General features: G+C 38.9%; 1 protein-coding gene across 2 annotated transcripts; it reads right to left on the reverse strand.

Annotated features, from left to right (window-relative positions):
- Nucleotides 1-58,214: 58,214 nt before the first annotated feature.
- On the reverse strand, nt 58,215-109,288 carry pcdh17 (protocadherin 17). 2 transcript variants are annotated; one of them, XM_029459789.1, is made up of 5 exons: nt 108,630-109,288; nt 105,079-107,880; nt 87,348-87,406; nt 86,704-86,873; nt 58,215-60,384 (listed from the first exon to the last, which is right to left on the reverse strand). In XM_029459789.1, the coding sequence occupies exons 2-5, from the start codon at nt 107,572-107,574 to the stop codon at nt 59,687-59,689; spliced, it is 3,423 nt and encodes a 1,140-aa protein (XP_029315649.1). In that variant the 5' UTR covers nt 107,575-107,880; nt 108,630-109,288; the 3' UTR covers nt 58,215-59,686. The 2 variants fall into 2 exon arrangements, with proteins under 2 accessions (XP_029315649.1, XP_029315640.1); XM_029459780.1 differs by having other exon boundaries at nt 86,704-86,876.
- Between the last annotated feature and the right edge of the window lie 34,891 nt (nt 109,289-144,179).

The raw sequence follows: 144,179 nt of genomic DNA on the forward strand, positions 1-144,179 counted from the left end.
AATGGGTTGAGGAGTGGGGGATGGGTCGGTGGGAGCAGATGAAAAAAAAAACACAAAACCCTACATCAAAGTCTTCTAGCAGAATAAATTGTGTGTCGCTTTTCATGCTCCTTTGGTGTTGTTAATGACCAGTGAGAAAGAAACGAGTTCCACAGACATATACTTGGTAACCTACATAATGCATTAGGACCCCACCACACTTCTGGGGTAACTGTAACTGTCCTTTGTCTTTCGCTGCTTAATGTGATTTCTAATAGTGGACTTCTTCGGATTTAAAAAAAGAAATTCACCTCTTTTATCTCATTTTAACAAAGAGACATTGGTTGTTCATGCAGCGGAAATTATGTATTCATAAGAGTGACCTAAAAAATAATCCATTTTTAAAATGAATGTGGAAATATAAAGAGGAATAAAACAAGAATAAAAAGGTAAATAACACATTTGGAAATATAAATATAAACAAATACAATAAGAAATACATGTGGAGATATAAAGACAAATAACAAAATATGATATATTATTTTTGCATCTGAATTACTAGAATTATTATTATGTTTTGTTATATAATGTCATTTATTTATTTGTATTCCTTTATTTTTCCCACTTGCTTTTACTTTATTCTATGGTTTTATTTTTTCTTGTACTGTTTTACTTATTTATCAATTTATTTATTCCTCTTTATATTTCCACATATATTCTTCTTCTACAGATGCATTCTTTGTTATTGCAGTCTTATGACTCCATATTAAAATATAGTATAGTTTTTCTCCTCAAGAATGTGTCTCAATGTGAACAATAGGATTAAAAACAAATAAAGGCTGTCAACACACATCATTTAAGTTGTGAAGAAACTTTTTAGAAAAGTTGGATTATGGAAAAGTAAAAAAAATCACAACAACACAACTTAAGAAATATGTATCTTTAATTTTGAGCCCAGCAACAGCAGCATACATTTGTTTCCCTCTGCAAATACCTCCCTCCAGAGATGCACTACCTGTCTGGCTCTCTCCAGCATTCTCCACTTGTCAGATGTTCCACCATGATACAGGAACTAATTGGGCATGAAGGTGACAAACCAAGAATCATCCTGTACAAGCCCTCTGCAACACACACCCGTCATAACGGAGCCAAACTCAAGAATATGGTAGGTTAAGTACCCAGGGCTGTGTGTATAAGAACTTGTCAAACTGCTAAAACCAATAAGCGATCATCAGAAACAAATGTGGATGTGTATACTTAAGCAATACAAAAATCTAATCCAGCATGGGAATGCCTGACCTCTCTCAATGCTATGTCCCAACACACTCGACTGACGTCTTCCTCCAATAGACCCTGAATAAATAACCTCTGTTTTGTCTCTCACGAACAGCTTAGTAACATAACATGCAGGAATATTCCAAACATCTTCCTAAAGCCTTATTTTGTAAGCAAAAGGTGTGAATGTTGCCTGCTGATTTATGTGTTCCAAACAAAACAATATTGCAACATCAAATATTCATAGTCATCTGTGATCAGCAATGCATACACCACCATTGATCCATATGGAAAATGCAGCTGCCAGTAACACAGAACAGATCCATCAGCAGCACCAGAAATAACAGTGCAGGATGTGGAGTGCAGGAGCAATTTGCAATCACATGGAGAAAATACATGAATTTCCTGGAGTGGAGTATGAAGGTGAAAGATGTTGCGCCTACGTGAAATTGGAAGCAGACACGACTCTTACATAAATATGATCCTTAGACAAGTGGCTTTCTCCATCTTGACAGCGTATTTTTTGGGCAGACAGATGAGTGATGTTTCAATGGGTGTGACAGGAAGAGAGTGGATGACATTTTTTCTCCACGCTATGAGGCCAAGAGAAGGCTTTTTGCAGAGGATTGAGATGGAGGGAGAGGATATGTTAAGTGATGGAGAGAGGTTTTCTGATTGAAAGAGATTTTTAGAGGCGAAAGTATTTTGGAAAGAGGTTGAGCAAAAATGGGAATAGGGCTACAGGTTGTCAGCAAACTAAAATAATCTTCAGTTCTCCACCATTTTCTGTTAGGTGTGTAAAGTATATACAGGACTTATTGGCATCCTCCATTAGCACATAACCAGCCATAACTAAATATAACCCTGCACTGCAAACATAGTTTCTGTTTTTTACATCATGTGTCAAGGTACACACTATAACATTTAGTGTTTTAAATCCAAACACTAGACATTGTATGGAACATTAATAGCCTTGAAAAAATGTGAATCAATCCGAATAGTTTGTCTCATCCTCAAACAACAAGCGATTTTGACAAATTGTTACCAGCACAACTCATACATAGTAAAGACAACAGCGCGTCTGCCAAAGTAAAGGACAGGAAACCGCTCAGAAAAAGTTTAATCAGAGTAATTAGACGAGCTTAAACTTCTCTGCTCGGAGGCATCATTTTAATGTTCTTATAGTGTTTGAAAAAAGGAGGGTTTCAGAGCTCAAGTGCAGAGCTGCAGAAAGCTGTGGCAGAGCTTTAAAGGTGAGCAGAAGGATTTTGAAGTCAATCCGGTGTTGCAGGCAGGTGAGCTGTGTAACAGTGAAAGTGGTCGCAGGTTCATCCTCAGCCATGTCAAATGAATAACTATGACAAATAACATGCTATGCTTATGCTACTCCACCTGCTAATACAGAGATTGGATATTTAAATGAACATTTAGTATTAGTATTTGACAAGTCCCCAAAATAAATGACACACTACATTATTTGTAATTCCCCTTTTATTTTGATTTGTGAATAATAACATTAGGCATAACTGCATACCATTTATGTGTGCAAGTTTGGCTAACTGGTTTGGCTTACTGGGACATCTAAATGGAATGGAGCTATTGTTAAGGTAAATGGCACCACCTGTGCTTTTCCTGCAATGACATGTCCATATGTCTGCTGTGAAAAAGGCCTGTTGGCAGGATGACAACAGTTGTCACGGCCTTCCATAATTGTTTTTAATCTGATACCATTATGGTTAAGGTTTGGTTTGGGTTAAAGTAAATACTTGGTTTAGGGAAGAATCCCGAATTGTGTTGATTCGACATTAAATCAGCTTTGTTGTAGATTTGTATTGCATTAGTCTGGTCTAGAGCACAGTATCACAAAGCTCGCTATACATTTTTTATCATTATTTGTATAGCCTATATATAGTGTGCTTGATTATGTATTATATTAATATATATCGGAAAGGAGGTATGATCCTGTACGCTCTGCAGCGATACTGTGGCTCACTGTTGAAAGGGGTAAAATTAACTCACTGGCAGATAATTGCTATAAATACTTAATGCTCTTCTTCTACACATCCACTTATTACCTGAGGATATGTTTAATAACACCATTTTAGGAGAAGTCAAAGACATGCATGATGAATGGGTTAAATTTAACAGCTATATACAGGGGAAGGAAGTTCGAAAGGAAAAAACATCTTCATTAAAATTGAGTAAAGAGTACACGCAATGTACAACACGTGAGCTTTATTACACATAATGCAGTTTTTTTCCCCTCTTTATCACAGAACTTCTTGTTTCCAGTATGAATATTATTGTAATTCGTAGTTGACAGGCATTTTCCTGTGGCTTCACAGATTTTTAAGTAAATTGTAATCTTTAAAATAAATTAAGCTGTTATTGTAGGAGGAGGAAATCTAAACGGAATGTAATTTGCATGAAAAGGTTATATCTTGTTGATGTTACATCTAACCTAGTCATGTGGATTCAGAGGTTAACCCTGACAGAAAATATATATGCTTATATTCTCCGTTTAAACAAGACACAGATGAAATAGAAGTTGTGGTTGTCTGTGGATTCTATGATCTATTCATCTTCCACTCGCTCAAAGACTGCCGTCTGCCTTGACCTTACAGGGGTGTGGGGTGGTGCGGGGTTTGAGGGGAGGGGTTAACATTTAGTGTGCTTTAACTTGCTTCATGTAAAATTAATGTGAGATAGTCTTTTGCTTTAATAGACAATAGGCTATTGACGTTTATTTTTCATATTATCTTGATGTGATCTGGATGAGCAATGAGAGTAATTTCAATGCAGGATGGACCGAGCAATCATACATTTTAATAAACGATTCTGTCAAATGCATGGTTTGAGAAGAATGCCTTTGAATCTGTAGATATGCATCACAGGAAAATACGACCAAGCCAGCACCCTAACCCAGTGTTGCTGAAAGAGGAAAAATACCCTGTCAGTAATTTAGAAAGTGAACAGTTTGTTAGAATCCGAAAACGATGGCGGCAGAATAATTATTTTTGACAAGTCGATTGATAGAGTGTTGGGCTGTTTACAAATTGCAATAACAAAATCCTGTTTCTGTCAGCCACTTTTTGTGTATTACCATTTCCTTTTATATGAACAGGACATTTTTAACATAAGAATTGACATCTGAATTGATACAATTTGTCATTTACAATATATTTCATACTTCTTTATCAAATTTAGAGATCTGCACAAATGTCATTTTCATAAAAAAAGATGTCTTAAGTAGGAATGGTTGATGTTATGAATGTTACTGTCTTGGCTTTAAGTAAGACCAATGGACTGTGCTTTGGAACTACTGCACTGTTTTCACACACCAAACACAACAGCAACATGAGTGTACTCTCAACACAATATTTTTACAATTTCAGCACCTTACCAGGAAGCGTAGACTACTGCTTTTATTTGTGTTCCAACCAATCAAGTTGGCTCAAATTGCTAACCAGGTTTTTTACCCCAAAATGTTGCCAGAAGTTCCAATGATCGTTGAAAGTCTTTTCTGAAACTGTTGTGAACATGTGGAGCATCGGCACTACAGACGTTGTTTTTTAACCAAAATATAAAATATAAAGACACAACGCTCTAATAAATTAAAATAAGTCATAACAAGTCTGAGTTTAGGAATTGTGTTAATTGAAGGGATAGTGAAGATCATGTTTTGTGTCTTGGGGAGTTGGTGCTTCCTGTTTGTGTAAGTAAGTGTTAAGTAAGATTCAAGTCCCAGTCAGTCTCAGGTCACAGTGTTGAGCTTCCCACTCTTTGCTTATTGAGCTATGGTAAAGAGAAGCAGAGGAGCATATTAATATGTCTACTTTTCTTTTGCTTTTTTTTTTTCAATGTCTTCACTTTACAGTTTCAGTCAGCAAAATTGGCATTTCATTTTTTTTAATCTAAAATGTTTTATTATAATTTAATTACATTGTAACACGTACTATAGGCATCATCATTCAGAATGAGTAAAATAAGATTCCCCGGTAAAGGAAACTAAAATAAACATTTGAAGATGTCTAAATGCTGCTACAATGTTTCAGCAAAATAACATCAACACTGGATCACAAAGTGCTCCCATAATGAGGACCTGAGCGCCCCCAAAGGGACAATTAGGAGCAATGAGAGAGTTGTGCTGACATCGCTGATCTGTAGAATAATTAACACCTCTGCCCTTCGTGTTATCCCTGAGGAGAGACCTTCTGCACCACAGTGGTGTGTAAGGATGTTGAAACTTTTCCAACACTGCAATTAACACATGCACAGACGAAGGTTCAACAACAACCGACACACTAAAGTCAAGAAACTCAAGTCTTTTCAAGTCTAAATAACATGTAGAGTGACATGTTGAATATACATATGGACACATTCTGGAAAATTCCAGTAAAAACTTTAAGAGAGTTAGAGTGTTGTTTGCTGTGCTAGTTGATTTATTCATGTGTAACTCTTCTTGTCACATTGAGTGAATAGTGGGTTTAAAATGTGGTTTTATTTTAGCTGTTTATATTGAAAATAACAAGTACGTTTGCAATCAGTCCATCCGTTATGTTTTATAGATATTCTGTCCTGTCTAACGTCAAGCAGTGCTTTATTAATTAATCAGCAATTCACATATATTTGGTCAAAATTGGGTGTCTACTTTCTAATCAATAAATGCTTGAGAGGGGTCCAAGTTCAGACTCCATCTCTGTCTGGAGACTCTCCGCCTCCAGTCCAGCCAGTCAATGCAGACTCCATTCCCGAGGCACTGTTAGTCACCTCTAAGTATGACGTAGCATTCAATGACTAAGAAATGAAAATAGTTTGAAAACTATTAAATTAAACTTGACTGTATGAATACATAAAAGCCATTTGAACAAGATGTTGGATAATTGAAAGTCACAAACTTACGTGCTTAATTCATTCACCACACTCTGCAACCTGAACCGCTTAAAAATAAATGCATACTATATAGTAATTATATTTTGAATTAATTTACTTTTCTTTTTTAAAGGTAATTGCTACCTGTCACTGTTTATGTAGTTTTTGACAGCTATTGAAAGGTGCATGTGTGCAAAGCATGACTTACCCCTGGTGTAGTAAATGACTGTCGGAAATGTTCCTGCCATTTCAAAATCTGTCACAATGTTCAATATGACCATCATTTACATTTTTGTTGGACATTCGAAGGTTAAAACATATTTCTTTGCCGTTGGATAAAAGCAGGATGAATTTGAGAGCTTCAGAATAGAGGGAAATCTTCTCTTTGAGTAATAGTTAGTGTCAGCCACAAGAATAGACCAGAATAGTATGATAATATGTATAACAGAAAAGAACAGCCTCTGTTCCCCCAGGTACCCAATGACTCCTTGTCAATTTAGCAAATTATATTTCCATTATTTTCTTTTCATTCCACTTATTAGAATGGTTGGGAAATTAATGAGGGATATACCCGCAATACAAATTTGCCGTGAAGCACTGTTTTTTTTTCTGTGCTAATCACATTCCTCTTGAAGGATAGAGTGAGAAACAGAGGGGAATAGGAGAGAGAGATACACTGTTGGGAAGGCGTGTGCAAAGGGAAAAGTTGTGGGGTGAGTTAAGAGGACCCTTGGCAGCAGCTTTAAGAGTCATAGATAAAAGTGAGGAGGTAATGTGACTAGGCTGAGCAGGTGAGGAGCACTGAGATCAGCCTAGAGGAGAGATAATTACACAGAAGCACAGGGATTACCATGATTCTGGATGAAGTGGAAAAGGCATGCAAAGCATATTATTATGATGAGAGGAAGTAGAACTAGATCTGTATATAATGTATCCTCTGTGGCAGCATGAGAGGAGAGGATTGAGTAACTTATTTATCCCTGGAGGAGTTCAAGGTATTTAGGCCTAAATAACAAGACATCAAAGGGTGCCAGGAAGCCTACAGAAAGAGCACCAACCAAATGTCGTGATTGCCAAAAGATCGGTAAACAGATCTATTAAACAGTGAGATCACTCATTCTATATATTCTTTTTCTGTATTTTTTCCTTGATAAATATGTACAGTCACTATTGTTACTAGTCATTTCTGGGAGAGTTATGTTAACGGTTATGCCTTCTAATCACTTACGTTTAAACATGATGCTGAGCGATCAGAAATTCATACATAATGAAAAATACATACAGGAGATCATACGTAATATGTGTTAAAATATTAATGTGTGATTGAGCCCAGGATCCGAGCACATGTGGTTTCACACATTATGAGCAAAAAGCTGAGCAAGAAGCTACGGTGATATGATACGATGAAACAAGCTTTTGCTCGAAAGAAGTGAACAAGCTTTCACACTTGTATCACAATGTCGAGGTGTGGTCTTATTTACAGAATATGCCATTTTTATCGAGTTTCCTGACTCATACATTACAGTATTAGTGTCCCATTACACATTTCTGTCAGCTCTTCTTTTGCCATCATGTAATTATCCGTAGTAGTAGGAAAGTCCCTGGGTTAGGGTTAGGGTTAGGGTTAGATGTAACATAGACTTGTAGAACAGAGTATCATTTACCACATACCTACATTTGATAAGATACTCCTTTATTAGCCCCACAGAGAGGACATTTGCACTGTTAAAGTAGTAAAGGTGAAGCAAAAAAACCCCACATATAATAAATAGGTAAACAAATAAACAAATCAATAGTAAAAAAGCATAATAATAATCCAAAATAATTATATATAGATATATAAAATGTGGCGATGAGTTAGACCTAATTATGATAATTGATTACTTGATATGGTGTTACCTCTTGGGTCCTTAAACAAATAACTATCTTTTATCTCAATATTACGATACAAACAGTAATATCAGGGCTGCTTGACTTCACATTACAAAAAAAGGCTACGACCAAAAGTAAAGCATAGGAAATTACTGAGTATGAGCTGATTGAGTGGAATACCTGTATTGTATATATTCATTACAGATAGCTACCTAGCCTGAAGATGTACACATAGCAGAGGGCAGAGTTATAATAGAGGAGAGAAGCAATTTAAAACACCTATATATTTAGAGTTTAATACAAATGTGCTTTGTATAACTGAGAGGATCTTTACTGAATACCTCCTTTGGTAAAACAATTCACATGATTGCAATCTCAAACACGGTTGTCAAAACAGCTGGTATTAGAAGAGAACCATTTTTTCAATGTCCCCTAATTTTTCTGCTATCACCAGGTCACCATTTTATTTCAATAACACTTTGGTTAATGGCAATATATCTCAAAAACTGATGGCCACATTCCTGCGAAATGTGCTCTGGATAATCATGAATTCTAATGATTTTGGAGACTCTCTTCCTCTGGGCTTTGTCCGAGCCTAACCACCAGGCCATCATTTTTGTTTTCTTCACAAGAAAAAGCTAAACAGGTTTGAGTTGTTGTGCAGCAGATTGTGGATGAGTCATCGTTGAGGGCCTGTGGGCAGAGAGGACACCTCAGGGGTGTCAGGGTAGCAGGGTGGTGCTTTCAAGCCAAAGTTGATTAGACCCACTGTGAGGGCAATGTAGTCTTTACTAGGTGACTCACAAGTTCCCACAGTCGCAGCAACAAGGGCTGAGTCGATGGATGTTGAGAAGAGTAATTCTCCATTACCCATGTTACTCAACTGAATGTCAAATTGAGCAATAAAGCGGTGAAGGCCCAGCTTCAATATTTTAACACAGACAAAACATTAAAGACAAGGGCAAGGGTAAGCATTTAAGAGTAACAACGTTTCAAAGTCTCAATCTTGTCCCCTTGGCCTTACAGAGTTAAAGTGTTATGAAAAAAGATATCAATAGCGGCACTCATGAGACTGTAGACCACTTGCAGGTCCACAGCTCATGTGGAAAGTGAGTCAAGCAATTATTAATTCTCCCTCATCGAATCATATTAGGAGATCCTCAACTTCTACTCCTAATCCTCTGGGTGAGTCTGCGTCAATTCACATATTTGGTTGTTGAGTCCATTGCTTTGTTGTTGTTGTTTTTAGCTGGGAGGATGAGATTAAGATACAGATACAAATGCCAAAGTACACACTTATTATTTGTGCAACAAACCAGCCTTACTGACCTGACAATGTCCTTGCATAGGAACGACTTTCCCAACATTAGATAATTTGTCTTTCCCTAATAACAGGAGTTCAGTTTATGATCGACTCAGGCCCTTGTTAAAGTTCTCCTCTGCGCTGACAATAATCTTGGAGTGTCACCAATCAACAGGGTTTTCCTCATCACCAGTTTTATTTTTATAAGATCTATATTTCCTGTGCTGCCCAAACACTTTCTCTCTGTCATGTTCTCCCAGCATCACTCTGACCAATTCCTGCCAGCAGAAGTGTGGAGAGAGTGTTTTCACAGTTAGCACAGCAGATTTCATACACAGCGGTAGATCTGACATCAGTTGAATCTTTTCGTTGAACCAAAAGCTTTCCAAATATTGCGTTAGACTTCATCGCAGTGTTAATGTGACAGTGGCATTAGTATTTTCAGGTAATTACTTTTCTTCCAAGGTTGATTGTTGTTGTTGTTGTTGTTGTTTTTGACTCTCTCATGTAATCTGTGGTAATTCAAGTAAATAAACAAATTAGTTTGTACAAGTTGGGGGTTAAATAAAAGGAGTCAACACACACAAATACAAATACAAATACAATTGAAGCAAGTATATTAGACTTATATTAGATACTACAGTCAATAGTCCAGTGCACACAAACTTGTTAGAGCAGAGTTGCACACATGAAATAAGTGCCAATTCATAAGGCAGCTCTGTTTCACATGCCAGCCCTGTTGTTGTATCTAAGGAAATAACCCATCTCTAGAATTCTTGTTACAGCACTCACAGAGAGCCAGGTAAAATTAAAGCAGTAAAACATTACTCTTGAGCTTGCACAGTGGCATACTCACTGACAGTGGCTATCTGATTTAGAAAGATCATAAATGTGCAGATAGCATTGTTTTATTCATGATGCTGACAATGACAAATGTATAAACTGGTTTGATAAATACATTTAATACTGTGAGAGGTAATAAGATATATTGCAAATTAGTATTGGAAGTGTACACAGAAGAATGAGAGCATGAATGCATTGTGAAACACCCCCTAAGGAAAGGAGTACAGGTTATGCTTTAACAAAATCTCCATGACATCAATGTTTGTGAAAAATGTTGGATCCCTAAAAATGTCACCGAAGTCCTGAGAATTCCATCCAAAACAGGGATTGTGAGATGGATAAATATGCTTTCATTGTTCATCCTCAGTCTTGACAAGGCGAGCAAACTACCCTCCACTTGCTAAGGTCTTTGACAATAAAGACAGAAATTTGATATCTTAAGATAACATAAATGATATTACCCAGAAGCCATAACTGAGTCCTGTCAGAGAGGAGACGGAGTGAGTGATTGCCCCCAGTTATGCAAGAGCTGATCTATCCCATTAGGCTTTGGTGTAGGCGCAAGCCCAGAGCTTGTGCCGCTGAGGCTCACTAGCAGTTATTGCTTGACATGAAAATTCTTCTTCAAGCGTAAAGTGTCAGAAAGTAGGATTGATGCTTCTGCTCATTATTGCTTCTGCATTTTGGGATGAGAAAGGTAATATTAGCTTGGGAAAAAATATGAATCATAAAGCCATGTGATTGATATTTCTGGGGACATTGTGGCAGTTGAGACTTCAACTGATATAAATGAAAGGATACCAGAGTAAAGAAAATAAATAATCATTTGAAAGAGCAAAACATATCACACAACATAAAATGGCATCCATGTGGGTAACAACTTTTATTTTATTTCAGTAATCAGTGAGAGACACGACTATTTTAAAACAGCCTTCAGGCACACACTCACACACACACACACACACGCACGCACACACGCACACACACACGCACACACGCACGCACGCACACACACACACACACACCTAGTACATACATTATGGAACATATTGTAGTAATATAAACAACTGCTTGCTATTATGAGCCTTTAAGATTATTATGGCCAATATATCCATCCACTTGATGAGATCCACCCTCTGTGACTTCCAATCAGGCCATATTTCACAGGGTACAGTATCAGCACTACCTTAAAAGGGTTGTTTTTGTTGCACCGAACAATAGTATGTCTTAAAGAGAGGTTGAGAACAAGAATGGTCCCAGACAAGACCTTTGCAGGAAAAATACTTTATTTTCACAAACCAAAATAACAATAATTTTAGAAACTAGATTGACACTTGGAGAGCGCAAGACCACCGCCAAGGCCAATGGTTCATTCCCAGGCTCCTTGGATGGTCCCACTTCCTGAGTTGGGAGGTTGTTCTTCCGACTTTGATGAGTTCATGAGTATTAAATCGTAATGTGAAAACAACATGGACGCTACAGAGAAGATGTTTTATATTTTATTTCTCAGAGCGTTTAAGGAACATATTGATAGCTGTTTCTGAGTTGTTGCTCCGAATTCAGACAAACTAGGCCTACATTTTAGACTATTTATTGCAATATTCCCCACAAATCTACATTTAACAAAATCATGAACAAACTCTAGAGTGGGTACATAATACACAACACCTTTAGGCTTTCTTAAAGGGGAAGGCTGAACACTTGTTATAACAGTTGCCCCATTGCCGTTGGATTAAAATGACCTTTCACGGTAGATACAGTTATAAAATAACATACTACTATCACAGTTCACGTTAATTTTCTATGTTGGAAAATAATTGTTCTGATTATTCAGACACCACATGAATGCAGCACAAATGCCCTATCTCGCAATGTGAAACATAATTTGTGTAACTGCACTGTGATTCGGATCCGCTCCAAAATGTTATGGGCCATGATACATCCTTCCACCAAGTTTCATGAGAATCGGCAAGTAGCTTTAGCATAATCCCGGTGACAGACATTTGACAAATTGATCAACAGACAAGCAAACAAACAGAAAGACAAACCAAGCTGAAAACATAACCTCTTTGATGGAGGTAATAAAACACGTTGGTCGTGATTTACAGTAATCTTTAGGTTAAAACAGATTTATTGTTGATGTTTGACTTTCCACATTATATTATAAACACAATAGCTTAAAGTGCCTTTCATGGAGAATAAATCAAGGTCTATGCAATACTAAAAGTAATTAAAAAAATCCAACTTGTGTCATGAGTTCTCGATTGCTGCTGAGTTTTTCAAATATATATATATATTTTTGCCATTGTAGTTTATTGTAATAGGGTGACAGCAGACATCTACTGCAGACATCTTCAACCCTCGCTAAATCAGACTGAAACAATTTGAAAGATAGTATTTCCGGTAAGAGAATAAGTCTATGACCTTTAACGTAAATTAGCTCAGGCTAATGTCTGGGTGCTACCAGTCCGCCTACATTTTAGACCATTTATTATAATATTCCACACAAATCTATCCATAACAAAACAGACTCTAGCGTGAGTACAGAATATACAACAGATGTTGGCTTACTTAAAGGGGAAGGCTGAAGACTTTAACAGTACCGCCAATGCCCATGGATTAAAATGACCTTTCACAGTAGATACAGACATAAAATAACAACAGTAGAAGGCATATATACTACTATCACAGTTCCCTGTAATTGTTTGAGATGTAAGTGTGACAATAAGCCAGACCAGTACCCATGTAATTTGTTAAGATACATTTCCATGGTAACTTAGGTCAATCATAATTAAACTTCAGTCGCTTCACTGGTAACTCCAATTGGTGAAACAACATTTGCCTAATAGGGACACGGTAAAGGTGCAGTCTCAACTTTAAGATGGTTCCACATTGTCTGCTATGAGATGTCTGTTAAAATGCATTTGCAATACAAGATATATTAAAAATCCCCTCAAAGTTTAAAGATAAATAAGAAAAATAATTCCCCTACACAAAATCATTAATGTTTAATGTCACTTTCTCACTGTTAAAAACATCCTGATGCTATAAATATGCATATTTGTTACATTTCTATTAAAGTCTGTTGCAAGTTGCACACTGGACCACAATTGGCTTTCCAAGTGAAGTAACAATAAGTAAAACTCATTGATGTGTGGAGTGGACTTTAAAATGCATCTTATTGTACCCATATCAATAGAAAATAGGTTGTCCGTTAACACCCTGATTGTAAAAAATAAATAAAAAGATCCTAAAGTGGCAATGGGGCCCCCTATTGGTCAGATGACACTTCCGCTAACATTGTTCACCAAGCTTTCTTCATTTCAAATTAACTCTCAGTTTATAGTTATGTGAATACATTCTAGTGATTTTTTTAAACCATAACATCGTCAATGGTCTTGATATTGTTTCAGACACCGTTGGAGCCACATGCTGTCTACCAACCAAAGACAACAAAGACAGATGGGAGGTGGAAGGAAGCCCCAGGGGAAATGCCTTATGTCTCAGTTTCACTGTGACAATGGAGCACGTGTGCTTGGTATTGTCGCTATTGTTCACCAACACAGTGTGCATCAGCTGACCAGAAAACTACATCACATCCTGTCTCAGAGCTATTGATCTTGAGTTACAGGGCCTCACGGTATTTTAACGGATGAAGGGGTTTCCTTGGCAATCTTCTGCTGTGAGAGGGGCCTCAGTGACCCTGACGTCTGGCAGTTGCATCATTCAAACAGCAACACGAAAGTGATGCTTGTATTTCCACCAATCACATCATGAGAGTGCATGGTGTTTTACCAATCAAATATCCCAGTATCAATTCAAGTTTTCTTTATTTCTCTCCTGAAACATAATCCGTTTTAACACTAACTGTCTGGAAAATTGAGTCCGATTTTATAAAATGTAATTCCCTAACAAAGAGTAAAACTCAAAAGGCATTCAAAAGCCAAAGAACAGTTATGGAACATGGTTGTAAGTCATTATCCTTTCATGAATTGTTCCAGCTGTTTTTGTAGAAGTGTATCTGTTAATGTGTATATCTTAATTATTATCACTTTTTTGGGTCAAGAAACACATTGGCTAACACTAAACTGTTTAGATAAATGGCTTTACCTAGAAAAGGTTCAGAGTACCCTCTGACTTTTGCAGAGTTCAATACAGTATACATATGTGTGTGGGTTACATGTCTAAGTATTATATATTAAAAACATCCTTGTTCAGGAAAAAAGACTACACATGGAGCAAAAAAAGCAACTGCCTTTTTGCATTTCAAAATCAGTAAAATCTTTGTCATGAATACGTCGTCCCATCTATTTGTTTTGCTTGGTGATGGTTGCTTGGTGAGGCTGTTACATTTGAATTCCTCAGTTGAATGTATGGGCAGTTTCAATAGGCAGGCAGCTGCGTTAAATAGTAATAAAAGCAGCTTGGGTATTGAGGAAGCTGATAAAGGAAACGTCTCTGAATGGAAGGGGTTGGACCGCTGGACTGCTTTCTATTGTAGACCATCTGTAAGTGTGCCTCCTACAGACACACACACAACCTTTGGGCACGAGCCAGTGGGTGGTGTCAATAGACTTACTGGGGGAGGAGCAATTTCTACCGTTGAAAGTAATTATTTTCCTAAGGGTTGTTACATGGCCTTTGTAAAGAAGGGGGTTGGGAGGTCACTTAAGGAAATGGAATTTACTTCTGTTAGTGGAAGGGAAAGTTTTGTCGTTGGGAATTGACAGATGTGGATTTGCAACAAGAAAGTGAACAATGAAATGTGTGTATCACCTCTGCTATGTTAGAAACAAATCAACATGTTGTATTTATTATAAATAAAAAAATGTCAGCAGAAACATTAGTGAAATAAATGTACTTCTAAGCAGTTTAATCACAGGACAAACAAGCCACAAAGCTCTTTTGTTTATTGTTTTTCATTGCTTCATTTTTATATGTTGACCTAATGTGCGTATGTGTGCAAATAAATTCCTGGTATTGCAATAATTTATTTGCAGCCCTACAAATAAATACCTGCTTTTTAAACAACAGAACACTTTGTTTTCAAAATGTGTTTCTCTATATACTTAATATTCTTGATTAAAAATGCAACATTTAATTATTTATTAAGAGTTAAACGCTTCCTCAGGGTTGTGTGGATTGGGTTTGATCCAATTTGATTGACAGTCATCTGGCAAGACATGCAAAAGACCCACCAACTGCCATCAGATTTTAATTTAAAAAATGCTAAAGCCTGATTGGTGCTCAGATGTGACATCACCTTTTTCCAACTGAATGCCACCTACTTCAAACCAGTGAGAAGAGTCCTGACCAAAACACAGACACAGAAATAATATAAATATTTATTAAATTACCAAAACAATCACATGAGTAGTAAGAAGCAGATAATTAGGTTTTTGAAAGATATTTTATATTGTTTGTTCGTGAGTTTGAAGTTTGCAAAACAGCACCGTGAAATGTGCAGGTGCAGGTTTAGCAAATCTAAATGAAATGCGAACCCTTCACTGCTGGCCGTATAAATGGCCGTCATACCCACAGCAGGGTGACAAGGTTACAAGGCTCTGTCTGTGTTCACACTTACACAATTACACTCACACTGTGCGTTAGGCAAGGCCACAGCAACTGAGCCTGATTCACCTCACACAATACTACAAGCAGAGGAACAGCGAAGCCCTCATGTGTCTGTATGTTTTTTATTTTTGTTTAGCTAACCTTAGACTCAAAGAAGATAGAGGTGCTTTTAAGTGGTGTTTGAGCATTAACATGGGCCTACAAGTCCATCTGCCGTTATCCTGTTCCCACTTTATCCCATCAGGTGAGAGAGCATTACAAAGACGAGGTCCTCTCTGCACACTTCAAATAATGACTGTCTTTTGTGTTTTAAATGGACAATCCCTGCCAACACTGAGTTCCTGCTTCATCTACCACATCTTCATCTAAACTACATTTTGTCCAGAAAACACAGTGACGGAAGTGATACAAGAAATCATGTATTACCATGTTGGAGACAGGATCTTTTGGTAAAGCAACCCAAAGAACTGTACTTGTAGTCAAGCTTGTTGATGTTGTCGTTTGCAGAGCCGGATATACACTCAGGCAATCTAGGCACATGTCTAGGGCCTCCTTACCACTAAGGGGCTCATAAAGAGGGGTACAAAACATATACTGGCTACATAATGTTAAACACTATTCAATGTAGTCTGTATTAAAAATATTTATGGAATTAAAAAAATATCATACATTGGCTATATGAAGACATCAGATTAATTTATATGTAGACTATCGGTAGACGCTACAATCTACCGCTGTTCCCTAAACATCTCATATGCAGGCTACTGAAGATGGCTCTGCAATATAATCACTTTGGTTCACAGCTACAGTATTTTGTAAATCCACAGATACTTTCTGTGGGGAATATAATTTGGATTGGGATTGTTAGTCCGTACTTGTTGTCGTGACCTTCTTGTATGCATTTCATTTGTTCATTCTAAATTGACGGAATTAATTGTGCTTGCATTGATTTATAATGCAAAACATTTAGAGCATAGTAATATTTGGTTTTTTTTGTTACGTAAAAATTAATTAGCACCTGCTTTAAACAATCCAGCGCCGTAGCTCCCCTAATCGCAATTCTCTGGAGACGCCTCTGATAATCATGTGGCACTTCAAAGTCATCATGTTTGTTTACCAAATATCAAAATGTGCATCTAGTGTAATCTATCCATTTAATCCGGCTCTGGTTGTTGGCCCACATGTTCACAAAATAGCCTGTTTCCATATGTCTTTACTATTTATAACATGTTTCCTATAGTTGCAACAACAACTTTGGTACAGTAAAGTTCCTAATTTTACAGGTGACCCCTCCCCCAGGTTTACTCCTCAACCCTTGTGGTGTACTCTCATTTGGGGTGGCTCAGGAGGGAGAGCGGTCTTCCACTAACCAGAAGATTGGTGGAACAATCCCAGCTCCTGCAGTCTATATGTTGAAGTGTCCTTGGGCAAGATACTGAAGCCCAAACTGCTCCCGACTGTAGAGGAAGGGAAAATCAGAAGGAACCTAGTGAAAATGGATAATTAGTTAGCAAAAATCTGTTAATTTAAAGTTATGTTATTTAAAAGGAGAAAGTATATGGCTAAATGTTCCACTATACCAGTAGGAAGGACAAATATACCGACTGTATGAATTACATTGTGTGAAGGTGAAAGTAAAATCTCTTCACAAACATCAATAGTCATGAATAAGCTTTTCTTCTCTAGTTTGCAGTGTAGGTGCTGTTTGATACATAAGGCTATAAGTAATGTATATAATTTATTGTGATTCAGTCATTATTTCCTTTTCAGGGTTCTGTTCAGGGCTACAGGGGCTGCAGCATATTCCAGTACATGTTATATAAAAGGCTTGGAAGGACACCTGATTGCGCCTGAAGAAAATACATATTTCTTTATTTCTTTGAGTGTTGTTATAGTATTTTGCCACCCAAGAAAGATGGTTAGCAATCTGACCAACATAATTGAAGTGGTTCATTGAGTCAGCAGAGATGGACCTTTTTACAATGTTAACTCGTCATTATTATGGCAGACACCTTTTTTCTTTGTTGTAGTTAAAACACTGAAATACTGAATCCGCATAAAACAATATTTAAGGTTAAGTATCCTTTCTTAAAATAGTTGTCTCAATATCTTTTATTTTGACCACAATTATCTCTGACCTTAACTATAAATAAGGCCCATTTACCATTTCATCTGATACATTGAAGAATGTAATCCAGGTAACTGTTGGTGTCTTTCTTTGTAAAACGCTAATAGATTGATATAAACAATAAGTTGTATTTTGAAGAAGTTGTATGTTGCTATTTTCAGGATGGAATACACAGAGAAAGGATTAGAAAGAAAGGCCAGTCTTGGTTTAAGCAGCATCCAGGGAAGTCAATGTCCTGCTCTCAGTGATAAGAGATGATAACTCTGAATCACCAAGGAAAGAAAACTGCAGCTGCACTGCTCTCTGTACGCTCATATTGGGAAGCATGTTGCACTTCTGGCCACACCCCAATCAGCGATGTCAAAGCCATTAAAAGCTGATTAAAAACACCTGCATGCATAATCAATTATTGTGTTTGTACACTGGTGTACTGAGTGTGTTGCATCTGAGGCTATTTCACTACCTGTTATTATACCAATTGCTCTGCAAAATTCAGGTGGCCAAGTAAACAGCAGCAACCCAGTAGATTCCAATGCCATTAGCCACCCTGCTCAATGATCAGCTTCATTTGCTAAGAAAACAAACTGGGGCCAGATGGCGAGGCTGATGAGTGTTCATCGATCTGGGGTCCCTGCAGCATACTTTGCTTAATTTTGGAAATGGAGGTGAAGGGTGAGAAGGGAAACTCTGGGGCAGTTGTGGCTTCCCTCCTCTACGCAAAGCACAACACTCGAGTGTTAATGATATAAGAGCCTTCGAGCCGAGTTTGAAACATCCCCCCTATGTTCACTTCAAACTGTCCAGGTATCTTGGTAACTATCTCTGTGAAATAGAACTTTTAATCAATATATCATAGGAACGCATTAAGAATAGCCTTCAATTTAGTCCACTAAATATTACAAACGTGCAAATAATGATGTAATTGTCTCAAAGCCATATTTGATAGGGTTTGATAAGCTCTTTTTACTCAGGTAGAGCAGATTGATCCCTCATCTAATCTGATAGTGTTTTTTTCTCAAGTAACATTTAAGTTGAAGTTACCTCTGCCACTTTCATGTTTGCTAGAGCTCTGCATCATTTTAGAAAAAATAATATTTGTGCAACCCTTTACACGGTGTTAAAAGAAAATATTTAAACAAAATGCAAGCTTGATTTCAACAAAAAGTGTGCTATATTCTTTAGCAGTTATCTTGGCGCTGTAATACCACAGATTAGGTCTTAATATTTAAATTATCTTTTTCTTTCATGTTTCAATAGATACTGAAGATTTCGGAATTAAAAAGTGAGCAGCAATTTCATCTGGATTTGACCCAAGTGACCCTCCTACTCAGGATGAGATATTAGTCTAACATTCCTGTGAGAGAGAACAGGCAGCTTATTAAAAACAACCCTTCATTACCATAAGACATAGCAAAGCACTTGGCCTCCTAATCTTTGGGAAGCTCCAGATAAATATCTATCCATGACCCAAAAGTGGTTATGGACAGTGTAGCAGAATGCATCGTTCGCCTGAGAGGACAAACTGGTGGTTACTGTTGATTTTGAGCTTTTGTTGAGACCAAATATCTATAGTCTCTGTGAAATCATGTTTGTCATGCTATGATTTCCCTTTATTGGCAGGGACATGGTTGTTGAATATTGGTATTTGAGTTGAGCAGGCAAAACGGAGGAGGAAGATAGCAGACGGTGTTAGGATCAGGGTTGCACACATTTAGTTAAAGTTAACAAATAATGAGAACAGAAATGCATTGCCTATAGAAGGGAATATTAACCTCTTCAATGAGCTCAAATAAATCAAGAATCAGATTTTGATCTTGGACTCAGATGAGGATCAAATGACCCGAGGCACGGGAGAACCTGAATCCACACCAGGGTATGATAAAATGCAGGAAGGCAATGGGATGCTGAGTGAATACCAATTGTGGATACAATATGATGTTGAGTGCTGTCTGGAAAAGCTGGCATGCCTGACTTCAACCTCACCGGTAGCAAGAGACCATGAATCACATTGAGCTGATTAGGCAGCTGATTATGTTAGCAGCAAGAAAGAGACAAGCAGCACTGATAGCAATAGAGGAAGAGGCCCTGCCTTCCTAATGAACAATTGACTTATTTGCTGGACATGCAAGATAGAGCCATTATGCTGATATAAGATGCTTATTTTAATGGTTTGATTTAGGTGCCTGGGCTTATAGTTTGCGTTTGTTTTGACATAACAAGTCAAAATAGAATTACGAATCTCAATAAGGCACTTTTGTCCATGTAATTTGTTTAAAAAAAAAAGAATGGAATGCTTACACCGTACTCTTATGAGAGAGGTCACTGTTTAATATGTGCCTTGGCAATATACTGTAATTTATATAGCTATATTATATTAACTTAACCATAGTACGCTTCAAATCAAATAACATTCCTTATAAAGTTTTTTCGGAATTTGTTTTAACAAAAATGAACCACCCCTAAACATATTGTTCCTATTCATTTGTTATTTTACAATTATCTGTGGGTGCCAAATTTCCCTGAAGAAAATTAAGGATATATTCCAATGTACCCTATTCTATTTGAGTTATATTTACATATTGAGATCTGTTACACATAGGCTACTTCAACTGCTTCTAAATGATCTTCTTGATCACTAAACACAACCTCATCATCAGCTGCTTGAGGCTTATCTTCTTAAGGTATTATCATCCGTAACTTCCAATAGTACAGAACGTTCTGACCTGCATTGTAACTGACACAGCAATGATGCATCGCCATGTTACTGTGACAGCGAAGGTCTTCATATCTCTCTTTCACATAAATTGGGTGTCTAAATAGTTTTTGGAAGAGTATTTTTAGAAAACAAAACATTGAAAAAAACATTTTAACACTTGACAATCATAAAACACAAGTAGTTTGAGGAATACAAATTACTTGATGGCTTGACCTGAATAAATATATGGAATTAGGCGGGTTGTAATATAGGTCCGTGGTATCTCTTTTAAGCTAAAACGATCCACTAGACTGCTATGACCATTTCTGTTCTGCATCTTAGTGTGATGAACTTGATCTGCAGAGAAATATTGCGTTGCTTTGTGGATGAAAACATATTACAAGGCTAAAATAAATCATTATAATTTTTTGCAAACAGCATGTTTTGAATTGGTTTCATAAGCCTTTGTCGTAATGCAAAACTTAATAGGCACTTAAAAGTATGAAAGATTTATATTGAGTAAAAAAAAGAAAGGAAAATAAATATATATATATATCATCCGAGCAGTGTTGGCCTAGTGTCCTTTATATGATGGATTATATCATTTATATTAGCATAGCATATTATATTTGTGTTACTGTCGTCACTATTGCGAGTAGCAGACCTTCCCTTGAGGTGAAACCAAACTGTTCCTCCTGACAGATTTTTGCTACAGAGATTATTTTCAGGCAGCCTACCAGCTTTCATTATCTTCTCATCACTTGCATTACAGGCGGTAGATTAAGATAACTAGCAAATCTGTTAAATATATTTCTCATCATAAAATGCATACCCACCTGCAACAGCCCACCCATAAGTGAGTTTCTGAAAAAGAGAAATCATTATAATTGCTTGGTTCCCCATGTTACACAAGACTGAAAAGAGGTTATTTTGCCAAGTTTTGCTGAATGATCTGGAAATGTAGCATCATGATATTGTTTGCTGGTAATGCCTTTGAAAAAAAAGAGTGTTAAGAAGCAGAGGGAATAATGAGATCTCTGCTTTTCAAAATCTCAACATCAACCTGAATGTATTTGGATCATAATCAGAGTTCATGTAAAATAAGTTGCTCTGTCTGTACAGTAGTCCCAGCTTAATCAATTAGCATTAAAAAACAAATGGATATTCAGAACCCTCTGAGAAAACAGAGCTCCCATATATGGCCTTGTAATTGAAGGAAAGAAACACAATAACAATGGCTCCTATTTTCACTTTCTCATTTTCTTCTCTTCAGTCTCTTTTTCTCAGAGCACTGTATGTAAGTTGGCTTCCTGACTAGTTCTGAAGTGCTTTTAATCCATTTCTTTACGGTGTTCTGGTGTGGATTGCTGCTGAATCAGAGGTGGGCAATAGAAAGGCTGAGGCTTCAACAGAGAACACAGGGTTTTTCCTGTTCTTCCTTTCCCAGCATTAATGGCTGGAGCATTCCTATTACCTGCTCTGAGCCCTGAAGATGGGATTCCTGTGGTGCAGGCCGGGAGCTGCTCTGCTGCACTGCATTGTGATGAGTTCTCCACTGATGTTTTCCTGCTCTCGGTCCTCTCAACTCTGCCAGTTCTACTTTTCTCTCCTGCCTGTCTTCAACCATGGTGTAGTCCCTTTCTCCATATGCATAGTACTTTTGTGCTTTCTTTTTTTGTATCCTCTTGCTGAATTTGTGTGTACTTTTTCTGCATGTTTTCTTCTTGTGTGTGTTTTTACTATTCCTCTCAACAAAAAAACTGCTATTGTGGTCGAATAATATCAATGACTGCAGTCATAGCCTACTTTCAGGTGGGCTATGAATTAAGCTATCAGGTTTTTAAGCAGTCACCCTGTCAAAGTACACTACAGCAGTAATAGTTTCTTGTTTTTAAGTACACAGCTCTTACAACCAACCCAAGCTATTGCCACCTACAACAGCAACAATGTATCATCTAAGAAACAGAAGATAAAGTAAGATTGTTTCTTTTAAGAAAAGAGATATGTTATTATGATGTAAATCTGAACAATTATATGTATCAGACTTACAGTCATTATGAAGCTGAAAGCAGCATAACACAATGAATCCATACATTATATTCACCACATGTGCAATAGGTTTTACCTCCAGAGATAAGGACATAAATTGCAGGTTATTTTGTCCTGACTGTCAGTTTCTCTTCTCATTTTCAACTGCCCCTGTTTTCTCGTTCTACTAATGCTTCTCTTTGTTGTCACTCCACGTTCCGCTATCAGACACCTTCGTTTTCTCATTTGTTCCTACTCTCCTGGGAACCCTGTTTGTCTCCTTATTCCCTGTACATCCTCCTCTCCTATCCTCCATTCTTACTTTCTCTTCCTGGAGTCTCCTGTCACCTCCTGTGCTCCCAGCGGTACATCTTGGAACAAACAACCCAGAGACAGCATTCTAATATGGACAGAGTTAAAACTAATATAAACACTGAAGGATCTAGAATATTGCATTGACAATTAAACGCTTGAGTAGTATATACCAGGATGTGTCTCCAATAATTTTCTAATTAAAACCTGGAAGTGTCCAACTATACGCGTGTGTATTTTTAAACGGCACTGTAAATTTAAAATATGTGTTCCACATATGGACTTGATAAAGCAAAGATGAAGTCCATATTCCCCAAACAGCCCCTCAGATTCCCACAGGCTCCAACTCCTCCTACTTCCACTCTCATCCTCGGGGTAGTTATGACATGGCAGCATCTTTTGCTGTGGGGTTTGACAGGAACCGATATCTCCCCCCATCTGAGCCTGGATGAAGTCTGGGTCTCTCATCACCGAACTGGCTTCCTGACAGCTCATCCATTCAGCCTGGCCCCACCAGGCTTTGCCCCAGTGCTCGCTGCCTTAACTGGGCCTCCATAACAAACGTCTTTGTCGTGTTGACTGTGGAAAGCAAAAGAAAGCATGGAGCTGAAACTGGTCAGCCTGTTTGGTGGTCTGGCCTCGAGGGCTGTAAGGTGGATGAAATGAAAGGGGTGGAGGAAGAAGGGTTAGGGAGTGAGACAAGGAAAATGAAGTAAGGCAGAATGAAGAAAGATGTTACAGTCAATATGTAACCTAATACAGCAGTGGTGGGCAGAGCAGGCATTCCTCTGCTCAGTCCCTTGTGGTTGCACAGCGAGCCATTTTTCAAGTTAAAAGAAGGATTTGGGTTGGATGTGGAGGCCCATGACAGTCAATGTGGCATTTGCACAATGCTTTGGGAACCTGCTGAAAAAAAGAAGAGAAGGCATTCTGTAAAGCTACATTAAATTGTGTCATAAAACCATTTATAAATTGTATATAGTATACTGCTTATAAATGTAAAAAAGTAAGAAGAGAAAGACACAATGAGAAAAAAAAAAACATTCTTACGAGGAGTGAAAATGTTGGCTTTTTTTTCTCAGTTTGGTAGAAGACATTGAGAGAATACCAAACAACAATATAAACACACCTCCATTGAGAAGAATGTGTCCACAAGACATCGTTTTAATCACTTAGACCTAGATACTAAGGAGCTCAACCAAAATAGCTCAGTGTTCCGCCCCGCTTATTCCCTCACGTCTGAGTGGGTGCACCATTGCTGAATAACCTCCTCCACACTCTGATGGTGGCCAGCTTCTACTACAGATGGAGGGAAATTGGATGGATAGAAAAAGAAATAGAAATAGGACAAGCTAGGCCTGAAGCAAATAAAACAGAAGTGGGAATCAATTTGATCATCCAATTATCATTTGGACCTGACCCCTGTGCACTCAATATTACTAGTTTCAATAATAGATTTTAAAGTGCTTTCCTTACATTATAATTATAATTACTACATAGACACAGAGATGGCCATCTTATTAAATCACTATACATTAATTTGTGTTTAATATGTAGGTTGTACTATATTGAAATCACACATACATATACCCACATATTCATGTCAATTAACATTACATTAAGCCTAAGAAAATGTATAGTCTTACAGAATGGATTCTAAAATCCAAATAATAATATTCTTCAAAATAAAAAAGTAGACTCCACATGAAGCCCACCAGTGAATACGCATGATTAATCATATCATGCTGAGAAATTTTCAAGCTGTCATTTGCCAGGATACATCACAAGTATGAGAGCTGTTCCCACAATATTTTGTCTGAATGTGCAGATTATCTGGTGCTGACAGAGTTATACTGATAGGATCCTCATGCAGAAATCTGCATAACTTGTTTGCTATATTAACTACTACCTAACATCATGGAGCATCACCAGCTACATGTCTTAATTTTGACTTATTTTAATATCCCGATGCAAGAAGTACAGTTAGGGGAAATGTAGGGTAGCATTCATCACACTGTCAGGGGATCAAGAGAAGTGCTGGCACAGCAAAACAAGTCCTACGTAAATTAATTGTACAGATATAACTAATGCAGTGTGTGGCATTAGAGGGCATAATTTATGTTAAATTATATCACATTTTCAAGTTTATGACAAATCAGTGGCAATACACAGTATTTTTTATATATATATATATATATATATATATATATATATATATATATATATATACTGTACTGTATCGTCCTGTTATCTCTTAAAACTCAGATATTAGTGCAGCTATGCTGTTTGGCCTATTAACTCAAAACCTATTTAGTTAATCTTTCTTATTCTTTTTTAAGATTATCTTTTGGGCCACTGGTCAGATTTGAATCCTGTCGCTGTGGTAAGAACTCAGCCTCAATACCAGGTGAGCTACCTGGGAGCCCCGGCATTTATCATATTAATATACATTTTAATAATGTATTCAATATTCATATATGCACTTTAAACCATCAATATCAACATTAACAATAGGTTTGCCCTGTGCATATCTTTTGATTAAAATTCTGGTATGCAATATTGGCATTCTATAGCCTGCTGTTAGCTGTTGCTTCAGCGACCCTGGAATATCTCATTGATAATGATACAAAATTTGCGAAATAGTTTCTCACTGTGTGCTGCCTGCTTGTCAGTGGCTTGTTGCCAAATTATCAGTGCAGAGTTGTATGTTGGGGACATTGGATCCTGTAAGATTAGATTGATCCTCACAGTTTAGGTTCAGTTAAGATACTTTTAACAGTTTTAAGAATGTCATGGATACTTGATTTATTGGTGTGTGGACTGATTTATTATACTATCACATTTACAGATACATCATAGACTTTCCTCGTGATTCATTAATTATAAAAAAAAACCTCAAATCAATGATTTTGATTACTTAAGTGTGAGAGAAAACATATCAAATAATCCCCCTACTTGAAGTCATGGGACAGAAAAAAACATTGTCTGCTATATAATAGTATTTAATTTCCTTGTTGCACAATGTGCAGACACCAGACATGTTTATTGAATAGAAGGGGTCGCTGACCTTGAGCCCACATGAACTACTTATGAACCGTGTAGGCCTGTTTATGTGCCCTGTGTGTGCTTCCGTCACTCTCGGACACTCCAGTGGCAGCCAACAATGACCTTTGCCAGCATGTCACAGTACTGAGCTGTTGGAACAAATTATGCAAGGACTTGAACAAATATAAACACACACACAGGCTCCTTCTAAACTCCCTTTTTTTCCTTCTGTTGTGAAGCAGACATGATTCCAGTTCAAACCACTGAGAAAAATAGACTTTCAATGTTCAAATCTAAAATTGTCATACATAATTTAAATCATAACTTTGATTCAATAAATATGGGGGCACATTTTTGTGCATTGATTCCTAAAAGATGTAAGCCCTCTACCTTCAGACCTGCATGCAAAGCAAAGCATGTTTGCAGTGCTATCTCAGTTTGTGTCCTCATTACTCACCTTTTACTTGGCATGTATGACATGCAGTGCAATGTAACTATGTATGTTAGTGTAATAACGTGTTTTGACTGCATAGTTCGGCACAAACCCGACACAAACTCTTCTTTTGGTTTTCGATTAGCAAAAGTTGTGGATTCTTTTGGGACCATCTTGGTCGACGTTCCAAACTAACGGAGCCAAAATCAGAAGCTGGAGTTAAAACCATGTAGACCACTGATCGGTCCGACCAAATCATCAATTGTGCAACACAGGACATCCTGAACAAACTTTTTAATTAGCCAAGTAACCATAAACATCAACCGCAATTTTTGATTTACTCTACCCTGATGATTAGCCCACAAAACTACACCATACGTTACCCCATAAAATTGACGAAGTGCAGTCTGGTTGTGGTGGAAATGAGGCATAAGTCTACAGCTATGCTAAAGGCTCTGTTAGGCTGTACCTAAGCACAGCAGTGCTTTGAGCTACATGCAAACATCAGCATATTATGCTCACAATGACAATGTTAACTGATCTTTAGCATCTTAGTATGTTTAACATTGTTACCATCTTTGTTTAGTCTGTTAATGTGCTAACATTTGCTACAGTAAAACTACCGTACATAGGGTGAATGACAAATGCTTTGGGAAGGCTCCCTCAAAGTAAATGCAGCAGATGGAAGACATTCGGGTCAATAGTCCAGTTTCTTTCAAACTTAATTGAAAGTTAACGTTTTTCAGCCTACAAGCAGTTCTGTGTGACATATACTGGAGTGACCAATTCATCTAAACACGTACATGGAAATTGTTGGTATATTGAATAACAGAATGGAAATTACAGCTACATCCTGCACACCCATGGAACAATGTCAAAGGTTCGGTGATACTTGTTACGTTTGGGAAGGAGTTTTAATTCATTATGTTGGAGTGCCAGCCCTTAAGTATAAGCGACCCTCACCAACTTCGTTTGTTTTAATGGGGTGGGCTGGGTTTCATCTGCTGGTTGGATGGTGACATTTCCAACACTAAAATTGATGTAATTATTTTAAGTGTGTCAGGGGAGACACTACGCATAGATGCAGGCCAGCACAATGTGGCTGAGGTTAGTAATAAAGCTCAAAGTAATTGTAACAGTTTCCGTAGAGACTGGTAGTAATCCATATGGGAACCTTGCAGAGATTAAAGATTTTGACCTCAGCTTGGACCCTTGTAGGCAGTCAGGGCCAGTGGAAGGTTCATTTAGCTGGATAAATGACACTGGAGAAGAACTGGTTCAACTTAAAGTCATGCCTTATAGGAATAGTTCACCCCAAAACAAAATAAATGATATACAGTACTCACTTCTCTAGGCTTTTAGGTTCACAAAAGCGTGCATGAGCAACAAATTCCGTAAATGCTTTGTTTTAGCAGCTGTTCAGCGGAAACAGTTGTTTGGATTTCTATGGGCACATTAAAAGTATGCAAGATATTTAGATAATGCTGCACAGAAATGTTTTAAAGCTTTCCAGACGTTTTACAACCTGTTTTGCTGTCAAAATCGGTTTGCACTGATGTTTTTATTTTTCGGGCGCTCGACCATCGAGAGGGAGGTGAGTACTATTTACAATTTATATTTTTTTTCTTTAACTTTTATTCTTAGACTTCTCTCTAAATGCCAATTCAACAGCATGGTTTGGTGCACATTTTAAGTCTACTTTTCATTTTTCAGCATAACACACAAAACATTTCATTTCCATTTGGTCACGGACGTTTCTCAATTTAGCTCTGCAAATCCTACAGTGGAAATTCAGCTGTTTGACTAGATTGAACGTAATGTGCCTTCGATGTAGAAAATGTCAGGACACCTGTAGAGACGTCTCTGTAACTACTTTATTTGCTTTATGAGAGTGACAACCTTAGCAATTCTTTCTAATGTTGATAACGTTTTAGGCATGTTTTAAGACATATTTTGCTATGAATAATAATTTGTGTCAAACTCAAACTCTTCATATACTGTACATCATTCTCCACAGTGAAGGTCAAACAACCAAGTAAAGTGACAATAAGCACAACACATTTTGAACTGGAGGGGGAAACATCTTCAAGTAAAACAAGAAAGTTATGTCAAATGGGAGGAACATAACTGATTTAATTGACGGATGTCTGTCAATGAAGCAAATGTGCCCAAAATTGCTGCAATTTGCCACCAAGACATCTAAAAATAAGTTAAATGAATCATTCTGACTAAATGTATTCCTAATTTGCATTATCATTAATAAGGAGATTTGGTTAGAAAAATCTGAAAAGACTCTTTTTGGGGGCCACCTAGTTAGAACATTTTGTCTAAAGGCTTAAGCACTCAGCTGTGGGTGCTGCTCGCTTGTTTAACAATGTGAACATTTTCAATATTTTCCTTTTTTTAAGCCAATCATTTAATTCAAAACAATGAAAAACTCTTTTTTCCTTCTATTTTAAACCACCACTTCAGTCTTGTATAAGAACCAGGAAGTTATAATGAATTCAGCAAAAGCCAAAAAATAATTCTAAATGGTAAATACAGATAATCTGATTGATCAAGTAGGGCAATACTCCATCGGCAAAATTAGCTTGCACCTGGGCTGGGCTAACACACATGACGACCGTCTGACCTACATGTTAATAAATGAATGTGTGCGATTCTGCTTTCTCTCATTTGTGGGACAACAACACCCCCCCTCTCCTCTGGTATGTAACATTATATCAACCCCTCTCTACTTTGTTCTCTGTTGTTACAGTCACAGGCACACAATTATACTTTACTTATAGTTATACAGTAGTTCAGAGTTTTCCAACATTTGAACTTGTCTTCTCTTGCATATATTTTATGTAGATATTTTCCTATTTTCTTAAGCAGAGACTTATGTACGTGCACACACCAGTTAGACAGGGTGCTTGGGGTCATGACGTGTATGTGCTTATTCACATCCCAAAGTTGTGTAGATGTGTGTGTGATTGCAGCACATTCATCTGGCAGACATCTGGCACTTGAAAGACACAGAAGGTGGTCAGTTCAAAGAAAGCCAAAATGCAAAGAGACCAAGAAACAGAAAGAGAGACTGGTAGGCACAGCAAGTGGAGCATGCATCCATCACCTCAGACAAAGGGTAATCTCGAAGAGACTCGAACAAAACCTGAGTGCAGACAAATCCCCTTTCTGACTGACAAACATGCTCACACACTCCTTTAAATGCAATCTTCGTCTTTGCATGACAAGGTTGATGTCTTCTCCAGATCATCTAAGAATATGTAATACCTGCAACTAAAGAAGAATTCCTGCTGTGGTACAGCAGCACATATTGACATACAGTACCCAGAAGAGGATAACCACAAATGCTCGACTCAGATGGCTACAACGACTAACTGCCAATTGATACAAATGTGTCACTCAATTGCTCTGCCACCAAACCGATTTTGATTATGCCCAAGATACTGATGTCTTGCAGTGGCAGTGCTCGCTACCCAGTCTGATGTCTTGATGACAGGATCTTCACTCCCCATCAGTATGAAACAATCACTCCTACACAGGTTCTGTCTGGAGACTTAAGACAGAGTCTCATGAGGAAAAGATATGGTGTAAATTGTGACAGAGGGCGACAGATCTTCTAAGCAATATACGACAATGAAACAAAAAGCACATTGCTGTTTTTCATCCTCTACTGAGAGGCTGAGATATATTTTTGTTATCACAATTAACACTTGGATTTGAATACTTTCCTGTTCACAAAAGAAAGTACTTTTGAGAAATTACGTTTTTGACGAGTGGTTCCTTTTTGTAAAGTTTTGAAAGATGTACTGTAACTCTTGAAGCACTTCTGCAAAGAAACCTTTCTTTTGTTGCTCTATCTTGACAACAAAAATTGACGTGACGTGTATTGACGTGTCTGAAATAAAAACCTTGGAAGACTATTTCATTTCACAAATGTTCTGTGTTCCTCAACTACTCATACTGTTTCTTATATAAGTGTGGTATTTTGTGTGGAAATGTTTGGTTCTGGTGCAGTAATAGAAAATTAAAACATTGCCTCAGAGCATGAGGATGAGTACAAAGTAGAGTTTGAAGTTTCTGTTTCAAGGAAGAGAACAATTGTGTGTTATACAATAAGCTCAATAAATATTTAGACAGTGATACATTTAAGCTAAATACTCATATTTCTGAAGAGAAACAATGAAAAAACAACAACCACTGGGCTAACCGCACACTTTGATAAATAGGTAGTTTAATGTTAAATTAACAGTTTAAGAATCGCAACTCTTATTGACCTTTTGTGTTGGCAAAAGTACTTTAATATATTTTAATTACATTGTGTGAAGAAATCGTTTTGTCTCATCAGTATTATCCTTGCCAATACCATATGAAAATCACACAGTAGTTGAGTTAAGTTTGATCATTAAAAAACTAGAAAATTCAATGTATTCAAGGTGATTGTGTACGCCTTTTTAAGGACAATCTGATCTGATAAATAGTTACTAATACACAAGTGCCCATGGATTTTGATATTTAGTGCAACTCTGGCTCAGCATGGCACTATAAATACATCTCTACAGTGGGAATACATTATCATTGAGTTGAAGAAGTTCAGTAATGGCCCATTACATTAGCTCCTTTTATTCTCTTTAAAAGCAGCAGACAATTTTCTAATGGGCAGGAAGAGGAGTCTAGGCTAGCTTCTTTTGAAAGAAAACTAAGCAAACAAGGTACACAAATACAAATCTCAAAAATGGTGCCAGGGACAGATGAGGTCCCCTTTCAAGCTAAATGTATCTTAGAATGAGATTTTTTTCAGTTGCCTCTATATATGTTTTTGCTATTAAAATGATTAAAATGGAAATGGTAAACTTTTTATCATCACTCATGTCCAGAGCACAGCACACACAGTGACATTTAGACTTGTCCCATCTTAGTATTAACAGCAGTGGGAAGCTTTTATATATACAGCGTCCAGAGAGAAGTGTAGGGATCTGGTGCCTTGCTCAAGGGCACATCGGCAATGCCAGGAGGCAAATTGGCACCTCTCCAGGTACAAGTCCACACTCCATACTTGGTCCGTTTGGGGCACTTAAACTAGCCAGTGGCCGGTTCCCAAGCAAAGTCCCTATGGACTGAGCTACTGCCGCCCCAAATGTTGTATTAAATCATACTTCCTTAGGTTGTGAACAGTGACACTGCTGCAAATTGTCAAAGAAAACAAAGATGTCTATACTTTCGTATACTGACTATCCCACCGCCTGTATAATATTATATAAAAAGATAACAGTAAGAAAGAAAAGAGACTACGGGGCATTCCAAAGAAATGTAACACAAATGCAGCTATTTAAATAGGCCATACAGTATTTTTAGCAACCAACATAATAGAAATATTTTCTCCAGGTAAAGATACACTTGCATTCAGTAACAAAGTGCTGTCTTCCTTTTTCATCTTTTACACTTAAAATACCAAACTAAGAGCATTAGATTATTTTCCTCTTGGTCAATTTCAGGCATTGACAGGAGATCAATACGACATGCTGTTCTCCTCTCATGTTGTTTGGAGATCATTTCAGGATGGAGTGATGAATGGCAGAAGAACAGGCTCAGCAGTATGGAAAAATGAGCTGGACGGGGAACAGGGGGTCAACCAGGTTAATGATGTTGGCTGTGATTATTTGCAGGTGTGAATGATCAGAGATTAATCATTGAGGAGCATGGCTTAAATGACAGGAGGTGAGAAATGGATATGATCAATCTGGTGGAAGCGTTCATGAGCTCTCTAAAACCTTTACTGAGGTGGAACAACAAGATGAAATAACGGAAAATAATGCAGCTGTCCACCCTCCACTGTGTGAGTCAGGACTAATGCTAACATGTACATGTACTGTGCATCTATTTAGGGATTTGTCCCACATTGTGAATATTAAACTAAAATACTGGATTGATCATTGCTTAGTACTGAAATGTTAGAAACCTCAAATAAATAACAAATGATTTCTAGTGTCTTAAGAGTGGCCATCTGGATAGTATGTGTGAACAACAAACAGGGATTAAATGGTGTCTGTGGTACAGGCCTCTGCAGTTGCAAATAAATGACCTACTTGAGATGTACAATCCAATGTTTGATTTTCAACAGTATTCTTAAAAGCCTTTCATTTCACAAGCCAGTGTATCATCCAAAAAAACACGTTACATCTCCACCATTTTACATTTAACGGATCAGCTGCATGCAATTGATCGTTTAAGAGAATCAAGATGAAAGACATGACTTCAAGGGCGTTTGCGGAATTAGTTTAATTGTACAAACAGATGTATGTGCATATTGTGTTTTTCAAAAAGAAGCATTTTGACTGCATTCACAGGAAAAATAACCACACACTGCACTCTCTGTGACATGACAGTCACGTTGCGCTCAGTTGCTCAACTGGACCAAAGCAGATTACCCAAGGCACTGACAAGAGGAGATACATATATGTTTTTAAGACACACTCGAGAGCTCCAGAAAGCAGCTGATATAGATTTATCGGATCAGTTTAAAATGCATCCACACGTACATCTCGGCCTAGCTGTCTATGTGGTGCAATCAGCAGCATAGTTCTGGGAATACTGTTGTAACAAGGAGAATGAGTGGTTCCAGTTCCAGAAGGAAAGACTATATATATATATATATATATATATATATATATACATATATAGATATATAGATTTATATATCTATATATACAAAAATGTGTGTGTGTGCGTGTGCGTGTGTGTTGTATCTGTATTTCTCGGAAATTAAACGGGCCCTGTGCGTCCTTGACTCTGCGCACCCGAGATAAATAAATTGGGACCCACTCATAAACATGGAGTCATATGGACGGACAGGTATCGTAACTCATTTATTTGATAGTTTCGGTGACTGTCATCCTGCAGCATCAGCGCTGCATGGACCCATGTGGGTAAATATATTTCCAGGAACTGACAGCAAGACATGCAGCACTTTACTGAATTCAATGCGATGACAAACCACTCACAATCACAACTCACACCAGAGTCCGCTTGAAAGCGGACCGAGACCACCTTTTCTCCTAGACCGACTTTTTTGTCTGTATTGTACTTGAATTTGATTGACAGCTGTCACACCAGCCTAAAGAAGCCAAACCAAGCAAATCAACACACCAGAGGTCGTTTGAACAGATCCCAACAAATTAGGTGTGAAAGCACTTTTTGTGGTAAAGTTAGAATTATGTGGCTTTATATTTAGGTTAGGATTTTATGGAGATGCATACACAACTGCATACAGTATACAACCATCATTTTAACATGTACATGCGTATGCATTTCCCATAATATTTACAAACATTTACAAAACCCTGTGGTTATATTAAAAGCAACATCTGGCATTTAATGTAATGCACATAGTATTCATCATTGGTGGATAAACTGTTCATAAGTGTGAAGGGGTGACTATGTAGATTGTTTCAGCAATAAATTCATCAGGCAAGACTTGTGGGAAAAAAAACATTCTGTTACAAATATCGCAGACACTGTTTAATTGTGCACCTTTTAAATTCTTGTAATTTAATGATCAAGAAAAGGTTCATTGTCATAGGGAACGCATATAATCACTAATAGAAAGGCAAGATTTTGCTGCCAGTAGCCTGTTATTGTGGTAAAAGTGCCCAGCATGAATCATGAGCTAATCAATGAATTGACCTCTCACAGAGCCGTTCATGGCTTATGCATCCGACACATAATTGATTAATATAAGTGGAATTATAAAAATTAACCAATCAGATGTTTTATTCAAAGATGGCAGACATTTGTACATGAGCTGCATGACTGAACAATATACTTAAAAAACAATGGATAGGAAACTGAAGCAAAAAAAACGTAACGGGTCACATTCGATGTTTTGCTGTACAGGCTATCAGGAATGGTGACTGTTTATATTGTAATATATATATATATATATATATATATATATATATTAATTCTCCCTGACAATCTCAATTAAATGGTGATCTCTTTAGGAGTAGTAGTGGATCCATACTTTAAGACCATCATTTAGCTTTCTACTGGAAGGTTTAGAGATTCAATATTGTCCAAGATGTTGATGTAGATCTGTCTCGCAAACAGTTTAGGCCTGTAACATCATCAACCTCGTTGATGCACCTGAGCAATCAGCAAGCAGATCTGGGCTGCGGCTGATTAGTCAAAAAAGATTAAGTCCTATATGTTTACCTGACCACTTTTCCTTGACCTCATTGGAAAACATGAGAGAATCCGACTGTACATAACATCGGACTAATGTTTTTATTTTATTTAACTTTATTCATAACACATAGAAAATTAGTAGCCTAGAGTGACTAACTCAATGCTGTACAATTAAAGTATGGATACCCGTCCAAAACACAATCACACCTCCAAAGAAGGTAGTATACACTTAAACAGTGACTGTGGATGTTATTGGTGGCCAAATGGAGCGTCAATTTACTTTATTATCTCCTTTTATTTGGTAAAAGATGGTCCAGTGTTCTCTATGCTAAATTAGATAAGAGAGGAAGCGTTGAAGCGCCTCACCTTAGCATTTAGAAAATTTGAACAGCTCTAATCATGGCTGCTACTTAATACTTCAGGGTCATTTCACTCAATTAGGAACCTCCCTAAGCAAAAAAGACGATTCGACCGCAGCCCTGTTATTTATTGGCTGTCAGTGTTCGGAAACTAAAGTGAAACCACAAGCTTGAAACAGTAATTATGCCTTTATCCTATCTTGGAGTAACTTTAATCTTAAATATTGCATTTATCAGTAGATCTTCATAGTTAGTTGTAACTGCGCATGTCATTTTGTATTTCTTTGGGCTTTTTTGGATAGTTCATCAAAGAGAGAGAGAGGGGGACGACATGCAGCAAAGGCTTGTGGTTCAGATTCAAACCCGGGCAGCCTTTGTATATGGGGCGATCACTCTACCAGGGGAGCTACAGGGACACCTGCATTTTTGCATTAGAATTTGAGGTGCCACATTTTTGCATCTTCCAGCTCTACACTTTAAACTTTTGGTTGCTTTCATAAGTTTCTCTCAAGGAGTCTGAACTCCAGTCTTCATTACAAAACTGTTGACTGTCGGTGAGTCTAGTGCTGATTTAATTGGCCATGATTGATGTCAGCCCCTACCACACCCACAGATAAAGTATGTCTCCGAAACCAACCCTTTTTACAACTGTGCCATTGCACCTCTGTGTTCAACGTGGATCTGGTCATGACATTACCAAAAATTTCATAGCAAAGTGAGCCTTTATTTGCAGAGAGATGGCTCTTCTAATATTAAAATAGAGCCAGTCATTAAAGGCTGAACTCACAGAACAAAAATAAACCTACACAGCCATAGCTTAAACCAATACTAAGGTAATAGTTTTATTAGTTTCAGTGCAGGTTGCTTTTGCATTAAAACGGTACATCCTTCAAAGAACCTGAGATATTTCAGAACTGTACTCAGACAAGGTCATAAAGTGACCTTGTGAAATGAGGGATAGGCTGGTTTCAATGTGCACCTGTCCAGAGAATCCTATATCTCAGGGCTCTGTTGCTCTAAATAAATTGTGCAGGCAGGAGCTCACGCTTGTGCTAGTTCTATGACCAGGGGCACAGTTTGACACTGGGTGAGATTAGGAGGAAAACATAATCAGTGGCCGTGGAAGGGATTGAAAAGAGCCTTGACCTATTAATTCACCTGTTTTCATTTCCAATAAAAGCAGTGCACTTAGCAAAGCGGTCCATTACAGAAGTTTTTCTCAACGCATGCAGACAGGCCCTGAGTGAATATATTGCATCTTAATTAATTAACTTGGTCGGGGATAACACTTTATTTTTTGTTTATATGGTCCAAGATGAACCCTCTCCCAAAGTAGAAAACTGTTGACTGCAGTAAAGTGGTACTAACTATCGGCACTAGCGCAAAGTGGAAGTAAATCAGAGGTTGACACAAACAGGCTTTGGCAGTACATGAGACCAAACTAAGCTAATCATGGTCTAGCTAGCTAGACCAAGCTAAGCTAAGCCCGCCAAGCTAATACAAGAGGCTGGATTGTCACAAGTTCATTGCAAGGTACCAAAACACACCAAACTGCCAGAGATGCAGAGCATGATGTTAAAAGATGGTTCATGTGAAACGGTCCATCATGAAGTCGTGAATCTTCAGACTACAAAACAAGACTCCACTAAATCCCTTGATGTTTAAACTTTAAATATTAAACTACCAGTATTAATTTAGAGACTATTGTTCACAATATATGCACTGTATGCACATATATTGGATGTTATCTCTACTCCTGACCTTACCCACTAAATCATGTTTTGTTCTTGGGATCGATGTCTTTCACCAGAATTTCAAACAGAAAAAATGAAATGAAATAACATACAGTGTATGTGCATAAAGTGTATATATTGTGAACAATATGTCCCCAAATCTCAAGAAAAAAGTATGTGTTCTTGCTACTTAGGTCTATGAACTGTCCGAAAAGTGCAAGACTGCTGTAGTCCCTTAATGTTACATAGGAAAACAAAAAAAGCCAAACCTTTTTTATGGTGGGGCATAAGTATATGAGTCTCACAGCCTGAGGAAAGAAGCTGCTCTTTAGTCTGGTGGGCTGTGGCTGGGGTAGGTACCGTCTTACAATATCCTTTGGGCTCTTTGCAGGCACCTCTCTTCTCAGCAATATTACATTTGCTTGGTAGATGGGTTAGGTACCAATAATGTTCTGGGCAGTTTTAATCATCCGTGCAGTTCCACTGCATATCTGTAATGTTCAAACCCCCTGGGGGTTTCCGGTGTGTTCAACAACTATATAATGTTTCTGAATAGTCATTTTGATTATGATGGTGGAAAATGTAAGCCTTCCAGGAATACTAAAATTGTGTTAAATCTAATATTGGTAAAGGCCCTGGCATAATGGCTATCATGCAAACCCCCTCATCACACATATATCTTTTTAAAACACCATCGCCCTGGAAGACTATTAGGTCTAAATTCCATCTAAAAGAGGATTGGAGCGATTCATGTCAAAAAACACAATCACCACACATTACTACTTCAAATTCAGGAGAGTTGCTCTAGATATTAGTATTCTTTTATGTTGATCAGTCTCCTTATAAGCATATCATCAATGACCTTGATACCAAACAATCCTAATGTGTTAACTTTGGTATCACACGCTTAGAGTGAAATGTAATAAAGAAACATTTCATACTAAATTGTACATTAGTATTCTGAAGACAAATTCATAAATAGGGTAAGTGCAGAATCAAAACGAGATGTTTATGCTCCTGGAATCTTGAAAAGAGTAATCACTTTGTGTTGGATCGGCTAAATACACCTCTTATAATGGGAACAGATTACCTGTTTTTACTAAAGTTTAGAATGACATCAGCTGTCTCCCTGTCTTGAAATCACCTGGGGAATTAGTAAACACAATTGTTGAAGACTTAACTAACATTAATCTGGGGTATTGCTTTAAAACACTGTCATTCTGTATCATGAAATGAAATCTTTTACATGCAATACAAAACTGCAATAGCTTTCACATTTTATTACTCTTGCAGGCTATACATTTCCTCGACAGCAAGCTTCTGACAAAGAGTGAGAGTGTGTAAATCTTAAGCATAAGATCATAAAATCAACATTCTTAACATCTCTCTGGCGCCATGTTCCTCCTGAATGATTCAGAATGTGTAAAATATGATGTTTAGTTTCTACCACACATCTTTAACGCATAATTGCAAAGAGAATCTTTGCCACGAGAAAGCCTTTTTTAAATGATGGGTGCCTGTAGCTAACATATGGTCCCACAAGGTAGAGATAAACAATTTTCTAAAGTGCTGTTTTAAAGGCTATTAAATATAGAAATAAAGTGGAGGGCAACAAAATGAAAGTTTGCCCAGTTGGCCTCAAAGACACTGTTTGAAAATAGAGGAGGCGCTACAAAGGGTAAACAAATGGTATGTTCAGTCAATAATATCCAGCATCAATTACAATAAGGCTGATTGATGGGCATTAAAAAATCAGTCTGAAAACCCTCTGCGTTTATCCATGAAAATTAGAGGTCAACGAAGCTCTGAAATGAAATATTACCTTAAAACACAACACAATATAAAACATTCTAATTCATTCCAGCAGGAGTGCCAGGGTTACGGGCAGGCTAGCGCTCCTTCCCCTCCTCCTCCCCACTCTAACTAATGAGAAGCTATAAATGAGGAGGTTTGGATAGTGTTTATCTATGTGGCTCTGAGGGGGCCAAGGTGCCCTCACACACAGCAGTGTGTATAGAGGGTGACTGCTGGGCATAATACTTCACACATCAGCTGCCTTTCACATATGGCTGTCCTCGCCTGGCCCTGGCTCCTGCCCCATCTGCCTTCCCACCTCAGTCCCCAAAGTTTGCTTTTCCAACCAGTGATTGGCTGCGTCTGAGTCCTTATTGTGTTGCCACATCACCCCCAAACCCAGTCGTTCTATCATTCCATGCCCTCTTTTTCATTGTCATGTGCTCATAACAATTTGTCCTTCTCCACTCAATGCAGACACCCTCCTACCCCGTAACCTTCCCTCCATCCCTCCCCCTGGATCCCTCCCCTTGTCCTGCCAAACTTGGCGTAGGGTCACATCTGGAATGGAGAATTATTGCAGCCCCATCACAGCCCTCCCTCCCATCTATTCACAGATGGCCAGTTGATTTTAAGCCCTCGACTGTACAGTGAATTGAGCCTGTTGGCATATAGAAGATGGTTAATGTGGGGGGAAGCCTGTCGAGGGCTGCAATGGCTAAATTGTTTTGTTTTTTTAAACAGATGCAAGGATTATTACTAAACAGTCCACACTTAGAAATGACCAAAGCAATGATCTGCTCAGGTGACCATGGGAATTGGCCTGCTGCTTGGTAAGGGCAAACAGTAATGCACAGATATATTAGAATATTGAGCGGGACCAGATTAAGGTGGTTTGGATTGATGAAACAGAGTATGACCTGTTTGGCAGCAGTTAGGCTGGGGAGGGATGAGGGTAAACCTGACATATGTTGCCTCTTTCAAATAGTGAGGATTCACCGCCATGTATTTCCGAATGCCTGATTTTCACACACGTTGTTTTCCTTTACCTGCCACTGATCTATATATATTGTATGTTACTCTGCACTCAATATTGATTACATGTATGGAAGAAGCATCACATATACAAATGAATACTTGCACAAGTCGTATTTGCAGATAATGTTTTCACTATATGGAGGTGAGGGATTTAATCAAATAATGCAGAGGGTTTTGTACTCATGTACATACAATCTTGTATTACGTTTATTCTCTTTGTTGAATTCATGTAAATGTTGTATCCTGTTATTGTTGCCTTTATGTCAAGCCTGAGGTTTGCATTTTCCTACTAATTACATGAATCAGGTATCTATGAACAGCTGCTGGATGCTCCCAGTTGAGGAAGATGTTGGCGTTTACATTGGTGTGGGGATTAAACAACAAAAGCCACAAGTGGTAGACTGCATATTAACTTCGTACACTGATTGTATCATTTGAAATATCAACATGTCTGACAAAGTTAATTTACAAGAGTTTCATTTTCTTTGAATATGATTATTTTGCTAATCAACAGTTAATTTCGCCTCAACTAGCTCGCCTCAAAAAGGGAAGTGAAGTGAAAAACCAAACACGCTACTGAGTTAGTTGCTTGAACTGGCATACCTCAAAAAGAGTTTGTTGCTATTCAAGAGTTTCAAATATCCAAAGTGAGACATATGACTCAAGTCGTTTTTCTTAGTCAAGTCAAGTGAAGTAAGTACTTTACATGCTCTTGTATGTAAAAGATGTAGGCGATGTCACAGGTTATAAACTCCTATCATCTCTGTATTTGAGTTTCATAGGCCACAGGCACACAGGCCCAAACGTGTGTGTGTGTGTGTGTGTGTGTGTGTGTGTGTGTGTGTGTGTGTGTGTGTGTGTGTGTGTGTGTGTGTGTGTGTGTGTTGGACTGGTAGCCATGGTGAATTGGACAAGGTGAAGGAGTGAATAACTCACAATGACTCCAGTCAACATCTCTGTCAGTGTGAAGTATTATTCTAGAAAATATAAGTTTTATGTTTTATGTAAATATGTAAATATTCATCTATTCTTCATAAATTAAAGTAGAAATCTGGTTTGGGATTTTGACAAGCATTATTTAGCATTTTGTTGTTGTAGCATTTGTCAGTAAATATGAGTGGAATTAATTTGAAAATACACATCACCTGCACCACATGCCTCTTTCCACATCTAAAGCCAAAACCCTTTTACTTTGAATCCGCTTACTGCGGTTCTTGCTCAGCAGTTTGGCAATTGCATCCTGTGAACATCAAAACACTGTCTAAAACCAGAGGGGTGATAGTGACGCAAAAGAATGACTGTCTACATTTGGCTTCTTATCTGCTCGGCCAACAGAATAAAGGAAGATGTCTTTATCTAATGAACTGCAACCTTTATATGGTGATGGACTATCATTCATGTGCACATTTTTCTGACCTAAATTAAATTAAACTCGGCAATCCAAGCACTATCTGTTCGTCAACCTGGTATTAATAATTGCAGATCTTGAAGTTGAATCCATGAAGCAAATGTATCTATGTGAACTACTATAAATAATGTCTGTTTCAAACTTATGGAGCATTAATCATTCTATGTATGTAGAGTGTGTCATGATGCATGTACTGTATTTAGATTGGATAAACGTAGAAAATAAATTAGATACCTGTCTTAACATTTTAAAGAGAGGCGGCATGGAAGGAAGAAAACCTGTTGTTTCCCATCATCCTAACAAGGTTGTCACATATATCAGCACAGTTTTACTTAACACAACTATGTCACTTGCAGTGTTTTCCCACAGCGACTTGCAACATTGTCCTGTTGCTATTTAAAAACACATTGTTAGTACTGTACTGTACTATGACTTTGTGCATTCATGCTAAAAGTAGAACATAGTAACACTGGGAATAAGGTTCAACAACAGAGGACAAAATATAGATTTACAGGGGAGATGGGTTGGTTAAACTAACAACATAGGAAATTCAATTCACCATATGAAAAAGAAAATTGTTTTTTAAGGTCTAGATGTTTTACATTTTTGCCATAAAGTAGCCTCTCGGGAACAGTGTTAAATTGTGGGTCTCTGGGCCATAACAGTACAGAAGTGCTTTATAACAAAATAGGGGGAAAAAGGCCACACTTCGCCTCAGATTATTGCAGTGCTGAGTCTTCCAAAATGTCTATCCTCCTCTGTCATTTTTCTATACAACTGTCCTTGTTGACATGGCCAGTGTGTTTTGCTTTCCGTAATTCATGCATGGAGAAAGGGAGACAATCCGGTTATCCGGTACTTTCCATCCAACTGGAGGCATTGTGGGACACAGGAAGTACAGTATATTAATAATAGATTTAAAAACACAAGATGTCAAATGAAGGAAAACATTGCAAAATGGAGGTCAGCTTGGTGTCACCATTAAACCATTGCAACTTGATTCATCTGCAGCAATCTTTTGTGCACACTCAAACAGTTGGCCTGGGGAATTTCTGTCTGAAATCGCATTTGGCAAGCTTCCTTTAAACAGCTCTTTCCCCTAATAGCTCTCTGCTGGTGGATACTGCCAGTACAGGTCAAACTTTATTTAGCATCAGTGATTATCTTAGTATTATGGTCATATGTTGTATGATTCAACATGAGTATTATATTCAAAAGATAGAAGTAGTGGTTAGTCTTTTAAAACTGACTTGTACCTTGTTTTGCCCTCAATACAGGCTTAGTGAACTGCTACGCAGGTGTTAAAAGTTGACGAAAACAGTCATGTTAGTTTGACTCAATTTGATCTCAATAGTGAAACATTTATTCAGTCTCCATCTAATCCCATTTTAGTTTTTGCTATATTTTATTTATCTCCAAAAGAACAAAGTCTTGTTTTCTGTTCTCCTGCCTGCACAGGTCAGGGAAGTTCTGCTGTTGAGCCAGTATGGACTCGGGTAATATCTTGCTCTAAGACATTTACACGAGTTGGATGCTTGAAGGTCCTGAAACTAGGTTAGGCTTACAGCAGCTGACCGCTTATTTAATGGGATCTACTGACAGGGAAGGCAGCAGGATTTTCAGGATTTGAGTTTCCAATGTGTGAGGGATCATTTTTGACCGGCCCGTAGCCTTGTGGTTTGTGACATTATCATGCTATAAAAATGAGAGATGGATTCATTACTGCAGTTAAGGAATGCACTAGCCTGGCAGTGATTGCAGTAGACCCTGCGTAGCTATGCAGACCCTTTGGTGAGTCATGGCCTGTGGTTTTAGCTTGGAAACAATGGGCTAATTTTAGGATCCCCACCCTTTTCCTCCACAAGTTAACAAATACAGGCACAGAACATCACCTTATTATTAGCAATAAAGCAAAGTGCAGATGTGCCTCACACAAAGATAGGTAGAGATCATTATTTAGTTTTTTGTTTCTATGAATGTCCGGGATTATTGTATGCATTTTGAATCAAATAAACAGTTTAATATTACATTCTAAAATCTTTAAATAATTACCATTTTACTATCAAATAAACCATGTAGCATTTGACCTCAAACACAATCAGCAGTTCTAAGTTATCTTTTCACTGTGTGCTACAGGAAATATATAGAAAGATATCCTTGCCTCACGACGACCCAATGTCCAGTAAAGCGCTGTGGTTATTGTCTTCCTGTAGCAGGAAACAGAACAACTTTTCAGAGTGGGAACAAAAAATATTGGGTTTTTTTGGTGCAAATTGGAAAAATTACATATTTCTAAAATAGGATACTTTCTGGTTTCTTGAGACATCCTTCTGTCTGATGATTGTTAATGCTTACAGAATTTACTACTTCAATATATCATATTATGCATTGTCAATATTATCAAGGTCACAAATGTTAGGAGACACTGCAGCATAGCAGTGGCAATGTGCTGAAACATTAGAGACCACAATACGAATATTGTTGCTTTTTAGTGCAGTGACAGTGTGGGCTTATGATAGCCACTACTGATAAAATAACCGAAGCACAGTCCCTGGGCAGCATCTGTGTCGCATATGCTCATAGCCTGTTTCTACAATGATGGGGAAACCATTACAAAACTGTCGATGGATGAAACTTGTTCAAGTTCAGTGATTTAAATAGCCCTACATCACAAACAAGACTGTCTGAAAGGATATTACAGCAAGACAAAAAAACGAGACATGGAAAAAGAGTAAAAGGAAAAAAAAGAAGAAGTTGATCCAATAAAATACCAACAAAAATCAATCTAACTGGTCTGTATTGTCAGGGGTACTTCGCACTAGGCTAGTGGGTAACCTAATCTGGCATCACTCTAAACAAAGTGAAACATTTTCAAAACAAGCTTTGATAGTTTTCTAGGATCATGTACACTTGACTCCAGTAGTGGCCTGGAGGTTAGAGCGGCAGCATTCTGACTAAAAATGTGCCAGTTCTGGACTGACTACAAAAAGCTGAGTGAATACCACTCTTAGCCTCAACAGCTACCATCAAAGTGGAGAGGAGCAAGGCACCAAACCATCAGTTGTTCCATGGGAGCAGCATATTTGCCAACAGAAAGAAAACAAAACGCACGGGTACTGGGCAAGTGTGAATGTAAAACCCTGAGTGGGTGTCAAACTCTCCTGCTTTAAACTGCCTGCTGTTGCTGTGTGTGTGTGTGTGTGTGTGTGTGTGTGTGTGTGTGTGTGTGTGTGTGTGTGTGTGTGTGTGTGTGTGTGTGTGTGTGTGAGAGTGAAATATGTAAAAATATATTCTACATCAACTCGTCTTGTTATGTCAACATTATAAAGTCAGTTGTAATGTATTGAAAAAACAACAACACTGAGCTCTCCTTGGAAATCGGTCTTGGAAAATATACTGTAACCATGAAAGTAAATTCATTATTCATTACATCACCTTGCCTCATTTTTTTTGAATCATTGTGAGAATGGCAGAGGATGTGAGCTGACTACTAATTTACCTTCATTTTGTATTTGAAAGTCACAGCGATTTGTGTTATTACGGCTCTGTCAGGTTGGTGGAGGCGGGATTGATGGGGCCGCTGAGCTGTTCCCGAATGCTCAGATGAGAATAGAGGTTACAGTCTTTTTCTCATCAACACCTGTGACACTTAGATGAGTGGAGGCTTGTAGTTTTGACTGACAACTAAATGCGGGGGTTTGCCACATACTTATATTTGGATAAGAGGCAGCATGTGACTCTAATATCCGGAAAACACTGCAATCCATGAAGCATAGCAAGACATGGTTATAGAGCTGTGTGAAGAGAGGAGATATAAAGGGAGAGGGAGGGGAGAGAAATGCAAGAGGAGTGAAAAGTTAGTGAAAGAGTGTGAAGTCAAGAGGAGCAGAGAAAAAAACTAATGAAAACGGGAGCAAAAAATTGACAGAAAAGAATATAGCATGAGCTTGTAGCACTGTGGTGCATTACTTTATTTGATTACTAGTGGAGGTTTAACAGCAGGCCTCGGCCTAGACAGAAGTCTAGACAGAGGTCTAGACAGAGGCAAACATGTCCAGAAAAAGCAGGAGCAGAGAACGCTCAAGAAACTCTTGTTCTTTGGCAGCAGAGCTTGGCTTCCCAATTGACCCTGATGAAAAGAAGGAGTAAACACAGGTTTTGTCTGTGAGAATTGGGAAGTGATGAAAGGCTCAGCAGTGATTACCAGGTAAGGAAAATGACTGGGGAGCTTGATTTGGTTCAGCTCCACATCGAGAGATTTAGAGTATAGAGATATAAACAGAACAGCATGTCGTTAGCATGGGTGGGGGATATTGCTACTGATGGATAGTAAGCCGTCACACCAAGTTCAATTTGTGTCAAGCATTATTGTGCAATTTGGTGAAAAATTGTGTGCAATTTGTTTTTGAAAGAGTTTCTGAGTAAATACATTTTATTTATGTAACAGGCAGCATTTTTAGTTTCTGTATAGCTTGAACTTGTTATTCTTGAAGTCACTAATAATTGAGAAATTATAAAAATCTTTTTAGTAAAACGTGTTTACTTTTGTCTTTGGTTTGCCTTTGTTTGTTTACGTTATTGCTATCATTTAATATAACCTTTTCAAATGAAAAACTCCATAGCACTTTAATGCAGTTATGTACACCGCCGTTATTAGCGCGCAGCAAATAAAATCAAATCAAATTTATTTGTATAGCCCAATATCACAAATGATACATTTGTCTCAGTGTGCTTTACAGACTGTACAGGTTACGACACCCTCTGTCCTTAGACCCTCGCATCGCACAAGGAAAAACTTCCTAAAAGAAACCCCATAATTAAAGGGGGAAAAATGGAAGAAACCTCAGGGAGAGCAACTGAGGAGGGATCCCTCTCCCAGGACGGACAGACGTGCAATAGATGTCGTGTGTACAGGATAAACAACAGGCTGGAGTAGATCCGGAAATTGGCATCCCTTTGTTCTGAATTGTGAATCGATTTTGGATCGGGAAACTTTTAGAATCGAGAATTGATTTTTGAATCAAGTCGTGACCCCAAGAATCAAAATCGATTTAAAACTTTTGATACCGAAAGATTCACAGCCCCAGCCATGTTGGTCAAAAGTTATGCCAGTTTTCTACAGAGGGTCCAGCATATCCCGACCTTTTCAATGTCCTGTTGTACATCTGTCGTAGCATCTGTTCGTTAACAAAACGCCAAAAAGAGAAACATGCATTAGGACTTGTGAGGAAGACTGGTGGATTATCTGTCCTCTCTTTCCCTCCCCCCCTTATTTATGATGCTGTGACCTCTACCAGACGGTGTAAGAAGACATGTGGTCACCATGATCCTGCTATTCCTTTCTTCACTTTTATCTCTCCCTTTGCCTTTTTCTCAGTCTAGTTCAGTCTTTTTGCATGAGTGCCTGTATAACAGATCCCAGTCCCCTCTAAAGCAGACATCCGTTGGCAGTTTATTTAACTCTGCAGCCCTCCTTCATCAAAACAGACCTCCAGCTGTCATAGTAGACATCCTTCCAGCCACCACACTGAGGGGAGAAGAGGTTCATTCCAACAGAGCTGCTCAGATTCCTCTCCGATACACAAGCCCTCCTAGGAAGTAGGAAGCTGGAGCAAAGGGAGCTTTTCCACTCTCCTGTGGCTCACTGTGCAAAGCCAGTTATTATCGGTAGGAGGAGGTGAGGGAGCACCTTATGAGGCAACAAGGTGCCGGATGAATGCATCTCTTTCTTCCTTTCCTTCAATCTTCTTTTTCCTTGTACCTACCCAACAGTGTAACTCCCTCGCTGTGGTTCTTTCACCTTTTCTCTCCCCATGCCTTCCTCTCTGCTCCTATTTCACAACAGCAGACACCAACACAGGTAATTCTGACTAATGTGACAAATAAACTCTTCTAATCTCAACAAAGCGGCTGTTGCTTTCTCCTGTGCATTCATCTGTGTTAAATCAAAGGTTTTATGCAAATAATGGTTTTTACTGGGTCTTACTTTTCATCCAAATAAGCAGCTATATCAGGTTGTAAGCTGGACAGCTTTGAACTTATTATGTAAACAAGTGTCAGGCTTCATGCTGAAATGCAAACCTTCCCAACATTTACCTGTCAAAAGCAGACTTTTATTTCTAAATGACACCTTTTCCAGCAAAGCAACATGTCCCGTGGAGAGGTTTAATTTAAGTCAGGTGTGTCTGATGAGTGATTCACCTGCTCCGCTATTTGAAACTCCTGTGACCTTAAAGAGCTTAGCACAACATCATCACTTGGCTCTCCACTGTAGAGCCTTACTGTATATGCAAAGCTTTATGCTGTCAGCTGTGCAAACTAGATAAATAATATTGGTAAATGCTGCAATTTGGTAAGCAAAGACGTCAAATGTGTAGGTCTTTGCAGTCTGGTTAATCACATTCCAATTTACATCTTCAAATAAGCTTTATATACCCTATTTTCTTTTTCATTTCTCCAGCTTGTTGGGAAGTTCATGACTGTGTTTTTGGTCTTGCAATAAAGGCATTTAAACATTAACTACAATACATCAGTATAGGGCCTGTCAGAATGTGTGCTGCGTATGGCTGGGAAGCACATTTCCAAAGCACAGCTGTCTTGTAAGCGAGGGTAGGTTCAGTGCTGCAAAAAGACAAAGCGTCACCCTGCAGTATTCATGAACAATTTTTAGACCGGTGGTTCAGAGTGCTCTCCTTTGTACTCGCCAGTCTACATATCCTGACCTACATAACCATGTGTGACAACAAGCAGTCGTCTGTTGAGTGCTGTCTGCTGTCCAAGGGAAAGACTTGTTTTGTCTCACAGCACCATGTACTCGGTTTAATTTGCCGACCAATTGATTCATCGGAATACAGGTGCCCGGTGAAAGCTGCAACTCATGTCAATTCACCCAAATCTCGATTAAACATATTTTCCCAGCTTTTCCAAGTGGTATCTAGCCACGCAGATAGTTATGGTTGTATTTGTCAAGGTTTTGTTGTTCTCAAAGCATTGACAATTTAAAATATTAAACAACTGCATGCCTTTACAAACAGTGTGCTATTCTTTGTAGCAGGAATTGTGTGATTCTTTTTCGAAATGTATATTTTTCAATGATAATACTAAGGCAGTGTATGTTCAAAGTCTTTCAAATTATTCTGTGTGTAAAAAATTAATTAAAATCCTGCATTTTGTGATTACAATATTTCAAACCTAAAAAAGGAATCTGTTCACCGCATGACCAACTGCCATGGAACATGTGAGTGGGCTATAACAGAAGGAGTAATGACATCACCCGTCTCTTGATCCAACACACACTTCAGACTGAATTCAGATTAAAACATTTAGATAAGTAAAATATTGTGGTGACCAAATATGTCAAGTTTTTTTTCATTACTTAATAATGACCCCTTCTTAAAAAAATCCAGTATTGCGTGCATTTGTGCATGTAAACTTATAGCAATCAGTTGATAATTAATATTTCAGCAATGGAAGGAAACAGTATGTAGGTCTAGGTTACTCCTTGCGGGAAAAAAAAACATTAACCCACGCCTCACATACAGTATCAATAATTGTGAGATGGTGTCTTTTAAACACTGTTAGTGGTATACTAATGTCCAGCATTGTTTTCCTGTAATAGAACACTTAAACATTCAATCAAGCCAAATTAGGATAATTCAATTGTGCATAATAGTTTCTCCTCTATCTCCTCTATTTGACATTGTGTAGGCATTGGGCAGTTCTTTATATATGACGCTGCCAGTCATCAGCAGGCATCAGTTTGTGCTCCAGTGGTTCTAGATGATGCCATCAGGAATGGATGTGGTCTAGATACCACACAGGCCTCTCAATACCATGCCAGATGCAGCTTTGCCACCCATGGCACCATCTCAACCTTTTGAAATTTAACGGTTCATGTACGTCAGGGCTGAACCATCTGGCCCTCCATAGAGTTTTTGCATGCAAAAATGACTTTGGAGGTAATGAAATGGACAACCTGAAAATATACATTTTTTGTTCACATTTATTTGCTGACATTTGATCAGTTGCACCATAAACAATATGTATGTATTTATGTATGTATGTATGTATGTGCACTGTGTTCGTAGTGTGTCATATTGTTGATTTTGAAGTATCTGTCCACCAATTTCCATTGGTTGTCCATCATTTTCCGAAGGCTAAAAGAGATCTAATATCTGTGTTCCGAGAAGTAACTTGTTGTCACTGAAGTTATCTTGTTATAGAGAACCGATCTAGGTTAACTGTTGTTCAACTAGCCTCATCCTGATAATGCACTTTTGCATAACATCTTTCTTTCATGACTTTCTAAGAAGCTGAAACATGATATTGGGATTTCAAGTCCAACATAAATTAGGGTTTTCTGATCTACCACAAAGTTTGTTCTTCAAAACCGCACAACAGACCTTCCCAGATGTTTTGCGGCAGAATACTAAAGTCCCGCTGCAGCATTTCTAGTCTCTTTTAAATAAACGTATATTCCAGTTTTTTGGGAATATGTTTGTCCAAAAATGTACATGAAAGATGATTATGTCTCATTAGCCCATGTGGGCTGGACACCTTTGCTGCATGAGGCTGGAGCGAAGTAAATTGATTAATTCATCAAACACTTAATCTGCGTAGTTGATCAATACATTGATAAATCAATCAAGATTTAAACATGATTTTCAAAAAACAAGATAAGCCATTGGACCTAACTAATATGCCTGTGGTCATATATCCTTTGATGTACAATGTGACACCTTTATTGTAAATTGGTGTCAGGCACATTGTGTCACACAGAGAGCAGATCTGAGACAGCACTGTCACTGTCCTTCTGCCACTCAACTGACACTTGAAAACACCGTGTTCAGATGTGCACTGGGCTGTGATCTGAGCTGTAACACTAGCCCAGATGCACAACACACGCACAGTTACACACTCACTCACACACACACACACGCGCGCGCGTCACTCGCTGTGATAGTCTGGGTGGTCCAGGGGAAGAGACGGACAAAGAGAGGAAGAAAAAGAGCATTATATCTGAAGGGGGAAGCATTAGAAGGGCATCTCTTATGTTTTCCATTAAGGTAACAGAGATTTGATGGCAGGAATGTTGGACCGGATAAGAACAGAAAGAGAAATAAATGGAAATGAAACGCTTTTTTTCCCCCTTGATAAACTAAGGCTGGCATGATTTCACGGTGACTCCAAACGCTCATCTTGTAGCAGTGCTTCAGTGTTAGGTTAGCTTTCTATATAAAGTTGCAGTTCTGCTCCATACAGAACCCAAAATAAATATAATGTGGAGTGTCTTGTAATTTAATATATGTGTGCAGTGACATGAAGAAAGACAGACATAAGCGTGTACAATTGTTGAGCCAAATTGAGAATCCTTAAACATAATTCCCTGCTGATGGTTAAGTAAATGTCAGATAGCATTCAAACAAATCAAACACCCTAGCCAGGGAGTCTTTGTGTTATGTGGCACACATCTCTGGGGAGTGCCTGTTATTTACACCCTCTCATCCTGTCTAGGTTGGTGCTGTGCGGATGCATCACATTCTCACTTTGTTGTAGATCAGCTTTAGACTGCTTTAACTGTCAGCTGCAACCCCTTTAAATCCCTCAAGGCCCATTCTATGCACTAGCCATTAGCCGAGGAAAAGGCCTCTGTATGTCGCCCAGCTTATTTAGCAACTCTTTGTTTGTTTTTCCCTTGCTGATTCCCATTTGATCGTTTCATTCCTCACTCATTGATGCGGACTGCGTATTACTTTTTCGCTAGTGTTTCAGTGATAAGTTTTGAGAATAGTTTGAGGTGGGGGGCCGAGTTGAAAGCTCTAAGGATGGTCTAATCACATGCAGGCATGCTGTCAGAGGCTTTAATCGTCTTTGTCAGCCATGTCTCTGAGTTCAGAGAGGGGCCGGCGTCCCTGCATGATACTCACTACTGTGTTCATACTGGAGATACATAAACTTTGAAAACAAAGGATGGAAGGCAGAGGCACAGGGCTTTGATCTGACTAAAAGCTGCCAGTTGCCGTTGCTGTACATTCTATAACAAACAAAAGTTTGGTCGGACCAAGACTGAGTCTTTGAAAAGGTGCCAAGAGGCAAAGGTCTCACAGACTTTCATTGTGGTCAATTGATTCTCAAGACTAAAGTCTTCAGCCATCCAAGTGAAGCATTATTGTGGGGAAAGCATTCTTTGTGAGCCAACATAACTTCACTACAGCTGACAACATTAGAACATGTACAAAATAACTTTCACCTCAAACACAATGTTGTGCTTAAACCATCTTAAACATCTAAACCTTTTACGAATGCATTTCTTAGCTTAGTTAATGGATTTTAAAATAGTTTATTCCGTGTAAAAAGTAGGACAAAAGGAATACTTAATACTTGAGAAAATCAAAATGACCAAATTTGACATTTTTGAACATGTAATAATAATATTAATATTACTAATAATGGTAATAATATTTCTACAATATTAGTCATTTCAATAGTTTATTGAAATGATGAAGCATATTCGTTCTGTTTTTTTTAAAGTAGCAAACGCTGGTTTTGTAGAATAATACAAATTTAGATCCACAATAAAATCAATTGATCATTGTCTAGTGTTGATCATTGTCTAGTGTTGATACAGGTGCGTATTTCTCTACCTAACTGGAGACAGCAGCGCTGATGCTGAGAAATACCACAAACAGACAGAACTCCTGGCACTGAATCACATAATTGCTTGGAAATTTAATTTATGTTCTTTTGTTCATCTTCATCTTATGTTCATTTATTTTCTTTACAAAGAAAGTAAATATGGCAGATAAAGAGCACAAGCTATTAAGGTAAAGTAAATTATTTGCTTCTCTAATTTCTTTTTCCTATCTTGAGATTTATCATGCAGCAAAAGTAATTGGTGAGTGTGGGGGTGCATGTCTGTGTTCACATTGCCGCATACTTATACGAGAGAAACTCAACACTGTACATTTACTGCCTATTGGGTTGCATTGACCTCAGACTGGACTCCAGGAGATGTTGATGATACTACATACAAACTTTACTTACTCTGCTTTAAGCCCTAACCTGATCATGACTTTGCAAAGATAACACTCCCACAAGCTTCCATTTTCAAATAATGTTTAAATATAGCAAAGAGGTAGCTCAGGATATATCCCAAAGAACACTGTCAAAATGACATTGTGGTATAGCTCAGTTAATGATGGCAAAGCTAATTGATATTAGAGCAAGGATCAATGGTGTAGCTCTGCCAAAGGAGAACAGCTTCAATAGTAAGAAGCTCGTCCCCAAGGTCATATTCTGTTACTATATTATTGACCTTCCTGTTCCCTCCTGACATTCTGTCCAAATCACATCCTGTTGTCATCATACAGCCATTTAGGTATCTGTCTTCTCTTTCAACCAATACATCCTCTCAGTCATGGCCTCTGTGGCAAGTTATCAAAGTCTAACAATAAATTCTCTTGAGCATTAAAATAACGACGCCAGGTAATATGTTGAGAAACAAATGAAAATCCTCAGTATGTCCACAGTTTTACAAAAAATAATAATGTAGGTGTTCAATGTGGTTTTTGGTGTCTTGCTTTTAACATTTAATTAACATCTGTTTGCTTGTTTATGTGAACACATATACACAATTCTAAATATAATTAAGGAACCATATTTGGTAATGAACCAGCTCATGGCTGTATAAATAAGATAAAGAATATGACTAATACTCTGGAACATCCAAAGAAATAAAGAAATAAACTGTATCCAATTTTTAATAGAAACACCACAATGAGAAATGCACCAGTAACAAATTAGTTAAATAGAACTGGTTTAAAAGTCCAGGAGGCATTTAGTGAAAGGTTCCTCTTACCTGTTGAGTGTCTTACACAGCAGACATTTGATATTTATGAATTGATTCAGCAGTGTCAGTGAGTCCTGCACTTTGCCAGGGGCACTAATCGTTGTGATGGGATTCACATGTCTACTTCATGTTAAGTTTTCCGTGTTGCTTATTGACCTTTTCATCTCGCAATTTTCCCCTCACTGATGTGAGCTGGCTCCTTCACAGAAGCTGTCTTGAGCCATTATTTTTCTGCTTTCTATTCTGCTTCCGGTGGAATACTTAACACACAGTTTCCCTTCGAGGTGACTGCCATAGGCTCGAATGTGAAAGGGAATTAGCAGTCTGAGGAGCTGGATGCAGTCACATGCTTCTTGAATAGCAGAATGTGAAAAACACATCTTAATTGCTGCGTTTGTGTATTCATTTTGTACTTGTGCTCGATCGATTTTTGCAATAATAATTGTCAAATTTCCTCAAAAGCATACACTATTATATATATATATATATATATATATATATATATATATATACAAACAGTTTCCGAGTTGATACAAGCTATCGAATGGCTTTCTTTCAATACAGTCTAAATGCACATTTACATAGAGTATCACAAAAGCTCTTATCACCATGGCTCATTCATAGTGACATGCACTATTATAATGTTATGTTATTTAGGCATGCGACGTTGTTTGCCATAATTGCGTGTGCCATTTTTTCTTCTTCTATTAGATGAAAAGCCATTCTCTTAAACACCCACTCAGACACTGTGGCCAGAGATACCTACTGTGTTTCTGGGCGCTTTTTTTCCGGCATCAAATCAAAGTCGTCACTGCATGATTGTTCCTGTTGTGAGATGTACGTTCATATTTCCAACCTCAGCACCTCTCACATCTCTTTTTACTGAACCATACACACACGCTCCCTTTCACACAGTCAAACACGCACGCACACAAGCACGTTTTCAATTTGCCTACCTTCTTGAACACATACCAAAAATGAAAGGAGAACCCTTGTCCTTTAACTGGAATATGATGAATACCTTCTCTTCTTCGTGTTGAAAATATCTTCTTTCCATTTGCCCTTTTAGCCAGCTCAATACCGAGCAGTACTTGATTAAATCCCATTAGCACAGCTATTTGCATCAAGGACCTTGTTTAAAATCCAAAAATATCATTTTCTTATGTAGTGTTACTTAGTAAGCTCTAACTCAGTTTGCCTGAGACTAAAAAGTAAATGAATAGTGGACTACAGTATACACCAGAACTGTATTCAAATTCATCCTTTAGGTATAAATGACATTGTCATGATAATTATCACATTTGTTTCTACTGCATGCATTTCATTGATGCATGTTGTCATGTAATGCGTGTCATGTATTGACATTTTAAAAAATGGACTTCTTTATTAGGTGTTTTAGCTCAGGCTTGGTCCCATCATGTACTTGTTTCTGCTCTCTACCTACCACACAGTCTACTATACCATCAATATTTCACACTCTTTCACAGTTTCCAAGTTGTGTGATCTGCAAAGTTCAGAGAGACTAATTGAAGGCGACTGACACGTACAAGAGGACAAGCTGCTATTTTTGTTAAGCCATGCTGTAGGTTTAATGGAAGCTCCTACCACTAGGCCAAATGAAACAGTGCAGTACGAAGCAGCTGCAGTCCTAGAAATGGTGTTTTTAAGAGAACACCTCTGCTATCTTTTTAATTAATATCTGCCTTGAGGCGACGAGTTAGATACAAACAGAAAAAAACCTTGGTGTATACCAATGGCCTGCAAAATCCAGTATTGGGTAAAACATTTCTTCTGTGGACAAAATTACATTTTATTTGGTTGAGTCTTCTTCAAATCTTCCCACAAATAATGTATCTTGATGTATTTGAAGTGAGTTCTTTTTGGCACTACAATGTTGTACACATAAAGCACTAATATACCATCCCAGTTGATTTTGAAAATCTAAGTGTATTGAGATGGATGTATTAAGATTATTTTTTTTTTTTTAAAGGTTTCCTAACATTGAATCTCGTCAGTACCAGCAAAAAATATCCACTGGCAAGTTATGGGAACTTTATGTGTAATTAGGATGTGATCGTCCTGAATGAGCATTTAGAAAGACTGCAGTCTGGGCAATTACTAACTTTAAGAGACAGCTGATTGATGCGTGGAATCACAAGAGCATACAACCATACGTACTTCTGCAATTAAACAGTGATGATGGAATAGTTTCCTGCGATAAATGTAATGGTGTATCATTAGCTTCCATGGTCTGTCATTTTGTATTGGAAAACACTGAAAAAGGCCATTAAAAACTCATTCCAAAGCACTAACACTTAAAGCACAAGTCAGCTTCAAAAAGTTTGTTCACTATTCTTCTTGGGGAACTAAAGACCATGAGGGAGGTCACATCAGCCACTGCCAGTGTATATTCCACTCTGAGCATCTAATACCTAATAGCCATTAATTACACACAGATTTCAGCGAGCATACAGTATATCTCTCTAACCACAGGCCAGTGTTGAAGAGACTTCAAATTGGCCTCTGAATGCAAATCTAGCTGACGGGCAGAGTGCAACATCTTATCTGAGAAGCATTAGTACACATCATTTCAAGCACCAATTTATTTGCCTCTGAGCAATTAGAATAAATCTTTTGTGTGGCAAAAATGTGAACATTTTACGTGTATGTGTATGCTTGGGTACGAGGTGACTGCATATGCGCATTTAAAAACAATTGAAAAAGCCAATTTTTATCTTATCCAAAGTAAGCCGGCACTGTGAAAGTAAACAGTGCAATCCTATTCGACAAGGCAAAATTGGCAGTAGATGCTTGAGAGAACAAAAATATCCGGTGCTCGAGGTTAGCTCTTGGGAGGAGAGAAATTAAATCAAAGCCATGACTAGCCATTCCTTAACCAACTCATACAAGGACAAGAGCAAACATTATTAGTAATTGCTTTTTTATTCGATCTTTTCATCTTTTTTTTCAGATAGATCACAATGAACACAGCCTTTAGACAATAGCAGTTGAAATAATCCATACAAATGAATGTCTCTGGTCTTTTCACCAGTTGCCCATTGTAGCGTGGAGCCCTATGCTATCAGTGTGGGCTTGAGAGTGAGGGGACGACACTGACAAACATTGGGTGCTTGTTTTAACTAACCAAAATAGCATGTTGTCTCTACGTGTGTGAAGCAGTGGCTGACTGAGTCTGTGTGCACCTGCATCAGTGAGTCAGAGACCAGAGGCGGTTAGCCACATTCAACAAGGCCCTGTCCTAATCACTTGATAAAACCAACAGTCTCAAGTGTGCAAAACCAAACCACTCTAGATTTGAGTAATGCACTGCCAACAGTGTGTAATTAGACAATAATGAGAGGCATTGCATTATGCTCAATCTCCAACTATGTGTTGACCTCAGCAGCACACTCTGCTCTAATAGACAGCATATAGCATCGAGAGGGGCCATGGCTTTAACAAATACCTTCCACCTACTTGACCCAGCTCATTCCCTGTCCACAGTGTGTGAGTGTACAGACAGTGGCCAGGCCAAGGGAACACCATCCAAGGGGACAGCACTTTAAATGTGCCTGTGTGACAGTGACTGTTTGTGGCAGCCAGACTGAGCAACAGGCAGAATCCTGGGGTGACCTCTGCACTTTGTTTTAATTAATGCAGACATAAAATAGATGCCACAGGAATATAGGTTTTGTGTGAGTTGGAATTGAATCTATAGTACACAGGTAACAAATATTAAATGATAAGAAAGGAATTGCGTTGTCAACAATGAGGGGCATGAAAACGAATCAAGCACATGCACACAAACACAGAGTACAAAATGCTTGATCCAACATGAAGACTGAGAACAATGAGATACAACCATGAAGACAGGTGTGGATGTGTCACATTTGTCTGGGTAGTGTTTTGCCCTCTCGTTCAGCCTCTCTTTTCAGCCACTGCATTTAAATAAAAGGCAGTGTGCTGCTGAAGTGCCCGAGTGTTTGTGTGTGCATGTGCACACGTGTAACAGCATTTTTGTCAGGATCACAGTAGCAGTGCGCATTTTGAACAGCATATTTAACTGTTTTTATTATGTGAATGTCAGGCTTGCTTGATGTATCCAGATATTTGTGAGAGATAACAAATAAAATCTCATTTAAAAATAACCATAAATATTTTTCCTCCTCTGTCAAAAATCATCCAAGCCTCCTCTAAAAACAGCCTCTGCCATCTCCCAGGAAAAGAGCAAGGGTAAACTGAAACCAAATACTTTACAGACGAAAGAGAGGAGAAAAGCTAACAGTTTCTTTGCTCCTCAGAGGCGAGAAAGCAAACAGCTGAAGAGGAGGAAAGTAAGCAAATGAATAGTAAAAAAAAAGATGGCAAGTAGGCAAACGATACAGAAGAATAGCACAATGACAGGAGAATGTCCAAACATGTAGCTCGATTAAGAAAAAAGAAGCAAGAACAGAAATACCAAAATACTCAGATGTGATATGTCTGCAGGAAAAAACGTGTTATATCTGCTGTCAAGATTCCAACAAGGCTCAGAAACACTTTACAGTAAACACCCCAGGAGCCATATGAAAGCAAGTCACTGTTCCCTCTCACAGCTGCATCTTACATAGATTTGGTGATTGTAGTCATATTTTCCAAAAACACATCTAGTCTTATAGCCTACTGTTCTGCTTATTCTACTGTCAGAGTACATTAGAAAAAGCACCTCCCTTAATTCAGAGAGTGGCCGAAATGTGCCAAAATTTTCAAAAATAAATGTCTGTATAGTTGTTGTTTTTTAAGAAAGCCTGAATGTGAAGACACTTGGTTATATAAACCATGTACCTAAACAGCTAAGACATCAAATCCAAAGTAACTTCAGATAGAATTTCAGATGTCACGTTTCTCTGCAAAGTATGAGAATTCTAACATGTATCGAGAAGGAGTACATACATAAACAACACAGACTGCTGATAAAGAACCTCTTCGAGTCCTTAATAGAAAATGCACATTCTGGTGGACCAGGGCTTTATAAGCAGTCACAAGCTCCACAGATACAACAAGCTCTCCGCAGAGACAGTAAGGCAGTTTTATGATCACCAAGGAAACCACTCCACTTTCCATATGGCAGGTTTCTTTTTTGGAAAGAAAGTAAAAAGATAATGAACACAAGATACGCATACTAGATATTGTTAAAGAAAATAGCTGCCCTGTAAAAATCTGCTCAGCAAAAATATTCAAACTGTTATCTTGTGGTTGTTGCTTTTTGTTGTTGGTATGAATTGTATTCTTGATCAGCTGGCTCATTAAGCTTTTAACAGTTATTGTATTTGGTCCAGCTGGACCTTCGGGTAAAAAGAGGCGACATCTCAAAAGCACTGAAGCCAGCCTGCAAAGACGCAGAATAGAGAGGAAATAAAACATCAACGAAAACCCAAACTAAAGCAAACTCACAGAGTTCGACAGCTACCAAGGCAACTTTTGCCAAATACAATATAAGCCCATGTATATTGCAACACAACTATATATTAATTTAATAAAATACACAATATAGCTTTTGTACACATAACAATTTGGCTCAAATGCACAGAAATTGCAGTAAAATCAATAAAAATATGTCAGTTTTTCGATGTAAACACATCTAAATTGGATACATTTACACATATAATGATATTATGTATAGTGATAATGTGAAGGGACATTTTCTTGTTTATTTATATTTTTGGATATTTGTTTTCGAAACAATGGCAGTGTCCTTTGCAGTTCTTTGAGTTAATATCCCGCACTTTAACTCGAGGACACTTTTTGCTGAGATTCCTCATTTCTTTTTTTCTTATAAAATGTATAAATATTTTGTTAATATTTGGACACTATACATGGATTGATACATATAGTCATCTATATAATCATATAGATATCATCTTTTCACAGTTAAGGAAAAAATGTCCCTTTTTATACAACTTGTGAGTGCCTTTCGGCATAATCACACACACATGATAAATCACTGTACACAAGGGACTGAAAGCTGATGATGTTCATGTATAAGACAATTACACAGATGGCCAGTTGTGTGTAAGCATTAGTGTGTGTGTGTGTGTGTGTGTGTGTATAGGCATCAGTGCATGTGTATGCGCAAAGTGTAGTGCACATGTGTAAAATGTGTGTACAATTGGTGCATGCAATTACACCAGTCAGCAACATGAATGTTTAAATAGAGGCGTGAGACAGACACAGCTTACACATGTGACTACAAATAACAGGTGAAACATGGTTACACTGTTAATTATTCTCCTTCAGCGTAGCAATTAAGCCCCTCCGTCCCCAAGTCCATAACCAACCCCTGCGATTACACACCTGATTAACCAATCTCTTCATTTTCAGATACAGGATCCATCACACATTAAACACCTATATTAAAGTCAAGAAAGATACGGTTGTTTTGTGTATTTCGGTCTTTCACTGTCCCAAATAGATCAAAATTAGTTTCACTGTTTCATCAACGATTGTCATGTCTGACCATAAATAGTCCTTTTTCATTCAGTTTCTATGGCCATCACACATAACATAAATCCACCTACACACACTTAGATATGTAGGCTTCCACAAGAGACCATGAACAACACACTTATGAGCTGGTGGGCACTTAGATAATAGCTTGCGAGGTGCCAGAGGCATAAGCCTCTGCAATTTCCTTAAGAATCCAAAACAAAAAGAGTTTATAAATTCAGCAGAATTCAGTTACCCAGTTCCTTTTTGTGGTAGGGATCTTAGCACCAAAACTGGTGCCAAATGAATAAATGTTCCCATTGTCAGTCCAATGTCGGTATTTTCATCAACAAATACAGTGAAAAAGCTCCTGTCATAAGAGCCATTTAACCTCTTGATTTGTTTTGGTGACAGTTTTGGCATTAGAGTTTTTTGAAAATCATTGTATTCCTCGCTCTACCTCCATACTTCTTTTTGTTGCAGTCCTTTGTGTCACTTCCTGAGTGTGCCAGTGGCCTCACTTCCTCTGCAGTCCTGCAATAGTTTGTCGATGTCTCTCACCACCTGGTCAGCGTCCATTCTTTCACGGTTCGCGTCGGGCTCCACCTGCTCCAGAACGCACTCCATTTCCCCTGTTGCCTCTTGGCTGATCCTGGAGCGGGCCTCTGCAAGCACCTTGGCCACTGGGTCTGTGGGAGGCAATGGTGGGTAGACCCCCTGGTCTCTGCTTTGTTTGGTTGGTGACAGGTACTGACCATCAGGAGGCCCGTAGTGGCCAGAGCAGGTGGCAGGAGGTGGTTTGCCTTCAGCTCCGTCAGCTGGGCTTTTGACTGAAGAGCAGGGAGACATGGTTGAGCAGCCCTTGGTAGGACTACCAGAGGCTGAGGGAACCTCCTGGAGCAGTGGACTGAGGGCACGTTTTGCCTTTAAGTAGGGCTTGACATTGGCGACTAGGATGGTGTGGTCACGCCTCTCTTTTCCAAATGTACAGAACGTCTTCTTGCCATTGGGGTTGACCGTCTCGTAGGTCTCTGTCTCGGGCACAGTCTCCATCCCCGCTGGCACGAACATATTGTTGCGGTAGTCGACTCCCTCTGCCTGGTTTCCTCCAGCAGGGAACTGGGGCATCCAGCAGCGGTCAGAATGGCCCAGTACTCTGCACTCCTCTGTACAATTCACGCAATCCTCATCTGGAGATAGAAAGAAGGGGAGAGGATGGATGGAGAAGAAAGTGATACTTATGTTAGTAATGTGCATATAATTAGGAAAAGCCACACAGCGAGAGGGTAATATAATCATAACAACAATATAAAACTGAACTGTACAAAGAGTGGGAGCCTAAAGTTAAGAGAAGTAGAGCCAAACCTAATGAGAAAAAGGAAGAGCAAGCTCAGGATGTCCCATTCCAACCACACATGTTTGCATGCACATGTGCACACACCTTTCCAAGGGACTGGGGGACACCTGCTAGCATTTTCCAAAGCTCTGATCAAGGGGATGGCAGAGCATACAGAAGGGTTGGGGAGGGAGCGAGAGAAAAACAACAACAGTTGAGGTTTGGCAAAGGCATAGTGCCGTTATCATAAATTCATGTCAGTGGGCTTTGAAGCCCTCCCTAGACAGAGAGGCAGTGCCAAATGGCTTGTGCTTCCTGTCTGTGTGTTTGTGCCTGTTTATTTGTGTGCTCCTTGTTCTTGTTGTGTGCATGTGCACGTGTGTATATGTGCGAGTGTGTTCTCCCCTCTTTCATCTCTATTCAGAGGGATGCACACTCTGGCTGATTATGGGAGTGTTCATGCCTGTGTCAAACAGATCCAGAACTTGCTTGAAAAAAAATAAAAAGAGGAGCCCATTTTTTTCTCCTCTTGGGCGTGAAGTGAAAAATAGAGAAAAGAAATGGAGCATCTGTTGTCCCATAAATGGAATTTTTCCATTGGCTGGGTGGGATGAAAATAAGAGAACACAAAAAGATGGCATCCTAACATTGGGACTATACGAATTAAATTGGTACGAGTAGACACTTGTTTGTCATCCTCATTCACACATGAGATATTACATGGAATGTACAGTGAGTGGACAGCTACAACTAACCAAAGAAAAGTTATTGAAACACTGATTGTGTATCATGGTTGGCACTGTTGTAGTGCGTGCAAACAGATTTCAGTATGCTTGCCTTCCATTTCATTATTCCACAAGTGTAAACAAAACAAGTTACAGGCTAGACAAACCCGAGAATGGAATAAACCTCCAACATTTAACACTTTTCCCCAGTAAAATCCAAAGGTTGCTTGCATAGGCTTCTAAACAAATGCAGCAGCTCAGGTCAATTTGCATATTGGTTTTGAGATATGCAATGCAGCTCTGCCTGTTTGGGGAGCCAAACAGTGCAGACAAACACCACACTTCCAATGTCTTATAGCAACGCAACAATTACTCGTTTGCTAAAATACACTTTTTGGAGAAAAACAAACTGCAACAGAACTGAGGCAGCTTTCTTTGTTAAGAGGAATTAGGCAAGTCTATTCATAGCAGCTTAATTTCAGCATTGTTGATGTTTGTATAGCCCAATGGTCACTAGCACATGTGGCCGAGAGCAATATTTGAGCTAAAACATAACCATAGAAGTAGCAATTCCATGCTTGTGTAATTAACAGTAAACAGCTCATTGTCACCTTTCACCTCCCCTGCTGAAAGTTGATGATTTAAACCTAGATTCCTAATGATGAATGTTTGTCCTCGTATAGTGAGTGTGAGTTCAAAACCACACTTTAAATCACGGTAATGCGTCTTCCTCTAACAAGCCTGTTGTGGTTTGAAGTCTGAAAGTCAGCAGGTGCAATTGTGAAGGGTATGTTAATGGAAGGATTGAAAATGTCCTCTTAGGCTTTGTATAAAGGTAACATTTAAAGGAGTAAGAACGAGGCTACCTAATTATGCATGTCCACCGTAATTCTCAACTAAATGTGAGATGACAACTACATGACTGTGAGGAGCTGTAAAGCCACCCCATCGACTCCATTATGCAATGCATGGAACTTTACAGTATGGCGAGTGTGCTGCTGTAAAGACCACAAACTTGGGACTAGTATAATCTTTCATTGATGCAAATGAGCGAGCAGAGTGGATGTGCTTGAGTGCACTTGGCTAGGCTGTCTTTGCTGTGTTGCGGGTCAGCAACCTAGATTCCTGAGAGACTGCCCTGCTAAGCTGGAGCAATGAGCTTAACACTTCACAAATGTTTGAGGAAGCCACACAGTGCTGGCAAAGAGAGCCTGACATTTCCCATGTCGAAGCAGTCATCTGAAGAGAAAATAAGGTGAGCTGGAAAGCGGAGGCTAGACCACTTTGAGATGGACTACATTTAAATGGTGTGGGGGTGAAATAATTCATCTGCACACACTGAGAAGCTCGTGCGTGTGTGAGGCTGTGTTTGCACACGAGTGAGTCGAGATTTGAGTGGGAAAATACAAACAACATGTCAAAGCACAAAAGATCGATGATTTGGATGAAAGCTTGTACATAAATAATACAAACCTGAATACACTTTCCAACCAGAACATGCCATTACTGTAATCCATCACCTGGCCACAAAATATAGAGCATATGTGTAACCAAGCTTAACAGCTAGAAAAAAAAACTGCCTTTCACACACCCAGCTTGTATGCTTTGCAGACACACACAATTAACTTGGCCCCTACAACGTCTTCATGCTCTCAGAGGTGATTGTCCATTCACCGAGTGCATATTAAAGCATAACTAATTCATGCAGACATATTTCCCCTTTTTTCTTTTGTTGGGAGGAAACCTCTGATAGATTATTTATGTCTCAGCTGCACGTTCAACCTTGGGGCGTTCTCATATCTATGGTTAACAATGTGACATATGAGAGCAAGGCTGACATTCATCTCCCTCCCTCCCTCTCTCTTCAGCATGGCTCCACCAGCTTTCTGGGATGGGCTATGGAATCCTCCACCAAGGACATATTTGCATGTGATGATTTGGCTACCAGGGGCGTGCTCTGTTGCTCCCTCTCCAGTTTTCTTTCTCAGCTCTGTGTATGGTCCAAGATAAATTACACTGATGGATACACTCAAACACGCAATCATTTGTCACACTTTGATTCACCGCTCAGTCAATGATTTGATATGGTACAATGATGAAGCACACTTATAATCAGGTTTATTCAATTTATTGCAATAAATCACAAAGAAAAAGAATGATATTACTGATTATCAACTATTACCATATTATCTTTACTATGACTTTCTTAATCACTTAAGACCTGCTAATACGGCCTACTCATTTTTCTGTTTAATGTTGATATCCGGTTCGTAGATGTCCTCAATTTATCAAGGGATTCTACGACATAATTTTTCAGTATTTGTTGTAAAATCAAAGCCTTAAGATGGCTTGAACCTCAAGATATAAATCTGTGTTTACAACAGGCATGCAGTATTTTTGTATATTTTAGTGTTTACTCAAGTTTGCAATCTTGGGCAGTGATATTGTATGGCTAAAGAAAAAGAATAGTCCTTAAATCTCATCTTACAAACGAGGCTTGAAAAGGACAGAACATCTTGAATGAAAACAAGAGGCGACGACCCAATGATATGCAGCAAGAATATGTAGATTACTCAGTATAAAGCGTGGCCAAAACATCTTAGACATCAGAGAGAAAAGAAGAGACAAGATTCATCTTCATTTACAAGGAAAGTTTCACTGAAACACTCATCAAATTGCCCGGTCAGGAAGGCAGACACAGTTGATGTTTGTCTTTGCAGCTCTATTGTAGACACTTGACCTGAATCCCTGATTGAATTCAGATATTTATTACACCTCTATTGGCAACAAAAAAGTTTAATTAACTCTGCACACTCTTTTGTACTTGTGGTTTCTTTTTTAACAGCGAGCAGCCAGAGCTATCTTACTACCTCTGGCAGGGTTAATTGCCTTGCTTTAGGGCAGAATAGCAAGACTGGGTAACAATGAGTTAGATAGGACAGTTATGTAGCTGGCAGTTATCTTTACTCCTAAGAATACATGAAACAGATATTAAAGTAGCTAAGCTGCTCTAAGAAATATGTGAGCAGTAGCAAAAGGACACATGGTGTCAAAGAAATCTTTACTAAGTCAGAAAAACCCTTAATTCAGCGGCATTGCAAAAAGAAGGAGAAGAAGTAAATGATCCGGCTCCACTGTGTTATTTGTCAACATCAGATACTGCCGCGGATGGTAGCGGCTACCAGGGTGAGATAGGCCAGTGAGAGCTTAAGATAGAAGGATTTGTTAATTACTTTCTGACCCAATGAGGTGCCTTATCTAAAATGCAAAAATCCGTCCCTAACATGTATCTCTTTAAAGTGACTGAGATATTTGTAGAGGCAGTTCTTGCAGAATAAATTATGAATACTTTGAATAAATAAATTCAATAAAGAATTCCCTTTAAAAGCAGAATAGAGAATCTAAAATATAGTGTGTAATGGCAGCCCAGTGTTTTCAAAACAACAGAGAACTACATCTAGAGTGCATTGAAATTGTCCTGTTAAGTATCTGTAAGCATTGCAATGCATTGGTAATTTATAACTATATACTGTATTCTTTTTCTTTTGTTAAAAAAAGTTCACAATGTCATCCTCTCTGATTTCTGTTGATGCTGAGCTTTAGCATCTAGAGCACTGAGCCTTTGTTGAGTAGTTGGTGGATTTACAAGAACAGGAATGTATTATTGGAATCTCATTTTTCATCCTACCCTTTTTTAATACTCCTTGAGGAGCACCACGCAAGTGCAGATGCAACAAAAAAGTGTGCAACAGAGAATTGAGGATGTTGACGTATACCGATACGGACTAAAACACCCACACACAAAATCCACTTGATATGATTCACAACACAGTGTCCACTGTAAAAGGTCAGGATGGAATGAAGTTGATATTAAAAAACTTCAATAACCCAAAGGGCTAAATGCTGAAGGGAAAACAAAACGTACTACAGTTAAGCCCAGTGGAGTACTAAATTGTATGTTCTGATGCCATTTAGGTAGCAACCATATATTTGTTATGACCATCTTATATCATGAGAGTATCAGAATCATGAAAAGCTCCCATAGCCATCTCAGCATCACAGCAACGGTGAAGGTGAGTCTTCTACTGAGCCATAAAATGCCTCTCATCTCTTTCCAAATTAAAGTAAAAATTCCAAAAAAAAAAACACCTCTCTGTTCTACTTCCAGAAAAAGCATTTTAGTAAATCAAACTTAATTAACGACCATTAGGGCCAACGCAAGGGCCATGTGAAATAAATCACACACACACACAGGTGGGCAAGAAGGCACAAGGCTTTCTCTCAACACAGATAATTAAAAGGTAACTGGTCACCATTCCTGGAATCCGGAGTTGTTTTTTCTCCTCCTCCTCGATTAAATCTTTCAAACTTTCAGGGTGGAAGCTTTCAGTATGGTGCATGAAGGATGTGCACCTAAACCTGGGAGTGTAAAAATGTGCCTGTGTATCAGTGTGTGTCATAAAGCATGGTGTGATTTCCCTAAACACCCTTTTCTCCCTCCAGACGCCTGCCCCCCTGGCCCTACATGCCCATCCCTCCTCGCTTTATTACCCAGCCCTGTGATTAATGTCCCTCTGTCACAGACTGTGGTTCCTGTGGTGGGAGGGAGAGAGAAACCAAGAGAGAGCTGTACACACACAGGTCATTGCTAGCAAAGCAGCAAGCTGGACACACAGCTTGCTGCTTTGCTAGTGTGGTGGAGTGTTCAGTAAGTTCAAGAAGACGTGTGCAGGAAAGTGCAAAGCTACAAACACATAACAATTTAGCATCCACCACAGTGGTGGTAAATTATTTTACCATCATGCACACCTGGCTTGTCATTAGACAGCGCTATGAGCTCCTAAAGTCGCCTGTGAGAATTGAGAATGATCCAAGGTAATGTGTGTGTGTACTTGTGTGTCGAGGTTGTGTTGTGATGAATATCCCCCAACCCACCCAAGGTGGACAGGAGGAAAGGCAGCTGACAAATTGCGCAGAGCATCTGTGACAGACCATGACTGCACCTGTTCACCTGAGGGAGTGCACAGTGTGTGTGCATGTGAGTGTGTTATTGTGTTTTTAATCTCCTCGCCTACTGCTATCTAGCCCAGCTGATCCATGCAACCCCCCCCCCCTCTCCCTGCATTCTCAGCCAATCATGGTGACTAAATATTTGAACTGCACAGATGAGAGAGTCTCCACTCTGACTAAGCCTAATGTTTGGTAAATATCTTATGACTTCTCACGTCTCTAGTCTGCCAAAAAAACCTCTGGTCCGAGTGAACAGTCGGAAATTTAAAATGTTGTTTTCTGGTGAACTGGAGGGCCGATTTGTCCTGGGGCTTATCAACACAAAAATACTATCAATGAATATGGTAGTCCCTGTTGAAGTAGATCATATGGTTGTATTCTTTGAAGTTCTGGAAATTACCATAAAATAACTGCTGTTTTATCATGACACTCTGCTCTGTTATTTATTCTGCTGGGAATTTGGTTTAACCATGACACAGACACAAATAAATTAAAATGCTATATTTTCCATCCCCTTCAGATATAGAGAAAGTTATTTTATATACCTTTCTACTTACACAGCATTGTTGTGGTGAAATTGAGAATATTACTCCAGTGTATTACTGAATCTGATATTGTTATGATTCTAGAGCAGAGCGGTGATGGGAAAGCAGGTTGTTCTCTATAGTTGGCAAGTCTGTTTTGTCAACATTATTTCCAAGAGGTTGAAATACAATAGTATTTCCAAGCCAATGCTGTTTTAGTGTATTCAACATAGTTTGCCGTGTGACCTGCATTTTACACTGGCCTACTGCTCTGCTTGAAATCTATAAACAACAGTAAATGGTGCCCTTGATGTGATTGTACGAGGTAGCTTGGAGAAAAGTGCGTTTTTAAATATATTTATACCTTTTATTTTCTGGTGAAGCTTTCCATCTATAGCATCAGAGCCAATGACCAATATAATGTACTGAAATATTTGATCTCTATTCAAATCAAAACAATTTTATGATATCATGGTATACATTTTTGGTTAGTGTCCAATTATTGATCTACTGTAAGTGGGGCTGTGTGTTGAGGGAATAGGTCTGGATTGTTTTGTGCAGTGGGTGGCTTAGCACTATGAGAAGGATACTTCTCTCCGGTGTAATAGCTTTTATCACAGTGGGACGCAAGAGAATACCGATGCATAGCAGGAAGAGCTTGGCAGGAGCAGTGGGGGTGCCCGGTGGCTCGCAATGCCGGGACTGAATCAAGGACATGTATCTCAGGATCAAACACGTCCTCTCTTCAGGCGTTCCCTCACAAACTGCAGGCCTCTCCGTCAGCTAATGCCTGGCTAAGTTGTTCAAAGAACACCCCGAGGAGAGAGTATTTAAGCATTGGAGAGAGAGGGATAAAAACCCAAGAGGAAGAGGAAGGGGAGCATAAGCTCATATTCAAACAAAAACAAACACACACAAAGCCTAATCAATGATGAGCAAGCAGGGCTGTGTGCTGTGGTTGACGAGAAAAGCCTGTGGGTTGTAGAGATGAGGGTCATCTGGACAGCCGTGTTGGTGTTCTCAAACAGCACTTTCCCTTAAACACAAAGCAGCTACAAGGGCCCTAAAATGCACAATGTGGTCCTTATAAATACAAATTAGTTTGCCAGTGACCTATCTGGTTATGTAAAGGCTATTGCATGTGTGTACATGTGTAAATGTGTGTGTGCTTGCCTGTTTGTGTCTGAATAGGGCAAAACATATTATGCACTTAGACTCTGCCAGTGTCAATGTGTCTGCAAATTGAGCGCATATTGATTTTTTTTTTTTTATTTAAAGATACTCCATTAAAATATGAATAGCTTTTCCTTGTATTGCGTGTGTTTTCACCACATGCAATTAGCAAAGGTGTCTGTTAGCTTTAAGTGAAGGTCGGCGTTGGGACAACCGTTTGAAAAAAAGAGAGAAGGGGGAGGGGTGGTTCTCACCGTTTCTCTGTTATCTGTTGACAATCACACGTCGGACTAGAAAACTAGCAACCTCAACAAACAGTTTCAAAAGTAATGAACGGCCATGGGAACCTATCCAAGGCCAAAAAGCGCTGAGAACAGGCAAACCAATGTTTATCTGTAACCACATCTGTGACATGTGACAACGCTCTTCAGAAAATTCCCACTGCTGTGTTTGAGCAGCCTTTTCAAACACGTTGTAAGTGTTCTTCATTGAGCTGCTTTCATTGATGGAGACAGGAAAACAAAAGTAACATGGAGATTTATTTTCTTTTTTGCCGTTTTATGCGTTCAGCAGCTCAGAGCATTCGGTATTCACAGCGGTCAGAGACACTCGATAGATATTGCAAGGTCAGTCAATGAAGATCCTTGCTTCAGCCAATCAAAACCCGAGCCTCTTTTCCAACCCGCAACTGAAGATCTTGTATAATTCACATTTCCTCTGGCTACAGCTCACTCCTCAACCCCTCTTTCTCTCACTCCTTAAGTGTTCTAATGGTGGAGCAATTGCAGTGGAGCAGCCACAGGCAAGCCATTAGATATAGATGTCTGAGAGGAACAAGCCTTACATCATTCCTGCTAAAAATCAATCTATTTATACTTATCAGACACTTAAGATGGAAAAGCTATAACTTGGAAGAAAATAAATATCGTAGTTTAGCAATATATATGCATATGACTGAAATATATAACTGCCAGCTACAATACACTCTTACCATATCAATTCATCATATACTGCATGTTTCCATAAATATATGAAAGCTGAACTAAACCTGCACATTGTAGTTTAATTTGTGTCAATTTAACAAAGAATAAAGCTGCCAGGAAGCATTATGAATTAGCAGGAGAATTATGCAGGCGCCTTTATAACATTTACAAATCTTTACAGATAATCACTCAAAGTAGTAATATATAAAAGGTTCAATGTTACAGAAAATATCGTTTCAACTATTTATATGCACAAATGTGCTACATCAGAAAACTGAAAGAAATACTACAGTCTATTTATATGTAAAAATATGTTATCCCATGTGTATACCATTGTAAATTAAAGTATAGATGGTGACAAGTAATATATTGTGTGAAAGCAATTGCTTTTCACAGCTTGTCCCTACATGATATATACATAAAGTTATTGTGCTGCAAACAATATGTGCTCAGTGTATTTACCAATGAATTTAGCTAAATGCATGGACAAATGAGAATGTGATCCTATATATATATATATATATATATATATATATATATATTACTGAGGTAAACAATGTATTATGTTCAAGGAATGAACAAAGCAAGTCCGTTGCACAACCTACTTTTAAAATTGGATTAGGTGGTGATGGCTGAGGCAGACACGTAAGCAAGGAGGAACAAAGAGACACAGAAAGCCACAAGTCAATAGTATCTTGCTACCTTAACCTGGAGAGAGACATGTTTAGGTGGCACAAAGGGTGGCAAGGAGACAAGAAGGGGACTTATTAGAAGATGAGGCGAGCAGCGTGGTGAATCAGTGGCTAATCCTCCGTTTCCTCTAAGCCTGTGTAATTAGGACATGGGGGATTGCACCGTGACAGGGGATGCTTCTGGACCGCCTTGCTTTTTTCCCTTTTTTTTGTGTTTATTTCTTCCCTCTTTAGCCTGGGTTTACGGCAGTTTGTCATCTAAATATAGCGTGCTTGTGTGTGTGCGTCTTGTCTTTATTGCGTGTGCATCGCAGCATGTTCACTCATAAGCAACATAAACAGAGACAGCATGCCTGCACCATGCTCTTTTTATACTCACTACTACTTACTGTTTGCAGATGTGAATGAGAGTTCACCATTTTTTTTTGCTGCTTTGGTCGCTGCATGACACCCTTAGATTGTATTTGGGCATATTTGCAGGAATCAAATGGGCTGTTCTAGTCAAACAACACTTCCTCCACCAAACACACATGCCCACACACACACACAAGCCTTAGGAGAGAGAGAACAGTATGGACCAGACATGAGACCAGAGACTAGAAAGGATGATCAGCATCCTTGTGCGTGTTAATAGCCTTAATCTACTTCCTTCCCCCAGTAGACGGCAAAAAAGTTGCCTTGGCCCATTTAGAGAGACAGTAAGCGTAATAAATAAAGTGAGAAAGAGAGAATGGAAGAAGAAAGAAAGAAAGAAAGATAGAGATAAAGAGAGAGAGAGAGAGAGAGAGAGAGAGAGAGAGAGAGAGAGAGAGAGAGAGAGAGAGAGAGAGAGAGAAAGAGAGATAGATAAGGGAGGGGGGCAGGGAATTTAAAAGAAAATTCAGCCGAGAGAATCTGTGACTCACCAGCTCATTACAGAAATCCCGTTCCTATCCATGGAGAAAACAGGTTTAAAACACCCTATTAAGGAAAGAATGAAGGGAAACCTTTTGTTGCTAATTCACAGAGGGTCTCTTGAAGTGCTTCACTCCAACACATTTATTTTTCATTCCAACCATACAACTACTCTAGCTATTTTCCACACTAGATTTGAGGGATCTCTTCTTCAACTGATTTAGTGTCTGAAAATGAGGCGCTGTGGCCCTGTCCTGATAGCTGGCCTAAAACAACAAGGATAAACACGTCCGGCATTGTGGAGACTTCATTCAGACGATCCATACAACAACAAGATCTACCAGACATCATACAATCCTGTCACATTTGCTGAAATAAATCACTTTCTTGCATTGTCTCTCTCCCACTCTGTCTGCCGCTCTGTTTGTCGCTCTGTTTTGAACAAAAGGGATTTGAACAACTCAGGGTGTCATGGCTTTGTGCAAGTAATCATTCCCATGTGTACTGCTTTAGCAGGATTAGGAAAAGTGCTTCTGATTCTCTCTCTTTCTCTCGCTCAACAGAACCATCACTGTGATACCACAACGCATACAGTATCATAGTACTCTCATTAATGTTGCATTAGAGTTCCCTTGTATCAAATGACCTTGACCATTTTTTTAGCGTTGAGTTTTTGTTTGTATAAAGAAGCTAAGATCTCACTGAGACATGAATAAATTCATTTAAGATCATGCCAATAAGAGGAAAAGGCAAATTCTGTAAACGCTACTCTTATTCGACAGCTTGCTGCCACTACTGTAGCTTTCACTTGGCTGTGACCGGTCAAACTCAATAAAGACAGGGTAGGTAGGAGAAACATGTCAAGAGGCTTGACACTTGAGCCTAATGAAATTCAAAAAGGGGCCAAAACCTAGAAGAATGAATTAGTCAAGGCTGGTGCTGACTTGGGGTTATGTAAAGTGTTTTCAGACAGTTTGTATGCGTGTTGAAAACATGATTTCTGATATTTTCTCTCACTTTATGTCTGAAACATTTTTACAAATGATTAAAAATTCTTAACTGTAATTTGGGAATAATGTCCTACAATAGAAAACCTATCTTGAGTATGGCTGGATGAAAAGCTAGATGCACCGATGATTTGTAATATGACCTTTCAGATTGGATTATGCAGATTGGGATACATACTGTACCACCAGCTGTGACACTTGTGAAGATCTGTTGTGTACTTCTCTTACATTAATTCAGATGAACTAACTACAGTAAGAATCTATAGCTGCGTAAACACACGGAGTGCCTACGCACACACCTGATGTGACACCAGTCTGCTTACTGGTGTGTGCACATGTTTTCATTGTTCTTCCACTCACTGGAGCGCATAGTCAGGCATTTTGACTGTTTGTATAATCTGTGAGTAAATCACATGGAAATATCTCCTATGTGCATGTAATTTGGCAAATAAAGGGTGAATGTTGTTCTTGGCTAAATTAATGATGTAGACAATCATCTATACTGAAAATGTATTTCTCTGTACCGTACATGGCAGCAATACCGTGTGAAGTATCAAACTATCAAGCACTAGTATCATCACCAAAAATGGGGTTGCTTGCCTTAGTGCTACATCCGCCAAGATTGGGAAAGAAGTGTGAAGACACACCACCTGTAAAACTACCTGCCATTCCACATAGCAGCACACCACTCTAAATGACTCCTCCAGCACATGCACTCATGAGACTAATACGAGCAATAAGAAAACTGTACACTTTAACATGTAGGCATTTGATCAATCGTGCCAATGAACAGCAGTGTAGCTCCCCTAAGGATATTGGCGGGTGTTGAACAGAGGCTAAGTGGAAAGGTGGAGAGAGGTAGGTTGAGTCGATGGTGTTGGCTTTCTCAGCCCCGGGGCCTAACACATTTAGAGAGAGCTAACTGACACACTTTGGATGTATTAGCCACAGTGAGCTCTGCCAACCTCTCCTCTATTTCGGCTGCACCTCCTCCTCCTCCCCCTCATCCTCCTCCGCCTATCGCCGTCTGTCTGTCACGACACTCCTCTCCATGCAAGACTGAGGAACATGCCTAGTGTTTCAGCAACATTGCTTTAGCATTGATGTTCCTTTGTGCCCCAGCCAAATTGGTGTTTGCCGTCTAGACACTGGTTGCTTGTGTCTCTGAATGGATAAACATGCACACACTAACACTATCACTCGTCTGTTTATAAGTATGATTAGATTAAAAGAAACTGACGGAAATGCAATAACGGTCTATTAGTCTGCCCGTCAGGGGGGATAATCATTTCAAATAGAAATGTGTTTTCCATCTCACTATCTAATTTATACTTTATTTGCCTCTGCATCGGTTTCACTCCTGAGACTGTTTGGTTATGAGCACAAGGTTTTACAATAGGCGGGGTTCAAGTCCTAGGCCACTGCAATAAAAAACATAAATAAATAGAAATATATAACAATAAATACCTTTCAGAATCAGCTATTGGGAAAAAAACAAAAACAAAGGCTAGAGAACCCCTGCTCTCCCTGACAAATGTATGCATTGAATTTGAAGGTGAGAAAAACAACTCTTCTCAATCCACGCCGCACCATTCTACGTGGTGGTTTAAGATTAGGGTCAAAGATTAGAAGGCTTACACAAAATAAGAATAGGATTAAAAGGGCTCAGAGATGTAAAATTACAGATCAGAGAACTGGTAAAAACACACCTGAATTGTAAACAAACTCATAACACGGCAGCCACCTGTCCTGGTGGAAAATCCTGGCATCATGGGAGGGGGAGGACAAAACAATGTATTCCTGATGAGAAAAGAGGAAGTGAATAATATGGAAGCAGTATCCAATATTCCAGAGAGGGATTCAGCACACATCATAGGATGCTTCTGCAGTAAGTCTGTTAGATTTGGGATTAATGGACTCCAGAGGGGCCTGGACACACACATGCAAGTGCACATACTCACAAACACGTACACACACACACACACACACACTCAAAATCCACAACCACAACTCCGCCTGATAAGATTCACAACCCAGGCTAGCAAAGCACTGCAGTGCAGAGTATATCTATTCTAGTAACTCTCCACAGTAGACTGTACTGCAGCATGATACTGTGCTTCAACATGTTGTGAGACAGTGAAAGCAGTTAGAGTAATTTCTTGACATTCCAGTAAATGTTGCACAACAAAATGCTTCAAATGTCTAGTCGGTTTGAGTACAATATTTCCATGAAAGCAGCGCAGGCTCTATCCAGTCATTTCAATTAAATTGTTTGGACAAGTTCTTTATTTTGCTTGTCAAATTACAAAGCACACACACACACACACACGCATGCATTTGTGCACACACAACCGTAAGATGCCTCCGAGCTCCAATGAGTTCATGCAAATTATAAAAATGCAAATTCTGGTGGGAAGGCTCAGCTGTCCTCTGATGCATTTTGAGGAAAAAAACGACAAAAAGGGGGAAACTCACAATGAATCTATTTCCTTTAATCTCGACAGACAGAAAGACAGCCTAATCCCAACACCGACTGCCTTTCCACCCCAGTGCCCAGCCTCTCCCCATTCTGCCACCCCCCTCCTGCATCCGCTGCCCTCTGGGCTAAAACCACAGGTGCAGGCAAATGCAAAAACCACTGGGTGGAAAATGCTCGTTGACAGCATTCTGGTGTGTTTGCGATTGGTCAGTGAACAATAAGGGAGTTTCCTGAACCACTTGTCGTGCTGATGGAACAGCTGGACACCAACACCAGACACGGATAAGGGTGGGAAGAGACCATGCGGAACAACAGGGAACTTAAAACTAAAATGAGATTTAGCAGAGCTTAAGCTCACTGTCATTTCACAAACTGTTTGTGAGTTGCAAAGAAAATCACAAAGAATGCAAACAAAGCTAAGTCTCAGTTATTTGGGAGAAATTCACTACATTTAAATGTGTTGACTACATTTCACACTGCATACTTGCTTTCTAGTAATCAAGGTGTACAATTTGTCTAATGTCACTGTCACTTGAAATAGTTGTATTCTAATTCATATTCGAGAAGAAGTGGATCTAGTTTAGCAGCTCAAAGATGGAAAAGAAAGATGGTGGTAATCACCTGTTGTTCGATATGTCTTGAATTCTAATGTGGTTGCCTGGATACAGAAACAGAAAGAATGTGTATTTTCCGTTGTCTGTGTGAACTAATTCACTGGCTGGCTTGTGCTATTGTCTGCCTCTTCTCTTTTGAGCACCAGCACGCAGGCACACAAGTATACGCCAGCACGGACCCACAGCCGTGTGCACACCCGAACCAGCTCTCATCCACATGATCATACCTGAGCAGCATTATCACAATCTAGGGAACTAGATTATCCCCAGGCTCAAAACTTCATCCTCTTTGATCCCCACTTGGGAGGGGATGAGAGGCAGCACGGGGGACCTTCAACCAGATTTCCCACTTGTTAATCAAGGCAGATTTTGATCACCTTCAGAGACAGATGGGCAGCTGCTTTCAAAACATCACCCAAGAATGGTCATTATGCTATCGAGGATACTTCCTCCAGCAGCATCAACCTCACAATGTGTCTACGATTTAGACATAATAATCTCAGTAACGCCTATTTTCTAAATCTATATCAGATACATCTGCCAACATTACATGCATTGTGTATGTATAATAAAATACAGTTAAAATAATGTATTGCTTCACTTCAGGACACTAAGATTGTTTTGCTTGCTACAACTACTTGCTGAAACTGAAAACATGAGTAAATCTAGTGCTAACGCGTGGGAGAGAAATATATAGGTTGAGTGGTGTTCTCTTTAAAACCTGTTACAGAAAAAAACTACACATCAGCAACACACCCAACTGTCTAACTCACCGTGGTCTAAATTTCAATGAAGTGCGTGTGAGTAAACCAAAAGAGGAGGTGCGAACGCCCATAAGCTCTGTATGAAGATCCATCACACTTAGTTGTTTACACGGCAAACCTTCTAAATCTCCATAATAGATCTTTGTTGTGGTTTGAGGTGGAATGGTGAGGTCAGCTGTTAATTGAGTGCTGGTAATTACAGATGCATCTTAAGCTTGCTGACATTGTCCGTGGGGCTTAGGAGACCTGCCTTGCAACTAATGCACCGTCGAGATTACTGCGATGTACAGAAAATTACACAACTCACATTTTTGCATACTGAATGCATACTTAAAACCCCTCATCTTAAGTCTAACCTTGTTCTCACCCTTTCAAGAAGCCACTGTAGGCATCACATGTTCAGTATATATAATGCATTTACTGGCTTAAATATATATTTTGGTTGAGTGTGTCCATAGGTTTTTACACATTTAAGATCAGATCACTCTTACTCTGCCCCACCCCTCTTCATTTAAATGTTCATGCTCATCGCTCCTTTAACTCCTCCATCCTCTGCCGGTAGCCACGAGGGTGATTTTCCCCTCTGTGGGGCTGCTTCCCGGGGATGGGAGGTAGCACAGGGACAATAGCAGCCACCCAATTAAAGCTGTGTTGGCCTCGCAATTCCTCAAGGTATTGCCATGTGACAGTTTAATTAACCGAGCCCCTTATCTTAATTTAGCAGGATCAAAAAGTAACAAACTGAGGTTATCTGAGAAAAACACTCCCAGTCGCCATCCTCACATACTCGACCAAGACGCACGCATTCTCTCTCTCAATCTCCGTCACTATGCGAAAGCGTATGGTACAGTGGCACACGTGTAATAGAGATATTTGATGAATGCATACAGCTAGTTTGTATTGCCATCAACACAGATACCGCAAAGCACTATTTATGGTGCAAATGCTTTAACACATATTAAGTGCAGCTGTAGAGGTCAGCCTAATGACGGGAACATACCGGAGCTTGCAGACACTGTGGCGATTGTGTGTACATGTGACTGGGTTCAGGCGTGTCTTAGCAGGGTATGTGTTTAGGTTGACAGGTTTTTCTTTTGAATTTCAACTGGTGGCTCAGTGACTGCAGGAAGCCAGGCACCATGCTGCTTAAGCCAATCTCCCCTGGAGCTGGCCTCCTGTCCCGCCCCTCTTCATCCATCTATACATCCATGGCCTCTTTCTTTTCATCATCTGACCACTCATGAACTGGTTCTTCCTTCCGTCATTATGGCCCCGTTTCTTAGATGTTTATGCATTTAATCCACTTATTTAAGTGTGTGTTTGTTTAATGCATGCAAGCCCTACTATTGCTCTATTTAACCTTTCATATATCCAATGCGTCTTCTTTTCTGACATTTCTGAGCGCTCTATCCACTTTAGTCGCATAATCCACGTCTCCCTTCTTTGTTTTAGCATTTCCTCTTCTTCAAATACTCCATCTATAGCACTAGAAGCAGTAGCTGAAGGGACATTACTAGTTATGGTTGAGCAGAGAAGAAGTCCTGATGCCTTGGACAAGCCAGGCCCATTTATCTCTCTGGTTCCTGATGCAGTGTAACATGGAGAAACAATACCCCAGGGAATAACAAATATTCATTCACATGAGCAAAGGAAATAGCCTGGGCAAAGCGGCCCTCCACTTGTATTTTACTGATTCAGTGGAAGTTGTGCTAAATTCATTTTCTAGGGAAACTTTTATAAGGCATTTCATTTTCCATTTTCATTTCAGTGGAACAATTTCCCCTGTTTGTATATGCCTGCATTATAGAATTGATCAAACAATATGCCACTTGGTGTTTTTCTTTTTTATTAACAATGTTGCTATATCCAATATAGAATCCAATATTTGTCTAACCACAGCATTGAGTGATTCAAACGTCAGAAAAATAATCATCTGATTGTGGCTGTCCCACCAAACCCACCAAACCCATACAAAAACATATTAATATAAGTGCACGCTTACAGATGCTGCTTTTCTGCTGGATCTACGTTTGCAAACAATGTACTTGTATCGAGTGTAGAGGATAGAGAATGATACTCAGCTATTGAGTTACAGAAAATATGCAGTGAGTAATAGAGACACACACACACACACAGGAACAAAAAAAAAAAAAAGCATGCAGGGGAATTGCAAGTGAAGTGCCTTTGGTGAGATTAGAGACAAAGAAGTGTGAATCCAAGTATCTGTGCCACCTGTGATTTCACCTCCCACAATATTGTTACCAGCTGATGAGAAAATCAATTGCTATAATTATGAGAACAGGCTACAGGTGTGAATGTCGCATGTAATCACTGTTGAAAAGTGAAAGTGTTGTCTCTCCATCTGTCTCTTTCTAATAAAGCCTAATATTGTAAGTGATTTCATATCATATTTTGGTGAGAGTAAAGCATGAAATAAACCTCAACCCATTACAAATACTAAATGTACCCAAGCATGTTACATTGTTACATGTTGGGTTCACTCCATAAAATGTATTTCAAACCCGGAATTAAACCCTAAACTGTTAAATGTCGTTGTGTTGCTTTGTCTGCGACAATACGGACAAAAGTCTGCAAGGACAGTAACACTATAACTTCTAACCGTTTATTAATTCATTTTTACTACCATCAATCAATTAATATTACACCACTGCAAACAAGGACATGCACCAATTAACCAACTCATTTGTTCTCATTTTAAATTTTGCATCTCTTAAGCAGTAAATGTTTGCTATTTTTACTTAATAAATTGCTTAAACAATCATCAAATTTAGTGCCAATAATATTTTCAAGGCATCTAAATCAGTGCTAAAAGAGATAAGTATGATGGCGTACTGTATATGACTGAAACATGATCGGTAAGATCTAGAAGAGGCTTTAAAAGCATATGTGCAAGTGTAGTTAATGTCTAGAATAACATCCAAGACACACACACACACACTCACACACTCACACACACACACACACATGCCCGGCTGTCCATGGACAGAGGACAGATGGCCGCAGAGTGGCTCTGGTCCAGGAAGTGACGATGTTCTGTATCATTATAATCTGCTCTGTAGTATCCTCCCTACTGCTGTGCTGGACAACATGTTTCACCCACTGAGAGCAGACACTGGAACAGCTCTTCTGCAGCTCTGTCACACATCCTCTTGGAGAGGTGTTGTGACAACAAACTAACTTGTATTACGAGTGCTCCTTCATTTAACCCTTAGAAACTTGGTCACTTCACAGCACACAACCACCTTTCTTGATGCAGCAAAGACACATAGATAAGGACACTGCAGCAGCATTCTCTAAAACACATCCACTCAGCCTTTTACAAAATCAGTCTTGGATTGCTCACAGAAGTTATAAATGTCAGTCAGTCTGTGTACCTAACGGACACAAAGACGAGCCCAGTTTCTTGTTTTCAGTAAAAAGCTCACTACTGAAAAACTGCAGAAACATCTCCACTCTCTGAATCCAGTGGAAGAGCTGCTATCTGAAAAACATCTAAAGTTGTGATCGCACCATAATTGCGTGTGCTGTAATCACATATTTAACTAAGCTTTTCAACGAGAGGTTCATGCCTGGGAAAAAAAACTACACAAAAACACGTAGGCTGCACTGCCATGGGGCTCAGCCACACAATGTTAATTAATTTCATTTATAGCACAGACGCCACATCTACAAGGTTGTTGTTCATGTGATTACAAAGAGAACAACTGGGAGCAGAAGCATGTCTGTCCTGATGATGGAGCTGATAAAATACACTGGATTTTCTCTCTTGCTGTTGCTTTGGGGAATATATCTTACATGTGTGTGTGAGTTTTTTGCCAGTTATGCTCACTGGAGTTAAAACATGCATTCTGGTGTATAATGTAGGTTACTAGTGTGTTTACAGCAAGCAAGTCTGTGTGCATGTATAAACTGTAAACAGGAAATATGCAAACTCAGCAAACCGCCCAGCCTCACTTACTGAATTCTATTACACACAAATGAGACATTAAAGTAAACACATTCAAATTCATCTGCAGGTGAGGCTTTTGATAAGAACAATGACAAAAAGCATCTCCAGCTAGATCTACAGTTGAGCATTAGAAAGTGTGTTTAACACTGTGTATGTAAAACCCGTTTTTGAGACAGCTGAGTAAGACTGAAACAATAATAATATCATTGAGGGTTTACTGGACCCAACAGTGGATAAAACTTTAACAATATGGTTGAAGAGTGATTAACTTCAATCTCCATGACTCTAGACTAATCCTCATACTCTGGGCGCCTACATTTTTTTTAATGGACCTTGAATAGGATTTCCACAGCATTTAATGGCTGTGTGTGTTTTTTCAATATCTAATATGAGTGAACACACACTTAAATTAATACCCTGTAATGTTCTCATTACAGAGAGGTGTGAGGAGAGAGGGCTGAGAAGCAAGCATTTGGGGGGGAGGAGCCCTTATTGGAGGGTTGCGGGAGAAAAGTTCTCTCAATGGGATCTAACATAGTTCTTTTTTTTATAGATGAGAAGTCCAATCATTATATGATGAGAGGTTGTAATGGCGCTTAGAGTGAAATAAGACATATTTTGTACTCATTGCTTCCATAAACATGCCATAATTATTCACTGTGGCTACCAGGGTGAAGGTATAATGGCAGAGATTTACAGCCCAATTGGTAAGAGTCCGAGATATTCATCAATCCTCTCCGACGCTGTGGTGCCACAGTGCTTGAGATAGGCTCCGCTGGCTGAATGAGGATCAGGGGGTGAGCCGCTGTGCAGGCGGGCTGAGGTTTAGAGGTGGAAATCACACCCCACAGCAAGCCCAGCCCAATATCACACACGCCAAGCACCAGAGAAAGGACACAAGAATGGACATTACCCTTCATGAACCACAATCATAACAATGGAATTTAATTTAACTTTGTGTATTAAAGAAAATAGACTAATCCCTTTAAATCTTCCATAATGAGAGAGAAGAAATCCTAAGACTGTGATATTTCCTCTCCCTTCACCCCACAAGATTTTAGGCTTTCAACAGGATTCCACTAGCTTAGCCGCAAATCGCCTCACTGCTGTGCGATACCGCCATATCCGCTAAGAATGGGGTGAACACACGATCTGGCACATGTGTATGGGCACACAAACACACACACACACACTCACAAATCTTATTTGACTTTGAGTGATGCTTCTTGGAGAGGTCCAAATTGCTGATGGTTCTCATTAATCCAAACCAGGAAAGTAGCTGGTGATGTTGCCATGAATCAGCCCAGCCAGGGACAGGCCACGGAGAGCTGAGAAGATGAGGAGCAGGAAAAGATGAAAGGCTCAGAGAGAAATCCTCTCCGTCCAGTAGCTAGCACAAAGCGTTAGAAAGAAGACGAGCATCTGGCTGCTGTTTTCAAATGTTGCTTGTTTTTCTAATCTACCGCCCAGCTCATTCTACACACTTTCAGAGAATGTCTTTAAGGTTTGATATGAAAAACACAACAGATACTTCAGAAAGAGAAGCCAAAGAATTGCCTTTTTTTTTTTAAATGATGACTGATGAAAAGAGCTTTCAGTGAGGAGGAAGGCAAAGAGGAGCTCTGCAACACATCAAGTCCCGCTTATGCTGTTAGGAGAGAGTTCACTGGAACGACGCACAAACACGTCTCCACCGGAACAAACACACTGATGTCCTTAATTAATCATGTTCAAACAGACAGATGTGATAGCATCACATGAAACCATGACTCCTCCATATGTTACCTGTTTGGAGTAATGTTTGTAAACTAACTAATTAAAATGCTCTCAATTGAAGCTTCTCTCTCGGCAGATGTGTGTCCATTAACCTGCGGAACAATTACTTTAACATCGTGTGAAAAATCGCACATTAACAATGCCCTCTCTGCTCTGGAGAGTACACCCTATTGGAGACTTTAGTTTAATGCGCTAACTTGCTAATTGGAGACGTTACATAATAACGATTCTGCTTTTAACTTTTTTTGTAAACGAAGCTCTTGCTGTACTGATTTATGGGGGAATAAAAGGTACATTTTCCAACCACTCAATTTTTAACTCAAGAGTAAATCCATTGTGTTATATTTGTTGTTGTCGCCAATGATATTCACATTTACTAAGGACTGGGAGTTATTTATGCAATATTGCAATAAAGCCTCTTAATCACATGGCCAGAGGGTATTAAAAGTATGAATATCATACATCATAATATCACATATACTGTATATAAATATCTCACCTGAGAAACAGGAACCCTGTCTTCTCTAATGACATTGATCCAGAACTTTCCAGACAATTATAACAAATGTAACTGTTGTTTTGAAGTTTTCATCTTATGAATACATTTCTAAAAGTCCATTTTTATGATTTGAGTCACATTCTGGCCGAGCCTCCATCACATGTCCACTTTGGATCCAATGCCCACTGGAAATGTTTCAGAAGAAGTGCGTCTTCAAGCAGCCTGTCTTTGAGCGGCCAGATTGTTTGTCACTTTGTTCATTTGTTTTTGAAATTCAATTGTGTCTGAACTGAGCGTTTCTCTCTTTCTCTCGGTCTGTCTTTGTCCTTCTCTCGCTTCTACTGAAAGTTTCACATAAACAATAATTTACAAGGGAACCCAAATAAAAATGACTATACTAACAATGGATAGAAGCTCATCCATCAGACTGTGATTAACCAACATTGGCACAACTGCCTATAAAAGGTGCATTTGTTCAGCCATAATAAAAGCTCTTGATATTTTATACATTATACATATAAATATCACTAAATGACATATACATGAATTATCAAATGCAACCAGAATTGTAATATATATAAACTAAACTGGCCTAAATGCACAAACATGACATGCATGTAAACAGTGAACTCAAACTGATCGTGCTGCATTTTGAATACAAATTCAGAATGATTCAAATTATAGATGTATTACACCACTACCCACCCTATGAAAACGTTGTCTGCTTTAATCTGTCCATGAAATATGAATGATGTTGAATGGAATGCCCTTTTCCAGCAGTCAGATAAAGGTTTATTGAAGGCCAAAGTGAGCAGGATAGAGGTTGCCATGGCTGCAAGTGTGAAAAGGGCATCTGATCTGACTTCTGACCAGTCAATTAATCTTGGAATTGCATTTTTTTTTTTTTATCCAAGGTTCAGTCGTGATTTAAAATTAATTGCTGCGAATAAAAAGAAGAAAGGAAAGACTGAGATTGTGGGGACTTGAAACACTTTGAAAAAGTACGGTAATACTAGAGTCTTAAGATTAAGACTGCCACAAGGGAAGATGAGTGAATATTTAAGATGGATTAAAGTCTGAATATTGAGTTTGCTTGGTCTCAGTGCGGACTGGGAGAGGAAAAACTATTATTCAACAAAACAACATATAAAGACTTAATTTTATCATGATTTTACAGATGAATAAATGTAAAGTCACGCCCGCTTCTTGTTTGGAAGCCTCACATTTCCACAATGTGAACTCAAAAACCCATTACATGAAATCTTTTAAAAAGAGATATTGTGCTTATTGTTTTTCTAACTGTATTTTAAAATCATATTGATAAGGATAACAATAGTGATGAAATTCATCAGCCCTATAACACAAGGAATAATTGCACTATAATGGACGCTTGATGTACCCAGTGGCATATTTCTATGAAATACTTAAAGTAAGATACCCTGTAATGTCGTTGAATTGACATTCTCTTGTAGGATAAAGGATGACAATATCATACAATACCTAATGGCTACAATATCAACTGAAGCTGCAGAAGGAACTGCCAATAAAGGATTAACAAGAAAACACTCAAGAGCTCTGTCATGGCTGCTAAATCCTGCTAGTTATTTAAAACAAAGTTATTTCTGAAAGAGTACTATAGAACCAAGGACGTCTTTCTTGAAGCTTTTGAGATTGTGTAAAAAGAAAAGACAAAATTCAGTGGACTCACTGACATCATCAGCACCAGCAATTATTAAACACCTGCAGCGAAGACACTCCTCATATGGTTTGTTGAGTAACGATTAAATATGAAACATCATCCTTTATTTGTGTACAGTATATGTGTCTCTGTGTGCATTTACTGTGTATCATTGTTTGGCTGTGCCCAGAGTGTGCGTGTATGATAGCAATTTACAAAGCATCCCTTATTGAAGCTATGCACAAGCTGAGGGATAATGTGGGTGTGGGGATTTCTTTCACCCTGCCAGAAATAACGGTGAAAAGTCAATTTCATTGCCTTCTACTGCGCTGTCATAGGAACACATCTCATGCTGTCTCTCCCTACTGTATCCATGCTGTCCTTGTAGTATCACATCCTCCTCACACCTCCCCCCTCCTCCTATGGCCCACTCATGCCTCCTTTTTATAAACAAGGCTTCACACTCCAATCGCAGCTAATTAGGACAGGTCAGCTGCCGGGTACAGTCGAACAGTATTCCCAAACAGTGTCCCTCCACGATCTTCCTCCTCGTCTTCAATCAACCCTCTCTCTCTCCCTCCATTTACTCGGACAGCCCTATCAGTGGGTAACATCTCCCCACACCACTGCTGCCTGTCTGTTCATGATAGCAACCGTGGCAGTCATCTCCACAGAGGCGAACGATGTGCTGCCAGCCACTCCGCTGGAGCCAGGCAAGCCTGTATCAACGTCTGCTGCAGGCGCGTTAGAGCATCAATTAATCGCCGTTTAAAACTGGCAAAAAAATGCATTTGATATACTTAAGCTTAATTAATACGTTGCTACCAATTTTGCAGGGCTAATTAATCAATTTGAGACTGGTCCCTAGTGCGAAGATGTCCAGATTAGGTTGTCTAGAAGGAAACCGTACTGCAAATAAGAGAAGATGAATTACAAGCACGGATATGGGGAGTTATATGTTTGTTTTACCAATGCCTATTACCACAGGAGAGCATTACTAGAGAAATCGAGGGGAAATAGAAAGAAGTAAGAAACAAAAAGCCAAAAAAAGATAGAAAAGTCAAAAAACAAAAAGGAGGAAGACACACGATTGTTTGTACACTGTAGGCTACAACCTAGTGACTATAAAGGCTAACAACTGAAACCGGGTTGGGATTGATTGGGACTTGAACTACATGCTTTGTGCACTTGTATTTCTGTTTATACTGAGACAGTGGATGAGGCCGCAGAATACTGGCAGGCAAGCAGAGAGAGCTACGGAGAGTAATTGGGAGGGCCATGCTTGGAGAGAAACAGAGGACTTAAGATGGGATGAAGGAGGGGGAGATAGAAAGAGACCTATGAAGTAGATGCTAAGTGCTGAGATGTAAAGAAAATAAGCCTGAAAGAAAACAACCCCAGGGACAGTGACCAATGACAAGCTCCCATTTCCTTGTTTTCCAATCTGATAATAGACATACCCGTCTGCTTCCGAGCTTTATTTAAATCACAGATACTAACACCTGAGAACACCTTATTCCCATTTAATAGCGTGTGTTTCAGTTTTCCTCTGTTCACTTCTTTTTACTTTTAGCCTCAATTAGTTAATTAATTAGTCATAAAATTACTACAATAAAGGAACTGTACATGATCTTTGTAAGACAAATTAGCAAATGTGGACTACACTTGAGTTTACCAGGCACAAGGTGACCGTCTTGTGATTCATCTTCAACAGCAGAACGACATAAAACATAAAAGCAGATGACATTGTAATTTGAGAGGCAGGAGATCACACTACATTATTGTTTTCTCATGTAAATATGTATTCTCATGTAAGTGAGGAATAATCTGCTGCTTTGGAGCATTCAACTAGTATTTTTGCAACTTAATAAAGATACACTGGAACACTGCCAGAGCGATGTTCACCACCCCTCACTCCTCATCACTGCTCTTGCACCATGCCTTGGCCTTCTGCCCCTGCCCTCCCCAACAGCTTAGCTAAGCCCACATGTTATTGGCTAAACACGGCCAGCTGCAGCCAGTTAACTGTCTAATCTCACATCAATCGATTTCCCCAAACAAGGAGAAGTGGAGGAGTGGAACGAAAGTTGTTTGAGAATAAATGGGAGGGCAGCAGTGAGTGAGAAACAGGCCAAGGCAGGTCGTAGCCTGAGTTTCCAGCCTCACCGGGCTTGTGTGTGTGTCTGTTTGTGTATAAGTGCGACAATCTTTTGTTCGTCGGAGACCATCAGAAGGATACTGATCGCAGATAACACACAGAAAACAGAAAGGTGGATGGACAGGCTGTGGTTGTTTTTACTGGCTGACTAGTGGCCAGCACACATCTTAGCTCCGTGTGTCATGTGTATCGTGTGTATGAATGTGATTGTTTCAGTCCCTCATGGACAATTAAATAGGAACATTTTCAAAATGAGAAACATATGGAGCTTTTTAATTGGCCAATTGCTCTTGCCAACGCGTGTGTTCATTCAAAAAAAAAAAGAAAAAAACACACTATCTAGTCAGACATGCATACTGCAGCAGAGTGTGCAGCACAAATTGTCATTGTCCTTCTGCAAAGAGTTAAACAGCCCTTCTGTTCCCTAGATTAATAGCACCATTACACAGAATCCATGTTCAGTACACCGCACTATACTTCTTGATCCAGTCAGTGAGATACATACTTCTTCACGAGAGTTGGATTTTGTATTTCTGTGGGAATATCTGTTTTGCCAAGCCGGTAATGGCGCCAAACCAAAGTACATGACTGGATGAAGCTGCAGTGAGAAATTCAGCATACCACCTCGTGTCCCGTTCTTGGCTTTCTTGCCTCCCATGAACCTGCACTAATCATGTGAGGCGGCTGCGGTGAGGAGGACTGCAACAACCCATATCTGGGGAGTTATTGTTCTACACATGTCATGTGTAATCTGCCCGACCCACAGCGCTTAGAATAATTATTCATATTTAATCACCACAGTACGAAGCTACATCTCCTGCCGCTCACTAAGTCATTTTCCATGTTCCATTATCAAAGTTTCAGAGACGGGTGCTCAGGGAAGGGGGACTAAATGGAGAAGCTGAAGAAGTTGGGCTTATAAAAACATAATGGGCTTGTCTGCTTTGATAAACTGAGGACGTGTATAGAATGCACACTCGCTCACACCCTCAAATACACACATAGACACACACACACACATTAAATGAGAAAAGTGCAAAGAACAAAGTAGGGGAGAATAAAGTAGCCCAGTATAAGTTCAGATTGTGAATGCTGTGGCAAGTCAGGAGCTCAATCGTTCATACAAATAACCGCAAAAACAGATTGATAGTCATTTGGTTCAAGTCCGTCTGGCTGGCGCAGCATCTTTCATTTGTCATGCAGTCATTTTTTCAGATGAGGGCTCACCTTGCTCCAAAGGCGGTGGTTTCACGCCTGTAGCCTTCAACTTGAGTGCTTCTTTTGCAGACATGTCGCAGCAGGAGCCTTTGTTGGTGTCCTGGTCGCTGTCAGCCTGGTCACTGTCACCATGACCACTGTCTCTGAGGCTTGCTCGCTCTGGGTCTTTGAATGTTGAACTACTAGACACATTAACAGGACAGAAGAAAAAAAAAGGAGTGTTATAACACAGATTTTTCAAGCCTTCTTTCTTCTTCTTTTTTTACCCTCACAGGAAGTTTAGAGACAACATGAAACATTGATGAGCATCCCTGAATACTTAAGTAAAACAAGAACAATTATAATAATAGGATTTAAGATGTAATAAAAATGCTTCTAAACATACTCTACTAGCCATACTGTCTGCGAAAGGAGACACAAAAAACAAAAAAACAGAGCATCTTGTGTCAGATTATATTTTATGTATTATAATGAATACGGTTAGTGACCACTTTTAAACCTAATTAAATGTACATGCCCTTCCTCCCTCTGCTATGACACAGTACAATTAAGTGTTAGTTTAGTTACTGTTGCTATAGTACTGTGTTGGGACTATTGGAGAAAAGAAAACAAAGGTCTGAGAAGTAGTGACTGTTATAGATCCCAACTCTTACCTTTGAACAAACTGTTGTCTGCTACCCATATAATTAGGCTCAGTAGGGAAATTGTCCGTCTGTGGAGAAGAGAGAGAGAAAAAATAATATGTAGTGGGCTCTACGGGAATAAGTCCTGCTGTGAAACAAGATCTCCCAGTGACATGTGATTAATTATGCAGAAAGAAATGAGGTAGAGGACAGAGTAGGGGCAAATAAAATACTGGAGATGTGAGCTCTGTATCGTTTAGCTTTGAGCATTTCATTAACCACATAAAGAAGGCTAATAAGCCTTTCGACAGTAAACCGCAGAGCTGAACATCACATTTGGCAGACATGATCAATAACTACCAAGATAATAGTCTTAAAGAGCAAAGAAAACGTGTCAACTAACTATCTCGTAACAAAATCACAGCACTATTTGTACAGAAATTAAAATGCAATTTGCTAGTTCCTTTCACAACATTTCTGTGAGAATTTGTTGACTCAGAGCCGTAACATTTGAGTTTTTCTCAAGAAACTGAGAAATTGTTTGTGAGGAACCGGGGACTTGTATGTGTTGAACCATGTGGTGTTCATTCAATACAGGGCTACCTTATCATACACAAGGGGCTTCATGCTATGTTGATCGATAAATACAAAACACACATACTGTACAGGCCTGTGCATATGTGGCAAGTGTGTTGGACACACTCACACAGTGAAGTCTTACATATACAGTCTACTATAAGAAAACAGTAAGGCATGTATGACAAAATACATCAGTATAATGGCATGCTGGTACAAAGCCTCTACGGCATAAACTCACAAACACTCCTCGATCCTCAGCACTTTATGCAGCAGTGCATTACAGACCGGATCAATCACATTGGCACTGGAAAGTGCGGCTTCTCTCTTCTTAATTATATCAAAGTACGACATATGAGGGTTTTTAATCATGTCATTTGATATAAAAGGTCACCAAGATCCCAGTTTCTTTCTGGCATTTACACAAGTGCCTGTCAACTTACTAATAATGAACACAACTAATGCAAAGCAATCAGGTGTATAGACTTCACTGTAAACCATAGAGAACACACAGGTAGAAAGAAACTAATGTGTTTATGTTTTCCTAAAGTTATTACGGGAATATTTCAAATTCCCTTTTGAGTAGAGGTAGGAATGGTGCAAACATTTGGCTTCAACAAAAATAGCTTTCATTCCGTTGTAGTGGTATTTATCACCGTAACACAAATAATTACCCTATGTAGTGCACAACTCTCTGTCCTGAATTGATAGCAGTAAAATGTCATGTTTAGTGAGTAATGTTTCCTTGTGCCAGGCTTTTTCACATGCACAGCTTGACTCACAGTCGATAGAGTATTTCAATGTCATCCGCGCTCTGCGGTGGCTCAGTATGAAAAAAAGGGTGTGTGAAGGTCAAACAGGCCACCTCAATACTTTGACCTTCCATGTTTTTGCCAACACCTTTATCTCTACCTAAACACTCTTTTCCTCTTCAGCCTTCATCAAGATTAAAAGAAAACACCCACAGAATATATCAAAGGCTGAAATCTGACCACGGAGTAAGAGAAGAATGAATGTTTGAAATTGTTTGGCATTGAAATGATAACAGCCTGAGTTTCTCAAAAGGAAGAGATGGAAGTCTTTATATTGATGTGCCCCGTCTGTAATTTTACGACCAGGGACTCGTCCTTGGACATATTTTTCAATTAACTCAGCTGTTGGCACGAAATCTGATCAGAATGAAAGGAAATTGAGAGAAAAGGTCTTTGCTTGATTGTTATAGGATTCAAATGACTTGATGCACCTGTGCATATAGAGCAAATATCAAAATGTGCATAGAGCATGTTTTGTATATTACCATAGACTACTTTTTTTTATTAGTGTTTACCATTGATGAAATGAACTTGAAATGGAAATGGTTTACTGTACTGTGTGTTTAATGCAAATGCACCCCTGAATCCCGTAGCTCAGAGTTTTTTCTTAGCAAAAAGAAAAAACATGAATGTTGCTCTGCTCTCCATCAATCTACCGCCCGCAAGCCAATAAAAAGCACATTACGCCACTTCATAGAAACCTCTTTCCTGCCAATTAGAGTCCAGGCTGATCTTAAGCCTCCATCTCTTCCTGTCTGTCTATAACTGCCCAGCCCTTTCACTACAATGGGCCACTTTCCAATTAATGGATCGATAATGGCCAGTATGGGCTGCTTTGTACTTAGCCAGTCAGAGCCGTGTGAATACAGGATAATTTGAGGGCGAATGATACGTACTAGCTAGATGTCCAGTCATTTTATTATCATTATTAGACACTGAATTATACAGTACATAAATACATTTAACATCGCAAGTGCATGCTTGCAATTCTTCACTTCTAATTTCCTCTAGTGGGGCTTCTGGAAATGAACTGAACTGAACTTAAGTGAATAGAGCTGAACCAAACTGCGGCATATTTACATTTGGTTCTTAAGGTTTTAGACTCTGACTTGCTTATGGACTTAAGATATGACACTTTGAACACAAGAGGTTCAGAGTAGCACCAAACCTATTAAACCCAAAGTTATTTCAGCGGTTCTGGATTAATGCACTTTGTGTAGATATCAGCAGATGTTAAGTTCATTGTTAGTCGTGTGCATGAAAAAGCCTGTTGTTGAATTGTACTGAATGAAATGTTGTATCAAGTCCACGCAGCAAGGCCACAAAGGTCAGAGAGATACTGAGTACAGTGAGCTGAGTAAGTGTAAAAAGCTGCACTCTATTCTGTATTCCCATTGAGACCCTAAGACTGACCGAGCAGACAGCAGGCCGATTGAGACAAATGGGACGAGCATATTGGAGTGCTATTCTACTCTCAGGCCTTGTTGGTGCATTTTGGGGCACCGCTGGTGTCTACGGTGCTATGTTTGTGTGTATTTGTCTGCGTGTGTTTGATATCTTAGGTAGAGTTGTGAAAGAGGACAAATTGCAGCTTCTCTTTCACACATCATTGGACAGCTCTCTTTTATTCACAGGAAGGCAAGTGTACCCCCTCCCTCGACCTAGCCTGCTAGGTATGATACATGCATTTGTCCTTTACTGTCTTCCAAAAACACCTATACTCACTCTGTGTGTATGCCTGTGAGTGCATGTGTTTCTTCATGTCAGAAGGTGTGAGCGCTTACAAACCCACCATAACCTTGTCTGTAAGCCAAAAAGATATGGAATTAATTTGATTAACTATGTCTCTGTTGTGTATGTGTGTGTGTGTGTGTGTGTGTGTGTGTGTGTGTGTGTGTGTGTGTTACATTACCACCAAGGGAACTCTAGTTTATTCCTCTTGGAAAACTGTCAAAGTAGCTGAGCAACAGCCAAATGAGAAGAAAGGGCATGTAAAGGATAAAGCAGAGACATTTAGCTTAGAGGAAAGAAAACACACTTGGGAAGGGGCATGCGACAAAAGCAGGAAATAAAAGAGGAAAACGAAAAAAAGGTGAGCAAAAACGGTAAAGTGAGAGGATGATAAAGGAAGTAAGGGAAAATGGGCGGAGAAACAAGACAATAATTAGACTGCATTGATTACCTAGTGGCTGAGGAGCAATTGTAAGTGATCAAATCTAATTAGCTGGTCCTATACATCTTCCTGGAGATAACAGAGCAATCAATCAATGGGCTTAAGTGAACTTAAAGCCATCACAGTCCGCTGCCTGCTAAATATCTTCCACTATCTTTCAAATAACTTACAAGAGGTCAGGTCCAAATGAATTTCTAAGAAGTAAGGAAGTGCCACTGGTGCCGGTAAATGGAGACTAGAGAGATTTCAACCACAGTGAGGACTTAGTGCAGATGGAGACCTTGCAAATGATTCTGTACCATACCTAATCAAAAAAATGAGACTTTGAAAGAAGATATCGTAGAGCAGTTTGGAATTTAAGGTGACATAGTTTTGAGAAACATTGTTTATGTAGTCTTAGTAATTTAGAAGGCCTCTTCATATTTATCTTAGGAGGAAGTGGTTTCTCTGTGGGAAAAGAACATCCCTTTTTGTCATTTTGATGGAGTGCTGCACTTGGACCTTTTTGTCTTCCACCAAAAATAAATAAATAAGCCATTGGTCTCACCACCACTACTGTGATTTATTATGAAGATAAATATATGTTGCTAAGTTTTGCTAGTTTGTTTCTGTACCACATAATTTTTACACTATTTGAAAATGATCCTGCAAAGAAAGATGTTGTAAAACAGGTACACAGAGTGCAACCTGTGCAATTCCTCCTACAAATGTCCACCCAAGTATAACAAACTAAAAAGAAAAGAGCTTTGCATTATTCTACTGGTGGTTGCAATTATACCAGATGTCAGCAACACTCAAACACACGCCTCTCGTATAATTCCAAGGTGGCCTGGTGAGTTGTGTTGTGGACAAAGGTACAAAATGGTAGTTGAATTGGATTTATGGTCCTTGGGCAGATGTTTACGGTTAATGTTTTCAAAAATAACTTAAAATTAATTCTGTATTTTGTTTTCCCACCTGTACCGAAAAAACTACTGAAAGTACTTAACCCTATACCCAAAACCATGCTGTGTATTCAACTGTGCATTTTGTGTAGAATTACAGCCCTCATTATCCGAATGTGTTGAGGTGCAGGATACATCATCTCATGTTGCTTGGTGTCTATGAGGTTGCCGTCTGTTGACTGAGTTCATATGCTCTTTGCTGGTCAGACCACAACAGAAGATGAAAAAGCCCTTGCCGAGGGGGTTTTGTGCAGAACGATTTGCTACAGTGAGTCACCTGCATAAGCTATGTTGATTTTTCTCCATACCACAATGTTTGTCACAGGATGATAGGTAAACATAACGGTCACATGAATGAGTGAGCCGACACTGATTACCTTAAATGCGATTGATGCATGTACAATTTCTGGCATCATGAAAAGGTTTATTTTTTATTCGATAGAACACTATGTATCATGGAATATTGCAGAAAATGTCTGCAGGGAAGGATAGACGTACCTCAGTTACCAAAGAGACCATGCTGTGGAATTAGTGCCAGTGTAACGCTAACATATCACAAGAGACGGTATCAGTATATATCGATTATTTGTCCCTCACCTAGGGATCAGTCATTTAAAGTATCTCTCTTACTGACAAATCTCTCATCTCTTCCCCATCTTTACTTGTACTGAACTCGACTTCGGTACCACAAATCTAACATAACTCAAGCTCAATAAAGTCGCCTACATCTGCACGTGTAGAGTCGCTGCTGCCTTGACATATTGTGACAGTGTTTCCTGTAGAACTACTATGAGGCATTTTGTAAGAATATGAAGCACAGGCAGCTCTAATCCTACTCAATAGCCTCATCTAGTTAATCAGTTTGCCATAAATCATAACATAACCATATTGTTGTGTTCGTGTTCATTGGGGGGGGGGGGATAGGGCTATTTCTTTCTTTATTAAAAAAGGGCTAAGTAGCACTTTGAAAGCTTTTACATACAGTTATATAAACAGCATGACCTCTCCCCTTGCATATTCACTGCTCACCAGCAAAGACACAATATTCATAATTAATATGCAACCACTCACATTGATTGCCTATTATTTTGGTTGACCATACAGTGTCATTAGAGATGCCCATTAGGAGCCCAGTGGAAAGCATCAAGTCCTCTTAGTGGTACAACTTTCCTTTAGTTTTTTTTATAAATCATCCTCAGTCAACACAACTTCTTCATATAGTGAGAAAAAGACATGCAAATTAAACAGTTGACTTATTCTAACCACACACTGTGTATGGGACTGAAATCATCGATAGGTGAAAAGCAAAAAAGGAAAGACAGAAAAGAAGGGGTGCACAGTGCAGAGGGAGGGCTGAGGTGGTTGTGCTTGCCTCTTTTCATCAAGAGAGACGAGACACTACTTCAAAGCTGATTTCCCTCAATGTGCGGTTACTGCTACTTTATTATTCCTTTTGAGGAAGAGCAGGAGCAAGCGTAGATATAATTGTATCTTCTGTCTACAAATTACTACTTTGGTCAAATTTCTAAGGTAGTTAACTTATGTACAAGTGGGATAGCTGCATTTTCCTTGAAGAGTAACAGCTGTGAAAGAGTCAGAGTCAGTGTGTCTTGGGTTATTTTTTTGCTGCTTTTGTAGAGTATGTCCATCCTTTGTTATTATGTCTGTTTAGTCAATTAATTTTAGAGACTAAATTAGTTTTAAAGAGCCTGAAAAGAAAACTCTCCCCACCCCAGTCTGAGAGGTGGTCAACAAGGCGTTGTTATATTCTGTTCTTCAGCATTTTATTATCATCTTGAGACTCAAGTCAAGTAGAAAATCATAAAATGAATACCTCCTGAGAGCGTGCGTATCCTTGAATATGTTTTCCACACAAACACACACAATTACAGGTGTTGGAGATCTTACAGTCTAGCCTATTTTATGATGCATGAAAAATCAAATGATGGGCTAAACTAAATGATGCATACACAAAATGGCACAGAAGGCTTGTCTTAATAAGCATATAGTAATACAGAATAATCTGTTTACCAGAAATTACAAAAATATATATAGTAATCTGTTTGGTTTTTTTGACTATGCATGTAATTGATTTATTAATGGGATGATTAAGCTATTATTGAATGAATCATGCTTTTCTAACTAAAAAGGACAACATTACCCATAAATCGTTATGATGTTGACCAACATCCCCTCGGGTAAAGATTACAATAAGCTGCCAATTTGGAAACACACAACTGAGGCTCTATACTACAGCAAACTGGATCGTTTTTTCTCTAAATTGGAGTAAATAAAACCAATTTGACTGTGACCCATTTTACAATGGACCTGTAGTTTGATATCAAATAAATGAAATTCAAGGGTGTCAGTTGAGGAACCCCATACATTTGTGACATTTGTGATATTTTTTGGATTAACCTTAAACCGATTAAAACATATTTTCCCCGGACGAAGAGAATGCAAATGATCTAGTCTAGTATGGGGTGACAGTGGACAACATGTCAATTACACCATCTTCTTATCATACTAAAGAATTTTGGTATTGAAATTTAAATCTTTAAAATCAGATTTCTACCTAGATTTTTGTTTCAATCATTTCTTCACATGTTTTAAAAACAAAAAAAGAAACAAAAATAACTAAAGAATAATTATTTTAACCGCTGAACACAGTGGAGCACAGCACACATGTATATTTAATGACATACACGTACAATACATGAATTAACTGTAGTCTGGGATTATGTGTATATGCGTTATTCCCGAGCCACTAGCAAGAGATGCAGCAACACCTGTGTGCAGTGCAATATAATGAGCCAGCCTGTTCAGGCATTGGCAGTAAACACTACACCAGACAAAAGATTAAATAGGACCTGGACATGAAGTAAAAAACATTTTAAATCACAGTCTAACTGGAAGAGGTTGTGACCCTTATCTCTATCTGCCTCCCAAAAAAAACTGTTTTTTGCCCTCGATTTTACTCAAGTATTGCAGGGCCGGTTATATTTTCAATTATCTTCAGCAATATTTCTTCCGTATGTCTGCAGTTCCTACCAGCATTATCTTTTAAAATGCAACACTGGCAACAATTCAGCAGCCAGTCTCAGCTGACATTTCACAGGAAACCTTTCTGCTCTGAAGAGGAAGGGCGACACAAGACAGCAGGTTTGTAGTCCCATCAACACAATACACATCTGTGGCAGTTTAGCCCCAGGAGTAAACGATAAATGTAGCTTTTGGCATAGATATGTATTCCAACACACTAAAACCCCTGACACAGCAGTCTGCCAGTTTCTCCTAAAATAGCGGTGTTGTTTTCCCTCACTACTTGTTATGTGTAGACACATTTAACCAGCTGGTGTAGGTAGCTTACAGTTGGGACCAGTTTTATGATTATTGATCAAGGAAAATCTTTGGGAAAAAAATATAAGAGGAGTGGGAAACAGAGGACTTTACTTGATGTTGAATTATTTATACACTGTTGAGGAAAGCAGTAAAAGAAAGGAAAGGGTTCCGTATGTGACCTTGGTGTGAAAGCTACTAATCATTCAGTACTTGCTAATTAATAGTTACAACGGCTTTGAGTCAGCACTGACCTTGCTTGACCCTCATTAATCCCAAGCCAACTCAGCCCTAAAATCCAAAAAGGTGCAGAGGTAACAGGCCCGTCATACTGTATATTTTAAGACATGCGTGCATGAACTTAAACAAACAAGAGCAGATGTAGTATACTTATTGAGCAGGAAGCCTATAAAAGCAATAGTTTTGACAGTTTGGTAAATAATGCACTTCTTTCTGAGAGTCAGTTGAGAAGATCGATGCTGCGATCAAGTCTAAATATGTACGTCATGGCCACGACTCCAGGAAATACTGCTTCTGGCCAAGAAATAGTTTGACACGTAAAACATGTCGTTTCGACAGGTTTTGGTTAAACAAAGAAGATACAACCATTTCATTTGGGAGCTTTAGAGGTGCCGAAAACTTTTGATCTTAATATTTCCTCTTCATGTGATGGGCTTAATACAAATAAAGAGTTGTCACTGAATGAAATAATGTGATCAATCATAATAGATTGCAAAAATGCCTTCTTAAAATAAATTAAAACAAAAAGTCTGCATCTTTCAGTGTTTATAGTAATAGCTAAATAAGTGTGCTCATTATTGAAAGTAAGCCAGCTTTAAGTTCTTCAGAAAAGGTTGAGTGTTTGCAGGCTTGTCATCTAAAAACAGAGTTTTAAAAGACTCCCTTAATACGCTTTAAAGCTGATGTAATTATCAACTATTTGTATGAAATTTGACTGAAGATACAAGAATTTAAAAATGTTGTGTGTAAACAAACCATCCACAAAATGTGATCTAGTTAGCAGGTTAACAAGACAGAAATTATTCCATTTGAATTGATGGAGGAAGAACCGTTTCGTAGATGAAAGGATTTCAGATATTTCCCCAAAGCCCAGAACCAAGGCCAGAGAATGCAAGCACACATGTCTAATATCAATACATGCACAAGTGCACACACGCACACACACACGGGTTCTCCCTCTCTGTCTCTCTATGCACACACACGGGTTCTCCCTCTCTGTCTCTCTATGCACACACACACACACCTGGGTTCTCCCTCTCTGTCTCTCTATGCACACACACACACACACACACACACACACACACACACACACACACGGGTTCTCCCTCTCTGTCTCTCTATGCACACACACACACACACGTTCTCCCTCTCTGTCTCTCTATGCACACACACACACACACACACACACACACAATGTGTAGTTTTACTTCAAGGTGACCTATCTGCTGTATATGTATCAGGTCAGAGGTCACTGAGCAAAGGAGGGGCCGGGAAAAAGAGTAATAGAAGACAGGAAGGATACTGTCCATACACCTGGGTAAAAACGGACAGAAAAGGCTTTAGGGTAATGCTCTGTTGTCAAGTGTTGGACGCCAGTTCCTCTGAGTCTCTTTTAAGTGTGTCTATGGCGCATTAAGAATCTGTCAGACCAGATTTAGCATTAATCAGCTAGCCCACAGAAGTAACAATCACACATAATCTCAAGCCCTGCTGACCTTCTCTTCAAATGCACAGATAAACCCCCCTTCATTAAAAAAAAAAAAAAAAAACACACAGGCCCAAGCTCCGGCGCTAGTAATTTCTTCCTCTCTGCTCTCCCTCCCCTGTCGTCTATCTGATTGTTTTCTTTTCCAACAGCAGCACCCATGTCTCTCCACCTGGGAGTACATTGACTCAGCATGTCAATGTGACCTCAAAGCTAACGCAATTTCAGACAATGCGTGTGGGGAGAGCGGCTGTTTTGCGCCATCAATCTGGAAAGAGGAGAGGACAGGAGAGGAGGAAAGACAGGAGGAAAAATGGAAAAGAGAGGAGAAGGGCAGAATACACACGTTCTATTCATCATCTCAGCAGTGTTGAGAGTGTATAAATAGCAAGATCTGTTCAGAGTTATCATTGAGCCAACGCTTCCATCGTGGTACTTCATTTATTAAGACTGTGCGCAGATCAATACGGCAGACATATACACTCTGTACTGTTGACAAGATAATCTCATCATTATGAATTTGGCTTGGGTCGTCAGTAACATGAGCAATTGCGTGGCTTATCTGAGATGACAAGAGCAGAGAGAAAGAAAGGGAACCCAGAAAGGAAAAGAGTCAGAGCATGAGCGGGAGGGAGCAAGGAAGAGAGAGAGCGAGCAATACTTTATTTTTTTAAACTAAACAATGCTCAGAGCGATAGATAATGAAATACAGTATTTCAGTACCAACAGAGGAAAAATCTATAAGAAATGGAGCAAACCAGCAATTGATCTGAATGCTAAAGGCCCCAAAAAGATTTCTCTCTAAGACACAAACCCAGTGAGGGGCCAATTCAGTACCTGTGTAGTGCAATAGAAAAAGATGAGAAAGGCCAAATATACCATTTTCAATACGCCGTTAGCACTCAACATCGCCACTGCTACCCTGAAGAGCAGACACAGTCAAACATTTGATGACAAATCTTCTGTGCCCGCAATGTCCGCCACTTAGTGGACCAATTGTTTAGGCAATAACATCTGAGAGTGCTGACTCATTCACCTCTGTTGCCACAAACACATAAAAGCCACTGCAAAACACTGTGGCTGTCAATTCCCTTCAGACACACACAGGGCTTTAGACATGGGAGTCAGATTTCAAACTGTGCTGCAGATATGAGCAGGAACAGAAGAGTCAGTGGGATATCTCTCCTATTAGACACACACACACACACACACACACACACACACACACACACACACACACACACACACACACACACACACACACACACACACACACACACACACACACACACACACACACAGTGACATTGTCGTTTCCGAATTAGGGAAGTACTGCTGCAATGTACTCTAGTGGTTGTATGGGAAAGAAGACGCTTGTCTTATAGCGACTTGTTTTGACATGTAGTTAGGTGAAATTAGAGAAAATGAGATGGTATTCATGGTACATCCCTCCAATCAATTAATCACATTACTGATGAAGCTGAAGAAGTGCTGAACTGTAGAAGGCAAGGACAAGGCGAGAGAGATTCAGGGAGAAAGGGATAAATCATTTTGCTTATACTAATGAGATAGAAGGTGAGAGCAGATTCACATAACTCATTCTTTGAGCTGCGTGTTGTTTCTACAGTACATGCCTAGGGGGCACAGTGAAGGAAGATGTGGCAGAAATAAAAGCTCTCTCAGGTTGGACTGGTGCCAAGACACAGTAGAGCCAGTTCCACTTTGTTTGACTTTGAAAGTGTTTGATTTACAGCAAGGAGACCCAGCTGCTGGCAGTTCAAAGAGTACATCGCCGTGCAATGTACGCCAATGTAGCCCTCTGTGTACTGTGCATCTCAGCGCACATTAATGTGAGGTCACTCCTATTTATAAATATATATATGTATATACACACACACACACACACATCTATTGCTGCAGCTTCAGCACCCTCCTGCTCAAAACGCTAAGTCTAAAGACCCCAGGTGGGATCTAAGAGCCCTCAGGGGGCAGGCAGCCCCTACAGGGAAGCCCATTCCAATCTGAGGGAACCAGTAAGACCGGTGCTTCAGAGCACAGCTGGTGGTAGCACAGTGCATGCGTACATGTGCGTGCACATAGACATGGCAGCTAAATCTTAGATTCCTCCACTGTGAAGGTTATGTTTTGTTCTCTTGTTTTTGTGACCTCTGTTGATGCTAGGTTCCTTGTGCCTGAGTTGTTTGCGCACAATGCCAGCAGCACCAAGATAAATGCTTCAAAATCTACTGGGGGCATGCACATATTTTTTTTGTCACTTTCTTCTTTATCCTCTATAATACAGCGTGTATTGGAGGAGTTGTTTTTTTTTCAAAAAGAAAACCCCTAAAGTTAAAGGATTGTCAGGTAGAAAATGCACAGATCTTCTAGTGTAGGCGTGCACTTGAAAAGCAACAGAAATATGGGTATGCAGTTTCATCAGGGTCAAGAAAAGAAGATACACTGTCACGGAGGAAAAAAGCCACAACAAAACACAAATGTCCACAATTTAGTCTCTCGGTAGAATAGAAAAGTAATCTCTTATTATTAAGTCTTGTAAGAATTGATCTGGAAACCACTTAAAATGCCTGTCTATGGAAGCTAAACCAAGCTAAACAATGGCCCTCTCAAGCTGCTCAACAAAATGACATGACATTTTGAAGTTCCGGTGTCAGTGAATTATGCAGAGGAGTTGTGATCGTCCACTTCCCCTCTCCCATACACAATCAGGCACAAACAAACGCACAATAACTCAAAAGGCGAATGTCCACTGACAATCCAGTCTTATTATCGTGCCAGTGTCATCTCCAATACGCTGCTTCCTATTCAACCAAGTAAATTGGTTTAATGTGTCCGGACAATCTGGCTATCACGGAGGTCAACTTGTGTTCTCATATCCTGTCTCTTTCTCTACTCTGGGAAAAAATAAATACAAAAACTCTGTGTTTCCCTACATTGCCAGGTCAGGAAGTCTGTTAAAATAATGAAATTATGCACCACAGTATAAGTGATGTGTCCAAATGAATAGACCAATTTATTGTATACATAAATAATTGTCTTCCGTCATCTATCTATTTATATATCTATTTATATCTACCGTTTTGACTTTACTCTAGTTTGCTAGGAGTTCCAGGGGCTACTTGTGTTTAGTGGTGAGTATAGTCAGTGGCCTATGTTCAATTATTTAGCAGGGTTACTTGGATTTTAGAGAACTTGTGATAAATAAAACATTCATTTCCACAGCGGCCTCCGATCGCAGACAAATTTCTGGTTTTCTGCAAATTAACTATTAATTGTGTAAATCTTTGAAGAATCTTAAGCCCGAGTCCGTTTTTAATGATTTTCAACAAGGACATGTGGACATGGAAAACATTAAAAGTGAGTTTAATGATGACGACACTGGTGGTGTTTATCATTTCCTCGTGTTTTTCTTTCCAAAACTTCAAAAAACATCATAACCAGATAGGTGTTGAGAGAGAAGACGGACAGGCTACTTTACAGATAAACTCGTCATCTCCACTTTCTCTCATGCTGCCTTACGTTGCAAAGCAGGAAAAGTAAATAAATGCTCAAATTCCACTTGCATCAGAAAATAAGTAGCTTCGGTTTCCCACTTACCCGTGTTCTGCCCTCCCCCCCCTTTTTTTCTCAAATGTGTAGCCAGAGACCTCTGATGTTTATCGTGACATATTCCGCTTCCCCTCTGATTTGTTAAACGTTATGATTTATTAATGAAAGAAGATGCAAATATAGCTGCTGTTTTGTGTTGTGCGTTACACTTCTTTTACAGCTTCAAGACATCCTGACGCATCTGTACTGAGCCCCTCTGCAAACTGAAATACCACTAATGGAAGATAATAAACGAAACATTCAATGACAAATTTTTCCTATTTTAGTTGTATAGAATAACATAATTTACTCTTTTTCCCCAGAGCAACATTCTGTGGTCTGACTTCACTTCATCTCAGTTGTATCTATCATATGAGCTCGGGGGTGATGAAGAAAAAGAAAACTGCCTATTAATAATTCAGAATTTCAGCATGTAGTGTTATGTACAGTAGCAGCCGGTTTATTTGAGGAAATATGTAGATACACCCTAAGGCGAGCGGATATATATATTTTTTAATGTACTGGCATGCTCAAATAAAACATATCTGGCCTTGTGGCCCAGATGAGCTCAACTAGGGGACAAAGGAACAGTACTTACAAATGGCTTCTTGAACCGTCTCTCATTCCTGTAAATGACTGTTGAGACTGACTGCATCTAGTTGCTGAGCTGCTCAATCCTGTCAGCAAGCGGGTTTCAGTACATACAGGTTTACCAAACTCATTCCATAGAAAGCTCCAGAGGAAAGCAGTTATCTAAAGATGAAGGGAGAGGGAGCGAAATGAAATAAAGAGCGCTTTTCTATTCATTGCCTCAGTGGCCACTGAAGTGTGGGAGCAATTTCAATACAATATACAGCGGAGGCTTTGATAAGAGTTTTCGAGTAGAATCCTTAAAAGCAGCCCAAGCCCGGTTACATGTGCATCTCTGTGTGTGTGTGTGTGTGTGTGTGTGTGTGTGTGTGTGTGTGTGTGTGTGTGTGTTTCTTGGAGGAAGGGTGTTTCAAGGTTCGGACAAATGCAAGATTGTCCCGCTCATAAAAGAGAGGGGCTCTGTCACGGAGCCTGCCAGCTAAAGGCTTAAATCACATGCCTGGAATACACAATGACGTTACACCCACACACACAAACACACACACAATCTCCCTAAATTATGCAGAGTAAGACCATTCCTGGAAGCACCCATTTTCAACATCTGCTTCAGCTAAATTGTTGGCATGCACATGCTTAACCTAAACAGATCAAAGGAGTGAACATTTTATCTCCTATATTGTATATGCACCACTTAAATGATCACAGTCACACCTCTTAGCTGCGTTTTTTTCCGTACTCTTTAAATTCATTCGGTAAGTTTATAACTGGCAGTCATTTTTAGAATCCATTCAAAGACCGTGGTTTATTATCAATTGTTATTTGTTTTTTCTTATTTACATGCATAGTTTACATAACAGTGTATTCCTGGTAAATTCAGTAATTGTTATTTAAAACAATTGTAACAAAACCGTGTCATGCAGGCCATTCCAGAAACATATTCTATATTCCATGCGTTTGTAATATATTCATGTCTGACATTTTTCATTATCAGCAGAAGGAGCCTCCCTACCAAGTGACAAGTGACAATGTCGAATCAGCAGAGACTAGAACCCCATTTCTCCTTGACACCCGCATCTCAATACCACCCTACACAAGGCAGAATGCCGCCACCTATAGGCAGCTTTTATACCCTTTCAGACTCCCTCTTTGCCTCTGTACAACCTGCACCTTATTAACACGGATGGTCTCCCACCGAGACAGGATTCAGTTTAATTATAGGTTCATGGTGAATCAAATTACTACTCAAAACAAATCAATATGATAAATTATGGGCCATTTAAAAGTAATGACACAGGAGTATTTGAATGTTTGGTAACAATGAGGACAGAGTCTCAAAAAGGTGGGAAGAAAGGAGCAGAAAACCTATGAACCAGTCAGTGGGCCACAGCCTGGCACAGCTGCCTAAGCTAAACAGAATGAAGTATTCAAGGCAGAGTGGGCGCAGGCTCACTCTTTGGAACAATTTACTGAAATCCCTTTTTCCTGAGCATTGAAGTATTTTGCAGCAGATTGGTTTTAACCTTGATTCCACACTAAGTAATTCCCTTCAACGCCTTAAGCGGAATTAGGCATCATTACGTATCATCCATCTCCTTATCCCAGGAATTCTCTTTAGAAATGAAATGAAGCTCTCCACTGGGCCGGGTGCTGGCACGGTGGTGACAATGATAAGGCCAGCAGAGCTCTGCTGATATGTTCATATTATTCCCCTCTACCACATAAAGACCAAGCCCAGCCTGTCTGCCAGTGCACCACTATAAAACATCATTAGAGGCCAGCAGCAGTGTGGAGAGAGACTGGGAGTTGCATGCAGGCAGATACAGTAGCCCCACTAGGTGCAGATGAAGACAGCAACACTAAGGTGCCCTTGTGAAACTGACTGAGCAGGCGATATGCCCTCCCACTATATCCATCTCTTTATTTATTTTTCCTATTTAGCCTCTCGTCCCGTGGCAACTGTAGTGACAGATGGGCTGAGAGGCCTTGGGATCGATGGAAGGGGAATTCTGTCTTTGTTTCCTGACATTTTTCCCATAGCCACTCTCCTCTGACTCAGGTTACTTACTGTCCACACAAACAGCGAGTGGAGGCAGGAGTAGGGGAGGAGGGAGAAAAGTGATATGCGTCTGTACAGATTCTGAAGAAATTTAATGCCTCAGGCCATCTCCCTCTACACAGGTTTCTGTTGAATAATACAATAGAGCACCCTGCACGTCTGATGCGTCGAGGGGACCCTCTGTAAACAAGACACTAAGGAATTCATTGTTGCTGTTCCTGCTTGTGTTCCCTTTGACAGTCTGAAGGGGTGAGAGAAAAGCAAGTGCACAAAATGGATGTGCAACAGTCTCAACCAGTCTAATTCATCATCACTACATTAGCAGAGAAACAGCCTGAAGAATGGACCAGCAATTATTCTGTCCCTCTGATTAGGAAGCCTTAACGGTCTTTATGACCCTTGCCCTATGCAGCTGGCTCATAATAGAAGCAGGGTTGAGACTGAGAGTGGGAACAACAGACAGTGGCCTTCCTCCGTGGTGGGAACACGTCACATCTGATCACAGTCATCGTCACATCCACATCCAGCGCAAAACAACAGCAGAGAGCCTAATGGAGAGACTAATAGTTACAGTCCATCGGGATATAAAAGGGAAGGAATGTCATTCTTCAATTGTGCCAAATAGTATAAGACCATAGGCAGAACATAATACCAATAAAACTCACTGGGGGACTGTTTATTGTTTCTATCAAATTATATTAGAAATATAATTGTTTTATATCTTTAGAACAATAGGTATGGGTTAGTAAAAAGGTTTGCTCCAACTGTCCATTATCCCCAGTGTTACATACCACTGTTTTAAGCAGGTCTTAATCCTCGTCTGACACGACAGACTTTTAATGGGCTTAAGGCCACAGACATAGAGAATTTATCACGTTAGGAGGCTTATACATCCAAGTACTCTACACAAAGACGTAAAAAGTAGGCGTGAAAATAAGTGCAATCTGCTAATCTCTAAGAAACAAAAATCGCTAGAATTAACCATAAGGAGCTATGGAATTTTGATGACTGATGTTAAACAGTGGCATGAAACCGTAAACGGATGGAGCGATAGACTTCCCTTTCCTGATATGACATTATAGCATTTACTACTACCGTGTACAGGTATAATAATAATAATAATAATAATAATAATAATAATAATAATAATAATAATAATACAGTATATACTGTATCGGTTCAATCTGTATCTGGTCGGTTCAAGTCACCGACCAGACCTAAAAAATTGGAGTGTGACTGCTACTTGGAGAGGTCCCAGTTCACCTCCTGCCCTGCCGTGGTGCCTTTGAGCAAGGCACCTGACATCCCCCTTCCCTCCCATTGCTCCCCGGGCGCTTTACATTAGCTGCCCACTGCTCCTAGTACTAGACTCCTGGTACTAGCATGGGTTAAAAGCAGAGAACAGATGTCACTGTGTGTGCTGTGTGCTCTGCATGTGTGACCATTAAAAAGAGGGTTTCGTCCCTCCGATTCTATCTATATCTTAAAAACAATTGTTATTGGATTTGGAGATTCAAATGGATTGGTCCTAAAAGAAAATAAACACGTACCTGATTATAACTCCTCCACAGGCTAAACTCTTTATTCCACAGGAATAAAACAACAGTGATTGAGTGATTTATGAAAAATTTCTACATGAAAACTGATTTCAAAAGCCTGGCGTGACATTTTTCAGGCACAACTGATTTGTGTTGATGTCACTGGCTCTGTTCTATGAAACACTAGAATGACTGTTTAATCCTTCTAATGCTCACCCCTCCCTTCCTTATTTTCTCTCTATTCTCTTGGGCCTCTCTGCCTATGCCTGTCCTTATCTCCTTTTCCTTTCATTTTACAAAACAAGGGGCAAATGTTGATATAGGAAATGGGAGCTTTCTGAGGCTTGTGACGTGACAATGGTGGCATAACAGTGAAGGAGAGGAGTGCAATTTCCCTTACCTGTATGATGGACATGCGGTTAGTAGGTGTGTCTGTAGTGCTGGTGACTGGGCCTGTGAAGCTGGTGTGGCATCCCACGTGGCCTTGGGGCACGCTGAGGTTATTGGCAGTGGGCTTGAGGTACATGACCTCTGACCTTGGTGAGCTGAGTGGCAGGCGTGTCTGGTAGTCAAAGTACATGGGAGAGGTGGCCAAGGAAGGACTGCTTACCACATTCATCACATTCATGGCATCCCGCTCCTCCACTTCGCTCTGCACCAGCATGATGTCGTTCTTGTTAATCTTCTTCTTCTTGCCTTTCCCCAGCTGAGGGTGTGAGTATTCTGCAATACGGCAATTATATGTACGAATCTCCTTGTTTTCTCGCTTGCACTTGATTGCTATGGTCACCATGGCAGCCAGAAGCATGATAGATATGATGCTTAGAGTTACAATAAGTGGCAGGGACATGTCCCAGTTCTGATTGTCTTTTGTGCGTGGCAGTCCATCAGGAGGACGTCCATTGGAGGCCTTGATGATGAGCCTGGCGGCAGCAGTCAAGGTTGGCTTGCCGTGGTCTGATACTCGGATAATCAGCTCCACAATGGGGTTCACATCGTCCCAGAATGGGTGGGCTGTTCGAACCTCCCCAGTCACCGGCTCAATTTCAAAGAGGTGCTCCTCATTGCCATCCGAGATCTCATAAGTGAGCCTCCCACTCTCACCATAGTCATTATCCACAGCCCGCACTGTGGTGACAATGTAGCCGACACCAACATTACGCGCCACATGGATTTCAGCCGTGTCGTTGAGGAGTAGGGGCAGAACTATGACAGGGATGTTATCATTGACATCCAGAACACTGATGCGCACTGTAGCATTGCTCTCCAGGTGTGGAGATCCTGCATCTCTAGCAAGAACCTTAAAGTCAAAATACTTTATTTGCTCATAGTTAAATGATCTCACAGCATAGATGGCTCCATTAGCAGCATTGACATTAACATAGGTGTTGACATCACCCCCACTCACATTGGAGTTGATTATGCTGTAGTACACTGTGCCATTCTGGCCGAGGTCTGGATCATGCGCCAGAACTGAACCTAGGTACTCCCCGGGAATATTGTTCTCAGGTATTTGAAGAAGGTAAACGGACTTGGTAAAGCGAGGAACATTGTCATTCTCATCCAGAATCTTTACAGTGAAGGATTTTGTGGAGTTTAGAGGGGGAATGCCGTTGTCTTTTGCCACAATGGTGACATTGTACTCATCCTGCCCCTCTCTGTCCAAGGGCCTGTCCGTCACCACAGTATAGAAGTTATCATAGTTCTCTTCAAGTTTAAAAGGGACATTACCAAGCACTCTGCACTGAAGCTGCCCATTCCTGCCTGAGTCCTTGTCTGTGACACGGACCAGAGCAATGACGGTGGCTGGAGGTGCTGCCTCGCTGATGGCTCCCTGTCTCACAGACACAAAGCCTATAGACGGCCAGTTATCATTCCTGTCAAGCACTTTAACAGTGACTTTACAATGGCCTGGGATTGGATTTGGACCTAGATCCTTTGCCTGGACGTCAATCTCAATAACTGGGCTCTCTTCGTAGTCAATTTCACCCTGAATCTTTATGACCCCTGTTCTGGAATCTATGGAAAAGAGCTCCCGGATTCTCTCTGGGGCATAGCCACTAAAAGAATAGACTACTTGTCCATTGTTGCCCTCATCAGGATCAGTGGCATTTAAATCGATCAGCACTTTACCAGGAGGAGAATTTTCAGGAATTTCCACAACATACGAGGGCTGATCAAACACAGGACTGTTATCATTGGAATCAATAACTTTAACATTGATCTGCATGTTACCAGACCTAGGATATTCCCCTCCATCTGTGGCTGACAAAATAAGGGTATGATGGCTACGTTCTTCGCGGTCCAATGGTCGTTGAATAACTAATTCTGGGAATTTAGTCCCGTCCCCACGGGATTTTACCTCCAAGGAAAAGAGATTGTAGTCATCGCGTGTTATTTGATAGGTTTTCAAGCCGTTCTCCCCTGCATCTGAGTCATGCGCGCTGGTCAAGGGAAAGCGTGTCCCAGGCACTGCGTTTTCAGAAATGTCAATATCAATCTGATCCGAGGGGAAAACGGGTGAATTGTCGTTAATGTCCTGAATATCTATTTTGATCATGCAGATCTCCTTGTCATTGGCAAACACCTCCATGGAGAGCTGGCACTTGGGGTTTCTCTTACACAAGGTTTCCCGGTCGATGCGCTGCTTTGTGTACAGCAGTCCGCTTTGGGGGTCCACGTCGATGAGATACGGAGCTGAGTTCTCCAGCACCCTGAAGTTGGCTTTCTTACCCTGTCCTCCCTGCCCAACCTGTTCGAGTCCGAGTCTGGCATCTTTGGCAATGTTCCCAATCACTGTCCCCGGACCCTGTTCCTCCGGGACAGAGTAATTCAAGTTTTTCAATGTCAGGGCTTGAGCCCATAAGAGGAGGAAAAAGAAAATAGAAAGATACATCCCCACTCCGTAAAAGCTGCGATAATCTGTGTTGTGTTTACGCTTCCTTTGACCTGTTGATATTTTGTTGAAATTTGGTGTTTCTATTATTCAGGATCAAATAAAGAGTTATGTTCATCATGTGAGGCCTTGGCATTTGTCTTTGTGGATTGTCTTTGCTATGTCTCTCTCTTCCTCTGCCTCTTCCAGCAATCTGTGGTGCTGAACACCTAATTTATATTCAGCTGAGCGCCCAGACTCATCTGAGCAATAATCGCGATCCAGTCTTCAAACAGAATAGTCATTGTAAATGTTCCCTCATACAACCTAAGAAGGAAAACAGAAAAAACATATATTTGTTATAATGTATATGTGACAATTAGTCAGCAAAATAATAACAGACTAAGCTACAACAGCCATTCTGCCAGTAAGAAATCAGATCCACCGAATGAAACAGGGCTCATGTGTAATTCATCTCCACAATTATGGAGGAAGGTTGTCAATTAGTTAACCTTGGGAAGACACTAGGTGTAGCCCAGATACAAAGGGAAATAATGATTATTCTTGTAGTGTATTTACTACTTGTATCATTATAAACAGAATGCAGTTTTTTATTTATCTCAATGCACGACCTGACCCTGGCGTGAGGATGGCACATTCACACATTATGAGCATGCCGACTGAAACTGTAATAAGGCAACTTTAATAATATGGCACTGCAGGCGTACAACTGAAGATGGCCTAATGTGGTAGCTATTTGAATAAGAGTGCATAAAATTAGCCTCTTACGCACATTAACAAATCCGCATAATCCGGATCTTTACAATGAAAATTCGAAAATGAGTTGCCAACATCTCAGCACAGCCGTGTAATTCTCTCCACTGATGCCCCATGTCTCTCTATCGCTTTCTCTCTATGCAAGATTCAACGGTCCTAGGAAGAAGCTGTTGCATCCGCACGCATAAGGACGGATGTGAAATAATCGTTTGAGAAATGAGAAACAGATAGGGCTTCCAGTGGGAAATGACACAGCAGAGGAGACCTAAAGAACACAAAAGACAAACACGTAAACTTACCAAAAGAAACTGCTGTAATAGTCCTAAAAATATAACTGTAAAAACCAAAACAGTCAGTTCCAGCAGGATTCAGGGAGAGTTTCATTCTCTAATCACTTCAGTAGTAGGCTACCACCCGTATCCTCTTTCCCGTCTACGCGCTGGAAGAAAAGCTACAAACCTCCGCTGCACACACGGGCTACAGTGCAGCGCAGTGGAAATAAAAAAAAAAGTGCTCCGGAAAAGTATGACTGTAATGTCAATGAGCTGAAGTCCTCTCCGCTGTCTGATTAGGATGCAGCGGCTCGCCTTCTGCCTGCAGTGAGTCACCGTTCTTCAGAAAAGGACAACTGTTCGGAGAAAAACTCTTATGAGGAGAAAGAAAATCCAAATGTATAATAAGGTAGATCCAAAGTAGATATTTAAAAGGAGATCATTGTTTTTTTTCCCCGTCCGAAACAGCGGTGAGTGACTGATTCCCGTAGTGGCATTTTGTCCTTGTCCGCCGTCCTCATCAAAGTCCACACAGAGAGACAGCTGCTGAGGAGGTGGTCAGCAACAACCCCGCATTCTGGCACAAATCGGTCTGTAGCTGTCTGAAAAGGGGATGATTGTTTTCAATATATACGCACAATCGTTATTTAGTATGTTCTGCACGTAATACAGCTCTAAGCACATAGAACGCTTCCTCTCACTGACTGAAGTCCGGACACCGCATGGTGCATTAAACATTGTCGCTACTCCTCTGGCAGCCAATGAATTTGAAGAGGTGGGAAGAGAAGGAGGGATTCAAAAGCCGCTTTGGGTACAGACTACAAATGATTGGTGGCTCGTAGTTCACCGGTGGTGCATCTGTGTTTTTTCAAATATCACACTTCGTTGTTGTTTACAATAAAGGAAACCGTGCGTTGGACAGCTTTGCCAAGAGACTAACAGGGGCCAGGCTGCAGTGGTTTGAAATGTCAGTTAGGTCATTTATCAGAAACAGACAATAAGATTTGAATTTTGTGGAAATTCAGGTTGTTCGTTCTTAAATATTTTTTTCTGGAATTCATTTAAATGTATTCAGATCACAAACTAAATGTTGAGTCTAATGTAAAATACGAGGACAAATGAAATAGTATTTCTATATGTAATCCTAAAAATGTTGCATTTAGGATTATGACTGAATTGCGTGTGTGCACTCTAGTTGTCAGTGTCCTTCTTCATTTAGAGTGTGTTTGGCATATTGCAACCAATACTTTAGAGACGTGTGTTCAAACTACAATTTAAAAGTTTTATAGTAAAAATTCCTTTCACCAGTGCCTGGATACAGTATCTATGAAACTATCCTGCATTACCATGCAGGTCTGTGATGCCCCCCTGAGAAGCAGCAGTAATTGTTAAACATTTTTGTATTTAATTAAAAGTGTTAAATACTTGGGCAATGATGATGGAAAATAGTGAGAGATTTAGATTAGATGATTGCAGCAGGCATTCAAAGTGACAACGGTATCATGCATGGTTTTTTTCAATATTACAATTATAGCTTGAAAACATCATTTCATCTGGTCTCTTTCTGTCCATCATAGTTTCTGTTCTAAAGAGAAAAAACAACAGACATTGTGCATTTAAAAAGCTGTTTCCCAGCACCGGAATTACAGCTGAAATCATTAGTTGATTGATAAAGTACTTATTGGTAATCAATTAATTGTCATTTTTTAAGCAAAAAGCTAAACATTAACCGCGTCTAGCTTCTCAGAGGTGAGGATTTGAAGCTTTTATTGTTCATCTTATGTGATGACAAATAAACCGTCTTTGTCTTTTAAACTGTCAACAGAACAAGGAATTTGAAGATGTCCTCCAGTACTTCTGGGCGTTTTCAAAACACAATTAACAGACAATATGTTCCATTGAAAATCATATTTAACTGCGTAGGACAGTTAATATTTAACACACTGAACAGGTTGCCAGTGCATCAGGGTGCAAACAGTAATAAAAGCTTTCGTACCATCATCATTATTATTGTTAATCACTGAGGCACCATGCCACCTTTATTTGTATTATTTAGCATTTAAAACATATCACAAGTCATTACATATCCATAGTACTGTCCGATCACGGCACTGAGGAATGTTGGACTGTTGTTATAGAGCTGCAGTTTTGTCAGAGTTTAACCATGCCCTTCATTTGGTATTGCTATTTCAACATGTCAGCTTTGTTCAGTAATCTTGTGGTCGATCCATGTATAAACATGGATCTCAACCTCTTTGACTTTCCCACTGACCTTTGTCTCTGACAGGACGGAATGACATGAGTGTCAGAACCATTCGTTAGTCAGGAGGCGACCAAAGCTCATTACTAAACAGCAGGTTTGATGTACTAATGTCAAGATGTTGATAACTGATGAAGGTAAATGTCACATCACTGTCTCTATCTGCATAAAGCGTGCGTGTACGTGGTCTGTGTGTGTGTTGTGTGTGTGTGTGTGTGTGTGTGTGTTGTGTGTGAGACTGTTGTCTGTGCAGGTGTGTGTGTTTATTCAAACATGATGCATATTTTGTTCATAACGCATACCTTCCTCTGAAGTATTCAGGTCTCGTTGCTGTTTCCAGATTTATAGAACACAAGATGATGTGCAGAATAGGAATGACCGAGATGTTTTTTTCAAATATGATTAGCAGCACATGTGGAAAATAATAACAAAACATTTCAATTTGCTCTTGAATGAAGTAGAATTATCCATTTTCCTCAACACCACATTGTTACAACCACGTATCTTTTTATAATTTGCCAAAATAACATGTTTTCTTTTTTCCTCACCAACTACACAATCATACACACTGAGCTTAAACAATGCCTGGAAAACCACCTGCCTTGATGAAATGTCACCAGTGTTGCCAGAGATAAACCCAGCCATTAGCAGCTTTCTTCATTAGCCCAATTAAATGGCCCTCAGGAAATGCACTGACAGAAAGTGTATTCGGAATGGGCTTCTGGTGAACAGCTGCATTAAAACACTATTTCGTAAATTAAATTTCAATCTAATGGCAATGGCCTTTCTTCAGGTGGTAATAAGAGAGAGAAAGCCTCATCCTGCCTACGCCATTTAACCCATTTCTGAATTCTTCTTTTCTCCCTTTCCTACACTCTCTGATTTCTCTTCTTCTTCCCTCGAGCAATAAAAATATGTTACACTGTTAGAAGAAATTTAAGCCATGAAGACGGACCATGTGGAGTCTGAGCTTTTTCTCTACCACCTCTGTCAGGAGAAAAAAGAAAAAAAACTTCAGTTTTCACATGAGTTTTTCCAGCAGCAAACTGTCACCTCCTTCACCGCTACTTTTTACCTGCCTGTTGTTTGTCTCCCACATACATTTTTCCATGTTGCTGTCTGAATCTATGCCTCTCTTCTTCTTAACACTGTTCAACTCTTCGCTGTGTTGGAGGGAGAGGGGGAGTAGCACCTTATTGTTTACTTCACTTTGCTGTGGTTCAATGTTTGAGAAAAGCTGGTTTCCAACACAGCTTGAGTAGCTCTTTGTCTTTGCCCATGATAGTACAAAAGCAGAGACAGCAGCACTGATGATATTTTTAAGTATGTGTCTCTTTTATTCTTCAAAGACATAAGCCCTCTGTACTGTACATTCGTTACAGCACCCATGTATAATGCAGTTTGACTGCAATAAGCTATTATTTATTAATACTAGTTCCTACAGGTGACTCGCACATGACACACTTTCCTGAAAGTTACTTCAACCAGCATTTGAGTCCATATAATGTAGATTATTACAGGATATTCTCTGGGCGTCTAAAAGAGACGGTTGAAGCTGTAGTTTCTTCAAATGTAATGCCAAACCATAAAGAACTAAACTGAATTACAAAAAGTGACATTACATAGAATAAGACCCAACTAGAGTTGACTTTGAGTTTCCCTTTCAAACACTTACTCTCTGTTGCTTGCTTATTGGAGTCTGTTCTTTGTCTCTTTGCTGTCTTTCTCTCCGTGTGCCATTGTTTTACACTTATCCAGCAGTAAATAATGTTTCAGTATGAGTCAAATGAACTAGTATGTATAAAGTGTTTTCCACATGCATCTAATATCCCTAGTCGGTAGGCTGGACCGCCTCAGCTCCACCAAAGATCCTCCTCTTGCCCTGTCCTTTTTTGGATTAGCTACTTTGTTGTGCAACCCTGTGTTGCATTATGACAATAAATGATCCCTGAATCCTTGAGTTATGCTGTATTGTCACTGTCGAGGTGGCAACGGCGGGAGCGACTGACTTTGAGCTTCACAACCGCTCTTCAGAAACCTTTGGGTGACGTGACAGAGATCACGTCCATATTTTATACAGTCTATGCTTGAGACACAAGCACTTTGCTCTAATGCTTCAACTCTTGATAAATGTCATTTAAACCTTAATTACAGTAAATAAAAATGGTAATTCGTAAAAGAGGCGCATGTTCAAGAAAACTGAGTAGCATCCAACCCGCATTAAAACAACCAGGTCAGCAGGTTCGTTGGAAAGCCAAGTCAGGTGTAAATGCATTGATCCATTCAGATGGACCGGCAAGATCGGTTTAACCCTCTTCACTGCATTGGTCTGAAAGAGGTGTAGGTAAGTACTGATGAGCACAGTCACAGTTCGCAGTTTGAGCCAGGAGAATCTATCTCAATGTTCACTATGCAGACTCTCTTTCTTTCTTTTCTTCTAGCTCTGTTACTGTCTCTGTAACAGAGCAGCTTAAATCCCTGACCCGGCTTAGCGGCGGCATCAAGCCTCAAGAAAAACAATGGTTTATTCAGAGAGGTTGATAGATAAATGTTCTGTGCATTATGTGTGTGTATGTACACTTTGTGTCCTTTTAAACATGTCTATATGTGGATTTATAGTTTATCTTTACATGGGCTAATGTAATGTAATTAATGCTTCTTTTGCAGAGTGTATTGGACAGCATGAGTGTGTTTAATGGTCAAGCACAACCTGCATCTGTTAGTGTGTCTGTTTCTGTTTGTCAACCAAATGTTCACCGTTTGCACGTTCCAAGAAATATTTCCTGATCAATGCTCACTGTGTAACTGATTCTGCCTCCTCACTGTTGAATTGTGAGCCATATTGGGTTTCAGCAGGTGGAGGGCTGGGTCATAGATTACCACAGTGAAAAGGAAAACCTGTACCTAAAGGAAGTCGGTGAGTTGGATGCATACATTAATGCTCTCAACATGCTCTTAGTGGAATAACACCTCCTCCATGGAAAGAACATGCGTGAGAGATGAACTTCTATTGCCTTATTAGCATCACCTGGTGATCATAAGTAGGCAAATATGTCCAGTAATGAGAGTCATGCTCATGGTTATGCCTACAGTATGCGTGTATTCACACCGAGTAGCAAATAATTACCTCTCCTCTTACCTGCCTTGCCAAGTATCATACTGAGACAAGGAGGTGAGACCAACAGCTTGGACATGTTAGCCTAGCATCAACACACATAATACAGTTCTTAATACAATTCAGATCTCTTTCCGCTGCATTCAAAATGTCCATCAACCATCTGTTAGTAAGTCAAAAACACTCTAAAAGTGCTGCATCGTTTTCAACATAATTTCTTTACTTGATCAGATGATGAAGAACGTTCCAAAACACTTTACTTTTCAAAGAGACCTGAAGAAGAAATCTAGCTGGGTAGTCATTGGTATTAGCACCAACCACTAACATCATTCCCTGCAACACTTTTTTAGTAGCTTATTGATATTAGAGAGATTAATTAAAACAACACACAGAGGTGTTTATTAGACAACATAAAGGGCTTACTGAAGTGACAGAGGAGGCCCCCTGAGAAAAAAATAAGCAGACAATAGCTTTTCATCAACACTTATTAGCAGGATATGACTCCTTTTTTTCCAGGCCTGGCAAGACTTCTCATAAAGGTTTATTTTTCCATGTTCATTTACTAATTTGAGTTATGCAAATGAAAGTATTGCTCTATACAATTTCATGAGAATGATATTAAGGATGAATGCGATTTTAACATACTTGATGGGCTATTGGATGAAAGCACCTGGCAAAATACTAATGTATGAAATAGTCCAAGTGTCTTAAGAAGGTGAAACTGGATTACACTTGTCTACAATTAAAGTTTACTCAGTTATGAGTATACATTTCTAATTTCAAGATCTGATTCAAAATATGCACAAGCTCTACTCTCTTTACTCCCCTTTTGTTTCTGCAGATATCCGCCAAAAAATAAAACTTTATGTTTTTCACTACCTTTTCATGTTATTTTGTATGTTCTCCCACATGTTTCCAAAATGGATTTTATTCATAAAATAAAAGCTGTATTCCTTTCTGGTTTTACAATATGCCGACAACAGAAGAGAGAAAAGATATTGTGTGACTTTGAAAACCTTTATGCTGAACAATGCAACATGTGTGGGCAGGAGTCCACGCTAAAAGGTGGCTTTTTATTAACAAAAATTATGTTTGACAAACAAAACTTCGAGCTGAAACCCACAGCCTCACAGTGAACTACCACCTTATCCCTGCAGACAATGACTGGCATTATCTTCTCAATCTGGAACCTACCATCTGCTCAGGTAAGCACAGGGGTGAGCTAAACAAATGCAAGCATTCCAAGAATACGTAATTAAAAATAGGGAATTTAATTTGCACTTAAGAAAGATATCACACATGAGCTACATTAATAATTTGATGTCTATGTTGGAACAGTTTTACCCCTACTTTAATCACTTGTGAGTGCCCCATTAGGATACAATTATACACACCTGTTTTTAATATCACTAAATAAGCAGGTGATCTGCAACACCACGTACACAACTGAAACACGTGTATAGTTATATATTTTTTGTAGACTTTGACTGATTAATTCTACTGAAACAACAGACTGAAATTCATGATTTCTTTTCACTTTAATAAACCTGCTAATGTTGAGAAACAGGTCTTTGTGAAAAGAGAAGTTGATTATACAACACGCAGTTACGTTAAGCTTAAAGCACCACGTAGCCACCAAATCTAACCCAATATACACATACGTTCACCGCACTCTTTCAGGAGAATATCATATCTTTCATGGAATGGCACAATATGTCTAAACATGCTCATTTGTTTAATCTAACTTATTTGTTTATATGATAAGAGGCTCATGTACTACATTACATAAAAATAGGTCAAAGTGATTTTCTACAGAGGAGATAGAATCATATGGGTCACTGCATTATTTCTGGAAATTCAGACAGAACAAGTTTTGTAGGATTGTTGAAAATTACCAACCAATTTTATATAGGTGACCTATTAGAGTGTCTATATTTGTCTTGCTGTATGTAGAGGAGCATGGATTTCTCTCTCCTTTTTCACACCTCATTTCACTTTATCTAGACTTTATCGTCTTCGCTATTTCTCTCTACATGGCTGCCTGTCTGTGTTAGCTACCTATGTCTGTCAAGGCTAGACTACTATAAAACCACTTCAGATTTGCATTTTGAAAGCCATTCACCCCCATATTTTCACATAATATCTCAAAGTCTTTTAAAAAAAATATTGAATTGGATATATTGCCTCATATCAAACAACTAATCGTGAAAGCAAAACCAAAGCAAACTCCTAATTGTTCTGTTTTACTCAACAACACTTTTGAACTCAACAGGATTTGAGATTTACTCTTTGTTGTTTGCCTTGACTTGGACTCAACTAGGCCAGCTCAGTTTGTCGTGTCTAAGACGATTTTGACTCTAGGGATGGTCACAGTCTCACCCTCTACAGCTGAGCGCCCCTGTCTCTTCGTCTTTATCTCTCTCTCTCCCCCCTCCTCAGCTGCTATCTCCTTCTTTCGGTCTGTGCACTTGACCAACCACTCATCCTTCTATCTTCCTCGTCTCCTTCCCTTTCTGTGCCCTCTGTCTCAGTCACCCTGTAGCGAGCAGGTGTATCTGTCTCCTCCCTGATGAGTTTATTACTCCGAAGTGTCTCCATAGTCCCCGTGGACCCCCTGCCTCCTAATACGCTTAGCCCTCACAGCTTATGTCAGCCAGAGTGGGTGGTCTGATAACGCTCCACTTGATCAAGCCATCCACATCATGGTCCATCTGGTCCACAGTCACTTCGGTCAGCTTGTATGTCAGGGAGTAGACACATAGACAGACAGACACCCACACAGAGTAACCTTACCCCTCCCATTATAGGTGATGGGAGTGACACTGCAGTGTGGTACCACGGTGACCAGCTTTCCAGACGTGGAGAACATTTCTAGACATCTTTATTTTTTCCCAGTGAACAGGTATGGAGATTAATGCAAAGTAACTCAGCTTGTTTCCTTCAACACATCAACCTGCCATGCTCTCAAGAGGAATCAGAAAGATTGTGTATACAGCAGCTAAATGAATTACTCTCAAAAAGTATAGACCATTATATCACAGGTATAAAATACTTTAATATAAGGTAACGATTAGAAAAACAGGTTATTTTGTTCTGCTTATTATCAATTATTACTGCCTCACGTATGACATATGCACGGATTGGATGAAGTGCAGTGCACCTTAACTACCGCTAACAGCATTTTCCTGCTGGACCATTTGCCACAGAGGATGGAGTGACCACTCCAGGTGGAGCTGAAGGAGAGCCGGGATGGGAGTTATGCTAAACATGCTAAGCGCTACGACTATTCCACGACACAGCCTGCTCCTGCAGAAAGATGGATGAAATACGACTCACCCAGTATTGGGAGATCAGTGTCTGTTGTGCCCACATCTTTACAGAGTCCGGGCTCCACCATAACATTCATTCTTTCTTTGTTGCAGAATGACAATAAATTATCCTTGAATCAGCATACACTGGATATGTTTTTCCTCTTTTAAATTCATATGGAAAACTTGTTTGCAAACATTTGCTTATTGACACATCCAAATTCCAAATTCATTTGGAGTCGTGTTTCTGGCAATCTGATGAATGTAAGTACAATGTTCCCTCTCCTTTTAGCTCTGGGTTTGGTCTCCACCTACTCCTGGGGAAATTATCTGTCTCTTTAGCAGCCAAATGCTTCACTTTTGTTTTGTTTTTCTGTCTTGTTTGGTTTATTAGAGCTTTTTCCCTGAAAACATTATAGCCACTTGCAAGCTGCATCTTAAAACGACGCTAAATTTGAAGCCATATAATATATTCCATGATATGCAATAAATGCACAACGCCATCACAATATAACTAATGGAAAAATACTCAAGATTGAAGTGAAAAAAGACAGTTGACAATATGGCGACACGGGACACACTACTGTGAAACAGGCATCAGGATCAAGTGCCACACGATGCTATTACAAGGTCAAAAGGTTCATGGTGTGGTCTCACAGGCAGAGTTAATAAATGATCAACAGTATATTTACAGTAACAGGGAAATGTGAGACAGTATCTTCTTTTCATTCATGATGTTACACTCCACTGTTTCTTCTTCACATCACAGTATATAAATAAGAGCAAGCTGACATACTGTATGTACTGAGTAATCCATGGTGGCTCTGTACTCTGTGCCTGGGCAGCACAGGCAAAACAGGAGCTAAATGTTTTGTTTGCCATCAACGGAGGAATGATCCCACCCACCACCTGCCTGTCTCCTTCGCTCTCTCACTTCTGCCTTTTTTTTTCCTCTTCAGTCTTGTACTTCCAAATGCCTGCCTCCCCCCCCCCCCCCCACACACACACCTTCCCACCAGAAGATATCAAAGGGGTTGAAAGAAAGACAAAGACTCCTACGACATCCCCATAGAGCGGCGCGGTGCCTGCGTTAAGATGTGCATTATGCCGAAGTGAGAGTGCAGCACCTTATTCCCTCAGAGCTGCTGCAAGTCTTTGTAGACTATCAAGGCCTTGAAGTATGCATATGGGTGGTGTTCATCATCAGTAGATGTACACAACAGCAGGAGTCAACCTTCTGACTCTATGAAGTGCCTACAGGTGTTACTCACAATGATGTTTCACATGCAAAAATAACCCGGGCTGTGGCACTTACATTCAGTACATTTACCCACAAGCATCAGAGTTATTTACCGTGTGTTATTTGTTAGAGCCAAAGCTGCTTTGCACTCCCATAAGATGAATTGGCTGAGAAGTAATAGCTTACTTACAGTGATATGTTGTATTCGATTTACACTGTTTCCATTATCCATTCCCTGTGTTTTTTGCATCCTCACAGTCCTCATCAATTGTAAAGGGGGAAAACAAAGTACTCCCTATACTTTAATGTCTGGTTGTCCATGGCAACCACACACTCTTTTTTGCTCTCTTTCTGTGGTTAGAGAAGACACACACAGATCACACTAAGATAGGCCTTTGACATTTATTTTTCTTCTTTTTACCACAGTAGGAAATTCATCTTAGACCTTTTAAATAAACATATTTCATTCATGTGTTCAGCCTTTAATTGTTCAAGCATTGCAAAAAGAACATCCATCTGCTGATAGGAATGGGGTGGGAAACACATTAGCACCATCTAGTGGTGAGTTTAGAAGAGCTTTCTGTCCCATTTCATGATCTCAAATGTACTTTTTTTATGGCATGTGTGGACTCGTCACTTTTATTAGCAAAGTGAGCAAAGCATATCATTGTAGCCTCAAAAATCACCTGAACATACAAGTTTGTATGCCATCATGTTTTATATGGATAAAATATTCAGTACTGTACGTATAACATGTGCTGTATCTGTTTTGGAATTAATTGAAATATCTATCTATCTATCTATATCTGTCTGTCTGTCTGTCTGTCTATCGATCTATTTATCTATTTATCTATTTATCTATTTATCTGTCTGTCTGTATGTCTGTCTGTCTGTCTGTCTGTATGTCTATCTATCTATCTATCTATCTATCTATCTATCTATCTATCTATCTATCTATCTATCTATCTATCTATCTATCTATCTATATCTGTCTGTCTATCTATCTATCTGTCTATCTATCTATCTATCTATCTATCTATCTATCTATCTATCTATCTATCTATCTATATGTCTATCTGTCTGTCTGTCTGTCTGTCTATCTGTCTGTCTGTATGTCTGTCTGTCTGTCTGTCTGTATGTCTATCTATCTATCTATCTATCTATCTATATCTGTCTGTCTATCTGTCTGTCTGTCTATCTATCTATCTATCTATCTATCTATCTATCTATCTATCTATCTATCTATCTATCTATCTATCTATCTATCTATCTATCTATCTATCTATCTATCTATCTATCTATCTATATGTCTATCTATCTATATGTCTATCTGTCTGTCTGTCTGTCTGTCTATCTGTCTGTATGTCTGTCTGTCTGTCTGTCTGTATGTCTATCTATCTATCTATCTATCTATCTATATCTGTCTGTCTATCTGTCTGTCTGTCTATCTATCTATCTATCTATCTATCTATCTATCTATCTATCTATCTATATGTCTATCTATCTATATGTCTATCTGTCTGTCTGTCTGTCTGTCTATCTGTCTGTATGTCTGTCTGTCTGTCTGTATGTCTATCTATCTATCTATCTATCTATCTATCTATCTGTCTGTCTATCTGTCTGTCTGTCTATCTATCTATCTATCTATCTATCTATCTATCTATATCTGTCTGTCTGTCTATCTATCTATCTATCTATCTATCTATCTATCTATATCTGTCTGTCTGTCTGTCTGTCTATCTATCTATCTATCTGTCTGTCTATCTATCTATATATGTCTGTCTGTCTGTCTATCTATCTATCTATCTATCTATCTATCTATCTATCTATCTATCTATCTATCTATCTATCTATCTACATGTGTTTAATTAATGGAAAATGTATTAAATTGTATATACTGACACACTGCCGTCATGCCTTGCAGATCAAGTGCTCTGATTACGAAAAATCTCAAACCAGAGCTAATTAACCAGATAATAAAGAATTCTGAATGTCAAGTAAATTATGAATTCCCTTCCAGCGTGTTCATGTAATTATCTCCAAATGTGTCCTTTTTCAAATCCCCCTTTACCTGTTTGAAAGCGCTAGTGCTTCATGTTGTATATAATAGATCAGCCAATTTGCCAGAGCATTTAGAGACTGCTAATAAGCCCTGCTCATAAAAGTCACGATCCCATCTCCAAACCATCTAAATCAAAGACGTCAATACCCATAAGCAATCTGTCTGCGCACATGCCACGGTTTTCTCGACATGCGATTTGAGGGAATTTCTTATTTGTGCCACTCATAACGTACTTAATATCTGTTTCTATGTCTAAAATGGGAGTCAACTGCCATTTGAAAGGTCCAGTTTCTTTCTTGTACAGTTTTTTATTTGTCTTTGGTTATAATTTGGTTGCTTATCTGTGAGAGCAGGTCCAGTCGCAGAAGGCTGAATTTGAGCTAGGTAAATATTGAATGAGTTTGGGCTAATGTTAAATCACTGTCTCACTCCCTCTGGGGTGTATTTGGCTTTGTGTGATTGACTTCTTATTATTTAACATGTACCTGTTAATTAATGTAGAATACTTCATGTCAAATTTAAATGCTGTGAAGTCCAATCAGGTAAGTATATACTGCACATCAGATTACGTTGAATGCATATCAAATAGTCATACTGGTATTTGTAGAAGTGGGAAAGTGACAAAGGTCTTCTGCCACCAGCTTTTACGTCAGCATCACAGTGCTTCAACAATAAAGAATCTGACTTGGATTAAGTTACATTTTTCTGTAATATTATTATCTGAACATGATACAAAAACAATGTAAGGTAAGTATCTCCATATATATACATTGTATAGTACTTCATCTATCCTCTTTGCTCCTGCACAGTGGTGCATTGTGACCGCAGAAGGAGCAATCAGCCAAAGCAAAAAACTCTTTTGAATTTAATGGTATCATTTTGAAAAAAACGCAGTGTTTTCGTCAGGCCAGCAACAGTAAAGTAATTGCTAGAAAACCTAATTGTAATGGTTACACTAATGCATTATTGGGAAAATTAATGAGATTATCCTCAACACATTTTGTGGCTCTTGCCCTAATTACTTGTGGTGAAGTTAGCATGGCGTTACAGCAGCCTAAAGTTTTTTTTCCCCAGAAAAGGCTACACATTTTGTAAAAGCTAAATAAGCTTTAATGTATTACACATATTTCCCTTTTGACCTGTGGGGATGGTGTTGTTGTTGTTGGTGGTCTCAGTCATGCTGCTGGTTGTTTTAATAAATGAAGATAACCGGTGCTGTGTAATTTAATTCTCAAGGTTGCATAGTGCATTATGAGGGCATTCATAGTGAATTATAATGCACTTATAATCCTTCATGACTACACTCATAAACACACATAGCGCGTTCTGATGCATTATATCAGCAGTCATAACATATTATAGATGTGACTTATATAGAGTTAACTATTTACTGTAGTAAGCAGTCATAATATGCTTACTAATTTATGCTGCATTATTAGTGAATGTTATATAATCTCTGCATATTGTTACTGCAAGTTTTTAGAAGCAGCAGCAAAGTCCTACTGAACCTCTGACCCAGAAAAAGACCCATATTCTGAAAGGTGATTACAAAACCGAACACACACCAATATTGATTTTGTATAGACAGACATGTTACTGGTATCATTATATAGTGTTATATATAAAGATAATTCAGGGGCAAAATGTATTCCCAAAAATCACTAATACATAATAGTTAAATATGTAATTCATTGAAAATTGGGTTGAAGTTGTTGTTATTAATATGGCATTTATTTGATACACTTCATACAGTAATAGTATTATTATCACAAACATATTAGCGTCAGTCATAAAATGTCACTGGATGAACATTTTTATTATATCTTTGTATTTTTCTCTGTTATCTCTCTTTTAGTCTATCCTTTCTTCACCCTCAGTGCTCTAATACATGCGGTGAAAGCTACGCTTGAGGCATGAGTAAACATAGTAATTTATGGACACTGTGTGTAAACACAAGGAAGAAGGAGGCATCAAATCACAACGTGATGTCTTTTGGGGTCTTATTATGGACACACGTGGAGACAGTAGGAAACTAAGAGAGAGAGAGAGAGAGAACATTTAGACCATGACATACTGTAGGTGAAGGTATCTTTCTAAAAACATAAAATAATATTGAAATAGTATTGACAGTGCATGTTTTCTATATTTTCTTATCTTATTTAAATCATCTAAGTAATGTTTGTGAGAGTATGGCTTGCGATTCGAGATTCTTTTTTGATTTAATGTCATTTTTCAAGACTGGACAGGTGTGATATCAGCTGAAAATCAATTATAGCTTCTGCCTTTATCTTTCTTTTAGGTGGTTCCGCCTCCCATACAGCCGGCAACATGAAGCAGAGGGAATAAATCACATGTTTTGCTTGATAAGAACAGAAACAACCTTCAAAAACAACCTTCAAATACATTTTTACAACTGCATCAAAAATGTGACAGAAAAGGAAAAACCAGCCCCTTTGAAGTGCATTAAAAACAAGTCCCCATTACCCACCACATCCACAGAATGACACTGACATTTCAATAAATTATATGATTCACACTGTTAATTTATTTATGTATCTCTGGTTTACAGCTTAGCAGTTAGTTTACAGCAACGTCATGACAGGACTAGACAAGGCTCCATGGTGCTCATCTTGCTGCTCGGACCAGCTAGGCTGCTCTCTCTCTCTCTCCACTGCCCACACCAGTGGGAAGGTTGCCGCCAGCGGGAAGTTCCAGCCAATAACTTACAATGTCGAATCATTGACTTCACCTATTGCCTATCATAGATAACCCCCTGTTAGTGTTTCCTGTTTGCTGAGTCTTGAGTTCACTTATCAAGCCTGCTTCTTCCAAAGAAAATGTTTGTTGCTTTCAGCAGAGTAGACAGACTGAGGCCAAGTCAGAGTAGTTAATTTGCCTTTGTTGGCAGGCATTGAGAAACTGTCTTTTAAGTATTTGAGTACTTTGCTCAAGTCCTACTACCGATAGTACCACCAGCTCAGAAAATGCTCATATGGTGAGTCAGTGTCAGTGACACTCTTTTGTGTCTTTTTGTACGGGGACTTATTACTTAATGGTTTAATGTTATACTCGTAATGGTAATAACTATCCAACCATGGGCATCTTTTTCGATTTTTTCACTTAAAGGTACCCGTGGAATGTTTGCCCATTAGTAGCGCTATAGAGAAATGTTTTTACAAGAACACACAGTAATGTGCAGAAATGCACCAACTAAGGCAGGGAAGAAGAAAGGAACAGGGGAACGATTGCAAATGGATGAACAATTCAGGATTCAAACCATTAAGACAAATCTGCTTGGCAAATTATCTACGAGGAAGAAAACATATTCAACATGTTTTGGTAGACCTCAAGAATACACACAATGTGTGTTGGTGTGTAGCAGTGAATGTGAACAGAAATATTGTTTGAAGAAAACTTCACGAGACACCTTTGAGTTGGAGTTCATTTGTCAAAGCAATTAGCACCTTATATCTTATAGCACACCAACTAACCCAAAACAATTGATAAAGGCTTATTGTTTTTAACTTATTTTACATGTTTTATTGATAGAATACTGGTTTGATTTAAATTAACTAATTCATTCATTCAAGATTTTATGCTCCCAAATTTTTTTATAAATTCTGTTTATTATTCTAATTTATAATATGGCCCTCTCCGGTTGTGCGCAGCGGCAAAGATATACAACATTTGTTTTTATAGATCTGTATTCAATTTTCCAAAAGCCCCCTTTGAAAACTTAAAAACTCATGCATTCATTTTATTTCCTGCTCCTTGGCTGTTCAATAACGCTGGGAGTTATGATGAATATTGGTAGGATGAAATTAATAAGCATCTCTACAGAAGAAGGATGAAAATTAGAGGAAGAAAAATGAGACAATGAGGATTTGTGGTTTCTTAAATGGCTCAGTGCTGTAATACCTACATTTAAGAAGTAGCGGCTTTGAGGTCTTGAAAAGCGCTATATAAATTCAATCTATTAGTATTATTATTAAGAATGAGTTCTGAAGATTCAACCCCTCATTATAAACAATGAACCCACAACACAGACTCTCACATATGCATTTGCACTAGACTTTAACCATTGGCATAGTTCTAAAAGACTATTATTCTGAGCCATTTTTTAAACAATCTTACTGGGATTTCTATGGATCCTCTGCAGCTGTGAGCTCCTTGAATTATTACAACCTGTTATCACACTTGCAACAGCACTGTTCAGGGTAGCAATAGAAACTTTAGAAGCAGAGAAGCAATTTAACAGCACAAAGCAAGGTTGCTTTAAAGGACGAAACAGAAATTGTTTAGCTTCAAATCGACACAATTTGAGTCCAGATCCTCGTTTCTAACAGGAGAATTTCAACTCAAGTGTTTTTCATTGCTCTTCCTTCTTCCTCTTCAAAGTGAACGCCATGAAGAGGGTGCGAAAACAAAAACATCTACAACAGAATGCATGTTTTGGAGAAATACGGTCCTGCCAATGATATGATGTGGATATATTAGTAAAACCTTTATATTCATTCTATTTTCATATAATATTTATAAGAGACAGATATTATGATCAGGTCTGATCACATGTTTCAAATGAGTGATGATTGTTATTTTTTTCAAAACATTTTATTATTCTAAACAAATGTCTACACGTCTATTTTGAAATGTCTTATGTTTTTGTGATTGCTATAATTTTAATTCTACTGTATGGCTGTAGCATTGCTGATCTCTCTCTTTCTCACACCCTGTTCACTAAACTGTGTTATATTAGCATGCATACAGTACGCACCATGTATTGTATGGGGACAGTCGGCTAAAGCATATAAATAGAACAATACAAATAAAAAGCTTTAAAAACATTGAACATTGAAAAAACTAATCATTAGAGACAGATTAATGAGATTACATATGTAACATATATAATCTTCTCCTCTCTATTTATTAATATAATTATTAATCTGTGATTGTCTTCATGTTCAACCTGAATATATCGTCATTGTCTTTTGCATTTGTACAAGCCTATTCCAAAGTGGTAAAATTAGATTCAAATCAAAAGATTGGAGAATACATTCTCATTCACAGCTTTCGTGTTCAACTAGTTTCTTTTGGAAATAGTTTTAAGAATCCTCTTTGACTTTGCACAAACTGTTGATCTTTCTCTCTGCTTCTGTCTATTCTGATGGTCTACCAGACAGTTCCTTAGCAACAGAAAACACACATTATCCCTCAATAGCAACATCCCCTCACACTCTCACCCGGATCCTCACAAAAACGAGGCAGAAAATGAGACTCCTCTTTGATGTTGAAGAGAACTCTGTATACCACTGTGGTAATGGCAAACAAAGCCCAAGAGGTGAGCGGGTGTGACCCTTGACTCTTCAATCCTTCTTTGCCTTTCTTAATACCACCACCTACAATCACTAGCACTTCTCATTAAAGGCCACTTCCCATTAGAGTGAGTCAGTCCCTCAGTGTCTCTGGCTACAAGACTTGGGTTATTTCTCATCAGTCCCACGCTGCATTCATTATGTCTTCACCTTTCCTCTATTCAGATTCATATTCCCGAAATGACTCGAGCAAGCATATACATAACAGAAAATTTGGTTTCATTTGAAAAACAGCACCCATAGAGAGAAGACAAGTTGAGTCTGTCAACTACAAGATCTGGGTTAAAGATACGTATCTAAGGTACCTTTTTTGCATGAAAGTTTCCTGTTGGTTGAATCAGAGGTACCACAGATGCTTTTGAAGACAAATCCAGGAATAGTCTGCACAGATGGTCTCAGAAACAATCACAGAAAACAGACATTACTATGATAATATAGAGCATACACAAGTTCCACTAGTGACTGAGACAAACCAAAATATTTCAGCTATGAGTTAAATTAATATAAGTTGTACAATATACAAGCTACAGATGCATTTGATTTGTTTAACCAATTAATCTTTGCATATATCATTTTGACAGTCCTCTTTCTACGCTCTAATGTAAGTTCAATCAGGATGCATGTTTAGGCCTGTGGTTTCTTATATATCCTGCCATTCGCTCCTCTCACACATGCTCACTGTTAACTCCTCATCTGGTCACATCTTTCCTAATAGCAACGCGACACACCCACATTGTAAGCTTATCTTCTTGCTGCTGTCTCTTTTTTCTCTCTTTGCCTTAAGTACATTCATGCTGCTGTTACACGTGCCCCTCCCCCTCCCCACCACTGCCCAGTCTTCACAGATCAGCCAAATCATTTCATCATTTCATCAGCCTCATCAGCCTCATCAGCCTGTCTCAGCAGAATCATCATCAACCACCACCACTGGTGTTGGACTCCATGGGGGGATTTATATTGCTGCTGCTCAGGGCACACACCTCTCGATTACATATCTTCTTGTAGAGCGCCAAATAGTTTCTCTCAAGACTTTATTATCATATATCATCTGTTATAATAAACAATTATCTTTTCTTCATTCGCTTGTTCCTCCTGATTGAAATGGGGGTTGGGCCCCCTCCAATAGGTCCCAAGATAAATATGAGGGGTCCAGAGACAATTGATGGAATAGGAAATCAGATGAAACAAACAGTAGTTGCGCTATACCAAATTGTATTGATGTTTTTATTACTTATTGTAGTCCACACTGTATATCCTGCAATACGCATGTTGCTGAATATTTTTACATCTTTGTGCCCTAAAAACTGTAATTTGAGAAGGAAAAAATCATTCAATCGCAATCTTTTCACGAGTTCATTTTCATGAACTAAAAACATTTGGAACCACTGCTTTATACAGAACAGTCTACTAAACATGAGAACAAAAAAAAAGTTAACAACATTTGGAATCAAATTTGGCATTTTCTAAAATAACTAAAGATACCACAACCATTGGTGCTGAAACTTCAGCTGTGTCACATCTTGCATATGTGGCACCATCACACATCACTTTGTTTGTGAGACAACCAATCCTAAAATCTTCAACTATCAACTATCAGCTTCTATATTTATATTGGATATATATATTCTGTATTTATATTGGATGTAGGAAAGTATAGCATTTAAGTCTTACCGAAAGACCTGAACCCACAATCTTTGGTCTTTTGTGCAGAGGTTTTAGCTGCACTCTATCCAGCTGCCATTTTTCTGTGTGGAAATCTGATATTTTCTCGTCACAGACAATGAACAAGGGCATTAAAATGTGGGTCTTAAAGATAAAACATGAGAGGTATGTTCACTGATATAGGAGTTTAGTGAGGGGCGGCTGCTCTGCAGGTGCGCTGAACTGACATTAACTGGGCAGGGGAGTGTTATTTTTATATATATATATATATTATTATTTTTTTCTTTAAAGGTGATGTTTTTTTTAGATAAGCCGGTAGTGGGTTTCTACTTCACCTGCACATACATTTATTTTATATTTATTTCTTACATTATTATTTACTATATTAATTTCTTTACAAAATATGTAAAAAACATTAAAAAAAAACAAAAAAACATTTGATTTATATGCATATTTGTAGGTAAGGTGTATTAAAGAAAATACATTAGTAATAATGGGTGTGTTCAAAAACAAAAAGTATGTATAGATAAGAAAAGGTGTGAACCAACAACCCAGGCACATGGCCAATAAATCATCAATTGGTCTTCCCGAGTCATATTGGGGATTCTGTGTTCTGATTGTTGACCATAAAGTCAGCTCTGTAAATGGGTTTTCGTAAAAAAAACTCTAACTTCAGGTTTTATGTTCACAGTGTGTAAATCTTTATTATTTACCGCAATTTCTGAGCATGTAGTAAGTCCACAGCAGAAGAAAATGGAAGGCACACCCTCTTCAGTTCCAGTCCATACTTAACAGGTTCAATACAAGTGAAAACTATGTACACCAATCTAAACTGAATGGGTGTATATGACAGGGATGAAAACAAGAGAGCAGGGAAAATGGGGACCTCAGCTGATTTATAGCTTCTCTTCCCACAATGAGAGGCCAGGTGTTTGAATGGCAGTAATCCTTGTCACGCTGTCTCTCTATCAGCCAAAAGCAGAGGAGCTCTGCTGCAAAGATGGCCTCTTAACCCACCTAGGCCTCTATTGGATTATATTTCCTTTAAAAGAATTACTGGTGTTATCGAGTTTTACGCCCATGGTTTGTGATTTGTTTTCTAGTACTTGTGGCAACTTTAGTTATATCCATTGTCTTACCAGAAACTCTGAACTGAAATTGACTCGCTTCACAAAATCCAGTGTTTTCAAAGTGCAGGTTGACACATAAAATACTAAAATACTCCTCCGACACTTTCAGAGAATATAATTCAAAGTCAATAGAAGAATTATTGACTTATTATTGAGCTAATTTTCATCTGGGTGGTATGTCTACACCAACGCATTCTCACAGACATTTTGTCAAAAATGGCAGCTTGATCAAAACCCTAAATACCCCTCTAGTGTCAGTTTAATCAGTTTCTATCCGTGTTAATTTACATGCGTATCATTTCACAATAAACGTCCATCTTCACAGTAAGTTTAGGCAACAAACCTACTTGGTTAAGGTTAGGAAAAGATACATAGAATATATTTGTGTTTCTTACTACACAATGACTGCAGTTTACAGTAGACAAGATCCTATTGTAGCAAGGGCAACTCAGAAGATTTTTCCAGTAATAGAAAGTAAATAGTAGAAGGTGTGAAAATGCAGCTCCTCTGCTGTTTATGCTGCTGTTCAACCAGAATCCAACAAAGAACAAAAACATAAAGATTTTTTTAGATTGATTTATTTAAAGCCAATTCAATTCAAACACGTTTGAAAAAACAAACAAAAAATGTGTCCAAATATTATCTCATCATGTGATTTGAGGTCACACAAATGTTTGCCATTTCCTAAGTGAGTAGTAACATCAATAGAATCTAATCTCAGTGAAGTTTTTAGTCTGGCTCACCATCTCCACAGATGAACTACTTTATCTGGAGTGACAGGACAACACACTGTGAAAATGTTGGTTACAATGGACCAAAATGGGCCACCAGCATGTTCTGCAGTGGTGTGGTAATATTTGTAGAATTGCATAAGGGGAGTGCAACTTGTTTCCATCGACCTGTTTTTATGCACTTTTCATATTATAGTGGAAATCATGAATATAAAAAAACACTGAATTCTTGTATTGATAAAAACTCAGAATAAGAAAATGTACATTGGAAAGAGAGTAAGCAAATAAGCAGCAGATGAAATATCTTATTTTTTATTTTTTTATGTATTACAACATCGTGTTACGCTCAGTTAAAATGTGTGCTAAACCGAGATGGAAACTTGACTTTTTAGAGTTCATGTTCTTTCAAGTTACATGGCAGTGGTCTATAACATACAGTATAGTGCACTCTCATACTTGTATGTGGATGCATGGTGGTCCCTTCCCTTAATGGTCAAAGTTATGGCTTAATCTTTTTTTCCTTAATGGTGGGATGTAATGGGACATGGACATGGATGTGCCCTGGGTTTATGGTCTATCAGTGAGATAGTGCAGGCATATGGCATCATTATAAAATAGAATAAAAGTTTATTTTGAGCAATGCCTAAGTTCTACTGTATAAGAACAGGTGGAGCCCTCTGACTCTATTTGTTACCCTTCTTCTATGCAAATGAATGGCTTTGTGGATGTCGGGAAATTATTTAATAACCATTTGTGCAGCCTGTGTCAGCCAAATCTAAACTTACAAGCAAACAAAGCACAGATATTGCATCAGCTACTCTCTTTATTAGTATTGTTATTTTTAGACACTCATTATAGCACATTCAGAGTAAGATTATTTGGAAATTTATATCAGCTCTGGGCTGTGTCAGAAACTTAAGTCTCAAGAGTTATAATTATCTTTAATGATCAATAAACAAAATCAGAAACCATTTTTAATTTGGTCTCAGTCCAACATTTCAACTCACCGTCAAAAGCTTAAGAAATAGGATTTGATTTGAAAAGAAAAGTATTGCACTGTCTGACTAGCAGCTTGCATTACAGTTAATGTTATTCACATACAATCACTTCTAAATTTAGCAGGCATGTTATTAGAAAGAAAGGATACTATAATTGTGACACAAAACTGAATCCCCAGAGTGTATGTAATAGAAGAGCTGAGCGTAAATAATTGTAAAATATTTGTCGCATCACCCAGGTTGAATAACCAACATCTTAAGAATCTAAAACTGCACTCCTCTGGGTAACATGTATGGCATCTTGAAGTTGTCCCTCTTGCCTTCGATGGTGATTCATCTGGAAAGAGGTGTTTAAAGTGTGCAATGGATAACAGGAAAGTAAATTTTCTCTTCATCTGGTTAATTAAACAAAAAAGCTTGTAGTATTATGGCTATGTACATTACTGCAAATCATGTTTATTGATTAATGTCGGATATTTCTGATTAAAAACTTAAACTACTCATTGAAGTATTTTGCTTTAAGACAAATGCAGTCAATGAAATATCCAATAGGCAACCAAATCATGCAACCCATTAACTCAAACTGCAATGTGAAGAAGGTTTAAGATAATCTGATTTAGGGCTGTTATGAAGGAAACACACTTTTATGCAGACATATAATGAATACATATGAGCTGTCTTTCAGAATCCTATGACAACTGAGAAAATTAAGTGGTTTTTCAAAGCTGCCTCAGACACAGAGGGCCCAACTTTACAGGGGCAAAGTCTGTAATCCTGTCACATGCTGATTGGTTCGGATGCATTTGAATGACAGGGCTCACCTCATCAGTTTTAAGTTCATGTTTGTGTGCACTCCACTCGAGCCTGAGTTGCATTTTAAAGAAAGCTCGATGCTCACATTAGCATCCCCTGTGGAGCCCAGACCACGACATCCTGGTCATTTGAATGCAGCGCTCACACTTGCTTAAACTGACTGACAAATATAAACAGGAAGTTGTTTTCCATTGGCACAACACTGCGGGATATACAGATTTACTTCAAATCTCTTCAGTGACTCTATCTTAAGGTAGCCCACAGCACTCAAAGCCATTATCTAGAGCAGTTTAATAAACTACTTTGTGTCCTGCGTTGAAGTAAACATTTCACACAGTGTACTTTTACTGGTGTAAATGCCCAGCAAGGCAATGCTTCATAGAACATCATCACTGTCACAAACTCATTTATGTGCCTAGCTGTTAAGACATGAAAGCCTACCTCTGGAAACTCTCCCGGCTGGTGCTCCAGTGACAGGGGCTGACCAAAGAAATGGATGAGAGGAGCTATGATCTGGGTTTAGTACAAAAATGTCACCGGTGAAGAACAGTAAAGATTCTGGGCTTTGCTGAAAACATTTGGAGCTGAAGCCCTGTGAGCACAGCCCCGGTGCAGCCCATCGGCTAAAGTGCCCCTGTAAAACCAAAAAAATAAATAACACATACCGTAAAAGTGTTTTCAGACAGAATGTAAGGAACATTTTAGGTGATTGAAAGATGCTAGTTTACATTTACACATTTGACGGCACGAATTGAGGCACAATAAAATCCTGCTTATCCCGAGACATTTTGACTCTAGCATCATTACAGAGATAAATGAGAAGTGAGATACACACATTCACGTACCGCTCACACATACGCCATTTGTGGCTTGAAAACTCAGACTTCATAAACTGTCCAGCGGTCAAATTTATGCAAATAATACTTGCAAACTGCAGTTCATGCCAAGCTGCTGTGAGTGGACATTATCATCCTTGGCATTCATTTCTTTCAGTGACCGAGTTGAACGTTGATCTTTTATCTCCACGCCTTCCTTATTTGTCTTTGTAAATGAATAGATATGATGTAAGCTGTTATCATATTTAACTCAGCAACCAAGGTTGAATGTTTACTTGAAAGTTAGCTTATGCAGTATGATTGCTTCATTCTTAATTAGTTCTTATTAATAATAAGCAAATTAGCATAGCAGCTTAACTGTATGTGTGTTGTATTTGTTGTTATTGTTATTTGCCTTTAACTGTTAATATGTATTGTGATTCGTAGAGAATTATCATTGTTTGTGCAATTTATTTGTATTTGATACCTTGGAGCTTGTAGTTGCTGAACATTGTAATAGGCTAATTGATGACTGTGTTTAGCTCAGGTTAATGTAGCTTAATGCTCAGGAGACAGTGGGCCAGACTGGGCGCTGGGTAATGATGAATAGGCGTAATTGTCAAAGGGTTGCTTTGGCCTGTTAGGTTAATTCATATTAATTGTTGTTATGGTTTTCACTCAAATAGACCATACAAACATGTTGCACGTTGTATTTTTAATTTGCCAATGAAGTAAACAGACTCTGACTAAAATCACACCTATAGGCCTACCTGTAAACACACACCTGATTTATCAAGTCTTGTAGACTTTAATATAATTTCCATAAGAACAAATTAATTTTCTCTTATTATGAAACGACAATATCTGGTTATAGGACCATGGCAACAGATGTGTTGTGCAGTGCTACTGCTCTTGTCACATGACACTAATTGACTTATTGATGGTGGGGATGGTGAGTTGGCATCACTATTTATGTATGTTATATTCTTTTGTAAAATCTCAGCGTGTCGATATATGCCGTAAAGCGCAGAGTCTCAGCTTTCAGAAACCGTTGAAATTTTTTTCGATTGCGCAAACTTTGACATAGTTACGGTAATCCAAAGTTTTTCTTGCAAAATGTGTCGTCGACGACACATTCGGTGTTAAAGTGTATTTTGGAACACAGAGTGTATATTTTGATCAGTTTTTCATCCAGGTTCGCAGTACCTAATTTGCAAATGTCTCCAGTAGCAAGTTAGTAAAAACAAATTGCCATCAAAGCTCTGATTCAACACTCTTTAAATAAACATGATTACTCATATATTATTGAATTTCCAAAGATATGCCTCTACAGAATTACAGGTAAAATGAAAAATTTTGAATTTTGAAAAATTATGTATGCCTTATGTACATTAATATTAGTAAAAGTACAAGCAAAAGTAACAGAAGTTTGGTAATTAAAGAAAACTTTCCAAATGAAATGATTCTTCTTTTCCAATCTTTCTTGTAATGAGAATAGACATGCATTTAATGTTTCACAGAGTTGAAACATTTTTATAGGCGTTACAATCCAGGTGGTAGAATGTATCTTTAAAGCCTGAGGAAATGGCAAAATGTGTATGTATGATACTTGTTTACATTTTATTCAGCATGATGTACAGATTGTCTTGCAGGCCTGTGGGAGTTGGCTGAAAGTATAGTACATGAATAGAAATAACCTCTAACAGTCACACCTTTTTACCCCGTGGCTTATGTATGTTAATGTGCTAACATGACACATAAATTGTCATTTGCATTTTTATAGACGCTGCCAGCAACATAGATTGCTGTCACATTCAGCACAAGAGAAAAGCACTATCTAAAGCATTATGTTCTGCACCAAAAGGCCAGAAACATGAACAAGAGTTAGCAATTAAGTGACTCTCTCAACCTCACATCTTTACCATATACCGTACATAATACAGAAATAATCCCTACTTCATGACAAGATCACAATTACCCACTGCATCATGCATCATTTGGTTATTTGTATTTGAGAATATTTGACCATTCGGGCAAAATATTAAACAAAACTAATTCTTCACTAACTTTGTTTTACTATTTCTTAAACGACTATGTTTCTGATATATCTATCTTTATCGCTATCTTTAAAACATAATACGGGTCCATTTTAGAAACCATGCAAAGTATGGCCAATAGTGGGAGTATTCAAAAACTATGGAAACAAGACATTTTAAAACTGACCAAAGGTGATTTGTTGTCTAGTTAGTTGTGTGTGGGTAGGTATGCATTTGAATATAATCTACATTATGCTTAATTGAATATGCTTAATTGAAAGCAACATACACTATGTTACTGTAAGTCAATGTTAGTTATTGAGTTCATTATAAAATGACAGAAAAGTAAAAATCTGAAATAAGATTATAAATAAATATAAATAATCTAATCAAATAAATGTAAATTCAATCCTGATATTTAAATGCCTTACCAAGGTTTTTTTGTTGTTGTTATTTTCTTCGTTGAAAGGAGCCAGTTGAGGTCGTTCGGGCATCTAGTAAGGATGCCACCTGGGCGCCTCCCTAGGGAGGTGTTCCAGGCAAGTCCAGCTGGGAGGAGACCCCGGGGAAGACCCAGGACTCGGTGGAGAGATTACATCTCCTCACTGGCCTGGGAACGCCTCAGGATCCCCCAGTCGGAGCTGGAGGATGTGGCCTGGAGAAGGGAAGATTGGGGTTCCTTACTGGAGCTGCTGCCCCCGCGACCCGACCCTAGATAAGCGGTAGACGATGGATGGATGGATGGTTATTTTCTTTGAAATTTGAATTCCCGTTTATTTGATTATTCAGCAGTTTTGTGAATGAATAAAAATGATTATTGAGCTAGATGCTTCTTTGTAGACATTTTGTAGGTTTTCAAAGCATATTCAGAATGCTAGATGTTGGAATTATGTTTTATTTTCCAGAAGTTCACTGCATTTGTGAACTTGTTTGCAGGGAAAGAGTTGGTATTGTTAATTGGAAAATGGGCTGAGGTGAAAGATACTACAAAAAGCAGCAGCACCAAGGTCCATGGAGGTATTAAAGCTTAACATTGGCATAATTTTGCTTTTGGCTCATCGCCATCATTGGATCACAGCGGCGGAGAAGCGCTGGTAGCTTTCTCATACACATCGACATTCAACACCTCCTGCATGTCTTGCTGAGACATGGCTCTTGTTTGAGAGGCATAATCTATTAGAGGAAGATATAGGCAAATTGTTGTCTTTATTATAATGAAACTGTCAACAGGTCCTCAGTATGTTCTGGTGGCTCACAACATTTGTAATATGCAGAAGGAAATTATTTCTGATATTTTGTGCTTCCCTGTTGTCAATGAATTACACATTTCAAGAACATGTTGTCTTTTAAATGTTTCTAACATTTTTTTGGAAATAAAACAAGAGATTTGGAGTCCACAAATGGAGTAGATGAGAGAGAGAGACAGAGAGCATAAGGAGTATTCTATTGCATGTTGGGTTTGAGATGACTATATAATATAATTGATTGCATGTTTATGCGTAACTGTTTTCACATAGAAGAACATAAACAGACACCACTACATGCTAAGGCTAACAGCCACCCCCTCCTCAAACAAATCCACTGAGCTTGTGCATGACTTGAATCACAACGTTGTACAAGGTGTCTTTATTAAACAGCTTGTTACTCAGTCAAAATAATTCTAACTGTCTATTACAGAAGTGGTATCCTGGCAACTGGGTATGGCAATGCAAATATAGGAAGAGACAGGCAGAGACAGGCCTGTACACACTGCCATAACTGCTTTGTTAAATTTGACTTCTTGACTGTTGATCTACTTATTTATTTTGTATCAATGTTGTCTGCAAGTTTGTGGCGAGACTGAGATTGGCGGTTTGTCCAAGTTTCAAGCAGAGCCACAACTGTGAGTCCAACCCACAGGCTCTTAATAGAGCCAAGCAGCGCTACAGGGACTTGCTACAGAAGATAATTTTGACAGTGGCTTGAGGGCTTTTCACTACGGTTATTTAGTATTCCCAACACATACACACAAGCGTGCATGTGCAGTCCCTACTTCTTTCTATTTCTCTGTTTCACACACACACACACACACACACACACACACACACACACACACACACACACACACACACACACTCACACACGCACACACACACTCATGTGCACACACAAATAAAAAAACACTGACTCACACTGAAACACCACCTATTATCTCTCTGTGCTTTCCAAAGGAAGAGCTTGGTCTATTTTTGATGTGGAGTGTGCCCCTGACAATGAAGTGCAATTAGGCTGCACAATTTACAATACCATTTGCATTTTGCTGTGCAGATACAAGTTTAGAAAACACACATGCTTGCAGATTACAATAAAAAAACACGTGCACAAACACTCATAGATTATTATATTCTTTGAATTTGGCAACTAACAAGAACAAAAACTACACCTAGTTCAAGACACATTGGATGGAGACAAAAACAAAACATTCAACTCTTACTTGAATACATAATACACAAAACAACAATAATCCTTTAGGCTAAAGAACAGCATGAACATGCAATCTCATATGATATATAAAAAGGTGGTATACACATGAAATGGAAGAAGAAATGCATGTCAAACAACATTACTTGGCCATTACTTAGATCATTCTTGTGTTCTGACCTTTAACAAAGGGTTAAAATAGATTAAATTTATATTAGGAGGTTAATGGACAATGTCTTTATTGCTAAACTAAATGAAAACACATTAAAAAAACACTCACAGATGTAATGGTGCACAAGCACGCGACATGTGCCCGCACGCACACATACACTCGCACACACATGCCACTTTTAGATACACATCATTAGCCACAGCAGGTTTTAAAGTGGCAGTTTAGGATGACTTGTCACTCACTCTACTGCCTCCATCTTGCTACACTCAAGGCTGCCAGGCCAGTAACGACAGGAGCAGTGGCGCTCGGCACACTATGCTAACAGCTAAGCAGAACATAAGGTGACATTGAAACAGTCATTGCGCCAGCTCTGGTTCTACTCATGACGTCAGTGTCCTTCGACAGGGAGCATACAGGATGTGGGCTAGCCGAATCATGTGATCGGCCATCCCTATCTCTATTTGTCAGAGTATCGGCTGTAGCGCGCCTACCTGTATACAGACAGAGGTTGATGCATGAGAGCTGCGTATGACAAGTACCGTCCAGAGAGAGAATGAGAGACACAGAAAGACAAACAGACAGACACAAGGAGAGGGGGGGGGGGCAGAGAGAACGAGAGCTGTTGTTTTGTTGCAGCACCTGGAGCAGAGTGCTGAGGCTTTATTCCATCAGTCATGAAGCATCCATGAAGCATGCAAAGATAAGGTTAAACAGCATTTAAAGCACATGGTTATAAATGGCTGACCATGATTTTGAAGTCTTACGGGAAGAGAGCAAAGCGGGGAGAAAGGAATGACAAGTAGAATGCTGGAGTAATGAATATAGAAATATATAAAGGACAAGAAGAGGACAGAAATGAGTAAATGCAAAAGTGTGATATAAAAGAAAGTTGAAGACACACTGCGCAGTGATAAAGAGAGGGTGTCAAATCGATGATACCATATATAAAAAGGTTAATAGAGAGCAGGAGCAAGAATAGGAAAGAAAAATGTGAATGACAAGACAATTGACAATTGTATTTCCTCTACAGGATTAGTTTAGAACGTTGTCAAGTGAATATTACAAGAATGCGACCCTGTGACCTTAATCATGTACATCATTGAATAAATCAAGTAAAATCATGAATATCATGAATCGTGAATGTTTTGCACAAATTCTCCTCGAAGAAACTGTGATCCACAAGAACTTCCGCTGTTCTCTCGTGTCGCTTTAAGCGAGAGTGATTATTATTAATGTATGCATACAGTGAAATTGTATCTATTTTATATTGAGTTAACTTTCTTTCAACACCTCCATTGTGATTTATTTTTAAACAGCTTAATTGCACAGCATTCCTGCATATCTGCTCTCCATTTTTACTTGTTTCTGTTGTCATGGACTCAAATACAATGTCAAATCTAATTGAGTTGCAAAGCTGTTTTCACAATCAGTTACAATTGGGGGGCTAAGGCTGAGCCGCTACCATGCATGCTTGTCAATAAACCCCATTAAAATGAACACATCATAATTACTGCCTCTATTATCCTTCAAGATCTAGGACACAGGCGCCCGCTTGCAGTTAGCTGACTCACTACCCCATATGTGCATGGCCAATAGAAATAATTGTCCTTGAGTGGAGCATTAACATGTTAACAGAGTCATATCAGAGTTTGTGACTAAAATAATAAATGTCAAGGTGTTCACAACCAACATAGTCCTATTTGCAATTATTGGTTGAGTAGACTAATTGGTGTAAACATTATTAAACAAACTGCTGCACGGTATATACAACACAGCTATGTTTATAGATTTACTCCAACTAAGATGGGTTTAACAATTAGAATAAATATAGCCTCTCAGGATTCGTTTTCTTTTCTTCTCTTTAATTGTGGAAAAAGGAACAGAGTCCCACCTGTTGTTTGCCTTGTGTGTTCAATGGTTTATCATTACACTAACAGCTTAGCAATCAGTAAACACTGACTTGTTTGTGTGGGTTCAAAACATGTTATGCACGATATCTATACAATGGAATCCTTGAAGAGGCACACATTTGACTAACAAATAAAAGTGGACTCTTCCAGATAAGGCATTCTCTGCAATCTTGCCACATCTATAAGCTGCTTGAGCAGATTTGATTTATTCACTATCTTAACTTTTCGAGTAGTTGTGGCTTAGTTGCACCACTCGTGTTGCCACACACAAAAAAAGAAGAGATTAAGAGACTAATGCTTTTAGAACAAAGTGGAGCTGCCGGTCTGTTGCGAGCTTTGACACTATGCTGTTTTTAAATCTGCAGAAATGAAGAGCTTACAGAGATAGGTTAGTAGTAATTCTCTCATCCCTTAAAGGAATTAACAGTCCTCATGATGAAGGGGAAAATGAATCTTTGATTAATAGTTTGGTTAGGGCTATGCACAGATGTAGATAACATCTTTCTAATCTCTTCTTCTGAAGTGTTACTCCCCCACTGTTTTCTTCTCTTGTGTGTACAGAATACAGAAGCATGAAAAGGCAAGATGGATTGTCCGATTTTTGAAGACTTTTTTGGGAGGCGACTGTGAAACTGTGACAATGTCCTGCATACGTTACGTACTCAGATCAGACTTGCCAAGCTTGCCAAAAAGATACAGTCCAATCCCTGTTCTTCCCTCACTTCCAAGAAAATTAGATAGGGTTTCTTGATATTGAGCAGTCTTTCCTTTCTATGCTTTAAACTACATTTAAACTTACTTTTAATCTTCAGGCATTGACCTTTCAGCCAGAGATGTTGTCTTGTTACATTCTTGTTATTCATTATTCCTTACATTGACCTAACCTGTGTCTTCAGAAATCTCTGTTGCATATTCCTTATGCTTATGAAAGCTTTGGATAATCTTTTGATATAAATAAATAAAAAAGAAAACTGACATTTAAGAAAACAAATGTCCTTTCCAAACAGGCTTTTGAATACACAGAGGTATTTGTAAGAAGTTCTCATAGTGCAGCGGAATTACTATAATTGTATCACACAGGGAGGTTCCAGTTTTCTGCTTTAAACTTTAATTTTGTCCAATTACGGAGCTCTACTTTCCTGAAAACGTACCAGTAAGGAATGAAAATAATTTCTCACTCCTGCTATTTGGATTATTGATAAGGCTTAGTTTGATTAACACGGATCTGAAGGGTGGCCAAACTGGTGTAAACAGAATAATTTGTCAATCAATAGTCACACTCATCAATAACTTAACTCTCAAAGGGATTTGGCAGATCTCTGCTTTGCTTCCTCCTATTCATTTATATTATTCACTTTCCTCTCTCTGTCTCACTCTCTGTTTTTATCTTTTCTGTCTCGTCCTCTAGGCACTATTCAGCACACACATATTACACTGTGCAGACTGTACATATCAAACGGTGTGCAGCTTAAGGCTTCCTTGTGTTGGATTTTGGATAATGATCAAATTAATTAGAGAACACAAGCTACATGACTAAAAATAAACATCCAAATGATGTCTTTTTACAGATGAAAATGTGGAAAACCCCAATTGTTCAGCTCTACAGAATGCAGTAGTTTGTTCCTGCTGAAGGTCATTGGGTCACAGGGACATGTACTGTGATTTACTTTTGATCATCTGATATGTTTATGATTTGTGTTTGAAGGAAAAGCAGCACGAGTGTTTGCATGAGCATGTCTATGTCTGTGTAAGTGTGTACATACTGTAGCTCAGTAAATGAGTGGCCGAGTGATAGAAGCTCATCAACTGAGTGATAATCTAATTACTGCTCCAGACTAAGATAGATGGGGCCACGTAGCAAAACACACATCTCTGTGAGATTTAATTTGCGGTGTAAAAGCAACACAAATAATTTAGGACCTTGCGAGAGATATGAATTTTGATGCATGTATATTAGTTTCTGGAGCTCTCAAATTGGGTCTGTTCCACTGTTACATAACTCACAGCATGCCAGCTTGTCGAGACAAACTGAGAGTCTGTCGGAACAAACTGAGAGACAAATTGAGTGGTGTTACTGCAGGATCTGATTAAAAGCAAAGGAGTGCGACATTTTTAGAGTTATTGATGAGAGGTGACAGATGTGATGGCTGCCAGTGACGGATAACACTCCCCCACCTCTGCTTTTGTGTTTGGCCTAAGTTAATTTATTATTTCTATTCACACAGGATGGAACATTGGAGAGAGGTTTCACAAGGGCCGAGGAAGAGAGGTAAAATCTTATTTGAATGGCAAGTAGCATGAGTGCATATGAGCAAATCAATGCTGGTTTTGGAGATGCATAGACATGATGATGGTTCTGCTCAAGAGCTGACAGTATTTTTTATAACATCTGACCTCTGGAAAGAGATGGTGGTGTGTCTTCTTTTCCAGATATGCATTTCAGAATCACAATCTGTCAGCTGAAAGCGTCAACTAATAATTGGATTTCTTTTTATAAATTGTGACCCAGAGGGGTCATTTTAGGCAATCCTTGTAATTACAAATTACAATTTGTTGTGTGCCAGGGGAGTCTTGTGACATGGCTGCTATAAATGATTCAAAGGCACTTGATCAGCTCCCACTTTTACACTGTGACGGAGAAGAAATGTGTTGACTGTTTTGACTGTTGTTATTTATGGACTTCACTTCCCAGCTCTTTTGCTCTAATTAATTAAATAATATGTGGTTTAAATACAAATGTTAATATGTTGTAATATTCTGATACCGTAGTTTTCTGGTCTGGAGTATATAATGTGTATAGGACTAATTCAAAAATCATATACAATATGTAAGGCCTTTGCTAAAGCAACATATTTTTTTGTATGACCGTAATTTTATTAGCACTATTATTTGAAATAAGACATAATATGTATTAGATAACACTTTGTACAAAATATATATTTAATCTTTGGAGAATCATAAAAAAAATGCGTTTGTTATCGGTGTAAAGTTTTGCTGAAATATTAAGAAAATAATTAAGTAGCTTTAAATTGCAGTTGTTATATGTGGAAATGTATATACAAACCAAATTGTGAGCTCTTCGCCGGTTTTCCGTCTAACTGTTTTATACTGTAATTGTTTTAACAATGTAAATGGTTATTAATTGAAAAAATGGGAAATAATTAGAAAGGATTAGGAAATAATTTGCTTGCATACTAAAATGTAGTCCAGAGTGCACTAATGATACAATCATTTCTTCTTCATTGAAATTAAAATCAAACTAAATGTGAAATTATCTTAGGAGTAGTCCTAAACAGTGAATCCAATGCAAGTAAAAAAAAGAAGACAAATAATTGAGCAGAAAACACTTAAAAGTTGAGTGAACACTGCAAGATAGAGACTAGTATCTTTTCAGTGCAAAGGCCTGTTGTAAAGTTGTTCATCCGTCGAGGATGGTGTTAAAGATGCTGGCTGGTATCACAAAACATTTTAGCTGCAAAAGTAAAAAAGCTTTTTTCTTTTTTTCATAGCCAGCAATCACAGATCAGTGATATATTTACAATATTTAGCATCACATTATTTTGTATTACCGCTCATGACGTCTTGTGAGTTTACTCTGATCTGATTATTAAAATCAATTACAGGCAGCCAGAGCGTAAGACATTTGTGTATCTGATTTATTAACACATGATTTGAAAACAATGTACCAAAAATAATTTTGGTTTTATGATACACAATACAGAAGGCTCAAATGTCTACCACAAACATAACAGGTAAGTGAAATGGTGATCCATGCGAAGGTCAGGTGAGTGTGGGATGCCAAGGCAAACAGATTCCCACCCGCTCCCTCTCTCAGTCTGCAATAGCCGCTGTTATTTCTCCTCCGACAGCTTTGTCTTCCAATTTTTATACCTTAGTCTATTTCTAAATTGTCGACCTCTCTGCCGTTTTAATTCCTTTTTTTGGAATTAACTGTATAATCTTAGTGTCTGACAAGCTCAGAGAATATGATTCTGCTGTGAGACCACTGCTCATCTGCTGTCCCTTCTCATATCCACTGCTCCTCTCCCTCCTCCTGCTGCTCCATTGCCCCCATTTCTGTGTTGACAGAAGTCCATTTTAGATGGAGTGTCCTTTTGCGTCATGTACCTTTCTCATCAGCGAGAATGAGTTTTTTCACATACCCTACAAGGCCCTCTCCACCTTAGATTTATTGTCAGTGTGGAGGCTAAAGTTGTCTGCCTCATCTCTGTGATGCATTTTCATTGATGCCCTGACACTCTTGAGTGCAGAGATGAGCTTTAACCATCAATAAAACATAAGTTTGTTGGTGTACACATACAACTAGATGAGTGGGTGAAACAAGAAGTTGCGTTAAGATTGAAAAGAGACATTGTTGTTTAAATCTGGGAAGGCTGTTTCAATATTCCCTCTTTTCACATGCAGCGTATACATCAGTGAGTTACACTAGTATTGAGCGTGTACTGTCTGAGTTCAATCTTCCTACATGTTCTTTCTTTTAATACTTTTCTTTCTAACCCTTTTCTTTTTGCAATCTCCTGCAAATCCTCTCCTCTCCCCCTCCACCGCCACTGCTTATGCACCTTCTCCACCTGCTGTTCTTCCTCCTGTGACACTTCACCCTCACCTCTCATCATCTCCTCTACTTCTTCCTCCCGTCTTCCTCACATTCATTTGATAGCTGCCTCCTTCACCATGCCCTCATCTAGGGAGCAGATCAATAGAGGTTGATCTGAGGCAAAGCTACACACTTTCAATGATTTCCTCTTCGCCTTGGATTCGGTGGCATGTGCATGTACAGATTTGTGCAAATTGAGATATTTGTCTGGCAATGTTCTTTGAGCTAATTCAGGCTCAAAATAGTAATGATAGTAAATCACTTTGGAAAAATAGTGTGTCTGACATTATCAAGATTTTTTTTTTTGTTCTCTGTCTTTAATTATTTTCCATCTACCCATTGAGTACTCTCATCTTTTGCTTTAGAAAAAACTTTTAATTGAAACTGAAATGAACAAAAACTACTTGATAGCTCTGCCATGAAAGGGTACCTGAAACAACCTCCGGTGGCTCACATTTAATGAACTTTGTTCTATAGTTTGTTTCAATAATTAGTCTCAGTCTAAATGATTGAAATTGTCTCTCTGGAAAACATGAATGGCGTGTTCCTGATAAATAGCCGCCAATGTTAACATGAGTTCAGATACGGTATATGCAATGCATACTACCAGTTGGATATCTCTATGCAGTAGTGGACATCCTCCCTATTTTTCCTGACTCAATGATTCCCGAGCTTTTCTGATGAGGCTCATTCAGTTACACATTGGACCCTTCAGTAAAATATGGAAACTTGTGAACTGAGGAAAAGGTATTATTCAAAACTTTGTTGTGATAGATATTATAAAATGACTCATGGTTCAGCGGCTGCGTAGCCTCGGTTCTCACATTTACTCACTGATTTTGGGAGCTAATCCATCTCCAGTTAAATCAAGAGCA

This window comes from Cottoperca gobio, chromosome 3 (genome assembly GCF_900634415.1).
Source record: "Cottoperca gobio chromosome 3, fCotGob3.1, whole genome shotgun sequence".
In the NCBI taxonomy this organism is placed as follows: Eukaryota; Metazoa; Chordata; class Actinopteri; order Perciformes; family Bovichtidae; genus Cottoperca; species Cottoperca gobio.

Excerpts from the sequence above, each read along its gene's own strand:
- pcdh17 (XM_029459780.1), bottom strand. The coding sequence starts at position 107,574 with ATGTATCTTTCTATTTTCTTTTTCCTCCTCTTATGGGCTCAAGCCCTG. Across the intron at positions 86,877-87,347 it reads AGACAACAGTTTGTTCAAAG|TAGTTCAACATTCAAAGACC; the intron begins GTAAGAGTTGGG and ends TAATGTGTCTAG. Across the intron at positions 60,385-86,703 it reads ACCACCGCCTTTGGAGCAAG|ATGAGGATTGCGTGAATTGT; the intron begins GTGAGCCCTCAT and ends TTCTATCTCCAG.